Raw genomic sequence first — 144,179 nt, forward strand, 5'->3', positions numbered from 1 at the left:
CCGCTCTATCACCCCGCCCTCTAAATTTTGCCAGTTCTCCGGCGGGGAAGGATGCGTGGCGGAAAGGTAAACGCCGAGATAGAGCAGTGGACCCGCACTCCACCGGATGGTCTGAAGTGCGGGTGGGAGGGAGCTCACCTGTCGCCAGTCCCCCACCGCCAAGCCAGAGCTCTTGACCCAGTTGACTCGGGCGGAGGAGGCTGCCGAATAAATGGCTTGGCATGCCTCCACTCGCGCCAAGTCACCCGGGTCCTGGACCACGAGGAGTACGTCATCGGCGTACGCCGACAGGACCAGCCGCAGCTCCGGCTCCCGCAGCACCAACCCCGTCATCCTCCTGCGGAGGAGACAGAGGAAAGGCTCGATCGCCAGAGCATACAACTGGCCCGAGAGGGGGCACCCCTGCCGCACTCCTCACCCGAAGCTGACCGGTTCAGTCAGGGTCCGGTTGAGCCTAACCAAACACTCCGCGGAGGCATACAGCACCCGGAGAAAACTCACAAACTGAGGTCCAAATCCAAACGCCTGCAGAGTGCTCAGGAGGTACCCATGGTCTACTCTATCAAACGCCTTCTCCTAATCAAGAGACAGGAGGGCGAACGATAGACCATCTCTCCGCCCGAGTTCCAAAAGGTCTCGGACGAGAAAGAGGTTGTCAAAAATGCTGCGACCCGGGACAGTATAGGTCTGGTCTGGGTGGACCACGTCCGCCATCACGGACCCTAGCCGCAGCGAGATTGCTTTCGCTACGATTTTGTAATCCGTGCTAAGGAGTGAGACGGGACGCCAGTTTCGTAAATCGCGGAGGTCCCCCTTCTTCGGCAGCAAAGCGAGCACCGCTCGCCTGCATGACAGAGGGAGGACCCCGCTCTGCAAGGACTCAGCCCAGACGGTGACTAGGTCTGGGCCGAGAATGTCCCAGAACGCGCGGTAAAACTCCACAGTCAGCCCGTCCATGCCCGGAGATTTATTGGTGGGCATGCGACGGAGGGCTTCCGAGAACTCGGCCAGGGTGAGAGGCAGCTCTAGTCGGTCTCGGTCGCCCACGCTGACTGTGGGGAGTTCCTCCCAGAGCACCCCGCAAGCGTCAGGATCGGTCGGGTCCGGGGAGAAAAGGCTTGTGTAGAAGTCACGGGCCCTCCCACACATCTCCTCCGGACCCGTGAGGGGGGTGCCGTCTTCCGCAAGAAGGCAGGTGACGTGTTTCTTGGCCCCCCTCGTTTTCTCCAGGGCATAGAAGAAGCGGGAGCCGCGGTCCATCTCCCGAAGGAGGCGGATGCGGGATCGAACGAAGGCACCTCGGGCCCGGTGGTCCTCAAGGGCCCGGAGCTCCTCCCGCTTCTCCCGGCACGCTCCGCAGAGGGACGGGTCCTCGGGATCGGCGGCCAGGCGCCTCTCCATCTCTAAGACCTCCCGTTCCAGCTGCTCTATCGCCGCATTTCGCCGTCGGCTGGTGCCCCGAGTGTAGTCACGGCAGAAGAGCTTGGCGCGCACCTTCCCGAGATCCCACCATCGCCGCACCGAGGGAAAGGCACGCCACTGCTCTCGCCAGGCCAACCAAAACTCCCGGAAGGACATCACAAAGCTCTCGTCCTCCAACAGGCTGTTATTAAAGTGCCAATAGGCCGGCCCCGGTCTCTCTGCACGGAGGGAAACCGTTACAGCGACTAAATGATGATCGGAGAATGGGGCTGGCCGAATGGCGGAGGAGTGGGCCTGTGAAAGATGGAAACGGGATAAATAAATACGGTCCAACCGAGAGTGGTGTGACCGATGGGCCTCCACCCGAACAAAGGTAAACGTGGAGGTGTCATCTGGGTGATGGTCACGCCAGACGTCCACTAGGGAATGATGGTCAACTATCCCTTGGAGAATATTCGCAGCGGCCGGACTCGGTTCGGCCCCTGAGCGGTCCCGTTCCTCGAGGGTGGTGTTAAAGTCCCCTCCCAGGACCAGGCACTCGTGCGAATCCAGGGTGCCGAGAAAGTCGGACACCTGCTGATAAAATTGTGGCCGCCTGGAGCTCATTTGCGGGGCATAGATGTTAACAAAATTAACCACGAGCCCCTCCATACGGACTCGAAGGTGCAGCACGTGGCCCGGCACGGCCTCATTGACCCCTAGCACCTCAGGCCGTAGGTTGGGGGAGAATAGGGTTGCCACTCCAGCCTGCCAGGTCGCAAAGTGGCTAAAGTATACCCCGTCCCCCCACACCAGCCGCCACCTGTCCTCGGCGGCCGGGTCTGTATGGGTCTCCTGCAGGAAAACTACAGAGTACCTCCCCTCCCGAAGGTAAGAGAGCACCTGGGACCTGCGGAGAGCCATCCTACAGCCCCTGGTATTCAGGGTCGCAATAATAAGAGGCGTCATACGGGGGGCTGGGGGGGTGGGGGTCTCGTATTGGCGGGGGGGTTCAGGGCCCCCGGCGGGTTGCACAGCAACCCATGACCCATCCCGTAGGTGAGTAGATCGCTGCGGAAGCTGCGGGCTCGCTCGTAGGCCGCAGCACCGCGCTTTCCTTGCCCCCTGCCCTCCTTTATAAGGGCCTTTGTGGCCTGGAGGAGTTGATCAAAGTCCCCCCATAGCCGAAGAGCCAGCTGTGCCCTATCGCGGGCACCACGGGAGTGCTCTAGGAACTTCCGTAGCGCATGCCGCAGCTCATGGGGGGGTGGGGTTACAATTCCCAAGGTATTCCCTGATGGGCCTCTTAATACAGCCTCGTGGTCCGCTAAGGCAGGTAGACAGGGTGCGGACCACCGACGGGGCGTCTGACAGGCTGGGGTTATTAAATTCACTTCACGCCTTGGGGTGGAGGGGGATGGCAGGGGAAAAATTGCCACTCCTAACGGGTTGCGACTAGAAAGTGCAAAGACTGCTCCCTGGGGGGAGTCTGCAAAAGGCGGAAAGGAAATAACCCCAGGGGCGGCATTAACATTGCAGGAGGAGGGACCTTGGGCAGGGGCAGGGGTGGGGGCAGGGGCAGGGGTAAGGCTCTGGGGTGCAGGAGGCGAGCAGCTAAAGGAAAGTGCCTCCTGAGCAGAGTCAAGGGTTAAGGGGGAAGGGGAGGGGCTCCCAAGAATACTAGGTGCTGACTCCATGGTGGTTTTAGCGGTCACGGCATCAGGTGGTGGACCGCCTTCTGCAGGGTGCTCACCCGGAAAGGCAAAAAGGGGGAGGGAGCATGGGGAAAGGGAGGCTGGGGTAAGGCTGCCCAGCTCGAGGCCAGCCGGCAGCAAATCATCCCCTCCCTGGGTGACCGGGGTCAAATCTAGGGCCTCAATCTCCGCATACACGGAGGAGAGGCCAACTCCTGCCACCCCGGGGGCCTCTCCTCTAGGGCCCGCCTCAACGGCGGCCTCGGGGTCTGCGGGGGGTTCGGGTAGCGTCCAGGCAGAAGGGGTGTCCTCAGAAGTCTCGGAGGGGAGGGTTTCCCGTGGAGGGGGGATTCTGCCCTCCAATGCCAGTCCGTCTTCCCCTCCCGACACCGGCGGATGGATCTCGCTCGCGGCCGTGGCGGGAGGCTCGATAGCAGTGCCTCCTTTCCTGGTCTTCCGGGGGGCTTCCGCGTCGGGTGGATGCAGCGGAGCTCGAGCCTTCCGCTTGCCTCGCTTCCCCTGGACTAGGGTCCAGCCCTCCATAGCATCATCTGGGGGTTGGTTAGCAGGGGTCGTGTCGGGGGGCGGAGGCGATGGTTTAGGGGTTCGGGGAGGTAGCGGTGGGGCAACATGAGGGGCGGGGGCTTCTCCTTGGGGAGGGCCCTCTCTTATACCCAATAACATCCTTGCCACACCCTCCTCCATGGGCTCTATTGGGGTGGTACTAGCAAGGGTGGAAACCCCTTGCTCGCCCGGGCATTGTAGGGAAGGTATCTCTTGGGCCCGGACGGGAGCAGCGATGGGTCGAGTAGGAGGAGGGTTGGTTTCAGGTACTGGGCAGCCAGGGGCATTGGCAGCGACGGGGCCAATGTCCTGCCGGGTCTCGGGGGTTTCGGGTGCCCCTCCCCCCCGAGCCAAAGGGCAGTCTCTGCGGACATGCCCCGCTGAGCGGCAGAGGTAGCACCGGGCCTCTCCGGTAGAATAAAAGACCCGATAGCGGGCTCCCTCATAGGGGACTAGAAAGGACCCCTCAAGCGCCTCTCCGTCACGCGCCCCTGCCGGTGGTAGAAGCTGCACTTGCCGGCGGAACGAAAAAATGTGACGGAGGGTGGGGTCCTTGCAGCCCAACGGGAGAGGGCTGATGACAGAAACAAGTTTCCCCAGGGTGGAAAGAGCGGGTAACAGGGCAGCATTGGGTAAGAAGGGAGGAACGGAGGTAAGGAAAAGGCGAACGCCCAGGTCTTCTAACGGTTCTAGGGGAACAAACACCCCCCCCACCGTCAGGCCCCTCTCCACCGCCTCCTGGGCGGCATCCTCCGAGGCTAAGAAGAAAACGATCTTCCCATACATCTTGGAGGCCGCCACAATAGCCGTGGGTCCCACCACCTTCGCCAACGCCTGCACGTATGTCTCCACGTGGGGCGAGGTGGGCACCAGGAGGCAACGGACGCCGTGCTTCCTGGTCAAGGCGGGGAAAGGGCCTCGGCCGCTGGTGATGGTGGCAGAGGCGGGGGGGGCGAGATGACGAGGCATCAGGCAGGGGGGAGCCCGCTGCCGCCCGAGCATACGTCCTGGGGGCCGGGGGAGGGACAATCGCAGAGCTGGTGGAGGGAAACGCTGGGAGGGGCGCCACGGTTGATGACGAGGCCGCAGCGGTGGGGGCAGCTCCCGCCATGGAGGGCTCAGTGGTTTTAGCGGGGCCCTTTCCCTTCCACCCGCCCTGGCCCTTCTTGCGAACCGGGGGGGGTTTCCTAGAATCTGGGGGGGTGATGGGTGCAGCAGCAGCAGCAGCAATCACCCTGGTGCCTCCTGCTACCGGTGCCCCAGCAGGGGGGGTGGCAAGTACCTTAACAATAGTAGTAGGGGGGGGACCTTGGGGGTTGGGCTGGGGTGGTGGTGGGGAAGGGACAACTAATTTTATTGAAGCAGTCTCGCCCCTCTCGTTCCCCGCCATTGTGAGCAGGGAGAGACAGGGAGACACCGGAAGGAGGGGGGGGGAGGCAGAATAGCCCCTCCCTCCGCTGGCTGCGGACGGGAAGGGAAAAAATGCCGAGGGAGGGGGGCTGGGAGGAGGGGGGGAACAAAATCGGGGTCCAGTAAAAGGGGCAAGTTGTGGGATAAGCAATCCGGGGGGGGGGGTGCAGACCCACACACGTTTGTCCAAAGAGTCTCGGTTGGTCGGTTGTTAGGTCCGGTCCGGAAGGCAAAGTTCAAAGCAAACAGCTGGATCCGAAGGGAGATGGCAGATTGCCAGCAGGGACAGACTGCGGGGGGGCCGTGACAGTTGTAATAACGATGGGGGGGTAGGGGCACCGATGGATCGGGGGTGGGGGTCTCCACGCCACACCCCCTGTGCCGCCACAAACGCAAGTAATCACAGTCAAACTCCCCCCCACGAGAGTATAATTCAGAAAGTTACTCAATCTTACGGCCTCCGTCACGATGATTTATATTATTTCTTCTGTCCGATAAAATCTCCGTCTCCGGCCGTGTTGGCTGTGTTCCAAGTCCTCCGGTATGTTAAGAATGTTAGAAGGTCCGAGCCGCTGGCAAAACGGCTGGGTCTGGGGGTTTCCACTCCCCCCTCCGGACAGCAAAATCGGCAATCTTCCCCCCCCTCCTCCGGGGGCTCAGCTGAGGCAAATAGCTGCGCCCGAAAGCAGGCGTGGGGGGGATGGCCGGCAAAGGACGTAGATGGGAAAAAACACAAAAAATGGAAAGAAAAATCAAAAAAGCGTCTGGCCCGGTCGGGGGGGGACTAAGGCAGGTGCAAAAAGTAAGAAAAATCCGGGCCAGGGGGCTTTAGGAAAGAATAGAAAGCAGATAGCTGAGGAGCAAGCAAAAGACGTTCCGTTTCCTAACAGGGAAGGTTCCAGAACAATCAGGAACCTTCTGGAGACAATTAAGACAGATTGGCTGCAGGTGTTCTAATCAAGAAGCTGCTAAAATCAATTAAGGCAGGCTAATTAGGGCACCTGGGTTTAAAGAGGAGCTCACGTCAGTTTGTGGTGCGTGTGAGGAGCTGAGAGTGAGAACGTGGACTGTTGGAGGACTGAGGTGTACAAGCATTATCAGACACCAGGAGGAAGGTCCTATGGTGAGGATAAAGAAGGTGTTGGGAGGAGGCCATGGGGAAGTAGCCCAGGGAGTTGTAGCTGTCACACAGCTGTTCCAGGAGGGACTCTAGACAGCTGTATTCCACAGGGCCCTCGGCTGGAACCCGGAGCAGAGGGCGGGCCCGGGTTCCCCCTAAATCCTCCCAACTCCTGGTCAGACACAGGAGGAGTCAACCTAGACTGAAAAATGGCCAAGCTGAGGGCTGCCGTGAAGCAATAAGGAGAGCAAATCCGCCAATAAGCGCAAGATCCACCAATGTAGAGCAGGAACTTTGTCACAATGTATAGTTGGGATTATGTTTTCCAATGTGCATTACTTTGCATTTATCAACATTGAATTTCATCTACCATTCTGTTGCCCAGTTACCCAGTTTTGCAAGATCCTTTGGTAGCTCCTCACAGTCTGCCTGGGACTTAACTATCTTTAGTAATTTTGTATCATCTGCAAATTTTGCCACCTCACCATTTATCCCTTTTTCCAGATCATTTATGAATATGTTGAATAGGAACGGTCCCAGTACACACCCCTGGAGAATACCACTATTTGATCCAGCCAGCATGCTATGTGGGGAACCACCTAAGCTAGCCAATAGGAGATGCTGATGAGAGAGGTTTGTGCTAATCCCTGCCCCCTCACTGAGATAGGTGCCTCCCTGCAGACGTAAGGGCCTCTTTTTCAAAGTGATCCACAACCAGGAACCCATCTCCTGAAGTCAGCTAGTTTAGGTGCCTAAAGTGGTTCGTGCAGGAATGATTTTGGCATCTGCCCTATTCCACACAAGATGGCTGGAGGAGCAGGGGGTGTTCCCCCCATTTATCTCTTTCCGCACACAACAATCAGAGGAGGTGTCCACCTTTGTGATTTTTAGCCCAGTGGTTAGAACATTCATCTGGGATGCAGGAGACCCAGGTTCAATCACCTCCTGTCTGCCAGAGTGGAGAGGGGATTTGAACAAGCATCTCCCTCAAGCATGCTCTAAACAGTGAGCTATAGGACATGCTGATGGGGGGGGGGGCTACTAAGTATTTATCCAAAGCGGAGCAGTTATTGGGCCAAAGAGGGAGAGAGTGACTGATTCTGTAGCCTGGTGATTAGGGCACCCACATGGGAGGCGGGAGACCCTAGGTCCTGCCCCCTGCTCTAATCTCTCTCATTTATCCACAGTGGATCAGCTTCAACAGGAGAGACCCTACCCACTCACCTAACTGTACTATATGTCAGTGATTGGAGCTCTCAAATGAAAGGTGTGGGAAATCCTTGCTCAAATCCTCTCCCCCCATCCCTGGCAGAGATGCGGGAATTGAACGTGGGTCTCCCACATGCCAGGTTCGTGGTTTAACTACTGGGCTAAAAGTTATAAAGTGGGCTCCTGCCTTCTGGCCAGATTTTGAGTGCGACCCCATCTCCCAACAGGAGCTCCTGCACACACACCCCCACGTTCCCACCTGCACCCCTTGCACCAAATGGGAGCCGCCCAGGTATGCACTCCAAACCCAAACCTTTTGCCCCAAACCTGAGCCCCCTCCCTCATTCTGGCCAGACCCTGCACCCCAACCGCCAGCCTGCTCCTTCACCCCCAGCCCTGTGCTCAGTGCACTCCCACCCTCAGCTCAGTGCAGAGAGAGAGGAAGCGAATGGGCCAGAACCAAGGAGAAGGTAGGTACCCACTCTGTGTGGGCAGGGCTGGGATCCCAGACCGGCAGCAGGCTGAGTGGGACTGGCAGCCGGGACCCTGGCTGACAGGAGCCGGCAGATGGAACCCCTGAGCAGCAGCGGGCTGAGCCGCTGAGCCCACTGCCGGTCTGGGGTCTCGGCCGCTGGCCCTGCACAGCCCGCTGCCGGTCTGGGGCTCTGGGTGCCGGCCCATTGCCAGCTGGGATCCCGGCCACAGGCCCCGCTCAGCCCGCTGTCGGCCTAGGTGAACGGAACCCCAGACCAGCAGCGCGCTGAGCGGGCCGGCGGCGTAAGATCAGCATTTTAATTTAATTTTAAATGAAGCTTCTGAAACATTTTGAAAACCTCGTTTATTTTACAATACGACAATAGTTTAGTTATATAATATAGAGACTTATAGAGAGAGACCTTCTAAAAAACGTTAAAATGGATTACTGGCACGCAAAACCTTAAATTAAAGTGAATAAATGAAGACGCGGCACACCACTTCTGAAAGGTTGCCAGCCCCTGCAGTAGAGCGTGATAAAACTGTACTGCTGCAAATATAAAAGGTTACTGCCAATTAATTACACTACTCTGTGTTGTGCTCAGCTATTCTTGTTAAACAACTGATGCAATAGAAAAGATGCCACCAAATGGACTCAATTCTAAAAGCTCTCCCTGCATTCAGCTGCCGTTGATTTTTTTTTTTAAATTTATGTCAATCTGGCACCTATTGTACCCATGACCCTGATTGCTGCAGTATGTGAGCACCTGACAGTCTTTAATTATTTATCCTCACTTTACCCCTGTGAGGTAGGGAAATGCTATTATGGCCATTTTGCAGAGAACTAGGATACCTACCATCTATTAAAATCATGAGGGTTGGTACCAAGCTGCTTTTGAAAATCCCACTAAGGGCTAGATGCACAAAAGGATTTAGGGGCCTAATTGCCACTTTTAGAGGCCTACATCCCAGAATCAGACCCTGCCGGGATTCACAAAACCCCCCATTCAACAGCCACAGAACCCTGCAGGTGCCTAAGCTTACTCAGCACCTACATGTTTGCAGTTCCCTAAGCATCTGTGTCTGCCTCTTCATACCAGGGTCGAAGAGGTACTACTTGTCTTTTCAAAACTGCTTAGCAAGGACGCTATTCCTCCTCTGGTATTAGCGCTGTCTTCTGATTTTTCTTCTCGGTGTGTTCCCCTGTGTGAACTCTACTCCAATTCTAAACAGGATTTTTGGACTGTGAGTTTGTTTGGGTTTTTTAGTCTGTCCATTTTCCTCTGAGATTCTGTTGTAATATAAAATTAATTTGCAACTATCAAAAATAGCCTTGGACCCAGAAAAGGGTTGCTTGGCACAGGACCCAGGAAGCTCTAAACAGAAGTGGAAGAGAGATTTTTTTTTTTTTTTATGACTTGCCCCAAATCACTTGTAGAGTCAGGGTGAGAACTCAGGCATCCTGACTGTTTCCTTCACTAACCATGGCCCACATTCTCCCTCCCCAGCTTAATGTAAGAGAAGTCAAAAGATTTACGTATCTCAGTTGCTTCTTATTAATATAATGGAGTTGCTAGAGGCTGGACAGCTTGCTCTCTGCTTCTCTGGGGGCTAGAAGTGCTTCAGCAGGCTCTTGGCAGTCTTGCCTTGGATGGACTGACTGCCAATGGCATTTCCCACTTGTTTCTTTAGATGCTCTCACTTCTTGTCAACAATAGTGGAAGGTCCTAATCTGTTTGCAAGAGATCTTGAGCAGGATTATATCAGGTTTCACATCCAGGGCAAACTGATATTTCTGTGTCTGCAAAATTGTCTTTTTTGAGCATTATTAGCTGTGAAGCAAAAATCCGTCTTTTTTTTTTTTATACTCTTTTCCTACCTCTCTGATAGGATGGTACCAATTCTGTTTCATTTCAAATGATATAATCTAGGGCATAATTTTCAAAAATGCCTAAGGGACTTGGTCACTTTTTTGAAAGTTTTAGCCCTAAACTATGGGGAAAATGTGAAACAAAACAAATGAAGATAATCAAATGGAATCATTTGAAGTTCATTTAAAGATAATTTTTGGTTTAAAAGCATAATAGTTCTCCTCTGGGGAGGCGTAATCCAAACACAACATACTTTCACCATCATGTAGTTTCCAAGGCCAGTCTAGGTTATGCACAATGACAATAACATACCAGGCTCCTTAATAGCTGTTTCTTATCTTTATGTTAAATATAATAAATGTTTAATGCATATCACTTTTCTTCTTCAAACATTTTACAAATATTAACTTCTTAGCATCAAAGAAGAGAATGAATCAGCATCTATTACAATATACATAGGAAATATCTGACCTAACCAGTCATTCCTACCAATATAAGTAATCCAATAGGAATGCAAACATATCTGCATTATGTTAAAATATTGGGAAAGAATGTGAAAACCAAGATATATAGCTATAGATACTGTAACTTTCCACATATATGCAATTTTCATATAGGGAGCACTTCTGTGTTGAGACCCAGCAACACTTTGTTCACATGGACCCGCATCCCAACCATTAGATCAAAATCTTAAAGAAGACTATCTAACTAATACATGTGGAAGACACAGCTAGCTGTACTTTATTTAAGTGTGTGAGGTATGAAAATGTATATTCATGAGCAAAAGATCTTGAACACTTGTAAAAATGAAATATTTGGCTGGGAGGACGCTTCATGTGACAGACAAGAAAAGTTTACCATAGGATCTAAAGTTATTTTATTTGGAGCCTTCTGTATCTAAATATTTCATTACAGAGGAATATGATGAATATAGACTTGTTGAATGGAATCCGTTTCCATTTCTCTGCCCTCTGTCAATTCCAAGCATCATTCAAACTGCCTTGCTGTTAACAACATAAGCTTCCACATTCTGTAAGTGATGAAAAATGAAGTATTCAAACACTGAAAGGCACCTCAATTAACATAGCTTCTTATCTATTTTTATTTACAAGACATCACTTGCACAAAAGATTCAGGGTGAAGTGAAAATGAGGAGCACATAGTGAATACACTCATCAACGTAAGAATAATAATTAAAAAAATAAAATGATGGGTCTGGCATATGACAGTTCCTTCACCAGCCCTTGGTAAATTCATGGTCAACCCATTTCCTCTCATTTTCCACCTCTGGGGAAAAGCCTGCATCCTTCCTGGAGTGTGTTCTCAAGTCAGCAAGCTCTAAGAAGTCATCTTTAAGGACATTTTAAAAACTACTTAACCTAGCACAGTCTCTTCTCCACAAGGATAATCCACTGGCCATATGAATTCTTTCTTACCAAGACAATACTTCCAGTCCTGGATAGTGTGTGGTTTTTATTCACCACCAAGAGTGTCCCTCAGCAACATCCATGTTAAGTTCCTTTGGTGACGAACTTCCATTCGAGTCACAAGGTTCACAAATGAAAACCTAAAGTGTCCAGCAAAAAAAATTTCAAAAGATCCCCATTGTCAATATTACAAATTAATCACTCGTTGTGTATATACACACACACATACTGGAAAACTAAGCTTATTCACAAGCTTTAACTTTGGGTAAGAAACTTTACCTCTGCTGAAGTTAGCAGATTCACTTGCCATCATAAGTCTCCCATTATCCAGAATTAAATGTGAATTCCATTACACATTAGCTGTGATTATCAGTTTTGAGGGGTTGGAAAGTGTCTTTGCATAAGCAACATTGAAAACCTGCAGTACAGAAGCACTGACTTTCGGTAGAGGCAGAACACTTTTCTGAATACAGGACAGTTTCCTCCCGTAGTACCTGACAGGTTAGAACACTGCAGATCTGATATTTCTGATTCTTCTTTTCTTTATGCAAAAGAGAGAGAGAGAGAGAGAGAGAGAGGCATGGGATGAGAAAAGCCAGGAGGCATGTCTTACACTAGAATGTCACTTCTCTTACTGCACCACACCACTAGAGATGTCATGGCAACCATCAGCAATACTGGGATTAAGATCAGAGTTATGAGAATTTCATCCGGTGGATCTTCCCAGGGGACTTTTTCTGATGTACAGTTTGAAAAGAACTGTTTATGAATTCCAATGATGAAGCCCTGTGCGAGTCGGTTTGGCCAAAAGCATCTCGCGGCACTGGCTTCCCGTTCTGTGCAGAGGCTGAAGTTGTCGTAATACCTAGAGAGAGAAGAAAATCGAAATAAGTCTGAATAAAAAATTATTTTGTTTCTCTTCAAAAAAAATTAGTCTGCTGTAATTTGGGGTTTTTTTTAGATATTTCAGATGGGCTGTAAATAGATCTTCTCCCTGGTTTTCTCACCAGATTAAAAAACCTTTTGGAATTCCAGGTTTTTTTGTTCCAAAACATGGTTTATCAAATAGTAATTTTGGACAACATATTGGCATTTGCAATAAAGTGTTTTTGACATTGCCTTTGTATAGGATCTTTGTCTGCCAATCTGTTCAACCTCATGGTGTTTTTCATTTGATTTATATGGGTTTTAGTAGAATTGACAACGGTTATCACGTCTAATGTATATGGTTGTACCTACAGTGTAGATATTTCTGCTGAAGGAAATAAATTGAATCTCTGGGTGTTCAGCACCTTGGAAAAGCAAGCAGTGTGAGACTTGCCAGAGATGACACAGTGAGTCAGATGCAGTGTAGTTGTAGTCACGTTGTTCCCAGGATATCAGAGAGACCACATACACCTTGCCACAATGAGTCAGAGGCAGAATTGAGAATACTCTATTCCTAACTCCTAGTCTTCTGGTCAGGCTTCTAAAACAGGCTGAATAAAATCCTGGCTCCACTGGAGCCAATGGCAAAGCTCCCAGTGATTTTAATGTGGCCTGTAGTTCATCCTCTCATTCTAACTCATGTAAAATTAGAATGCAGTTCCCTTGGCAGAGGCATCAACAATACCCATAAAAATCTAATGTGGCAACTGCAACAAACTGTGAGTGAATAATAAATAATTCGTGCATCGTCTGTTGTTGGGCAGGAGGCTGAGGCCAAGTGCAGTCCCAGCATGAGATCATGAACCGCTGAATAATAATTTCAGTCCTGCTGTGCATGGATGCAATAATCAGAAAATGGGCAAATAACAATTAAATAAAGCATTCTTTTTTTTAATCTTAACCTGTCCCGCATCAGAGTTAGACTCTAATGCCTGTCTACACCCTTAAGAGAGATCTGCTACACCCAGTAGCACAGAGCACTTAATTTCAGCACTGTAAAGCATACAAAAAGATGCACATAATGTTCAATAGTAACCAAAGTTTGTATTTATGAGTCCAGGCTATGCTAAGAGCAAGGAAACACTAAATTGAATATTTGGAAAGATTGTTGTGATGGGATCGTGAGCCAACGTGATTTGAAAAGGGGTAGCGTGGCCAGAGGTAAGAGGAAATTAAGAAGTTGAATTGTGTCTGGACAGCATATAGAGAGGGGAAGGAAGGAATTATTGTCTGTTGTACTTTGCAATGTTCCCTTCAATGATGTGTGACTTAGTAGAACTATTTCAAAGGGAATGAGAGACTACCTGATGCCTTCAGGGACAGCATGCTGCACTATTGTCGGTGAGCCCCTGCCTCCACCCAGTACATGAGTACAGTAATTGCCTTTGAATGACACATTTCCTGCAATAGGAAAATAACGCCCCTGGGAACTGATGGTGACTCAGTCCCGGGTTGTGCAGTAGTGGAGGTGAACCACTCAGCATTGGGGTCAAGGATTGTACTCCATTGTATAAGGATTGACATTGCCATGTAGGGGCAGAACACTACATGGATAAGGTCTATGGCTACCTTCTTAACGTCACGTGCATAGGAGCAAACAGCAGCTTTGTAAAAAGGCACAAGGCAAAGTCCCTACCCCTTCCCCTTCCTACTGGGGCTGGCACAGTTTCTAAATCACTGCCTGTAGCTTCCGATGCAAACACCAGGTCATTTAAGGGCCAGTGTAAGACCACACCCAGATGCCATGGCACATCACCACTAGCATGAGAGTGTAGGCAGTGGTTCTCAAATTGTGGGTTGGGACACCAAAGTGGGTCACAACCCCATTTTAATGGGGTTGACAGGGCCAGAATTAGACTCGTTGTGGCCCGGGGCTAGCCGAAGCCTGAGGGCTTGAGTCTGGGGCAGCAGGGCTCTGCCCCCCCACACACACACACACACAAAGCAGCAGGGCTCGACCAGGATCATGTAGTAATTTTTGTTGTCGGAAGGGGGTCATGGTGCAATGAAGTTTGAGAACCGCTGAGTAGAGTATACAACCATTTTAAGAAGAAAAAAGGAAGCTTTTGTGATGGTTGAGAGCAGCAGGGCACTAACAGTAAAGAAGTTAAAAATAAAAGACAAATAATATCCTCTAATTATTTTAATAGTGACCTTCTTCAAACATTCCAATAGCTTCCATCCTTTATGTCCTAGACTAAATTAGAATCTAAAGAGGACTAGCTGTATATGGAAGAGACAATCCCAAAGGACTAGAAGAATACAACAACTCAGTTGCTTCCCCTGTCCGACTACGCTTCAGTGCACCTTCTGAACAATAGAATCCCTAATGAAAAATTGTAGATAATTGAATAGGGATGAAACCAATAGGATTCTATAGAAATTTAGTATACTACAGAAATGAAATAGATATCCACGGATAGTAAGGATGCTTCTAGAGAAATTACTCCAAAATCCTGGAGATCATAATAATAATTTTGTATAGTGCTTATATGTAAAAGCACTTAAAAGAGGACAGGATCATTATCCCCATTTTACAAATGAGGAAGTTGAGGCACCATGAGGTTAAGTGACTTGCCTGAGGCCACCCAGCAGGCCAGTAACAGAGCCAGGAATAGAAGCATGGTCTCAGGTCCTTAAAAGTACTAAGGTGATGCTCCACTCAGTGCCCCACTGCCTAGTGGAATCATCAGCCCTGAGTTAGGCCCAGGCTGTTCAGACAATGCATGGGGAGAGTTAGGCACATAAGGAAGGCAGCCTTTGAAGCCAGCAAGCTGAGCTGTGAGCCACCGCAGATAGCAGGGACTGAAAGAGCAAGGAGAGGAATGGGGTGAAGAGAGGGGCTTGGGTGCCAAAGCGTATGTCCACACAGCATTTTGGAGCTCTAAGAATTGTGGTGTAGATCAAGCTCTGCAGACTGGGGCCCTAGAGCCCAAGCTCCAGCCTGAGCTGCAACTCCAAAGTGCTGTCTACCCAGCAGTTTTTAGAGCACTAGCGTGAGCCCCGCTAACCCAAGCCCGTCACTCTGGGCTGGACGCAGCGTAGACATACCCTAAGGGGCCAGCCTAGTGTGCCAGGCTGATGAACCAGAGATAGGTGCTTCTCTCTGCTTGGGATCTTCAGCCACAAACCCTCTCATGGAGCTGGGTGCCTAAGCCAGGTCAGCTGCTTAGTTATTCTATGTCCAAGCAGCCAAAACCATGTCTCTTGCTCTCTGACTCTGGCCCTATGTTTCCCTGTGCTCCCACGTGTATTCTGTGCAGGAGCTGTGCTCCCCAAGCCCCACATATTGATGACCTGCATTCCTCCCTCCTGCCATGAAGTCTGACAGGTATCAGGCTTAGGCAGTTGAAGAGCCCACCTATGGGATCAGGTCCCGTTAGCAGGACTATTGTTCCCCCGCCTAGTCTGAGATTCCACTTTGGGGCTTCCAGGGCTTTGGCTTGAGAAAAGGCTCTGAATTGCTTGTTAGCAGCAGGGCAATCACAGCACTTAGGTGGCTTTACAAATGCCAACAAGTTTAAATTTAGGCACCTTGGGGACTTAGGCACCTATGGAATTAGGCAGCAGCTGAGAGATGGTTTTAAAAATGTCAATGGCAACTTAACGGAGGATTTAGGTTCTTAATAAGGCAGAAAGGTGGCTATATACCTAGAAGGACCGGGGCCCCAAGCCGTATCCATTGGGCTATGCACTGCTTCCTAATAGACAATAGTACTTAATAATAATGGAGGTGTGCAGGAATGGGTATGTATAGTGAATATAAATAATTCTATAAATCTAAGTACTATATTCCTACCATCAAATTCTACAGGATGGCTTACAAATTCTATAGAAAAGTTATCATTCTTTTATAAGTTCTGTAGGACTTTTTCCACTAGTGTTGGCTGATTTCAGCAAAAATTGACCCACTGCTTTTGTATTTGAAGTCTAATACAGTCCAAAGAAATTGAACTAAACAGCTGCTAAGTTCTCCCAAATAGTAAGATAAAAATAATTAGGTTTGGTATAGTGTGTTCAAAAGACTGAATCCCTAAAAGCCAATCCACACCCACACATGTTATCGTAAGCAGAATTCTGCAGAACATTTACTTAACACCTCATGCCTTAAAATACTAATGTTTTACCTACATTATAACTGCTTTTGCAACACATAGTTGTGAGACTGAAGATAACGAAAAATCTGAACTACCTGAGAACTGTGTCTGTGAGTAATGCTCCATTAACCTAAATACTTGTGTATGCTTTCATGAGAAACTGCATATTTTGTCACATTTGAAATTATTACCAATATATGCTAGCAAACAGCTTTTCACAGCAACAAAAATCGCCAAATTCCTCCTTGGAATAAATTGCAAGTTCTCAAACAGTTGCCATATTCGCAAAACAATTATATTGTTTTCAGAGCACAAATAGCTTTTCTTTTTCTGCACTTGAGGCTTTTCGGAAAACAAAGAATAACACAGATCACAACTGCAATATGGTTAATTTTTTGAAAGACGTGAAAACATGAATTTTCAGTGATTTTTTTTGCCTGTGGTGAAATTTTAATGAATATTCATACATGCAGTCTCAGATTACTGTTTAATTTATATTCACTGGTGCAAAAATGTTCATTTGTCCTGATAAGTGTTCTCTGGAACCTCCATGCGAAGGAATAGAAGATGAGGATGTGTCATGTACAGTACTATGTGTCAAGCCACATCAGACAAATCCACAAATTTGTTTGTTGGAACTACTGAACAAACTAGCAGAGAAATCCAATAATATTCTAGCACACATGCAGCATGCATGCAGTTAGCTAACTCTGTGGAGTCTTCCCATATTTGTGACTATGTTTGACTATACACCTATGAACCTCAGACACTTTGCAAGAAGCGTAAGAAAGTGCTCTGCCTTACCTGAGTAACGTATTTTAAGAAAACTTTCACCATAATGTCACAATCTACCTTATATACAATTAGCTTCATCATTATGTTATGCCCTAAGCTCCCTGAGAGTTCTTTAAATCGAGGCTCTGAAATTGGATAGCAAGGTACATAAACCATGAGCTTATTGATCATATTTCCACTCTGAGTATTCACACATTACAGAATGAATAAACTCCCAAAGTCCTGTCCCAGCATTCTCTGGGTTTACTCTAAGTCTTGGAATGGATTTTCTAGAGACAGTCTCTTCTTTTGTTGTGCTGAAGCCTCTCATGTAGCACTCTTAAATTAACAGAGAAATGAAATCCCTTCTTTGTATTCCTCAGAGTGGACAAGCTTCCTCATTCAGCTAACCTTCAGTTTATATATAAGTAGTACTAGTCTTGTAGAACTTTGGAGTCCTAGTCATGGGCAGGGCCAGCTCTAGGTTTTTTGCCACCCCAAGCAAAAAATTTGCCACCCAAAGCTCCGAGAGCGCAACTGCCCAAGCAAAAAAAAAGGGTGACCAGAATGCCATCCCTGGAATTGTGCCACCCCAAGCATGTGCTTACTTTGCTGGTGCCTAGAGCTGGTCCTGATCATGGGCCACACTAAGCATTACATCCCGAGGGCAATAGGATGAGCTATAATCACCCCAACCATGGCTACCTGCACCTCTAAAAACAGCTGCTTAAAATTCTAGTTACAGCACTGACATCTGTGTACCAATTTTCTTAATTAATCCAAACACTTCATGCCTCTCAACTAACAGTATATGTTAATCAAATACATGAGTCTCCATCCAGAAAACACAGCTCCAACCTAGAAATGTCATCCTCACATAGTCACATAACTAAAAGTGGGTTTCAAATCCGGTAATCAGGTGACATAGTACAGATTTATCCCTGTTGCAACTCTATCTGCTTCAGTGGAATTACATCAGGAATGAATTTGGCCAACCGTGTGCCTTTTCATTTAACGTGAATTCAAACTAGAAATGAATTCAAATTAGAAACACAACTATATAACAAATATCTAGCACAATGTTTTCAACTTGCCTTCAAGAAAAAACTTGTGGTTGTCAGAAGAAAAAAGTTCACATGTTTCAAGCCATTTACCCAATAATAGGAATTGCTAAACCAGTCTGAAAAAAATAACAGCTTCCCTTCAAAACAATATTCAGATAAAAGTCTTAATTTTTATTCTTTCATTTTTGCACATCCCTGCCAGAACTAGAACCAGAAGTGCTGAAATAATAATAATTATAAATATCGTACCATGAGAAAGGCTGGTCTTATGTTATTTCCACTGTAGTGGAAGCAGGAAATACCAAAAAAACTCACAAGAAAGCTTCTTCTTGTGTGATTCCTAGCCAAATGTTGCAGAATTAAAGGGTGTGAATAGTTTAGATAAACTTTAAATTAAGGATCCAACCTTTCAGTTGATTATCTCCTTATGTTTCCCCATCACGACACAAGGAAAGTTTAATTTTCTGTTTTACAATTCCACAGCTATATTGGACAAAGCAGATACTGTAAAGATGTGGAACGTTTCTCTACTTCTTTCATATGAACATTTAACCAAGTGAACTTCTGACTGCATCTCACCCTCCTTCACTTAAATACCATCAAAGATAAAGTGATTTCCTTTGGCCAAAAGGAGCAACCTCATGCACAAATCCAGATCACCTGCTGCAGGAACTTGGGCAAGTCACTTCCCTGCCTGTGCCTCAGTTTCCCCATCTGTAAAACAAGGATAATAATACTGACCTCCTTTTAAAAGCACTTTGAGCACTAACATTAAAAAGTGCTATATAAGAAGTGAGGTATTATTATTAGACTGTACTTCCCTAATTGAATCATATCTTCCGTTATGTATCATGGACACAGAATTCAGCCAGAAGAAAATAAAACTGCACAAAGCACAGGGAAGGAAATTAACATGAAAGTGAAAAACAGCCAGGTTAATGAGACAATCATACAGTATAGTTGACTGTTACTATATTAAATTATGGATGACATTATGACAGATTTACACACTCGGGTCTGAAAACCAAAAATACACTTGGTCTCCTTTCGAGATACTTACACCTGAACAGACTGCTAGAGAATGAAAAGTGGTTGACTAAACCTAACTGAGAATTTTAATATACAAAATTTAGTACCAAACTGTTGTCAGATACCTAAAGATATAGGGGAATATGTAGATATAAAGAGCAGCTCTTCATTTATGCAACATCTCTGATACCAAGTGCCCAATGTCTATTGAACAACAGAAGCGCCTGTATTCAGCAAAGGGTAGAATCAGGAAGAAAAATGTTTGATACCAGTTAAGTATCATGATATAAAAGATAATTTAGCAGTAGAGAGATTGCATTAAAACATCAGCATTTACTAGCCACTGGATTTTGCATTCAAACCTGCCTGAGCTGTATCCTGGTGATTATCACTATTAAACACCACCTGTCAAATAGGGATCACATGTTTAGATTTGGACTAGGTCAGAGGAGATTCAGAATATTTACTAGGGCCAGTGGTATGTCATGTGGTTGTGGGAGGTCACTGATTCCATGATTTATCAGGTTTTTGACCCAAAAAACCCTCCAAAAAACACATTGCAGGATCTAATTCTCACCTCCTTACACAGTGGTGAAAATCAGGAGTAAATAAACTAGAAGTAAAAGGTATTGCATCAGTGTAAACAGATGCAGGCCCCAATCCTGCAAACACTTAAGTATGTGCATAGTTATGCACAAACGGTCCCATGAGAGTTATCACCACCATCAGATGGTAATGAATGATTGGGGCTAGCAGTGTGACTTGGTAAATGATATGAAAAGAAGTGAGTAGGTCATGAAAAAGGGGAAATTACAGGTTGTATTATTTGAATCAAAATGTTCCTTTTTGCCTAATAAAAAATGTTTAAAAACCATTTAATAACCTTTCAACATTGTAAACCATTTAAAGCCCATCACAATGGCATGTCTTGTTTTGATAGATCATGCTGTACATACTTATATCACAGCATTTGATCAGTCTTTGGGCATCCCTGACATCAGTGGGATTCCTGAGGTCAATAAAGTTACACACCTCCTTCAGTGTTTTCATGTGGCAGGGCCCCAATCCTGCCAGGAAGATCAGAATCTGGCCCACAGAAGATTATTTGGCTTAAGAGCCATGTCTACAGAGCTGCTGCCCTTGCAGTTGAGGCAGAGAAGCGGTATGTATTGGACGAGCCGCCACCACTCTATCCCCAGCAGAATTGGCAAGACTGAGTTATTTTGGGTACAAAATTGAATTCCGTGATGCCCGGAGATTGATAATACCTTGCAAATAACAATGTTTATTAAAAGAGTGTACCAGTTTTAAGTGGTTTAAACTTTTAGAGGCTATTAAAGTGACTGAACAGTTTATCGAAAAAAAGGCTATTTTGATTTAAATGAGACTGCTCATAAATTCACCTTCTTTTATATAAATTCATTACAATTGCCTTTTTCTCCCCTGAAGAACTCTCCCTCTCTTTTTCCTATCACTTACGCTGACAGACCACTAGCCCCAGTCATTACCATCAGATATATGGCTATTCACTGACCTGTGTGAAATGAGTTGGTTGTCTCGGGTAAGTTCCTATAGTAGTAGACACAGGGGTGCTGGAACAATTTTTATAGTATGGATGCTGAGAGCCATTCAACGAAACTGTAAACCCTGTATATAATGGAATTCACTTCAAGCTAGGGACACTTCAAGCTAGGCAGCACCCCCAGCAGTCCTCATTCCAGCACCTATGGGCACATGTCTACATCACAATTGTAACTAATTAGCACTCTGGTTGGTAGTTGTAGTAGAGAACACCAGAGGTGGAATGGAAGACTGACCTGTCCTTTCCACACAAAATATGGTTCCTGTAGGTGAGGCGCACTGCTCAGGCAGCTTGGGAGTTTACACTACAGGTATGTTTTCATTACAGCCACGACAGTGCCGCAGTTGTGCCGCTGAACCATAGACACTTCATGCACTGACAGAAGGTTTTTTCCCATTGCTGGAGCTAGTCACCTCTCTGAGAGGCTAGGCCAATGGAAGAATTTTTCCGGCCTAGCTGCATCTACAATGGGGGCTACATCAACCTAACTAGGGCACTGGGGTAAGAAATTTTTCACAGCTCGGTCAATTGAATTAAGTGTAGACCAAGGCTACCTCTGCATGTGCTACACTATAGATATACTCTTGGCCATCTGTCATTTTGGGGCCAGATTATGGCCGGACCCTTTGTGGGTGTGTAAACCCCGTCTGCACCCTTGAATTCCCCTGAATACAGGTCTGTTCCTGGCTAGCACCCTGACTGGCACTTGCCTTCCAAATTAGGGCAGGGATAAACTGGATGGCTACTGAGGAGTAAGCAAGCTGCATCAACCTAAGGAGTGATACAGGAGCAATAGTGGCCAGGACTTTCCAGTAACTTATGCCCAGGCCACCTCTCTGTGGCACTGCAGTTCCATACCACCCACCACTCAGTCCCATACTTTCATGGCACAGTGTAGCCCTTGGTGACGTAACATTATTTCTTTCCAACAAAATGTACAAAGAAAAGAACGTACAAAAATACTTGTGATGGCCTGGAATGCTAAGCATAGCTAGTCAGTCCCATCCCCTTGCCTTCCAAATCAAGGGCTTGCTTTGTTTCTTGGAGCCAAGTCAGGGGTTATAACATTGCAGTGCTACAGGTGCACTCCTCTTCCTTTCTTTATGACGAGACTGGCTGTGACAAAGTGGGGATTTTCCCTCGTTATGTTGTATGTGAGCCGATGTGAGTCTTACCGTTTGACATGAATGCTGTGTGTGCCTCCGTTTCCCTGTGTATTGCACCAATGTCTAGGTAGTGGAAATAAGCATGTGTGACCTTTGTGGGGGTTGCTCCAGCTGTCTGCATGGATGCTATAGCCACCCCTTCATAACCTGAGACCCATGAGGGGGATGCGACCAGGTGACTCGTGGCCTGGGAAGTGAGACAAAGGCCAGAGGAGGAGCAACAGGCAGGGCAGGGGCCAGGCAGCTGAAAGCAAGTCAGGCTCAGCTGGCTTGAGGTTCAGGGGCTCCCCTCCCCCAAAGATGGACTTGGCTGAAAGACACTGATTTCTGTGGTAACAAATTCTGTCCTACATTATGTTCCTGTAGACTAATAAATCTTCTGTTTTACCAGCTGGCTGAGAGTCACATCTGACTGCAGAGTTGGGAGGCAGAGTCCTCTGGCTTCCCCAGGAGCCCTGCCCAGGCGGACTCGCTGCGGGAAGCACACAGTGTGGAAGGGGATGCTGAATGCTCTGAGGTCAGACCCAGGAAGGTCGAAGCTGTGTAAGCTTCTTGCCTTGGAAACAGTATGCTCAAAGAGAGGAGACTCCCCCAGAGACCTGACTGGCTTTGTAGGCAGTATTTCCAGAGCATCGCACGATGACTCCATGACACTCCCTCAAAAGCTTCAGAGGCAATATCTTGATCTAGTTTGAAGCTATTATTTTCTAAATTATTATGCAAACTATTTCTTTATCACAAGATACAAAGCTTTCTCATGAATTCTGCAGGGGCACAAATAATCCAAAGCAAGGGAGTGGGTTGAGCTACTTCATAAAAAAGAATCTGGGATTAGTTTTTAGGAGAAAAAATGCATCAAGAAAGATATATATAAAAATATACTGTTTAAAGGCACACACTAGTCAATGAAAGAATTTGGAAAGCTTTATACCCTTCTCCCTAATTATGCCATAACCTGATGGGGAAAATGAAGACTTTTTTTAAAAACTATAAATTAAGATCTGTGGCCTTGGGAAGCCAGATGATGGGGTTTTTTTCTAGTTTATTTAAATTAAAAATACTTCCTGATATTTGAAAACATTAATTTTAGGATACACAGAGGTTCACTGAACACACTATTTGTATTAGAAATGTCCATGATAAGACAAATATCTCCCTAATTTATTTTATATATTACCCATGATATGTCAGGCTTCTAAACTACACCTATTTCAAAATTAAAATAGTGGCAATGCGTATCTTTCAACAAACAAGGAGACATATATATCCTGTCTTGGAAAGTTCTAGAACAAATAGTTGTGTCCAGTTCACCTCTATGTATCCTAAAATTAATATTTTCAAAGATCAGGAAGTATTTTTAATTTAAATAAGCAGAAAAAAATCGTCTGGCTTCCCAGGGCAATTGAATCTTAATTTATAGAGAAAAACTACTTTCATTGACAAGTGGGTGCCTTGAATCAGTATATTTTTACATATTTCTTTATAGTTACTTTATGTAACAGTGCTCCTGGTCAAGTTATCTGTGGGGACCAGAGCCATGACACCTTGATCTAAAATCAGCATCTTGAACTGCTTGAGCTAAAGGCCCAGAACCATGAGTTTAGAGACATCTGCAGATTCATAAATCTGTATACGTGGTTCTGCCACGAGAGGGAAATAAGAGCCACACTGTGTCAACATGGGTTACTCGTGTGGCTGATTAAACATAAACACTATAGATGTCTTTCACTGCTAAAACAGGGTAAATAAAAATTTCCCTGCAACAAGACATTTCAGCTTCCACATGCCCTATGCCAACATAAGGAAAAGACAGGGTTTGTCTGATGTTAGTTTTAAGTCATGACTTCTCGGGAATCAATGCTTTAAATACAGCAGAATTAAATCGTAATTTGCTTGTAGACCACCTGTGTTCACTTTCAAACCACAGCCTTTTGAAAGTTCAGCTGAAACACCATTTTTGATGACAGAGCAGCCACTAGTCAACCCTTAGTTGAGATTGCAATTAAATTTCTGTTTCAAGCCTATTTAAAGTTCTGAGGCATACTAACGCTGTTTGTTTGTTTTTAACCAAGATCATTTGTAATCATATATACTCTGGCACACAGCAGCCACCCCGCTATTTGAATTTAGAAAGAACTTAACATGTAAGACTGAAAATAGGTTTGAGGACTGCATTTGGTACTATTTAACAAAGTCTGTTCTGGTCCTTTACGGGCCACTATTACGGTAATACTAACATTTGACAGAGCACAGAAAATATGGCACTGAGAGGAGAGATGTTACTCAGCTGAATGTTGAAAGAAAGCAGAGTCATTTAAAACAGACTAAAGTTTGAGAATAGAAAAAGAGTTCAAATTCCTGAACCTTGACCAGAAAATTTCATAGAAAATGTGAGGACGGCTGAGAAGGGAAGGAGAGAGGCAGAGGGAAGGACGAGGATTAATAAGAACTAAATTAAATTAAAAATACGTTAGCCAATCAGAATGGCAGCGATTCTGTTCCTTTTTCTTGGAGCCCCCCTGCAGATGGATTGCTTGGGGGTTGTTTGTTGGGGTTGTTTGTTTAAATTGTGTACCACACAATGCTTGCATAAGCTGCATGATTGGCAACCCTAAATAATGGAGTCCCCCATTTATGTACAGAACAGCATGGGCAGTGGCCCTACAAACTTGCCCCCCACACTGCCCACTTCTATTCCCCAACTCTAACCCTGATGTAACACTTCTAGGGATAGGGATGGTTCAAATTCCGTGGCTTATTCAATTTATCCTCTCTGCTGAGGCTGCTATTGTGGCAGGGCCTCTGTGATTGTCTATTGGGAACTGAATGCAAACACCAAACTACTTTTGTACAGGCCATTTCTGTCTGTTCTAGTCACCCCCTTGCCTACCCACCAAAATCTAAACCTTCCTGAATGTAGATCATTCACTCAGAGAACCAGAAGCACACTCATCTGTATTCGCCTAAGACACAGACACTTATTTTTGGACCATCTTTTATAACAAAATATATCTTACACACATACAATATCTCTCAGCCTGAAGAATCCCAAAGCCCTATGTACATACTATATATATGCACACATGCACATACATTAAGGCTTGAGCTACACTTAAACATTAAATTGACATAAAAACTTTGGTGAGGGGGTATGAAAAAACACATCCTTGACCCGTATAGACACAGCTATGTCAATGGAAGAATGCTTCCATCAATGTAGCTACCATTGAGATTGCGTTTACACTATGGGGTTATGTGGGTATAGCTTCGCCAATGTAGCTAAGCCTGTGTAGTCTCCATAGTGTAGGCATACTCATAAGCCTCACAAATGTGATGGGAACATCCATGTGGTAAAGTACAAATGTGATAAACTACTGACTCTGTGACTGCGTGATACATTTATCATATACCATCTCACCAGCTCTCTGCCTATTAATTTATTTCCCTGGACAAAATTGGGATATGTAGACTCCACCACAGACTCCCTGTGTGATGTGGGTTCCCCCACAGACTGAATAGGCAAATCACTTAACGTCAGATGCTTAAATGTATTTTAGGGACTGAATATGCAGATAAGCAGATGCAAAAGCACCTAAGTGCCTAACTACCACTGAAATTTATGAGAGACACCTACGTGCTTCAGAAAATCCCATTAGGCGCCTATCTGCATCTTTAGTCACCTAAATACCTTAGAAAATCTGGCCCCAAATCTCTTTGTGCCACAGTTCCCCATCTGTAAAATAGGGATAATACTTCCCTACCCCTACCAAAGGGGTATAGTGAACATAAACCCATTAAAGGCTGTGTGGTACTCAAATACTGCAGTGTTGGGGGTCATATAAGTACCCAAGGCAAATAGTTGAATTTTACTTGACTGTACCTGGAAAAACTCTTTTATACTATGCTCGTCATTCATAGATTCCAAGGCCAGAAGGGACCATTGTGATTTTCTCATCTGACCTCCTTTATAGCACAGGTCATAGAATTTCCCAAAAATAATTCATAAAGCATATTCTTTAGTAAAACATTCACTCTTGATTTAAAAATTGCCACTGATGGAGACTCCACCATGACCCTTGTAAATTGTTCCAATGGTTAATTACTCACTCTTGAGAGCGTATGCCTGACTTCCAGTCTGAATTTGTCTAGCATCAACTTCCAGCCATTGGATTGTTATTCCTTTCTCTGCTAGACTGAAGAGCCCAATACTAAATATTTGTTACCCGTGTAGGTACCTTGAGACTGCAGTCAAGTCATCGCTTAACCTTCTCTTTGTTAAACTAAATAGATAGATTTAAGGAGCTCAATCAGTATAAGGCACGTTTTCTAATCCTTTAATTGTTCTTGTGGCGGCTGTTCTCTGAACCCGCTCCAATTTATCATTGTGGGATCTGATTGCTTTACCAATGTTGTAAGTAAGCATACAACAAAGGATCTCTCTTCTCACAACTCCCCCTGCTGTGCTGCACAAGCTACAGGTAACAGGTTAAGCATGAAAACATGTAAGGCTGTCAAGTACAGAAAACAAAGAAAGCCCTATCTCCTACAACTTTTGCTATAAAAGGCATGAATTCAGATTAGTTTCTGCATTGCTTCACCAAAAATCTGTACTTAACAACCCACACATCTAAGCATCCTTGCAGTGCGGGACAGACCAGACATTACCAAAGGAAGAAGAAATAAATAAAAACAGCAGTGGGGACTCAATAGCTTTTGAAGACTCCCAGTTTCAAATGTCGTCTTAGTTAAAACAAAATCATTGCTTCCTAAACAGAGACTGGGGACATATATTATGTAAAGGCACGCGAATGGTATTTGAGATCATCACCTTTATATGCACCATTTCAATAGTTAATATTATTACTGATGTTTGGATGTTAGTAAAATAAAACATAAATAATAAAATACTAATAATATCTAGCTCTTATAGAGCACTTACTATCCATAGATTTCAAAGCAACAGGTCAGTATCATTACCCCTTTTTACAGATGGAAAAACTGAGGCAGAGAGAGGTGAAGCAATTTGCCCAAGGTCAACCAGCAGACTAGAATCCATGTTTCTTGAGTCCCAGTCTAGTGCTTTATCCACTAGGCAACACTAAGGCTAAGTAAGGGGGTGGCTTTTAAAAAAAGAGCCTAAGGGAATTAGGTGTCGAACTCCCACAAGAAATCCCAGCCTAGTTAAATATGTCAGGCTGCTTCTGCTATTGGGTCACCTCTTAAATAAGACAATAAAATGAGAATGAAAAAAATTCACCTTTATCCCAATTCTATGGCCCATTCAGAACTCTGAACGAAACAGAACATTCTTCTTCATGTGGAAGCAGATATGCACGTTGTAGTAAGGTCTCCAAAGCAGAGCACAGAGACCTCACTGACAGATACAGCTGAGCACTTTCAAAAGTATCCTTAGTTAGGGTTAAATTCTACCATTGCTCTGGAGCTGGATGGGGATGTGGGAGCAGAGTGATGGTTTTCAATGTGAGGCTTATTGAGCCATTCTGCCTATGCAGGGTCAAACAGCTCAGGCAGAAAGGAGAAGAGGCCTGGAAGCAGTACACTCAGCAGCTCTCCTTACAGTCTCTTCAAAAAGGAGAACTGTGCACTCCCCCAGTACCTGCTGCCAGAAAGCAGAATGTTTTCAGGGAACTGGGAGTTCCGAACAACCAAGCCCTATATCTTCCAGGGGAGTCAGCTGGCCATGGAACTGCTATATCTAGGTTTAGTTCTGTTTCTGCATGGATGAGCTGGAGGGCAAAGTGAAAGACTCCCTGCACACCTGTCATCTTCCTGCCACATCTGCCGTACATACCAGGGGGGAAATGTTGCCCATGGTGAGTCCATGGCAAATTAGAGAGCCTCATCTAAACTTTTCATCCAGAGGCATCAGTGAATAATCCAGGCCATAAAAGAAGTAGTAACAGATTGAAATATATCTATCCAGGTTCTTAAACACAAAAAAAAAGACAAATCATTCCCCAGGACTAGGTAGCTAAGTGATGCCCCATGTATTAAAACAGAATTAGTCACCATTAAGTATGCGGGAGTCAACCCTGGCAATGTGATCAGATGCAACAAGATGGTCAACTGAGATTCGAATCTGCACATTTGAGCAAAAGAAAACATGAACCCATTTGAACCATCATTTGTAATGTGCTAAATTAAATCAGAATATCGTGTATCGTTGCCTCATGATGCCAGTCCAGCTAAGCCAGGCTCTGGATGTCCATCCAAAGAGCATGAGTGGCAAGAGAGGACAAGCCACAAAGAGAAGCCATCCCTGGAACACAGGAAGGAAAAATAAGCTGCCCACTTCTGAGGCTGGGGCTCTCTCCTGCTACCACCTGAACCCAGCCCCAGAATGAAGGCTGTACTGAGCTAGCATATTTATTATTTATGCGTTAACCCCATCAGGGTGCTTGGCATGATTCAAAACACAGAGGCAGACAGGACCCTAGTCCTAAAGAGCTTATAAACACCATTGTATTAGGTTCACACTCCACCAAACATTGTAGCTAAACCTTGAATCTGCACCTATTCAGATTCATTCTTAATTACAGCAACAGCTGAGCTCTCTCATTATGTAAGACAAATTATCTTTCAACATGAGCGGTTAAGATTTTAAAAGAGAAAGCATCTGTAAGCCCTTATCAATTGTGTGTTACATAAAAGCTGAAATCATGACTTTTCAGTATTGCCTGCTGTTTGAGATAGAGGAGGCTGTTCTGTATTTGTCTTGTGTTAAGATGAAAAGGGGGATTGGTGGATTCTGTCCAAAGAGAGTTTGTTCAAATTCATTTAGGTTTGAGAAGGTTCACACACTCAGTTGAACTAACTCAGAAACTTGAAACAAAGCTCAGATGAAACCACCAAAGGTTGCCTTGTTCCTAGTCCTACCCCATGCAAATTTATCAAGTTTGATGTGTTTTTCACCCCAAACCAGAAGTCAACCTAGGCTCACACAAAACCCAGCCTTAACTCAATGAATAGATTGAAAAACTGGAGTGAATTGTGTTTCATTGTAAGTTTTGCACAACTCCAGCTGGAAGACTGGTGACCTCCCAAAACTCCCCACAGCATCATGGGTTAAACATCATGTACGTATCCTATACAGTGAAAGTTGTAAATAATTATATGAAAAATAGTATCCAAGACTCTCTGCTGAAATGACTCTCTAATTTCTATGGTACCTGTTTTTTTCCATGGTCAAAAAAAATGGGAAAAGCCTACAAAAATAAATGTATATTCAATAATCCTTGGGCATTTTGATGATTTGAAATCATGATTTCTAGATCCATCAAAAAGAAGGCAGTAAAGGCAACCAGATAAAGCGAATTTAACAATTAGTGATCCTGCCACAACTATTTAGAACTCAGTTTTCACATCTAGTCTCTTTCTCCCCTCCCCCGCAGCGTCTTGTAAAAAATTTTTTATTTTGAGGTCTGGAAAAATGTATGGTCTGCAATAAAGAAATGAGCTGGGAAAGAAATAATTCAAATGAACAATACACCAGACCTCTGAATTCAGACACACCTGAGGAATGTTCGTGATTCCTGTATATGTGGGGTCATTAATGTTTTTATTTAGATGGAAGCCGGTCAGTGTGCATCATCTCTTCAGAAAAATGGGAGGAAACTTTCAATTTATGCTCAGGAAACACACTCCCAGGCACACACAAAAGGAAGCTGGGGCTTGAAAGCCATTACTGACGAAAGATATCTATTCTAGGGTTACTGTTATCGTGGTGAGTGGAAAGTCTAGCTTCTCACATCACATTCCTGTGACCATGGAGTGGTGTCATGAGACATTCTCTCCTTCTTTACATATGAAAGGATGAAGCCTGATGTACCAAAAGGAATGACTCTCCTTAATAAATTGAGGGTAGGTCTTTTAGTTAAATATGTAACTTGCTTGTGAGATGATACGTTCTTCCATGTTTGAAAGGAACCACATTTATCCAACTATTCACATTTTGCTGATGTGTTCGAGCATGCGATATATAACGTTTCAAATAGGTATCACTACGTTGCACTAGTCTTCCACTTCCTTTTCCTTTGCGCAGAAGCAAGTTTTGACTGTTGGGAAGACATGTTGTGCTGTGTTAGTTTTAGGTTATGCAAGATTTGTGTGGATGCAGCTTCAGTGGAGAAAGGGAGTTATGTGAGCAGCAAGAGAGGTTGCTCTCTGCCTTGGGTTCTGATTAGAGTCTATTCTTTAGGCATTGCTGTTGGGCTGAAATTCCTGGAAGAAGGGATAGCCCTGCATGCTGTTTGACCATCTCATTTCAGGACTGGTATACGTATTAATAAAGCAAATCACACTATCAGGGTGATTTGATTACAGTGTATAAATACCTTCACAGGGAATAAATACTAAGTACTGAAGGGCTCTTTAATCTAGTGGAGAAAGATATAACAAGAACCAATCGCTAGAAATTAAAACCAGAGAAATTTAAATTGAGAATGAGGCACACATTTTTAACAGTGGGGGTGGTGAACTGCTGGAACAAACTACCAAGGGAGGTGGTGGATCCTCCATCTCTTGATGTCCTCAGATCAAGGCTGGATAGCTTTGTGAAAGATATGTAATGAATATATATCAGGAGTCCACATTTATGGCCCACTGAACAGTTTTAAACTTAGTCTCTTTAATTTGATAGATACCTTTTTCAGACTGAGACGTCTGCTCCTACTGCAGTTTGAATCAGTAACACAACTACATGAGCTAGAGGAAAGTTTCCACTTGGCTGCACTACTACGATCCTAGAGGTCACTAGAAGTCACCACAACTTATTGGTAAAATATTTATTTCATTCATTCATTCCATTTTCATTCTTCTGAAGACTGAGTAAGCAGGACTGCCGTATTACCAGGACGGCTGATACGGTGCTTTGTCAGTCTCATCCTCTTCCAAATGTATTCAAAGCAACACTACTGAAAACCTGAGGAATGCCTTAGCAGCATTTGCCCAGTATTAATAAGTTGCATTGTTACAAGGACATCTGTTGTCTCATTGCTTCTTGCATACCAGCACAGCTGAAAGTAAATGAAAATTAACAACAGGAGGAAAAGGGGTCTGACATATTTGTTGACGACATCTCCTGATCAGCAGGGTCAGATACAACAAAACTGAGGGAACCTGAACAATGTGCATGAAGGCTAAATGTCGAGTTCTTATTGTTCCAATATATATGTTTTCCTTCCTGGCTAATTTGTGAATGTGCTAACTGCACAGAATGCTATCTCTAAAAGGAAAACATTCTACATAAAGATTGCAGTGCAGCTGCTGACTTTGACTTCTCAAACACCCTACCCAAATATGAACTAACTCATACACTTGTCATATTTTTCCCTGTTTGCCTTGCTTTGTCCTTCTGGGCTAAATGCAAAAACAGATGGCTATGTTGCAGAAGTAACATTTCCAGTTACACATACATAAGCAGGTATTTATATACACAAGCCTGTTTTGCAAATTGCACCCAACTATATTTTACAGGTATTATACCAATTACCTGTTATCTGTGCATATGTATTTTACACTTGCAGTCCAGTGCCCTTTTTTCCAATGTGGCTTTTTATATTTAAGAATAGTGTTAGGCAGCCATTTAGACACAGTCACTGAAGGATTATGAAGAAGTAGAGTTTTGGGGGCTGTAAAGGAGTGACAGAATCAGGTCAGCAAGGGACCTGATCATCTCAGACAATGTAAAGACATCTTGTGGTATTACCTCTCAGAAAACAAAATTTTAATTGCTCATGATAATACAAAATAAGTGTTAAAAACAGCTACCATCTGTTGTCAAAGGACACTATAACTTAAGATGTGCGTTTGTTCACTACAAAAGCCAGGGCCATCCCTAGACCAAATGGCGCCCCAGGTGAGGAGCATATTCAGTGCCGCCCCATCCATTTGTTAAACTTTTGAATACCTGCCCTAGTACCCAAGCCCGGTGCCCCAGGCAGTTGCCTGCGCCTAAATCCGGCTCTGGCAAAGGCCCTGACCCTGCGAGCACTCATGGGCTACAATTTATGCATGTGAGTAGTGTTATTGAAGTCAGTACTTAAGGGTAAGCATGCACTTAGGTATCCAAAGAATTCTGGCCTAAATTCCATTGTAAGTTCATTAGATGATGGCTAGTGTTTTCATACAAGAGTGTATCATGCTAATCAATATTGTCTCATTGTTTCCTTATATTCTTCCATCTGTCTCTACCTGTTGTCTCGTGTTTTATACTTTGATTGTAAGCTCTTTGAAGCAGGGACCATCTTTTTTGTTCTGTGTTTGTACAGTACCTACCACATGACCTGTCCATGAGTCTTGGCTCCTCACAACTATGATAATACAAATAAATAATAACAATCTACATTTAACTTGCATGGAGTACTTGATGCGAGCTATCCCAAAACACTTTACGGAACTCAATACCAAACAGCAAAAACTGAAGTATAAATTAAGGAATGAATGTGCTCTATGGTGAATATGTTAAAAAAATAAGGGTTGAATTCTGCCTTGATTTGCTGTGTCACATCAAGATTATCAGCACATTTTGCAAAAAGGATACAGCAAGAGAGCATATCACTGAGCTGATAGCATGGAGGACACCAAGGAGTGAACTTGGGGTGCTTGCTGGTCAGTGGAGAATGAAAATACCACCTGAAGATGAGGTAAGGATTCTCGGAGAGAGGAATGTTGTCATGGAGCATAACTCATGTCACTTACATCCACATCCACAACCAGGAATGGATGACTAGGACAATCGCTGGGGTCCCTGAAGGTGTTGGATAAACAGTATAAGTATACAGTGTCAGGGTGTCTTAGAAAAGGGACAGTGTAATGTCAATATTTTCCCCTCGTGTCAGTGAAATGAATAACTGCCAGAGCTCAGGTTTGACGCATCTGAGCATAGTCTCTGCTACTATGCTAAACTGGTGCTTAATGCCAAAGATAATTTATAAAGATTATTGGAAATAAACTGTTTTGTAAGTAAACTGATCAACAAAGGATCTTGTTTGTGAGAAAAAGAAAAATTTCTCAGGGACAATTATCGCTAAGAAACAATGCTCTAGTTCCTCTTTGGTGTCTCTGGGAAGGGCAGATCTTATCACTAACAAAATCTTTGATAAACAGTGAACAGAATGAATTTGCAGCCTGGCAGCAAGGGAATCTGCTATGATCCAATTAACACTTTTTAAATCTATCATGTGCTACAATTTTGTTATATCTGCTTTAAGGAAACAGAAGATCAGACTCCTGGAATTAGAGCTGTCAACAGCTCGAACAGAATTATCGGAAAGAGGTCCTATAAGTAGCCCTAGTAACTGCAGAAGCCTGTTCTGTCTCCTAACCTTCAAAAGTCGCCAAGCACTGAATACACTTTCATGTAGAACAGATAGTGCATCATCACCAAATCTGTCAAGGTTTAACATAAAAAGCCCTGGATCAAAACCTAACACCAGTCCTCTCCCCACCTGCCAGAGAAAAGTGAATGCCAACCATCCACAGTAAAAGTGTTTTCCAATTAAATTAGCCTCTGCAGAGACAGCAGCTAGAAAGCACCGACTCTGCTTACAAGATCTATTAGCCCTTGAACCCTTTCTACTGTGGGCAGGGATAAAACACTTTGCTTCAAACAATGATTAATATCCCTGAAGAAGTTTAAAAGACAAAACAGGCCTGTTGGGGATGCAAGAGGTCTGATCAAGGCGCACTTCTGAGCTAATAAATTTTTTCAGTCTATTTCCTAGGGCTTTGGGGAAAGTTTTTTACAATCAGAGCAGCCATAGGGGTTTCCTGTTTGTCAGCTCCCTGATACCTTCTTTGGGGTGTGGGGTGGGAGCAACAAATGAGCTATCCCTCTTGGCGACAAGGGAGAGAGGCAACTGTCTCTCCTTGTTGCTTTTCATGCAGACCAGCATTAAATCACATCCCAGAGAAGACCAAAAATGCCTCATAAAGCTCTGCAGAAAAGCCACCAGTGCCAGGAGAGGCTCTGGTAGTCAGCTCACAAAGGGCTGCTGTCAGTTTCTGAAGAGCTCAATCCTCTTCAAGTCCTTCTGCTTGCAAAGCTGAGATCCTCAAGATACTGCTAGATTCAGACTGATGTGTGCCTCTGCAGAGTTCAAGTCCAAGTGCTCTGAGTGCTAACATCTGGATCCTCACAGGTTCACTTAACCCTGATTCCAAAGGTGCAATTGTCACATGGCTAGTTATCTTCTACTCTGCATGTTTCTTTTCTGGCCCCAAGAAATATTGAGCGGATGCTTCAACCTCCTTAATACTGACCTTTAACAAGAGCACCTTGGGTCTTGCAATCCAACTCCATGAAGATCCATTTCTTATACTTCCGGCACTCATCAAGTGCCTTTTCTGTCTCTATTATTTAATTCTCTCTAGCTCAGGGCTGTCAGATCTTCTGGCTTGTCTACATGAATCCAGACTCCACCCTATGAGTGTGTGATTTGCAAAGTTGCCCTACTGTGGTTCACTCTAACTTCCCCATGTAGACCCTGCTAGTGTGCACGGATACAGCCCTGTTTCAAACAAGACCATGTCAATGTGCATTAAGGAACATTTAGTGCGTGCCAGCAGGGTCCACATGCAAGAGTTAGAGTGCAGCACACTGGTGTGCTCTACAGATCTCACCCCCGTAGTCCAGATTCTAGTGCAGCAATCCTGCAAAACCTCGCATACAGGTGTAGAATCACTTAGTTGTGTTTCAGGTGCACTAGAGAGACATAAGTCTGGCAGACGCTTGAATGGATCCACATGAGGGAAAATGGCAGTGAAGAACACTCACCTGGCAGCTGGAAAGCAGATACCAACCTAGAAAGTCAGAGAAAAGGAAACTTTAAATAAGTCAAAGGATGAATGTCTATTGTGGCTGACAGACAGACAGAAAGAAAGCAAGCAGTGATACCCTGGCTTCTACCCTTCCCTTCCTTCAGTTTTTCATTCAGCTTGTGACAAGTGCCTACCGTGTCTTTATCTAAGAAGAGAAAGTTAGATCAAGAGTGTGCTGGGTTTCAAGAGAAATGGAGAATTTCATATTTCTGTGTGGACGTGAATGGAAAGCCCACAGCTAGCTGTGGTAAAAGAATGCCATATTCAAAGACAAGATGAATCAAGCCGTGGTGAGAAATGCGATAAGTACACAGGAAAATTACACAAAGATAAATGCACTGAATTTAGCATAATCATTTAAATCAATCAGTGCTTATTAATACTCATCATATAAGTGATGTTGCGGTTAAAGTGAGCTGTGTGACTGTCCATGAAATAGCTGTGTCATCATAACTAGTATCTGAAGGAGAATTTTTGAGAAACTGTATGCTAAAAGCTTCAAAAATCGTGTATCAAGATAAGTGGCAAGTTTTTGCAAACATCAGCTTCTCAAGAAACACAATTACTGAAAGAATCAATGATTTAGCTGAGAATTTGAACAGTCAACTCCAGGAAAAAGCAAAGTCCCTTGCTGCTTTTTTCAGCTGTTATTGATGAAAGCCCAGATGTAAGTGACATGTCTCAGCTAGCGGCATTCATTCATGGAGTTGATGAGAACATATGCATAGCAAAGGTGCTAGTAGAATTGGTGCAGATGAAAGACACAACAGCAAATACAACAGCAACTGACCTCTTCAACAACTTGGTGGAAGCTCTGAACAAATTGGATGTAGATTGGAAAGAGCTGTGAGCCTGGCCACCCTCAATGGAGAGCAAAAAAGCTGGAATTGTGATAAAATTGAAGGCCAAATTGCAAACTACCAACCATAAACCAGCAGTTTGGCGGTTTTCACTGCATTTTACATTGAGAAGCTTCTCTTTAAAAATGACTCATGTTAAAACTGTGAATTTTATTTGAGCTAGGGGTCTCTACTACCACCAGTTCAGTCAGCTGTCGGGAAAAAGTGACATTCATCAAGAACCGCTGTATCACACTGAAGTTCGGTGGCTAAGCCAGGGAGTTGCGTTGAAGCACTTTTTTGACTTGTGTGGTGAAATCCAACATTTCATGGATCAGAAAGAGAAATCTGTCACTTCAGTACCAGACAATGGCTTCAAGAATTTGCTTTTATGGAAGATAATACAGAGCAGTTGAACTCGCTCAACACAAGGATGCAGGTGTGCAACCAAGCTGTAACAGAATATATGACAACATCTGAAATTAAGTTTCAGCTGTGGGAGAAGCAACTTTCCCAGCATAACTTGGCACATGTTCCCATCTTGAAATCACTGTATAACACTGTTGGACTCAGTTTGATGATATCATATAAAGGGACATGGGAAAAACTGATGAACTGAGAAAGCAATTTTAAGAACAATTCTCTGACTTCAGGAACCTGAGTTTACAATTTTCAGCACACCATTTTCTGTCAGTCTGCGTGATGTACCAGAGAAGCTCCAAATGGAATTTATTGAACTGCAGTGTGACATTCTGGGGCAAATTTTTTAGTATTGGTGTTCCCGAGTTTTATCGATACCTAGGATAATATTATCCCAAACTGAAGTCCTTTGCATCAAGAATTCCTTCCATGTTTGGGAACACCTACACATGTGAACAAGTTTTCTCCATCATTAATATCAACAAATATAAACTATGTTCTCAACTAAGTGACACACACCTGGACTCGATACTCAGGATAGCCTCAGCCTAGTCACTTGCTCAAATGTTGATGCATTGGTTCTAGCTAAGAGATGCCAAGTATCAGGGAGCAGCAGAAGCAGCCACTAAAATCTAAAATAAATGTAAGTAATTACCAGCCTGGTTTATCTTTATCTATTTCTATTTTAATAACTTTTGCTAAATGTGTCCCATGCCAAGGGTCAGGATATCAATTTAGGCCCACCATATGAAATGAGTTTGACACCCCTCCTTAACTCTTCCATGCTTGGGTGTGGGCTCAGTGATACCTGTTGTATTTATTGCTAACAAATATATATTAAAGTGAACCTTATCCACCACCACCACCACCACAGGGAAGTACGTGGATTTGGTCCCTTCTCCACAAAAAGAGTTAAAACTGTCCAATAAACTATATATAAAGTTTAATATTTAATGTGCCAGTACAGACAATGTTTATGCATGGAGGACAAAATAAAACACAGTAGCCAGACTATGATCAGGGAACCCATCAGGGACAGTGCAATATATTTATGGGATTTTTTTTAAGACATAATGCCCATCCAGCCTTGCTAAAGGAAAACAACTAGTACCGCTATCCACCACCAAGTATATTGTCTCATCAGAGGGTTAAAACTCCTCTACACCTCAACTGACTTGCCAAGCAGAAGACAGCTGGTTAAAACATAATAGGTAAAGTTCTTAATGATTTCTGTCAGTCCCGTCATCAGCTGCACAATTAAAAATATCCCTGCTATCAAACCATCATATGCCAGGTAGTTTGCTGAAAGAGCTTTCAGGCCTTCAATGTTATATTCTCTCTCCTTGCCCACAGGAGCATAAACATCAAGCAAAATGAAGTGACCAAAAATCAGCATGAATAATTAATTACCTGCCTCTAAAAAAGTCCCCTTGGGAGCTTCCCCCACCTGGTTGAAGCCTCTGGAGAAGCCCAGTTATCAACCTTGGGTGGACCCAGCTCAGGTCCCTATCTCTTAGCCCTTGTTGTGGGCTCCGCCCCTTCTGAGCCTTCTTATATTTCTTTACCATGGGGATCAAAAGGGAAGCAAATGTTCCAATGTGGCTAAGAATAAACTCTTCCCAGGGCCAAGTCAAGAGAAAAAGGCCAGCAATACCCACTTTTACTTTGGGGAAGCTTATGTAGCAGTTTTACAGGAGTCCATGTGGCTGGGTAGCTGAATCAGGCTCTCTCTGTCGGCTTACCCTGGGAGTTTGCTGGAGCTCTCCAGCATGGGAGTTCTCCCTGCTGCTTCAGGATCCACTTCAACAGCTTCCAGCTTTTGCTGTCCTTCCCCCCCGCCCCCCGGCTTATTGACTGCATGTTCCTCCTTTTTAAAAGCCTCCTTCTTACCATGCATGATTTGCAGGGGTGGAGAGGTGGTGTAACCTCCTCCCTCAGAGCCTTTCTAGCCCCTTCCCCAGCAATGTGGAATTTATATACTTCTTTCGACCCAAATAAACCAGGCTTCACATTTCTGAAAATGTGGGCCCATGACTAAGAAAAGCTTCTGTCCCTCCAGTCAATCGTCAGAAAGATTTGAGTCAGGTCACCAATATGTGTTTCTCATGGAAAAGAAATGAATGTGCTTCTAAAATACAGCCATGTGTTTTCTTCGGTCTCTGCACCCGTTCACGTTTGAGGATTCACACGTAAGCGTACTCACACATCCTGGAACAAAATTACCGCCTGTTTTTGTGAAAATGGGCCATTTTTGCACGCCAGTTGTTATCTTCCATTTCTGTTGAGACTGTTGGCTATCTTTCTTGAAAAGATTCATTTTCAGCTGTAGTACTAAAAAAACAACAATCCCCCTAAAAAAAAATCTAAATTCAACTGGCTTTAATCTAATCCTATAACATCTGTGGGAAAGCTGCAAGGAGGATGGGGATTTGTACTCCACCCTTAATGACTGCTCTGACTGAGTCTGTCATTTCTCAGATGTTTTCCATATCACCTCTGCAACTCTACACGTTGTCTTGCTATCTAGATAATATTGGCAGAACTGACAGTCAAGCAGAGAGAGTTTGGCTTAGATCCAGATCAGTACTGCATAGCTGGAACTCCAACCCTAAAGGCACCTGTGAACTGAGTCATTGATCTGACCCAGAGGCAACAACACAGAGGGAGGAAAAGAAGAGGTGGGAGCCAGTGATTAATAAATGCATCTCTGCACTCATTTTAGTTATCATCCACAAATATACATTTTCAGACCCCATTTTTTAAAAAAAGACATTAAAGTGTCATCTGCTGGGGACATGGCTGTTATTAGACTTCACTTAGTCCAGAGTATCACATGCACTTTAAGAAATGATGCTGTAAATTTTTGTCACTGAAAACAATGGAGAAACTGAGTGAAGATATCCATCTGTGGAACATAAATTACGGGTCAGCCAGGTGTATGCTTTGAGAAATATCTCCACTGGAGTTGGTGAACAGAGAGAAAAAAATCATCCACAAACAGTTCCAGAGCTTCTAAATAAAACTGGCCAACAATGTCTTTCTTATTTTCTTTTTGTGAGTATTCTAGGAGGTAGGTTTTGTTTGATTGTACGTAGCAAGTGAATTTCAGGTGTGTAGCCAGAATTCATTTAATCACAAAATTTAATTAATTTTGGGGAGACAGAGGTTGTTATTTATATGAATTTGGTCATACAATCAGGGAATAGAAATAATGCAATTTGAGAATCAGGTGACCAAACATACAACTTGAATATTATATCACAACTGAAATTTGTTCATACCAAATCCTTACATTTTTGAATAACAAACAAATTCCTAAAAATTGCAGCCTGCTCAGGGACAATTCATAAACAGGAAGAAGTGCAATATCTGCTTGCAAAAATTCAGGATTAGAGGAACAGGATTGTTACAGAAAAGAGGTTTAAAGGATATTATGAAAATCAGATGGGGGAACAGCTGAATATGGAAAAAAGTGCTTAGTTTTTCAAATGTATGTTAGATTTTCAAAGGTGTTTTGAAGCTGTGGGCCATATACTTTGCATAATATGGATATCCCCCCCTCCTTCCCCTTCCCCCCGACCCTCCCGCCCACTGTTATGAGAGTGCTCTACACAGGAGATCTGTATATGTATACAGTAGAACCTCAGAGTTACGAACCGACAGGTCAACCACACACCTCATTTGAAACCGGAAGTATGCAAACAGGCAGCAGAGACCAAAAAAAAGCAAATACTGTACAGTACAGTACTGTGTTAAATGTAAACTACTAAAAAAAATAAAGGGAAAGTTTAAAAAAATATTTGACAAAATAAGGAAACTGGGTCTGTGCTTGTTTCATTTAAATTAAGATGGTTAAAAGCAGCATTTTTCTTCTATATAGTAAAGTTTCAAAGCAGTATTAAGTCAATGTTCAGCTGTAAACTTTTAAAAGAACAACCATACATGAGGAGGAAAGGAGTCCAGGAGAGCTGGCTGTATTTTAAAGAATCCTTATTGAGGTTACAGGGACAAACCATCCCAATGTGTAGAAAGAATAGTAAATATGGCAGGCAACCAGCTTGGCTTAACAGTGGAATCCTTGCTGATCTTAAACACAAAAAAGAAGCTTACAAGAAGTAGAAGACAAATGACCAGGGAGGAGTATAAAAATATTGCTCAGGCATGCAGGAGTGAAATCAGGAAGGCCAAATCACACCTGGAGTTGCAGCTAGCAAGAGATGTCAAGAGTAACAAGAAGGGTTTCTTCAGGTATGTCAGCAACAAGAAGAAAGTCAAGGAAAGTGTGGGCCCCTTACTGAATGAGGGAGGCAACCTATTGACAGAGGATGTGGAAAAAGCTAATGTACTCAATGCTTTTTTTGCCTCTGTCTTCACGAACAAGGTCAGCTCCCAGACTACTGCATTGGGCAGCACAGCATGGGGAGGAGGTGACCAGCCCTCTGTGGAGAAAGAAGTGGTTCAGGACTATTTAGAAAAGCTGGACGAGCACAAGTCCATGGGGCTGGATGCACTGTATCCGAGAGCGCTAAAGGAGTTGGCAGATGTGATTGCAGAGCCATTGGCCATTATCTTTGAAAACTCATGGTGATCGGGGGAGGTCTTGGACAACTAGAAAAAGGCTAATGTAGTGCCCATCTTTTAAAAAGGGAAGAAGGAGGATCCGGGAAATGACAGGCCAGTCAGTCTCACCTCAGTCCCTGAAAAAATTATGGAGCAGGTCCTCAAGGAATCAATTCTGAAGCACTTAGAGGAGAGGAAAGTGATCAGGAACAGTCAGCATGAATTCACCAACGGCAAGTCATGCCTGACTAATCTAATTGCCTTCTATGATGAGGTAACTGGCTCTGTGGATGAGGGGAAAGCAGTGGATGTGTTATTGCTTGACTTTAGCAAAGCTTTTGACACGGTCTCCCACAGTATTCTTGCCAGCAAGTTAAAGAAGTATGGGCTGGATGAATGGACTATAAGGTGGATAGAAAGCTGGCTTGATCGTCGGGCTCAACGGGTAGTGATCAGTGGCTCCATGTCTAGTTGGCAGCCGGTATTAAGTGGAGTGCCCCAAGTGTTGGTCCTGAGGTCGGTTTTGTTCAATATCTTCATTAATGATCTGGAGGATGGCGTGGATTGCACCCTCAGCAAGTTTGCAGATGACTGAAAGGAGAGGTAGATACGCTGGAGGGTAGGGATAGGATACAGAGGGCCCTAGACAAGTTAGAGGATTGGGCCAAAAGAAATCTGATGAGGCTCAACAAGGACAAGTGCAGAGTCTTGCACTTAGGACGGAAGAATCCCATGCACCGCTACAGACTAGGGACCGAATGGCTAGGCAGCAGTTCTGCAGAAAAGGACCTAGGGGTTACAGTGGACGAGAAGCTGGATATGAGTCAACAGTGTGCCCTTGTTGCCAAGAAGGCCAATGGCATTTTGGGATGTATAAGTAGGGACATTGCCAGCAGATCAAGGGACATGATCGTTCCCCTCTATTCGACATTGGTGAGGCCTCATCTGGAGTACTGTGTCCAGTTTTGGGCCCCACACTACAAGAAGGATGTGAAAAAATTGGAAAGCGTCCAGCTGAGGAAAACAAAAATGATTAAGGGACTGGAACACATGACTTATGAGGAGAAGCTGAGGGAACTGGGATTGTTTAGTCTGCGGAAGAGAAGAATGAGGGGGGATTTGATAGCTGCTTTCAACTACCTGAAAGGGGGTTCCAAAAAGGATGGATCTAGACTGTTCTCAGTGGTAGCAGATGACAGAATAAGGAGTAATGGTCTCAAGTTGCAGTGGAGGAGATTTATGTTGGATATTAGGAAAAACTTTTTCACTAGGAGGGTGGTGAAGCACTGGAATGCGTTACCTAGGGTAGTGGAATCTCCTTCCTTTGAGGTTTTTAAGGTCAGTCTTGACAAAGTTCTGGCTGGGATGATTTAGTTGGGGATTGGTCCTGCTTTGAGCAGGGGGTTGGACTAGATGACCTCCTGCGGTCCCTTCCAACCCAGATATTCTACGATTCTATGATTCTATAATGTTTTGTTCTGATTTACAAACATTTCAGTTACTAACAACCTCCATTACCATGGTGTTCATAACTCTGAGGTTCTACTGTATGTAAATAAAGTTGTTGTAGTCATTTTGGTCTCAGGATATCAGAGAGACAAGGCAGATGAGGTAATATCGTTTATTGGCAACTTCTGTTGGCGAAACAGACACACTTTTGAAATACACAGAGCTCTGCTTCACGTCTGACCTGATGTTGGTCCAGCAAAAGATATGACCTCACCCACTTAGTCTCTCTATATGTAAATAGTTGATTGGGGTAGTATTAAGAATTATTAACTATCTCCCCACTTTCCTCATCACCTCTTCTCCCCCTTCCAATTCATTCCAGACCCAAGAATATGCATCACCCATTTTCCCCACTCAGTGAAGTAGAGATGCATGCCCTTATCTCCTGCACTGATACCCTGCTGTGCTGAGTGGCTGCTCTGTTCTGATCTGACACCTCTGGAGCTCAGTACAGAGGAGCTGAAGCAGGCAGAGGAGCCAGTAGTTATTATTTATTCTTATTTGTATTACCATACTGCCTAGGAACTCAAGTCATGAACCTGGACCCCATTGTGATATGTACAGCACAAACACAGAACAAAACAGTCCCTGCCCAGAAGAGCTGACAATCTGAATAGACGAGACAGACACCAGGTGGGAGAATGGGCAGAACTCACAAGCAAAGTGAACAATGTGATGGCAGCAAACAGCATGTTAGCCCCATTAGCTATAGCTACAGATGATATATAAGTGGGTTTAGTTAGCAGAGGATTAGCTAAAGGGGAAGAGGAGGGGACATTGAAGAGAATGGGGGGTGATGTTAATAGGGAAGGAGAGATGAGGGTAAGGGGAGAGACATGGAGGTGAAGAGATTGAGGAAGAGGGGGAGGGTTGAAGCAAACAGCCAATCAGTACAGGACCCATTCTGGGTCCAAGAGGATTCTATGGAGAGGGGTGTTGAGCCCCATTCTTTCCCAAGCAGCAGTCCCTGCTTTGGCTACTTCTGCCCAAACTGGTTGTAGTCTCCTACCCATTCTGCATGCTCATTTGTGATAGGCATGAAGGTTACTTAAGAGGCCAATAATGTCTTTGGTAATTTTTAATCACTGATCAGTCCAGTAATTTTTTTTTTTGCTTTTGATCCTTATCTAATTCCTATTCAGATGATGTAAAAACCAAAGTTACCTCAATTCCACCATGAATATGTACATCTAAACCTTCCTGAAAGTAGATCATTCACTCAGAGTACCAGAAGCACACTCATCTGTATTCGCCTAAGACACAGACACTTATTTTTGGACCATCTTTTATAACAAAATATATCTTACACACATACAATATCTCTCAGCCTGAAGAATCCCAAAGCCATATTATATATTATTATTATTATTATATATGCACACATGCACATACATTAAGGCTTGAGCTACACTTAAACATTAAAATACTTTGGTGAGGGGGTATGAAAAAACACATCCTTGATCCGTATAGACACAGCTATGTCAATGGAAGAATGCTTCCATCATTGTAGCTACCATCGAGATTGCGTTTACACTATGGGGTTATGTGGGTATAGCTTCGCCAATGTAGCTAAGCCTGTGTAGTCTCCATAGTGTAGGCATACTCATAAGCCTCACAAATGTGATGGGAACATCCATGTGGTAAAGTATAAATGTGATAAACTACTGACTCTGTGACTGCGTGATACATTTATCATATACCATCTCACCAGCTCTCTGCCTATTAATTTATTTCCCCAGACAAAAATCAGGATCAATGACTAACTCAATGTCCCATCGGCTCTGTGATCTTCTTAATCCCACAACACCATCCTTCCCCTTTCAAAATCCACCCTTTGAATGTTATAAAATGATGCTTTCTTTAAATAGTATAGAGTGCTCCTCTTTGCAGTCTGTCCACAGCCAATGAAATGTATGCAGTAGAAAAACATTGATAGGTGTACATCTAGAAAAACAAGCCACAGATTCTTGAACATGGAAACAACTATGTTTTTAATTCTCAAGCTATTCATTTAGAGAGACAAGGTGGCTGAGGTCATATCTTTTATTGGACCAACTTCTAAAATATATTGCCTCACCCCCGCCTTCCTTGACTCTCTAGTATCCTGGGACCAATTACAACTACACTTCATACAAGCTATTCATTTAGCGTTTGGAGTCCTCCTCTTCACTTCCACTTTCAACTCTTACCCTAAAAACAGTCTGTAATTTTACAAAACTGGTTTCAGTTTTTGGATGTCAGTTTATTTCTAAAAGTAACTATTTAATTTCTTTTATAAATTGTCCACAACCTCTTCTATGCAGCCAACAATATATATTTTTACACAATATATTAGAGAAATCAAGCAATCTCTTAAGAATTGTGAGCAGTGGCTGCATCACAGTGCATTTCATGGTGAGGAATTCACTTTCTCACAGAACTATACACTGTGTTGCAATGATAACTAGGAGTTTTGTCAATTAACCACATAAAATCATTTTAAAATTATCATTATACAGTAAACTTTTATAATTTAAACAAGGCACTGAACGTTGAACAAATAAGTACTAACAACTCCTACTTTGTTGCGCTGCCAACAGTTAACACCTCATATAGCCTGAAATAAAACTCAGTTCTCTATGCCTTTGCACAGCTAATTTGGGTTATAATATATTTGTTGCTGATTGATTTACAGCACAATAATGCAGGAACTACGTCTTCCAGACAGAACAAAACTAGATCAAAAGTTTTTCTCAAGTATTCATTTCATAACAAAAATTTATTTTCTTAAATATTTTTACTGGTTTTAAAATATGCCGGGTACGCGAGCTAGTTTGCATAACAGCTACAAGTCTACACAAACTGTAATGTTAAATGTTACCAGTTAAAAGATTTTCAAACAAGAAAATCACGTTGCCCTTATAACATAGTCTTTAATACTTTGTTCCTTAATGATCCTTTTCTTTGATTGACTCGCCATAACAAAATCAGCCTTGCCTTTCGCATAAACCACTTAAGTCTCATGAATCATTGGACTGTCAGCTGGTATGCCTTTCCAATAATTTATTCAAAAAGTGCTTCTCTGAATCAGTGGTTAGAGCTGGTTAAATTATTTGTTGCAAATTATTTTATTCATTGGATTGGGTTCTTCTCCTTGTGAACTGTCTGCAAAAAGATCACATGCTTTCTGTTCCCCAATGGGATGGCCAAGCTTTGTAAAAAAGAGCAGTGCCTGAAGATACCACTGGTGTACTGATTCTGCCACAAGCAGGCAGGAGTCCAGTTTACAGATACCAGCCTCTGATGCCTACTTGCTTGCCTCCAACAGCTGTCTTGGCTAAAATCAGGTAAACAGAAAGAGTGGCCTTGTCCTGCCTTGACTTCACTACCATGGAGGGAGGTCTCATACCCAACATGATCTCTTTTTTTTCACTGACTATCTTTCAGTGATATATGGTTCAAGTGTCGTATTTCAATTTCTTTTCTGTAATCACTTGTTCATAATGAAGGAATGCAACAAATTCCAAGATTAGCTGAAAAGAGAATTGAACAGTTGAAAATTCATATTAAAGAGAGATGAGCTTTTGGTGAGCTGTGATGGAGAGCTCAGTGTTCAGACTGGAGATTTTTCTTGTAGTCAGCAGCAGAGTGGAGGTATCTGGGGACCCAACTCTACCCTTCTGCTCATACTGAGGGTGAGGAGGACAGGGGTAAATCTGTTCTAATGATTTGAAGAAATCTCGGCAGGTAGAACCTCAGTGAACTTTCTTCCTGCTCCCTCCTGTTAATTCTTCTGTGAGAGGGATGATACCCCCACAAAGTTTGGTGAAGCCAAGCTGAGCAGGATCAAGAAAATGACTGTTGGCAAAATGCAATCATCATCACATTGCAATGCCAGACCTGAAGTCTCCTGTGCTCTGATGAGAGCCACACTTACCCCGAAGGGGAAGAGGGTGTTCCAATCACATTTCCTTCTCCCTATTCCTTGGGGATGGTTTCCCTGAGTGCAGGCTCTCGTGGGCTGAGGCTACAGCATGTCTGCCAAATCTGAGCTCCTGGAAGTCCGACACTAGAATGGCTGGACCACAAGAACTTGTATTTCTGCTCCGACTGTTCACGTAGCCCATATAATGATCTCAAAGATGTTTTGTAAAGAGGAATCTCCAGGTTTCTCTGTGTGTGAAGCTGAGAAGCATGCAAATTAGAGAAAGATGAAAAACTGTAGTAAGGTTTAGCTAGTTTATGCTGAGGCTAGGTTTACAACATGCTGCTGAACTGAGCAACAGGCTCAGAGTTTATATACAAACTGCTCTTCAGGTTTCATGAAGCTTCTGAAATGAATATGTCAGAACAATGACAGTACCATTATAAAATAAGTGGTTCAATAAGTGTGTTGCTGTCTTCTACATCTTGTCAAGTTACAGCAGTGGACTGGACTTAGGAATGCATTGACATATAAATTTACTGATTTGACAATATTAGTAAAAGGTTTTAGGACTTTTACATGCTTACACGATTCACCATATGGAAATATAAAATATGGATTCCCTTTTCATGACAGATACTCGTACAGAAGATTACAACGTATCCAACTTTTTTCAGATCTAGCCTTCTGTGACAGAGAGGCAGCCACTGGTGCCAACTGACAAATGGTTCACTGTTCTTTACAAGCAACTCCTGTCTCAGACCTGACAAACTCACTACACCTGATACAAAACTTTCATGGTTTTTATCCATAAAGAGCAGCATGTGATGTCTCTACTGAAAACATATAACTTATCGATACTCCTAATCATTGCAAGATGTATGTAGGAGTATTATTTAAGGAATAATGTAACTAAATTGAAAATTAGGCCTTATGGTCTTCAAGTAGAAGTTAGTCATCAGAGAATCATATGTCTCGGTGATGGCCCATTTAAGCGGAATGGAGTTGTCATCCCCTCCTTGGTTAGCTGGTGATGTAAATGCAAGGTTTAGTTGTCTACCCTTGCCCCAATCCAGAACAGTCAATGGAAAACCATCAAAGTCAACTGCAAACAATCAAAACCACTTGGAGGTTAAAAAGGAACGTTATAACAGATAGGGGATTGCCCTGCCTGTGAATAAAGACAAAAACTGATTCATTATATCAGAAGGTAGAAACAGACATTCTGCATCTATTCACTAAGGCAACACCTTACTGAGTGGGGGTGTTTCGTGAAAGATTGGATCCTGGTTCCTGAAAAGCCAGCTAGCTCTGCAACAGACTGAAATTTGGGCGGGTGGGAGGAGGCAGAGAAGGCAAGGAAGCTCTTTATTGGTTGGAAAGGTAACTATTAACTTAACTATAAGTGTAGAGCCTACTTCATGATTTATGATTTTGTTTTATATGGGAACCATTTGTTTCCATCACTCTCTCTTGTTTCTAGTGGAACCTCTATTCTCTCTTAAATAAATGTTCTTATGGTTTATTATAAGTGCTTACAAGTGCTGTGCATTATATGAAAGCAGTGATTTAAGGTAAAACTGGGGTGCACTGTTTCTTAGGTGTACAGGATCTGGGATTTCTGGAATTTGCCAATGTCAGGGGCTGGATATCACAGACAAATACTCAAGGAATCTCAGGAATTGGGGTACGTCTCTTGTTAACTGCAAGGCAAAGGTAGGGCTGGCCCATCTGGAGGAGAGGTCTTGAGCAGCTGATAGGCAGGTGGTGGTAGGGAGCTAACGCTCAGCGACCACAAGCAATACTCCCTCTCAATGAAGGGGGGCGGGGAACCAGATGACTCACAGTCCTGTGTACCCCAAGAACCATGACACCTTCTAAAATTTAAATAAAACCAAATATTCTATGGGACCCTATAATGGGTGGAGAATTATGCAGAGTAACAGAAAGGATAACTAACCAGAGTCCCATGGTCACCTCCAGATGTTGCATCACAATTTGAAAACATCATATCAACATAAAGCATCACGAATACATGGCATTGCTACACCCCCAAAAGGAACTCGGGAATCTAGCTACCTGCATAATTCATTTGCAAGCTGTGGAACAGACCTGTCAAAATCAGTATTCTTGCATGGAAACCAGGTCGGTTTGCAATTCCAGTTTACGAAAAATTCTCCTGCCTACCCAGATTCCTATATCCACTTAGACTATTGAAACCATTTGTCCAATATTGCAGTCATGGTTCAATTGTATTACAGCACATTTTCCTTTTGCCTATGCAGACAGAAATAAATCATAACCATGTTAAGGAACCATATTTCAGCCTCGGTCTCTACCAGGATGAAAGCAAAAACGTGCTTTATTTCCTGTCTACATAGGCAAGAAGGAATCCTCACACGGGAGAAATAAAGAAGTTAGTTTGACATTGTTGGGCCAGCAGTTAGAGGCGAAAAAATATTCTTACTTGTAAACACTGTTCCCTCTAAGCTGTGCGTGTGTGCACGCACACACAGCTCTTAAACCCCGTGCACACGGCGAAACACCACGCACACTCCAGCTTTGGTGGCGGCTCTTTTACTCTTTTTTTTTTTTTGCTTCGGCGGCGGCACAGAAGAAATTTTTTGCGCCCACGGCCTGTTAAAAATTAGAGGGAACATTGCTTGTAAGCTAAGCACATTTTATGTGGAAATAGTTGAGAAAAATAAAAATGGAACTCCACAATGTAATTTTCATATAGTCCCTTTTCAGAGTACAGCTGCACTTTAAAAATGACTCCACATTTACTTCTTAGTTAGAATGGCCTGTTCCATACAGTGCCGGGGGCTTATGTATTCACAGATTGAACTTTGGGTCATTTCAAAGCACAGAATTAAGATCTGGTGAGGGCTCCTTTATTTTTAATTTTTAAATTACAGATTGCAAAGACGGTCTTGCAGAATGCCTTTTGTGATAAAGAATTGGGTGTTGTCAGCAGCCAGCATGGTGTGAGCATGACTGCTCCAATACTAAGCTCACTTTTATAATAAAATAATGATGATGATTAATCAATTATTATTGTTGCCTAACTGATTTATAAACTGCTTTTCTTCACTTTGGAAAACAAATGCATGTGTTGCAAAAGGAAAGTAATAGGTACTTGGTGGTAATTAGTACCACTCTGCTTTTGTAATTGCTGTCATGGCCTCCAGGATTTTCAGGAGGATTTTTGAATATAAAATGTCCATGAGTATTGACACTTGTAAAGAGAAGGAGGGAAGAAGTTAGGACACAGGGTGAGGGATCAACATTTAAACTTCAGCTTGAGAAAGCAGCGTGTAAGCTACATGGGTGGTCAGGAGGGAGGAGGTGATCAGTCCTGATACTGACACAAAGATCAGTTGGTGGATTCACAGAGTTAGAACTGTAATTCCCTAATTCAGCATCAGTCTTGGCACTTACAAGGTTAACCCTGTTGGTCTCACAACACCCCTGGAACTAGTGCTGTCTATCTGTGTCCTCCCAAGGATGTTACTAAAGAAGCATTTATTTCTGGTACAACCACTTCTGCCTTCTTGCTCCTTGCATCCTGCTTGTGTGCGCTCAACATGACACAGACCACCAGAAGAGTACCAGCCTACTAAAATGAGGGGAGATGCCAGCACCACGGCAGTCCCTAAATTGTTAATACCCGAGCATCAAACATTTCACTGTAAATGTACTGGACATATATGGAGCTACAATAATATGCAACCTTTCTGAACATCCACCTAATGGACACTAACATGGTTAAGAATACTACTGCAGTGCGCTTCAGTCACATTGCCATGGTTCCTGATTTGCAACATTTTTACCAGAACTTTATCTAAGATTTAGCATACCGATAACAGATGTATGTGTATTGCTATACCTATAGATATTCGCAGTGGTTCTAGGCATAAGCAGACTAAGCAATTGCCCTATTAATTATTAGTATGTGTTGGGGGAACCCAAAAATATTCCTGCTTAGGGCCCCCAATAGGCTAGCACCAGCACTGTTCAAACATACGCAGTAAGTGATGAGTGTGAGTCCCTTTGCTCTATACTACTGTAGGTACAAAAGCACAGTGTGCAAGTCACTCAGTAACAAATGTTTTACATTGTACCAAGAGCCCTACAAAAAAAAATTTGAAGCCTTCATTAAGCACATGATCCTATAACATGCCTGATGTTGTTTTGTTATTGTCTTCCATGGGAGCAAATCTGATACAAAACCAGCCGCAGCTTATGTAGTAACATTCCAAAATTGAATTTGCAGGTTGTTAGAATAAAGCCAACATTTTTTGGCTCTTAAATATGTAATTAAGGGGAATAACTCGCTACACATGAAACTGTGTCACACCTTGGCCAAAGAATGAAGCTGGTGGTCATATCTGAAATTTGTACTCTTTGCCACCCTTTCACAGATGTAGTAAAACCAACAGCTGGATGCGCTCACAGGCCAGCATCTAGGTCAGACTTCCTGAAGTAGTCAATGGAGGAGATAAAAAGGCATAGCCAAAAGCCAATGTCTTGAGCTGAAGAGCTCTCTGCCATGCTCACTCAGCCAACAAGGCCAATTAGCCAACAGCTTCACTAAAAGGACCATGGATATATAATTTTCTGAAAGCAAAAATAAGAGCTTATCTTGGGTCACATTGTAGTTCTGCATGCTTAGTTTTTCCGTTAATTTTATGTTATCTTTTTCCTTTACTTCATAGTCAACCATGTTCCTCTGAAAATTAGTCATTTTTTAATAAACTGAACCAATTATAAGCCAGATGCTAAATTCTTACTTAGTTTTGACACCAGCAAAACTCCACTTGACTTTAAAATTGAGCAAAAACTTCAGGTTTTGTCCAAATGATTAGATCAAATCTGGCTTTAGCTATGCATGTTAACAATTTTAGTTATTCATGTGCATAGCTGAAGTTAAAGTTAAGCTAAAATTAATAAAACTCGTATTTTGGATTCAGAACTCTTTTTTTATGTGGCACTTCATGATGGTACCTATTATCATTTTAATGACTATTTCCATATTTGACATGTGTTCACTTGTCAGGGTTGGAAAATATGGGTCATTAATTGGTTTTATTTAGCCCTTTAACTTAGACAGTAAGTTAGGGGCAGAGATATTCTCTAAGATGTGTTTGAACAGCAGCTACCACTTATAGGACCACAATTGGACTACAATATTCTCACACTACTGTCATACAAATAATAATTCAACTATTCTGATTCTTTGGTGGCTGCTGTTTTTTCCAACTCTTGATCCCTTTCAACTGCTGAATGCAAGCTTAACTATGCATGGCATTTACATTTAGTGGCCTTATTAATCTTTTTTCCCCTCTCAAAGGCATATTAGGTAGCATTGGAGTTGCATTTTGTCCCACAACATACCTGATACTTTCAGCAGCTTAAATCATCTTATGTATTTAAATTCTCCAGCTCCAATTATAACACTGACTAAATAATTTAATTACATTTTCCCACTTCTATCTGATCTTCACTGGCTTCTGACTTGACAACCCATTAACTCTGAAGTTCCAATAATTGCCTGTAAGCATTTGAATAGTTTATTTTAAGAATGAGGCAATCCAGTAGAGTTCAGGGTTATGCAAACCTTTCAAACACATTTTAGATTTACAGACTTACTGAGAAAAGGAGTACTTGTGGCACCTTAGAGACTAACCAATTTATTTGAGCATGAGCTTTCGTGAGCTACAGCTCACTTCATCGGATGCATCACAATGCTCACGAAAGCTCATGCTCAAATAAATTGGTTAGTCTCTAAGGTGCCACAAGTACTCCTTTTCTTTTTGCGAATACAGACTAACACGGCTGTTACTCTGAAACCAGACTTACTGAGGGCTCCCTTGTTGTGTAAGGTCAATCAGTTAAGGGAATTCAATAAAAATGGACCACATCGTTTTTCTAGTGAAAGGGAATCTCTGCTATGTATCAGTGATAGGGCTGCCAATTAATCACTAGTTGACTCACAAGATTAACTCAGAAAAATTAATTGTGATTAAAAAAATTAATTGTGATTAGGCGCACTGTTAAACAATAGAATATCAATTGAAATGTATTAAACATTTTGGATGTTTTTCTACATTTTCAAATATATTGATTTCTATTACAACACAGAATACAAAGTGCACGGTGCTCACTTTATATTATTATTTTTATTACAAATATTTGCACTGTAAAAATGATAAACAAAAGAAATAGTATTTTTAAATTCACCTCATACAAGTACTGGAGTGCAATCTCTTTATCATGAAAGTGTAATTTACAAATGTAGATTTTTTTTTGTTACATAACTGTACTAAAAAACAAAACAATCTAAAACTTTAGAGCCTACAGGTCTATTCTGTCTTACTTCTTGTTCAGCCAATCACTAAGACAAACAAGTTTGTTTACATTTACAGTAGATACTGCAGCCTGCTTCTTATTTACAATGTCACCTGAAAGTGAGAACAGGCATTTGCATGGCACATTTGTAGTTGGCATTGCAAGGTATTTATGTGCCAAATATGCTATGTATGTCTCCTGTTCTGTTTTACCTGCAATCTGCCATATATTTCTTGTTATAGCAGCCTCGGTTGATGACCCAGCATATGTTCGTTTTAAGAACACTTTCACAGCAGATTTGACAAAACACAAACAAGATACCAACGTGAAATTTCTAAAAATAGCCACAGCACTCGACCCAAGGTTTAAGAATCTGAAGTGCCTTCAAAAATCTGAGAGGGACAAGGTGTGGAGCATACTTTCAGAAATCTTAAAAGAGCAACACTCAGATATGGAAACTACAGACCCCGAACCCCAAAAAAGAAAATCAACCTTCTGCTGGTGGCATTTGACTCATATGATGAACATGCATCGGTCAGCTTTGCTTTGGATCGTTATCAAGCAGAACCCATCATCAGCATGGACACATGTCCTCTGGAATGGTGGTTGAAGCATAAAGGGACATATGAATCTTTACCACATGTGGCATGTAAATATCTTGCGACGCCAGCTATAAGAGTGCCATGCAAACGCCTGTTCTCACTTTCAGGTGACATTGTAAACAAGAAGTGGGCAGCATTATCTCCTGCAAATGTAAACAAATTTGTTTGACTGAGCAATTGGCTGAAGTAGGACTGAGTGGACTTGTAGGCTCTAAAGTTTTACATTGTTTTATTTCTGAATGCAGGGGTTTTTTGTACATAATTTTACATTTGTAAGTTCAACTTTCATGATAAAGAGATTGCACTACAGTGCTTGTATTAGGTGAATTGAAAAATACTATTTCTTTTGTTTTTTACTGTGAAATTATTTGTAATAAAAAATAAACATAAAGTGAGCACTCTACACTTTGTATTCTGCATTGTAATTGAAATCAATATATTTGAAAATGTAGAAAACATCCAAAAATATATTATTAACAGTGTGATTAATCACTTGACAGCCCTAATCAGTGACAGAAGAACCATCTCTATCCCACCAGAAACTAAGCAGACAAAGTGGGTTATGCCATACAGAGTATATATTTAATTCAGTCTTTTTCTTCTCTGCTCCTTTTTTTTCCCGCAGAGAAACTCTCTGTATTTGTATTTCACTATAGCTGCTCTCTGCTCAAGATTCACCCCATAGTTTTCCCCTCTTCCCCAGGCTGTTTAAATAACACTGATCCCATGTGTCCCAGGGAGAGTATTCTATTCTGTTTCCCACAGACTTCTGAAAACAGCATTTTTTTGGACCACACTGTTTGGAGCTTTTACTTTCCCCTGCTGGATCCTCTGCTTTGTGAATTTTTCTAGATCAGTGCAGGATAAGGGCAGATTTCCTCCACTGTTTTCAAATTTAATTTACTTATCTTTGCTTTTATTTAGCCTAACTTGTTTCTCCATGTGTAATTTATTTTGATGTAAAGTGCTCTGGGGAGTTTAAACTGAGACTACATAGAAAATAAGGTGATTTACTGGAGTAAGCACAAAACCTTGGACCAAATCATAGTGAAAAATAACCCCATTAGCTTTACAATTACTGTGATGTGAATCAGTCTTACACATACACTTGTAGGAATATTGTCTTCATAACAATACCAGGCTAAAGGCAATATCCTGCCCATTTTGCAGGTAGCAAGGGCCCTAAATGCAGTTTAATTCTGTAGAGAGATGAAGATTCTACATCATCTGTCCCAGTGAAGAGCCAGAGGCATGATAATGTAGAAGTGAGCGCATGGACTGATGATACTACAGTCTCCGTTACCATTCACTCCTTATCTCCCCATCTTAAATTTTCATGGGACATGAGATTGCAGTAGCCCAATACACTGCAGTCTTAAAAAGTGCCAGAGGCCACACCATAAGTGGGATCTGGCAGAAAAGGAGGAATGACAAGGGTGGACAAGGAACGTGCTAATTAAGTGTCTCCCTCAGTGGCTCCAAATGGAAGAATTCTTATACAAACCAAGTGTGAAGTAAAGCTGCCCCAACCTGACAGATACTACAGAGGATGGGGTAGAGGTAACATAACCTACCCTTGGTCAAGGAGAAAAACTCTGGAGCATAGGGAGTTTAGTAAGATGTAATTTACAACTTTCTGTGGCCAGCTGTTCTGGATCGGACACCAGATTTGTAGGACATTATTTGGAACCGATTTCATAGGATGAATTTTGATTTCACACCAAAGAAAAATGTTTTCTAAAACGGAGAAACCATTTCTTTTCAATATACATACTCCTTCACCAGATTGCTGGTGTAATAAACACAAAGGCTCACTCATTAATTGGTGTGTATAATTGGTGGACCCAGGAGTGATGGGTTGGGGGAACTCCTGTTGGTCCCTCCTTCCTCCTCAGGGGCAGGGAGGAGCAAGTGGATTGGCTCTAACTTTTTAAACTCTGAGCCAGTTCTCTCCTTCCCCCTCCCCCACCTGCTCCTGCTGCTATTAAATTTTTGGGATTAGGGCAGACAAGCTGATTGGCTCACACCTGCAGAGTGAGGAAGGAGAGGTGGTTTCTGCCCTCTGCAATTTGGCTTTTGTTTCTGCTCCACCCTCTCCCACCTGTACTGGGCATACTGGATCTCTTAAGAAGCCATAGTGCTAGGCTGATTGCCACATTTTAACTGGGTTCTGGATGGGTTTTGCTATATGGCAAATTGACAAATGACTGTCATCTTCCATCCATCACCAGAGGTCTGGTCTAGGGATTTACAGTACATTCATCACAATTTTGATGGGTTCCAGTGCAGCTGGTGGACTAAGAAATGGTTTGATGTGAGGTCCAAGTAACCCAATGCGCTGCTTGGGCACAGGGCCTGCATGGTGAGGTGGGTATGGCTCTATGTCTTGCATAGTGTGGGGCTCATCTCATTTCTCTGGTGTCATGAGGACAATGGGTTGGGACTCTAGCTTCTTGCAGGGTCCCCAAGCAGGTCTAGGGGTGTAGAGGGAACATTGTTTCATACCCATTAAACTACCACCCAGGGCCAGTGGCACCCAATTAAATTCTGCCCTGAAATGGCCCTGGCAGGTAGTTTGGGGATAATTGGCTAATATTTTAATAAAGTTGCAGCCTCTGCATTTCACCATACTCTGGCATGGTGTCTTTCTGCTTCCCTGTCTGCAACAAATATAATTTTACCCTCAGCCTTCAGATCTATTGTAATTGCCTGGCTGACATAACCCAAAATGATATTTCCTTTGGGTAACTGGTATGTGCTCTTATGCTTGCAAGATGACTTTTGCAATAGCAGCCCAGGCTAGAAATAACTGATAGAGAATTATACCTTGCACTGAAATATATAATACATGATTAAATCAAGAGACAAAAGATCACAACCAAATCCTACATTCCTATATTTCAGTCCAATAGCAATAAAAAGTTAGCAGAGCTGATATCTTCCCTGAAGAACTGGTTATTGGACTGAAACATTGGGAATTACACCTCAATACTATTTTCTGTCTCTTGAATTATTATTACCAATTACTGCATTTAGTGACTGCTACTAGAAAGCAAGCTCCCATTCTATCTGATACAATGAGAACCTGGCCTTGGACTGCACTCTTCAAATGGCAAACCCCAAGCACATATGGGAATTCAATTATATAATTTTATCGGCATGATAAGACATATAAAAATGTTACCCAAGTATATTAAGAGAAAGAGAAAGAAAAGCTGCTGACTGGACATCTTACAGTATTCATATGATCTGTGATCAGTATGTATGGAAATCCTTAATAGGCAGAGGAGAGTAGAAAAACATCTTCTGAAATGAACATACATCACAACATGAGATAAGTAGTATGGTAGGAAACACCTTTATTGTTCACTGACCACAAAAACCCAGAGGTGTTTTTGTGGTCAGTGGACAATAAAGGTATTTCCCACCATAGCTTCCCTATGAACTGCAGTGAGCACCACAATGGTTTTGATCTTATAGACACCTTTGATAAGTGATTCTTCCAGCAATTATATCAATGCAGCACTAGAGAAGCTACTTAGCTCATGCTGTGATGTATGTTCATTTCAGAAGATTTTCTTCTGAAGTGTTGTCACTGCATGGCATTATTGGATGCACCCCTGAGAAAGAAGGTACTATAAACTATATTAAGATTACCTATAAAAAATACCCGATAGCAAGCTTTTCCATTTTAGGCTCTCACAGTCTGCAGTGGTGATATCCGACTAATGACAGATGTCACTAAAATATCTTCCATGTTGATAGGGTCTACATCAGTCTCAAAAATTCCACCTTAGCATGAGTACTTCTGGGAATGACAGCAGTAGAGAATATCACAGCCACCTGTGCTGAGGTAAGACAGGCTTGGAAAATACCAGCTTATTCATAAACTTCCAAACATCTTTGTGCTTAGAGGTATGCAGTCCAGGATGAACCAGTCGCTAAGGCTGACAGTAATACAGCAAGATTTGATTATATCAGCTGCTAAATATAGACTTCTAATTTAGCAAAGCCTTTTATAAATTCCTTTTTTATGGCTATTGTTGAAACTGTTACAAATGGCATGCCATGTACACAAATGCATCTTTGCTCCTATCATAGCTGCCAGCCAACAAGACATGCATACATAAAGCATTTTCTTCTTTTATAAACTTTATTTGTATTATTTTATATAAAATCTAAACACAATGAAACAAAACATAGTTATCCATGCACAAGATGGAAATACCATATAAATAACAAAATTCAGTGTTCACTATTTGTAAAACCTGGAAAAAAACAAAAAGCAAAAACCAACCAAACAAGCAAAACTCTGAACCTGTAGAGGTCCATCAATTGTTGAAGTGACTAAATAGATAAATAAGTGAGAACGCAACTTATGAGTGTTGGGAACTAATATCTACTAAACTGCAAAAGCATGCAATAGTTTCATGTGTGACCAGACGTCTTCATATTTTTTCCAACTATTTCTATTACACAGAGTCATTGTTTCCACTAACGCAGTAGTAGAGAGCTCACTAAGCCAGTCTGTGTATGAGGGAGGAATTGCAGGTTTCCATTTTCTCAAAATAACTCTTTTGGCCACTAAAATAGTTACAGCAATCCATTTCTTAACTGGTAATACCAACTCATCCAGCACCTATAACATATATAAGGCTGGAGAAGAAAAAAAATAGCAACACAACGTTGTTGAGAGAATATGGTGTTCCAGAACACATGCATTTTTGACAGGTATAGAGGATGCATGAATGGTTGGCATGGGGCTGTTTGCATTTCCAGCATTCACTATGTGTTCCCAACCTAGCCTTCAACAAATATTCTGGAGTCCAGTAATACCTATTTATTACCTTGTTCTGGAAGAATCGCAAGGATAAGGAATTTGAAGTATATTTCATATTAAGCAGGATATCGCCCCAGGTTTCTGTTGTGATAGTAAGGCGAAGTCCTCTTTCCCGTTTTTCTTTCAGACTGAGATTGGGAGGGTAATGTGAAGCATTAAGCCACCTATAAGTAATTCCTACAAAATTACTTTTGTTTCCATGTTTCTTAACATGCTCTTCTGGAGGTGAGAGAGTAGAAACAGAATAATTGTCCACTATTTTTGCATGAATCCTTGAGCATAGCTGCTGAAAGAAGGAACTGTGAGATTGCGGTAGCTGATATTTGTTGCACATAAAATTGAAGGAGGCCAGTCTGTCGTCTTGTATTGTATCTTTATTTTTTGTTAATCCCTTTTCTATCCAAACTGTCTTAAGTGTGGAGTTTGCCATGATCCTGAGGTAGGGGTTATCCCCTAGTGGTACAAGAAGAGAATTAGTAAGATTGGCTGCTGTAATCATCTTAACACATTGCAGGATGTCACATGTAGATGCAAAGATTGGATTTTTCCTTAAGGTTGTGGGTATATAAAAGAAGAGAGGGAACCAATTGGCATAACTAAGTTTTTTCAATCTCAAACCAGGCTGGTGTGTATACAGAGCTACTGGAGAGGAACCACCTTGCAATAGGAAGCATTTGGAATGCGAGATAATATAGATGCAAATCTGGCAATCCCATGATTTTTAAGGGTATTGTGTGACAAGAGAGGCTGTTTTTTATCCCATATAAATGGCATGATACGCCTATTTATTTGACCAAAGAGCAAGAGAGAAACCTTGAAAGGCAACAGGCTAATGATATGAGTCACAATTGGGCAGGTATTCATTCTGGCTATTTCTAGTTTCCCCAGTAAGGATAGAAGGAGGAGATGGGATTGATTCTTCAATCGTACAAAAATGGCATCAGCTACTAAACTGATTTTGTATTCTTTCCTGTTTAGAGTCTCACCTTCAATGGCTTCATGACAACATATGTACATTGCCAGTGGTTCAAGAGGAACCTTAAAAAGGAGGGGCAGGAGGGGACATCCCTGGTGTATCCCTCTTTCTAGTTGAAATGTGGGAGAAATAATTCCATTAGTTGATACTGAAGCGAGGGGAGAGTTGTATAATACACTGACCCAGTTCAGGAATATTGGTCCAAAGCCAAATTTTTTAGGGCAGCCATTAGGGTCATTCAACCCTATCAAAGGCTTTCTGTGCATCTAGAGATAAGGCTGTGGAAGGAACATCTGACATCTGAGCTTGCGGATCAAGTGAGTGATTTTTCTCATATTATTAGCAGCCAATTTTCCTTTAATGAAACAAAACTGATCTGTGTGTATAATTGATGGAATCATGGTGTTCAGTTGTCTCGCTAAAATTTTTGCATTTATTTTGCAATCCGTGTTCAACAAAGATATGGGGCAGAAGTTGCTACGGTAGCAGCCATCTTTGTCCTTTAATATTAAAGTAATTAAATCAGTTCTCATCTTACAAGACATTGTTCCTTTTTAGAACGTTTCAGTGAAGACCTTTGAAAGAATAGAAGATAACTGATTACAAAATGTGTTGCAGAAATGTGCTGGAAAGCCATCCATCTCAGGGGCCTAGCTGGAATTCATATTTTTATATCCTGTTTGATCTCTTGTGTTGTGACAGCTTTGTCCCTAAACAACACTTGTTCTGAAGTGAAGGTATTAAAAAGTAGGCCTTCAATGAAATGATCAAATTTATCAGAGTCACACTGATTGTCTAATTTATATAAAGTTTGATATAAATGCTTAAATTGATTATTTAAATTGATATTTGTTGGTTCAAGGATGGTACTCCCATCTTCTTTCACTAAGGAAGAAATATTGTTGTTGGCTAATTCAATCTTAAGTCTTCTGCAAGTAGTTTACCTGCGTTATCTCCCCATGCATAATATCTTTGTTTGACCCCCATTGAGTGCAAATTCGACATGGCTGGAAAAGTATTCATTATATTTATATTTGGCGTTGATTACAGAATGTAGGTTTTCATTATTTGGTTCAGTCTTAGGCTTTCTCTGCAACTGATCTATTTCATTGTCCTAAGAGTCTAATAACTTGAGTCTGTCTCTTTTTTTGGGAGGTATACTTTATGCATTCACCCCTTACACTAGCTTTCAGAGTTTCCCAAAGGAGGGTATCTGAGGTAACTGAGTGCTTATTTTCTTGTACGAAATTAGAGGTGACCGAATGAACTATGGAACAAAACTTTGCATCATTTTGTAACAGCTTTCACCAAGAACATTTTAATGATATGTAACCAGCATTGATGATAAGTACAATTGGAGCATGATCTGAAATTAATATATTATCAATAGCTGCTTCTAGGCATGCTGGAATCAGTTTTGCAGACACAAGAAAAAAGTCAATTCTGGATTAAGATGAATGTACTGCAGAGAAATATGTATAGTCATGCTCCTTGGGGTGTCTCAGTCTCCAGATACTTTTTAAATCAAGTTTATTCATTAATAGTGATGATTGGCCTATTGTGCTTTGAGAGGTGGGTCTCATATAATTGGATAGTCCAGATGTCTTTCTAGTGTAGTATTCCAGTTGCCTCCCATTATTACAGGAATGTCTTTTTTGTTAGAAAGAATGTCTGTAGTGTCTTTGAAAAATTTAGTATTACCTCCACTTGGATTGTTAATGCTTCCTCAAATTAACTTTTTTAAGTTGAAACCATCTTCAAGAAGAACATAGCTTCCTTCAGCTTCAGACCAAAACTGTATACATTGAAAAGTTATGATTTTATGAATTGATATGGATATGCCTCTGCTCTTAGAATTTAATGATAAATGATACTCAACACCTACACACCTCTTCTAGATTCTGTGGGTATCTATTTCTCCTAGATCAGTTTTCTGCAATAAAGCTACTAGATAATTTTTTTAATTGAGGTATCTCAGGATTTTAATTCTTTTGGAAGGTTAAGTCCCCTCACATTCCAGGAGCATACTCTTAGGGTATGTCTACACTACGACATTAGGTCGAATTTATAGAAGTCGATTTTTAGGAAGCGACTTTATACAGTCGATTGTGTGTGTCCCCACTAAGCACATTAAGTCAGCAGAGTGAGTCCACAGTACCATGGCTAGCATCGACATCCGGAGCGTTGCACTGTGGGTACCTATCTCACAGTTCCTGCAGTCCCCGCTGCCCATTGGAATTCTGGGTTGAGCTCCCAATGCCTGATGGGACAAAAACATTCTCACAGGTGGTTTTGGGTACATATCATCAGTCGCCCCTCCCTCTGTGAAAGCAACAGCAGACAATCGTTTTGCGCCTTTTTTTCATGCAGACGCCATACTGCTGTCAGCTAACTGCTGACAGCTAACTGTCGTCATCCACCATTTCCACTGCAACTCTCCTCTCCTGCTGTCCTGCAGACACCATACCACGGCAAACATGGAGCCCGCTCAGCTCACCACTGCTGTTGTGAGCATTGTAAACACCTCACGCATTATCCTGTAGTATGTGCAGAACCTGCAAAAGCAGGCGAGGAGGCGACAACAGCGCAATCATGATAGTGATGAGGACATGGACACAGACTTCTCTCAAAACACGGGCCCTGGCAATTTGGACATCATGGTGCTAATGGGGTAGGTTCATGCTGTGGAATGCCGATTCTGGGTCCGGGAAACAAGCACAGACTGGTGGAACCGCATAGTGTTGCAGGTCTGGGACAATTCCCAGTGGCTGCGAAACTTTTGCATGCGTAAGAGCACTTTCATAGAACTTTGACTTGCTTTCCCCTGCCCTGAAGTGCAAGAATACCAAGATGAGAAGAGTCCTCACAGTTGAGGAGCAACTGGCAATAGCTCTCTGAAAGCTTGCAATGCCAGACAGCTGCCAGTCAGTCGGGAATCAATTTGGAGTGGGTAAATCTACTGTGGGGGCTGCTGTGATCCAAGTAGCCAACACAATCACTGAGCTGCTGCTATCAAGGGTAGCGACTCTGGGAAATGTGCAGGTCATAGTGGATGGCTTTGCTGCAATGGGGTTCCCTAGCTGCGGTGGGGTGATAGACGGAACACATGTCCCTATCTTGGGACCAGACCACCTTGGCAGCCAGTACATAAACCACAAGGGGTACTTTTCAATGGTGCTGCAAGCACTAGTGGATCACAAGGGACATTTCACCAACATCAACGTGGGATGGCCAGGAAAGGTGCATGACGCTCGCATCTTCAGGAGATCTGGTCTGTTTGAACAGCTGCAGGAGGGAACTTACTTCCCAGATCAGAAAATTACCATTGGGGATGTTGAAATATCTATAGTTACCCTTGGGGACCCAGCCTATCCCTTAATGCCCTGGTTCATGAAGCCATACACAGGCACCCTAGACAGTAGTAAGGAGCAGTTTAACTATAGGCTGAGCAAGTGCAGAATGGTGGTAGAATGTGCATTTGGACGTTTTAAAGTGCACTGGCACAATTTACTGACTCAGTTAGACCTCAGTGAAACCAATATTCCCATTGTTATTACTGCTTGCTGTGTGCTCCACAATATCTGTGAGAGTAAGGGGGAGATGTTTATGGCGGGGAGGGAGGTTGAGGCAAATCGCCTGGCTGCTGGTTACCCAGCGTGGTTAGAAGAGCACAGAAGGGCGTGCTCCGCATCAGAGAAGCTTTGAAACCAGTTTCATGACTGGCCAGGCTACGGTGTGAAAGTTCTGTTTGTTTCTCCTTGATGAAAACCTGCCCCCTTGGTTGATTCTACTTCCCTGTAAGCCAACTGACCTCCCACCTTCAATCACCGCTTTCAGAGGCAATAAAGTCATTATTGTTTCAAAATCATTCATTCTTTATTAATTCATCACACAAATAGGGGGGAAACTCGCAAGGTAGCCCAGGAGGGGTGGGTGTGGAGGGAAGCATTGGGTGGGGTGGTGGATGAGGGGAGGAGGGAAGGACAAGGCCACACTACATTTCAAAACTTATTGAATGCCAGCCTTCTGTTGCTTGGGCAATCCTCTGGGGTGGAGTGGCTGGGTGCCTGTAGCCTCCCAATCCTGCATTCTTGGGTGTCTGGGTGAGGAGGATATGGAACTTGGGAAGGAGGGCAGGCAGTTATACAGGGGCTGCATCAGCAGTCTGTGCTCCTCCTGCCTTTTCTGCAGCTACACCAGACACCTGAGCAAGTCAGTTTTCTCCCCCATTCGGCTCAGCATTGCATCCTGCCTCCTCTCAGCGTGCTCCTCCCTCCTCTCATTGCATTCATTTAACGCTTTCCTGGACTCTGCCATTGTTTGCCTCCATGCATTCTGCTGAGCTCTTTCAGTGCGGGAGTACTGCATGAGCTCTGAGAACATGTCATTGTGAGTGCCCTTTTTTTGCCTTCTAATCTGCGCTAGCCTCTGGGATGAAGATGATGGGGGAGTGTAGAAACGTTTGCAGCTGTGGGAGGAAAAAAGGGAGAGTAGTATTTTAAAAGATACATTTTAGAGAACAAAGGGAAGACTATTTCGTGCTGAATCAAGCGATTCACATTACATAGCACATGTGCTTCCCCCACCGCCACCGCCTGGTTAGTATCAGGGAAGATCCCCCTCAGCCAAACGCGAACAGCTCAGCATGAACGGGCCTCCCTGCACCGCGTGGCAAAGACTTTTAGAGTACCTCCAGGAGAGCTTCATGGAGATGTCCCTGGAGGATTTCCGCTCCATCCCCAGAAACGTTAACAGTCTTTTCCAGTAGCTATACTGGCCGCAAATGCCTCCCAAGTCTTCAGGGCAAATTAATCATTTAACACACTTGCTTTTAAACCCTGTGTTATATTTACAAAGGTACACTCACCAAAGGTGCCTTCTCCAGCTTCATGGTCTGGGAGCCCGCCTTGGGAGGGTTGGGAGGGTATTGGCTCCAGAGTGATGAAAGTTCCTGGCTGTCAGGAAGAAGGGATTCTCCACTTGCCTGCTGTGCACTATCCTTAACCTCCTCCTCATCATCATCTTCCTCATCCACAAAATCCTCATCCCTGTTGCGTGAGACTCGCCGCTTGCAGGTGTCCACGGACAGGGATGGGGTAGTAGTAGTGCCCCCCGCTAGAATTGCATTCAGCTCATCAAAGAAGCAGCATGTCTGGGGCTCCGACCCAGAGCGACCGTTTGCATCCTTTGTATTTTGGTAGGTTTGCCTCAGCTCCTTAACTTTCACACGGCACTGCTGTGTGTCCCTGTTGTAGCCTCTGTCCATCATGCCCTTGGAGATTTTGGCAAATATATTGGCATTTCGTCTTTTGGAACAGAGTTCTGCCTGCATGGATTCTTCTCCCCATACAGCAATCAGATCCAGTACCTCCCGTTCAGTCCATGCTGGAGCTCTTTTGCGATTCTGGGACTCCATGTTCACCTATGCTGATCAGCTCGCCACGCTGGCCAAACAGGAAATGAAATTCAGAAGTTCCCAGCGCTTTTCCTGTCTACCTGGCCAGTGCATCTGAGTTGAGAATGCTGTCCAGAGCGGTCACAATGGAGCACTCTGGGATAGCTCCCAGAGGCCAATCCCGTCAAATTGCATCCACACTACCCCAAATTCGACCCAGCGAGGTAGAATTTAGCACTAACCCCCTCGCTGTGGAGGAGTACAGAAATCGATTTTAAGAGCCCTTTAAGTCAACAAAACAGGCTTGATCGTGTGGGTGCAGGGTTAAATTGACCTAACGCCGCTAAATTCGACCCTAAACTCGTAGTGTAGACCAGGGCTTTGATAATTCATGGCAAAGTTTTAAAAATTATATTAAGATATATAACCTTATACTAAAGATACATATTTCCCTGTTGATGCTGTAAAACCACATCTCTAGAATATGGTCTATATTTATATATATATATAGGTACTGGTTAGTTTTTAATGAATTTATGCCTTCAATTGAGACTCTAAGAGTGTCAGCTATATAAAAATATCTATAGTTAAATATCATGTGTCTTCCAAAGTATATTTATAACAGAAAACAAAAATAATTAACAGACTTAAAACAAGCCCAGGTGGACATGCTCAGATCCCTGATGGCTTCAGTTCCATCTTGCCCTCCCCCCACCTATATTATCTAATGTAGTCTAAATGTCTCTAAATACAAATATATTTTAAGTCAAATATTACCCTGTTAATACCAATGGGTATTCTAGAATATGTAGAATACATTCCTACCACCAGAAAAATTTATGTGTACATACACAGATGTATATGCATATACATATTTACAGACTCATCACATGTACATTTACAATTGATTTTGTACATCAAATATAAATTAGTACAAAATCTAAATAGGAAAAATACAATATAAATATCATATTCATAATATGTCAAATGCCCTCCACAAATTGAATATCTAGTTCTATTTTAGGTTAGGAGCATTGAGCATTGAGTGTTCTAAGGGACTTGTGGTCACCATAACACAATCCATCAGTGAAGAGATTTTTTCTAGCAGTGCAAGTTGTGATGATTAGTACGGCTAATACTTCAATCAGTAGATGGTGCTACAAACCCCAGCTTTGTGTTAAACTGTTACTCTATGTATTGCAATGCTATACAGTTGTTATTGCTCAGTTTCAAAGGAGATCAACAGAAGAGTTCAGACTAGCTGGTTATCTGCTAGGAGTTAAAAGGTTATATAAGTGACAGTTACCATATCTACAAGGATACATAGGAAAACAAACTGATTATTAAACTTGTCAAGGTGTGTTTTTTATGATAAAACCATTCTGCTATTTTTGGTCAAATCTGTCTCAGTCTTCGAAGCATCTGTCAATCAAGTTGTATATTTAAAGCCAGTTGACAATAATATTTTTCTTTCTTTCTAAGACAAAGTCAGATTGGAGGTTAAAAGTAAAGCTTACTGTAAGTGAAGCAGCCAAATATTAGAGGTTAACAGAAGACTTAGGATCATAATTAAGATAAAGCAAATTAAAGCCACTCTAATCTGCTTTGAGACATTTTGGACAAACAGTAAATGTAATAATTGCTATGTCACCTTGTCACAACACTGTGCATAACTATGTACCATGAAGACACAAAATTACTTCACAAGCCAACAAAGGTGGGCCACAATCAGAACCCCAGATACAAACACCCTCAAACTTTTGATAGGGATCCAAATTTTGCAAGCTCAGGGCCATTCTTACCAGCAAAGGTTTGTTGTTATGGAATGTGCAATACAGCAATTGCTCTACCCTTTTCAACATGCCTACAAAAAAAGAGTCTCCTCTGACATTCGATTTACATTAGTTTCATGCCATTGATTGCTGTGCCATGACTCATTTTTACCATTAGAGAGGAGATCTGAAATCAGGCTTCACTATATATTGCAGGCTTAGCAGCAAAACATTTGAGCTAAAAGAGACCATCACCAAAAATGACATTTCTTCACAAGTTTATCCTATGTATCTTCACTCCAAATAAAAAATTGACTATCATAACTTTCTCATTATCCAAGGCTTTTCTGTCTGATGAGCTAGAGAGGGGACAACATTTAATTTATAGCTCATGGTGTTTTTTTCATACCCTATGAAGTGAGGTCAAAAGATCGTGTAATTCCTCTGACTACAGGTTAAATTGCTAAAGCTGACACTGAATTTGCTTTAAGGAGAGCATGCAGTCTTCACCAGAAATTGCCAATAAATATTTTATCCATCCAATACGTTTTTAAAGAGTTTTTCCCCTTTGTCTTTCTGTTGCTCATATTTGAAATTCTTTCTTAGAAAGTTTTTTTACAGTATAATTCCTCCCTGCATATTGTATCATTTTACATTGGAAAAGATTGATACTTTTCTCCCACTGTGTTGTATATTCACATAAAATGAATATAGCTGTTCAGCAAGGGTGGCTTGTCAGACAAAATTAATCTTTGTACACAAACATAATTGATCTGATATTGGAAAGATATATGATGTGATAGGAGAAGAGGTTTTCTATGGCAATTAAACACCCACTGCCTACTGAAAGTTAATGAGAATTGGAAGCCTGAGTCTCCCTGGTGCCTTCTAAAATCTCTCTCAGAAATATTTTAACAGCTCTAGCAAAGTCAGCAAAGGACGCCTGTTGATCTTACATAAACAGTGCCAGATTCTGATCCCTTTACTCATGTTGAATAGTGTTTAGTTCTGCAAGTAGTCCCATTAATTTAAGATATTAGTCAACATGAGGTTATCAGAATCTGATTCAAAGTAGTTTATTTTCCCCAGCGGATCATAACATAGTTATAATGCAGATCATACCCTTGGGGGGAGGGGCAGAATGACAGTGTCTCTTTAAAGATGAAAAAATGACCTGTCTGAGTTAAAATGTTAAATTATTGCTCCACAGCTTATTTTAAATTCCTTTTTACAAAAATATGTCAGAATCTTGATTCCAACACTATGTTTTTTGCATACGTACATTTCTCCCATGGGGGTGTCAATGAGATTGCTACCCATGTACAGAGAGGAAAATGTTAGAGAAGGAAATAGATCCGTCAAGTGCATGAATTCACCCTTAATTTGTTGCTTTTTGTAGTATGCCAGTATACCCTTATGATAAAATGGGTATTACTGCAAAGTGCTAAACATCTCTGCAATATCTCAGTTCAGAAGAGACCTTAATTAGAAATTGTGCAATTAAGATATAAATCAAAACAGATACTTCCTTGCAAAAGTGCATTAGCTATATTAATGGCAATGCTTAACCTCCAGAACTTGAAGTTTTATGCTCAAAGTTGCAAAACACACTAATCCATAACAATGATACCCATACTGTGATAGCGGCAAACTAAGCTAACTTCCCATTATAGTGATGGGAACAAGAAAAGACCAAGATCTCCAGTGTGTCAGACTGCCCAGTATCATATCTTTTCAACACTTGTCCATATGACAGAATCTGAATCTCAAGGACATACCCAAGGTTACACCATAAAGGTACATTCTCCCGAACTTGCCTTGGAAGGAGACAAGGATTCCTCTGTGTATTTAAGATACTTTTCTTCCTGCCTATTTAATGGGGGAAGGACAACTAAATTAAAATCACAGTTTCTTCTATTGCCTTACAAGCAACTTATTGCCCTCTGCCTCTCCACTGAAAAGACTTGCTATTTCACAGCTTCCACAGGTTTGGCTTCCTCAGGCAAAAGAGCACTTAAAGAGTTTCACATCCTCAACATTTTTCAGAATAAATGCCAACTCAGTGGAATGCTTATTCCTTTATTTTTCTTTTCCTTTTTCCTATTTTTAAATCTTTCAGATGAGCAGAAAATATAGTGCAGCCATCCAACTGTGCAGTTGTCACAGAATGAAAGCTTATTTTTAGCCCGGGCACACAGCATTTAGTTTTATACTCATAGTATAAAAAGCTGAGGGTTGGAAGGGGGTGGAGAGAGCGTAGGGAAGTCAAACAACAAGTCATCAAAACTCACCAGGCTCTCAGCTCCTCCATGCAAGCATGTCTACTGCCTAGTCCTAGAGAAGAAAGCTATACAGATCCATCATTTTCAAGTGTCAACATAGTTTAGGGATAATTGGACATCCAGTTGGCAATGCTGGTCACACTGCTAACATGTATCAAATGCAGCCCTCCAAATACAACACGTATGGGCCTCTGGGGTTAGAGAAACAAGTTTCTTCATTAAATGAGAAACCCAGCCCTCGCCTCCATCACTACCAAGGTCCCACAATAGCAAAACCAGTGAGAGATTCTGATGCACTGAGGGGAAAGGAGGAGGCAGTTCTGGACTAAGTGAATGGTACAGGGGGTGTGCATCCCCCTTGCATACCATATAGCCCAGTTTAGAGTGATGCCCTACTTCACCCTAGGAGAATGTGTGGGTAGGACATACATAGAGGGGAGGAGTGGGCGCCAGAAGCTCTGCTGCTTTGTTGATTCCTCTTGCTGCTGAAAAGGGATCACATAGGGCTGTACAGGCTACTCCAGGTACTAGATGGGAGTAGGCTCCATGGAGCCCTTTTGCAGTCATTCCACAGCTGGAGCAAGTCGATTCCTCCTCCTGCTCCATCCACTTCCCACACATGTCCCCAGTGCCCAGTCCAACTATATGGATTTGGTCTTAGGACAGGAGAGCAACTACATTAGAAAAAACTGGTTGGAGCCAGCAGTGGAATGCATTAATTTTACATGCTTCTGGGACATAAACAAAAGCATAAGAAGTTGAGTGGGAGAGGCATGTTCCCTCTTACCCCTCCCGTCCCCCTCCCCCAGTGATTTCACCCATGCCCTAAGAGTTGAAGGAATGTATGTATTTTAAAAAGTGATCTTTAGAATGACCCTGTGCGTGCAAAGGCAAGGACTAACAGAAGATGGTATCTAGGTGATTAATATGCTGCCAGCAGGGCCAGCTTCAGGCACCAGCTTTCCAAGCAGGTGCTTAGGGCGGCACTGGGAATGGGGCGGCAATCCATGTCCCGCGGCGGCGATTCAGCGGCAACTGCTTGGGGTGGCAAAATTGGTAGAGCCGCCCCTGGCTGCCAGATCACGTGACATTTTAACTCGCTTTGAGGTTTCAGTGTGGGTCAGGATACAAATACCCGGGAAGCCCCAAAGTGTCACTTGGCAAGCTGCTGCAGTAGGGCACAGAAGAGAAGCTGCATTTCATCAGATAGCTTATCTACTGGTAACCAGAGAGGCAGGGGAAAGAACCATGCTGGTCTCTCCAAGCCCCACAGATGACTTGTCATAGGGCGGGGGAGTGAATCAGAGACCATTTGAGAAAAGAATATGCTGCCATAAGTGGCCAGAAAGCCAGAGTATGGGGAAATTTAAACTGGTCTCAGACCTGGGGGAAAATGTTCATTCCTGTTTAATTCTTACTTTGCTGGAACTAGTTCACCTGAATCTGATTTTCAGAGGTGCTGAACCCCGACAGCTCCCATCCATTTCAACTGGCTTTGTGGATAGCCAGCCCTTCTGAAAACCATAGAATCATAGAATATCAGGGTTGGAAGGGACCTCAGGAGGTCATCTAGTCCAACCCCCTGCTCAAAGCAGGATCAATCCCCAACTAAATCATCCCAGCCAGGGCTTTGTCAAGACTGACCTTAAAAACTTCTAAGGAAGGAGATTCAACCACCTCCCTAGGTAATGCATTCCAGTGTTTCACCACCCTCCTAGTGAAAAAGTTTTTCCTAATATACAGCCTAAACCTTCCCAACTGCAACTTGAGATCATCACTCCTTGTTCTGTCATCTGCTACCACTGAGAACAGCCTAGAGCCATCCTCTTTGGAACCCCCTTTCATGTAGTTGAAAGCAGCTATCAAATCCCCCCCTCATTCTTCTCTTCCGCAAACTAAACAATCCCAGTTCCCTCAGCCTCTCCTCATAAGTCATGTGTTCCAGACCCCTAATCATTTTTGTTGCCCTCCGCTGGACTCTTTCCAATTTTTCCACATCCTTCTTGTAGTGTGGGGCCCAAAACTGGACCATGTTCAACATTACACAAACACACCTCCTTCCAAAGGACATCACCCCCTGTGTCTCAGGCACAGTGACAGGTCACACTGGGTGGAGACACCAGGCATAGGAAAACAAACCCAGGACCCAACAGGGGAGAAGCCACACCCAGCAGCAGGCACCAGGAAGAAGGCTTGAGCCCCACCTTGGGGCAGAGGCTACACAAACAAATGACAGCATGAAATATTGCTGTCAATAAAGAGAATGGAGTAGCTGTATTTGAAAATACACCTTGCATTAGTAACTTAATGAGAAAACTATGGATTTAGAGAACATTTGCCTTAAATGTGTTGAACTCTGGATTCACTATAGATACAGTGAGACAGTTGACGTATGTTAAATGAATATCAACAACAAGCAGCCTATTGATTAACCTCTATTAATATATTTTAGAGTAGGTGCTCTTCAAGTGAGACACTGTGCCTCATTTTACCTTTGTGTTGCTTTAAGCCATCTTCGCACACTCACAACCCTCACCACATAGCTGGTGAGGGCTATGTTTCCATACACACACACACCCCATGAACAGGGAGAAACTATAAGGTAGATTGTATATCTGTGTCCAGTCAGTCAGTTTCCTAGGCTGCTCCTGGGGCAGGGTAGCCACAGTTTAGCCCTATGCAATAAAGAATCAAGTACATGGGTTTCAGTGTTAGAAACTTTATCTGGAACATAAGTCATTTATAAATATTAAAGATGTGGTACATCTACTTTCAGCAGGTACTAGATAATGTATCCATTAAGTGCTGAATATAAATCTCAGATAACCAGAAGGAGTGGTGTGAGGTGGATTGAAGCAGATGAGAATGGTAATGGAGCTGCCAGTTTATGTGGCCACTCTTCATACTTCTTTGTTGCTGCAATAAAAAAGAGCCAAATCCAGCAGTTTTTACTCAGGCAGAACTCCAATTAACTTCAAAGTGTCATTAATATTTTCTTTTGACTTCAGTACAAGTTTTGCCTCCATACTCCCATCAAATTTTGCAGGATTTGGCCCCAGATTTGTGAGTTTGAATCCAACAAGATAAACAAACTGGTGTCCAAATTGATTCTAGTGGGGAATCACCACATCCTTGGTAGTTATAGAGATGTTCCTGACACTTGATGAAATTGACTTTTTGAAAGGTTGACACCCTTAAGTGATAAATAATAAAGACAAAAGCATGAAACTTACGTGATAAATTCCGTTAGGTTGCACCATTTTTTAGAGTCCACTTTCTTCATCATCTCTTCAAAGGATTTTCCACATCTGGGCAACTTTTCTAACATGAGCGATTCATTGCAGACGATCACTTTTTGACGTGCACCTAGAACAAGTCAGATAGTACTTTAAATCCCAAGACATTGAAGATAGTAGGAACATGAATGGGGAATTATTTTCTGCACAACTCTTTGCACTTACAAGGTATCACCCCTTCTACTCAAGCACCTCAGAGGACTTTACAGACATTGATGAATTTAACATCGCATACAACCACTTCAGGTTGTTATTTATTCCATTTTGTAAATGAGGAAAATGGGCACAAAGAAATTTAGGACCAAATTCAGATCTGGTGTAACATGTTGTAGTTCCCATTGAAGTCAATGGGAATTGGGAACCACTTACACTACAACTGAATTTAGAGCATTATGAATTGCCTCAGGTCACATAAAAAGTCTGTGCTAGAACCAGGAATAGAATCCAGGTGTTCTGGCTAAAAGTCCTATGCTGTATCCAAAAAAAATCCTTCTTAGTTTATTTATAATGCAATACATATTACAGTTAAAATAGAAAATGTTTTTATATGTCAAGCCTTTAAAACTCTAGATATGTCAAACTATTTTATTAAGGAATAGATTAGAACTACAGTGACTGGCAGACAAAGACAGCAGTGACTATGCTCATATTAATTCACAAAACCCAAAGAATTAGAAACTTTTTTTTACTGAGAGGAAGAATTTTGTCCATGACACTTGGATTCGTGTCTTGGAAAAGTACCATGAGAGCTGCAGTTTCCAGCTGCTGCTAGAGATGGACAGTAAAGCCACATCTGGAAATACAACAACTCTAAATAGTGCAATGCACTCCCTTCCCCACCCACTTGTGTAGAATCGTTGGAATAATTAAATACAAAAAGTAATAAATAATAACTAAGTGCAGTAACATCACTGAATGTGAGCCTAAATCCTGGTGTGGGATCTGAACTCATGTATGTCTTTCTGGGCTAGAGGTAGCCAGCTGAGCCACATTACCATATATTGCATCATTTTTAGGAGCCCAGCATCGAGGGAACTATCCTGTTGCATTTACAATCGTATAGTATTTCTAAGCCTTATTAGTGAAGACAAAATGGAGTGATTGACCACACAGATTTGTTTTGGGTCAGAGTATAGATTAGAAAAGCATTTGGCAAGCTTTAACACATTAAACTAACTGTTTTGCTGTAGCTATAAAATAATATTTTTAATACCAGGAATGTTTGCACATCTCATCTACAAAGAACTTTAAAATAAATTGTCACCAATAAAAGACTGGGTAGAAGCAGATCTAGGGTGGGGTAGAAGACTCTTCTCTTCCTGGGACTGGCTTAGAGGGATTGGCTAGCATTAGTTGGCACTGGTGTTATAAGCACATAGCCATGCAGAAAAGGAAATAGTTAACCTGGGCTTACACTTTTGGCTAGTTCTAAAACACCTTTGGGCTGGTACTGTTTAGGACTGTGATCTGTAAATAGGCTATTATGTATGAGAGCACTTCCACCCTGCAGAATCTCAGGAGTTTGAAATGCCAAGGCCTTCAGAGCATTAGACAAGTCTCTGACTGAAGAGAGGGGTTTACTAGCTGTCAAGGTCCCAGGAAGCCTAGAAGGCAGTTTGGCTGGGGCTACCCAGTAAGAGCCAAGGCCAACAGTTCTGCAGGGGCATGGAATCAGACAGAGAGAGCCCTATGCGATTGGCAAGTGGACGCAGGTAGGACTTGTGTAACAGGACCCAGTTTATTTGTATGAAAGAAGCCCAAGGAAAGGGCTGGCCAGTTGTTGGAGGAAAGTCAGAAGTCACAGTCCTGAGAAGAGACTGTGTTGTCCTACTTACACCGCAGAAAAGAGGATTTCTATTTGGATCTGATCTGTAGATCAGGAAGTGGAAGACTTTCACACTTGTGCCTTTTTCCTTCTGCAGCCAGAAAAAGGAGAACTATTATTTGGACACAGTTTACATCACAGGAAGGGGAGAAAACCTTTGCTTTCTCTTTATTATTGAGTTACATTTCAGGAATGGGCTCCTGTCAGTGCTAGGAAGAACTTGCCACCGTGCTCCAGAGAGATGCATTGTCTATGATTTCAGAGAACCTGCAGTCCTGCTTTCCTCTGTGGAAAAACTCTTTACTGCTACTTAACCAGGAGCTTCTTTAAGGTTGCCACTAGTTTGGATTTTTCATCTCTCTTTCACCTACAAATTATTTCAGTTAACATTTGCTATAACAACAGCAAATGTTAACAATCTGGGCCTGTCACTAAGGATGTTTTACCACCAAGTCCAGGTGCTTTTTCAATTAAGAAAAACAACCCTGTATTATAGTCTTAGATGCTCTGTCAGATAGGAACATTACTAAATGAGAATGGCATGGGTATTGGAGTCTGCAGTTGTTGGGACTTTGATCATGGATCCATCTGTAACAGAATGCATATAGCTTAGAGTCAGGTAAACAGACTGACTTCAGCTAAGATGGGGCTGAACTTAATTACAAAAAGGAATATCTTCACTGAGAATGAAAAGTACATTTGTGTGACCACTGGTGTGTGTTACACCATACCACGGCATAGATGATAGGTGTTTCTTACAGTGACAGCTGGAGATATGGTTCTTTAGCTCAGGTTATAACAGCTCATCTTTTTACCTCTGGAGGTTCCTTGTTCAGTCCCAAGTGTCTCAGCCAAGATGGTAGCGTTACATTTTCTCACAGCACTGCATTGCTTTCTAAGCACTTTAAAACAGCAAAAGCACTGTAGTTCCTATCCTACTTCTTTCACCACCTTCAGTTATCAAAGAAAGATTGCTGAGGCTAAGGGTATGTCTACACTACGAAATTAGGTCGAATTTATAGAAGTCTTTTTAGAAATTGTTTTTATATAGTCGATTGTGTGTGTCCCCACACAAAATACTCTAAGTGCATTAACTCAGCGGAGTGCTTTCACAGTACCGAGGCTAGCGTTGACTTGCGGAGCGTTGCACTGTGGGTAGCTATCCCACAGTTCCCGCAGTCTCCGCCGCCCATTGGAATTCTGGGTTGAGATCCCATTGCCTAGTGGGGCAAAAAACATTGTTGTGGGTGGTTCTGGGTACATGCCATCAGGCCCCCCATCCCTCTCTCCCTCTCTGAAAGCAATGGCAGAAAATCATTTCGCGCCTTTTTTTCCTGGGTAACCTGTGCAGACGCCATACCATGGCAAGCATGGAGCCCGCTCTGCTCACCGTCACCATACGTCTCCTGGGTGCTGGCAGACGTGGTACTGCATTGCTACACAGTAGCAGCTCATTGCCTTCTGGCAGCAGATGGTGCAATAGGCCTGATAACCATTGTCATCATTTCCTAGGTGCTCTTGGCCGCCTCGGTGAGGTCGGTCAGGAGCGCCTGAGCAGACATGGGCACAGGGACATAAATAGGAGTGATTCGACCATGTCATTCTCTTTAGTCCTGCCAACAGTCCTATTGCACCGTCTTCTGGTGAGCAGCCAGGAGATGAGGATGGCTAGTAGTCCTATTGCACCATCTTCTGCCGAGCAGCCAGAAGATGAGGATGGCCAGCAATCCTACTGCACTGTCTGCTGCCAGCCGAAGATGTAAAAGATAGATGGAGTGGATCAAAACAAGAAATAGACCAGATTTGTTTTGTATTCATTTGCTCCCCCATCCCTCTCTCCCTCCATGAAATCAACAACCGAAAATCGTTTCCATGAGGTCTGTCAGGAGCACTTTGAAAAGTTTAATGGAGATTCAGTCCTGCCTGGAATAGCGGGGAGAGGGATAGCTCAGTGGCTTGAGCATTGGCCTCCTAAACCCATGGTTTTGAGTTCAATCCTTGAGGGGGCCATTCTGTGTAACAGTTGTTTTTGTTTCTCCTTGATGTAAAGCCATCCCCTTTGTTGATTTTAATTCCCTGTAAACCAACCCTGTAAGCCATGTCATCAGTTGCCCCTCCCTCTGTCAGAGTAATGGCAGACAATCGTTCCGCGCCTTTTTTCCATGCAGACGCCATACCACTGCAAGCATGGAGCCCACTCAGATCACTTTGGCAATTATGAGCACATTAAACACCACGCGCATTATCATTCAGTATATGCAGCACCAGAACCTGGCAAAGCGAAACTGAGCGAGTAGACGACGTCAGCACAGTGATGAGAGTGATGAGGACATGGACACAGACTTCTCTCAAAGCACGGGCCCTGGCAATGTGGGCATCATGGTGCTAATGGGGCAGGTTGATGCCATGGAACGCCAATTCTGGGTCTGGGAAACAAGCACAGACTGGTGGGACCACATAGCGTTGCAGGTCTGGGACGATTCCCAGTGGCTGCGAAACTTTCGCATGCGTAAGGGCACTTTCATGGAACTTTGTGACTTGCTTTCCCCTGCCCTGAAGCTCATGAATACCAAGATGAGAGCAGCCCTCACAGTAGAGAAGAGAGTGGCAATAGCCCTGTGGAAGCTTGCAATGCCAGACAGCTACCAGTCAGTCGGGAAGCAATTTGGAGTGGGAAAATCTACTGTGGGGCTTGCTGTGATGCAAGTAGCCAAAGCAATCAAAGATCTGCTGATATCAAGGGTAGTGACCCTGGGAAATGTGCAGGTCATAGTGGAAGGCTTTGCTGCAATGGGATTCCCTAACTGTGGTGGGGTCATAGATGGAACCCATATCCCTCTCTTGGCACCGGAGCACCAAGCCAGCGAGTACATAAACTGCAAGGGGTACTTTTCAATAGTGCTGCAAGCACTGGTGAACCACAAGGAAAATTTCACCAACATCAACGTGGGATGGCCGGGAAAGGTACATGACGCTCGCATCTTCAGGAACTCTGGTCTGTTTCAAAAGCTGCAGGAAAGGACTTTCTTCCCAGACCAGAAAATAACCGTTGGGGATGTTGAAGTGCCTATAGTTATCCTTGGGGACCCAGCCTACCCCTTAATGCCATGGCTCATAAAACCGTACACAGGCAGCCTGGACAGTAGTCAAGAGCTGTTCAACTACAGGCTGAGCAAGTGCAGAATGGTAGTAGAATGTGCATTTGGACGTTTAAAGGTGCGCTGGCGCAGTTTACTGACTCGCTTAGACCGCAGCGAAACCAATATTCCTACTGTTATTACTGCTTGCTGTGCGCTCCACAATATCTGTGAGAGTAAGGGGGAGACGTTTATGGTGGGGTGGGAGGTTGAGGCAAATCGCCTGGCTGCTGGTTACGCGCAGCCAGACACCAGGGCAGTTAGAAGAGCACAGGAGGGCGCGGTACGCATCAGAGAAGCTTTGAAAACCAGTTTCATGACTGGCCAGGCTACGGTGTGAAAGTTCTGTTTGTTTCTCCTTGATGAAACCCCCCACCCCTTGGTTCACTCTACTTCCCTGTAAGCTAACCACCCTCCCCTCCTCCCTTCGATCACCGCTTGCAGAGGCAATAAAGTCATTGTTGCTTCATATTCATGCATTCTTTATTAATTCATCACACAAATAGAGGGATAACTGCCAAGGTAGCCTGGGAGGGGTGGGGGAGGAGGGAAGGACAAGGCCACACTGCACTTTAAAACTTAAAAAATTTAAAACTTATTGAAAGCCAGCCTTCTGTTGCTTGGGCAATACTCTGGGGTGGAGTAGCTGGGTGGTCAGATGCCACTGGGTTGCATTCGTGTGTATTTGGGTGAGGAGGCTACAGAACTTGGGGAGGAGGGCAGTTGGTTACACAGGGGCTGTAGCAGTGGTCTGTGCTCCAGATGCCTTTCCTGCAGCTCAAGCATATGCTGGAGCATATTAGTTTGATCCTCCAGCAGCCTCAGCATTGAATCCTGCCTCCTGTCATCACGGTGCCACCACCTATCATCTTCAGCCCTCTCTTCAGCCCACCACTTACTCTCTTCAGCCTGCCACCTCTCCTTGCATTCATGTTGTGCTTTCCTGCACTCTGACATTGTCTACCTCCACACATTCGTCTGTGCTCTGTCAGTGTGGGAGGACAGCATGAGGTCAGAGAACATTTCATTGCGACTGTTTTTTTTTTTTGCCTTCTAATCTTCGCTAGCCTCTGGGAAGGAGAAGATCCTGTGATCCTTGAAACACATGCAGCTGGTGGAGAAAAAAAGGGGGACAGTGGTATTTTAAAAAGACACATTTTATAGAACAATGAGTACACTCTTTCACGGTAAACCTTGCTGTTAACATTACATACATAGCACATGTGCTTTCATTACAAGGTCACATTTTGCCTCTCCCCACTGCGTGGCTAACCCCTCCCCCTCCCCCACCGCGTGGCTAACAGCAGGGAACATTTCTGTTCAGCCACAGGCAAACAGCCCAGCAGGAACAGGCACCTCTGAATGTCCTCTTAAGAAAAGCACCCTATTTCAACCAGGTGACCATGAATGATATCACTCTCCTGAGGAAAACACAGAAAGATAAAGAACGGATGTTGTTTGAACACCAGCAAACATATGCTGCAATGCTATGTTCTGCAATGATTCCCCACTACATGCTACTGGCCTGGCGTGGTAAAGTGTCCTACCATGGTGGACGGAATAAGGCTGCCCTCCCCAGAAACCTTTTGCAAAGGCTTTGGGAATACATCCAGGAGAGCTTTATGGAGATGTCCCTGGAGGATTTCCGCTCCATCCCCAGACAAGTTAACAGACTTTTCCAGTAGCTGTACTGGCCATGAATGCTAGGGCAAATTAATCATTAAACACGCTTGATTTTAAACCATGTATACTATTTAAAAAGGTACACTCACCAGAGGTCCCTTCTCCACCTGGCGGGTCTGGGTGGCAGCCTTGGGTGGGTTCGGGGAGTACTGGCTCCAGGTTCAGGGTGAGAAACAGCTCCTGGCTGTCGGGAAAACCAGTTTCTCCGCTTGCTTCCTGTGAACTATTTTCAACCTCCTCATCATCATTTTCCTCATCCCCAAAACCTGCTTCTGTGTTGCCTCCATCTCCATTGAAGGAGTCAAAACACGCGGTTGAGGTGGTGGTGGCTGAACCCCCTAAAATGGCATGCAGCTCATCATAGAAGCGGCATGTTTGGGGCTTTGACCCAGAGTGGCCGTTTGCCTCTCTGGTTTTCTGGTAGGCTTGCCTCAGCTCCTTAAGTTTCATGTGGCACTGCTTTGGGTCCCTGTTATGTCCTCTGTCCTTCATGCCCTGGGAAATTTTGACAAAGGTTTTGGCATTTCAAAAACTGGAATGGAGTTCTGAGAGCACGGATTCCTTTCCCCATACAGCGATCAGATCCCGTACCTCCCGTTCGGTCCATGCTGGAGCTCTTTTGTGATTCTGGGACTCCATCATGGTCACCTCTGCTGATGACCTCTGCACTCACCTGCAGCTCGCCACGCTGGCCAAACAGGAAATGAGATTCAAAAGTTCGCAGGCCTTTTCCTGTCTACCTGACCAGTGCATCTGAGTTGAGAGTGCTGTCCAGAGCGGTCACAATGGAGCACTCTGGGATAGCTCCCGGAGGCCAATACTGTCTAATTGCGACACACTACCCCAAATTCAACCTGGCAAGGCTGATTTCAGCACTAATCCCCTTGTCGGGGGGAAGTAAAGAAATCGATTTTAAAAGCCCTTTAAGTGAGAAAAAAGGGCTTCATCGTGTAGACGGGTGCAGGGTTAAATCAATTTAACGCTGCTAAATTCAACCTCAACTCCTAGTGTAGACCAGACCTAAGGCTTTTTCTGCATTAGAAAAATTCAAACCCATAATTTATCACTGGTAGTAGTTATTGTAGAAACTGTGAAGCTGATTTTAGGATTTTTACTCTGTCATATAATTCTGCTCTGATCAGGGTTAGACAAAATGGTGGTAACAAATGCCTGAGCCCTGTCTATACTAGTATTTCCACTTTTCCAGCCATCTGTGGAGCAGCACTGGTGGTAAATTGTGCATCAGAATTTTGCTAATGTTGATGAACACTAGCCCTGAGCAAATTCAAAAACTGATGTGACAATATGTGTCTGACAACTGGAGATCAGCAGTGATGTGTTCACTAAATCTGTGGGGTGGGAGAGCGCTACAGGCAGGGTATTCTAAGTTGGGGGGGAGTCTAACTTGAAAGGCAATTCATTTTTTGATCTGATAAAACCTAAATTTGTTGATTTTCAGGACACAATACAAAATCTATCTGTTTACTCAGATGCCTAAGTGGGCTGTGTGAGCAAGTTCAATTTTTCTTTTTTGTAGACTTGGATTTTTTGTTTGGGTTTGGGTTTGTTCAGAGATTTTTTTTTTTTACATGTGTGATTTGAAGAAAAATTGAATAGATCCTGATGAGCTCATATCTTCTAAAACTAAAGGGACACAACTCATGAAAGAATCTGATCACACAGTCATTTCAGTCTGATTCCTTGACCACAGGTTTTTGATACGTAAGTTTCTTAGATAAATCAGACCCAAATTGCATTTTAAAGTTTTCCCATCACTATCTAGACTGGTTAAAAACTAGAACATGTTGACAAACCCGCAGATATATTCCAAATTAAAAGCAAACTGCTAATGGACAAAAGTGTCTAGAGTTGATTAGCTGAACCTACTTACGTTGTGGTTTTGTGTGTGCATTTTTTAAAGGGCTTTCATTAACAAAAAAGTAATAGATGTTTGAGTTTTAGAACTTTAAAAAGCTCACCTGTTAATCCAAGTGTCATTAGACCATTAACTAGAAGGGGAAAAAAGAAGAGATTGATTAGAATTTCTTGGTTTTATTCCAGCATGATGAAAATTTGTGTAGTATTAGATATAATACATAAGTAATCTTGACCACAGTTAATGATTCAACAGAACATTCCAAGTCACTACATGCCCTAAATACTGTCATAAGGGTTTATTTTTATTAGAAGTGGGAGGGGAAGATTAACATTTGCTCAACATTTATTTAAAAAGAATCCCCTTTTACCTGTCTTTTAATCTACACAAATCACACGGGCTTTTTAGGAAACTAAGTGAGTAACTTCATGCAAGTGGCTATTTTCTGCTCTCATTTCCTCCCTGTGCAACACCACAGAAGTCAGATGGATTGCACAGTGTGGGAGGTCTGAATATAGCTCAAATTGCATAGATATAAATTCTACCTTTGTTAATACATGCCCAACCTCCAGTCCATTCAATAAGAATTGTTGTGCACCTATATCTAAGAAGAATTCAGCCCTACTATGGAATAAACTTTTCTTATGATCAAGTACAAACTTCTACTGGACAAGAATTTACTAGAATTCTGCAGAACAGGAATGCAAGTATCAGGATGCTTTGATAGCATAAGGATGTGAGCTTCCAGTATACATCCTAAGAGTTGTATCTATTTTGTAAAAGCAGTACATATTTTTCAAGTCTGGCAATGTAATGGTAAACATAGTGGATTCCCCACCAACTTTTTTAAATCTACATTTTAAAATGTGCTTTATCAATTGCAGGCAACTGTGTTATGAGATTAAGTAAACATTTTCTGGGGTGGATAAAACTACCCACTCCCAAGCAACCAAAGTTTTGATGTACAACCACAAGTTCACCCCTACAATTCCTGATTTCCTCTGGAAGTCTTACATTACACTTCTTTATAAATTTCTATCAAAGATCGCCAAGTATTTAGCAGCCATGAGTGAGGTATTCCTCACATTACCATTGCAAGGTAAGTCAGAACTTAGCTAACCATAAGAAAGAATAGGTAAAGGAGGTAAGAATTTATTCACATTTTACACGTGGGATAACCCGAGCATAGAGAGGTTAAGTGACTTTCCCGGTGTCATACAGGAGGACTGTGGCAAAGCCAGCAATGGAACATAGCTCCTGGCTCTCAGTCTCATGTTTTAAACACAAGACCATCAGTCAAATGAAAAGGAACTTTAATAGCATTTTTGACCTCACCAAAACAAAGTAATATGGGAAGTCTCACAAGATAGATTGTTTTTGTGCCTATTCTCAACCAAAAAAGAGTCTAGAAACGTTCATGTAAAACCCCAAACCTCTTGAGGTTCACTCTTGATTGACTTAGAAACATCATGTATGCCCTCATGACAAAGATTTAACCAGGAGACCAAAATAGGAGACACGATTGACGATTTTCTTGTGATTCAACATCATGCCATTCTTTTAGGAAGGGCTGAGTCCAGTATTCCACCTTAAAAAATCCTACTAATTAATTGACTATTAAATTAATTTAGATAATACATATAACTAAAGAAAAGTGTAGTTAAAGTGTTGAAAGATCCTGTAGTATTTCACTAGTAAATGATCATGAAGATACATTCATAAACATTCTTAATTGAACCAATCGTTGAAAAAAAGAGGTTAAGATTGAACACACCAACTGGCTGCTGGTTTAATCACAGATGCCACTAAGTTTTATTTTCTACCTATGCAGACAGAAGCTACAGTGGTTACCAGTAAGCAGGACAGAAGTTGGAGGCTAAGGGGTCAATTAGTTTGGAATTGGAGATGGAGCTAAAGCAACAGGACAGAGGGAGTGGGAAGTGGCAGCATAACCATCTCTACTGATGGTCATAGCATCTCTTTGCATCAGAAATCAGTATTGGCACTGATCTGCAGCTCCAGTGCCCCCTTTAGCGACTTCCTCTGTGCTGCATAGGCTCATCCTTTGTCTGTGCTCTGTGGCCCAGTCCTCTAGCCAAGACGATTCTCTAGTCTCATTCCCTCCTGAGATATCAAAAGTCCAACATCACAAGCTCAAATCAGCCATCAACAGAAAGGGCCTTCTGCCCCTCGCTAGGGCTATGTTAAGATCCCCTTACTTCTTTCACAGTCCTCCCTCAGGACTTTCCTTACAAGAGCTTCTCTTGCTCCCTGAAGAAGAATCCTGACTCCTCTATAATCTCCCCCTCTACTGAGCTCCCTTAGATTCCTTATAAAGCCCAGGTATCTAATGGATTATCACCTAGTTCCACCTCCTCTGGCCAGGAGGCAATCCATCAATCACCCCACAGTTGCATAGCACACATCTAATTGAGGATTTTTTCCCCTGCTCTAGCAAATGATGCGAGAAATCTGATCACAGGCAGGTTTGGAGATGCTGAGGTGTTGTAAAAGAAAAACGACAGGGGAGACAGGAGAAAGTAATAAGCAATAAGAAAACAAGTGTTCTTTTATTACCACACATTTAAAAATCATATGCATCAAGGCTTTGTTTTCACTGCCAAAAAAAAAGGTGTGTTTTTACTGTGGGATGAGTGATGTGCATCCTACTGTAAAATCCTAGTGGAGACAAAGCACTGAAGTTTTTACAATGATGTAGGTGAGGTCAACACTAGATCCCACCTCCCCATCCCATGGATGACCTTGCCTATTTACCTCAAAGTAAAACTACTAGAATGCCTTATCTTTACTAGGATTTTACAGCAGGGCAGCTAATGCACATTGGTTATCCCATGGTAAAAACACATCTTTCTGGCAGGGAAGGCATACCCCCAGAATGAGATCCTATTCTCAGAGCTGCACCATGGACTTTTATTGCACACACTGCATTCTGATCTTGTACACAGAATTCCTACTGATGTCGACATGAGTTTTACCCTGGGACCTAGGGCAATATAGAAATTAACAGGGTGGATGCACAAGAGGAGAATTTTTGCCCTATAATCATGAAAGTGAGGCTATAATTGCTGGGTCCTGGTGACATTGACAAATTGCTCATGGTTCATTCTTACAATTTATGCTATTACTAGAACTCCTTCATGGGAGTATGGTTTTATTATGTACTGGCTTTTTTCCCCCCACAGTATTATTTGTATAGTACCTCAATTGCCATATAAATTTAAATAGCATTTGGACACTCTAATGTCAATCTCTACTAAAGGTGCCCCAAAACACTTTTCAATAATGACCTTCATACCTTTTGAAAGTTCATAAGAGAGAATGTTATTCTGATATTTCCCTCTTGCCTAAATATTTCTTCAGGAAGCTGCAATTTCTGTCAAGACTCAATGATTTTAGAGCATTACATATTTCCCAAAGGATGTGTGACGTGCCTCTTGTTTTATCTGGATTGTGTATGCAGTTCTTTCCTCAATAATGGAAGCATTGTAATATCCTGTATAGTGTGTCCTGTGGTGTATCTACATTAGTCTTCAAAATTTGTCTTTGCCACTCCAAAAAATCATTCTCTTCAATCCCATTTCTCATTAACTGAAGGACAGAAGCAATTTTATTTCCCTATTCTTCTGTTATCACAGAAGTTTTAATATATTGCCATAACTTCTTATGTTTATTCCACTTTAATTCCCAAAAAATTCCAAAGCATTTGACAAGCACTCATACAAACATATTTTACACACAAGTGAACTTTAGAAACCAGTGAGATCCCTTTATTCACTACTGAAATGCAGCTACAGCTGGACTGAAACCTAGCAGTGTAATATTGCACAACTAAACTAGTATAAGACTAGAGGTGAATATTTTACTCAGTTGAAACTAAAGATGGACGTCAGGTAGACAGAATATAATTACCCAAATTGGTATTTGGATGGGATAGGGAGATTAATATCTCTACTCTTACAAAAAGTGACTATGGATGTTTAATGAAGACCTTTGTTTTCTTTTTCTTTTTAAAGACAGCAATCTACCCCCAATGATTTCCCCTTAAGAGCATGCTGGGGTGCTGGATCAATGTTGCATTAGAGGTGAAAATGACACCTACTAAATCACCATCGGCCATTCCCAAAGAACCCATAGCTTCCCTGGTGCTGTCCTATCCAAGTACTGGCCTGGAACCATGTAGTTTGTAAAAACAAGCAGGATTACAGTTTCAAGTGACATGGTTACAGGCCAAGAGCTATTTTTGATTTGTAAGACATAAGCTATGATACAGTGTTACAAAATTCTGTACCCCTCTACAAAATATGTAATATACCATTACCCACATATTATCTTAATGCTAAATGCTAAGAAGACTGGCCTTACAGAAACAAGTAGGTATGCAGCATGCTGAATATTTAAATTTTTGTCATTAAACATTAAATTTATCTCTTGAGCATTTAGTGTTCAATATATAAAATTTAGTTATCTATCCTCTTACTTAAAAGTACATAGATTCAGTTCTTAGATTTCAAGGCCAGCAGGGACCGTTGTGATCATCTAGTCTGACCTCCTGTATAACACAGGCCACGGGACTCTACCCCAAAATGATTCTTAGAACGTACCTGTGATAAATGAAAAGGGGAGGTAGCTCCCTCTTATGGACAGCCAGTTAGCTATAAAATCCCTCTTAGTAGCTGTTCTCTACTTGCTTTACCTGTAAAGGGTTAAAAAGTCTCCCTGAGATGCATAGGTAAAAGGAAGGGAGTTGGCACCTGACCAAAAGGGCCAATGCTCAGTGGTTTGAGCATTGGCCTGCTAAATACAGGGTTGTGAGTTCAATCCTTGAGGGGGCCATTTAGGGATCTGGGGCAAAAATTGGGGATTGGTCCTGCTTTGAGCAGGGGGTTGGACTAGTTGATCTCCTGAGGTCCGTTCCAACCCTGAGATTCTATGATTAGGAAGACACTATTAGGTGTATTTTTTTTATGGCTTGTGGACTCCCCTGTGCTAACCCCAAATGCTTTTGTTGTGCTTGTAACCTTTAAGCTGGACCTCAAGAAGGTTATTCTTGATACTTAATACTTGTAAGTGTTTTTTTTTTTAAATCTAGCAATAGCCTGAGTTTCCAAATCTATTTTCTTTCTTTTTGTTTTTAATAAAATTTACCTTTTTTAAGAACAGGATTGGATTTTGTGTCCTAAGAGGTTTGTGCACATGTTGTTTAATTAGCTGGTGGCAACAGCTGATTTCCTTTGTTTTTCTTTCTCAGCTCTTCCCTGGAGGGCAGGTGAAAGGGCTTGAGGGTACCCCACAGGAAGGAATTCCCAAGTGCGCCTTCCTGAGTTCTCAAAGGGGTTTTGTACTTGGGTGGTGGCAACATCTACCCATCCAAGGTCAGAGAAAGCTGTAACCTTGGGAGTTTAATATAAGCCTGGAGTGGCCAGTATTAATTTTTAGAATCCTTGCAGGCCCCCACCTTCTGCACTCAAAGTGCCAGGGTGGGGAATATGCCTTAACAGTATCCTTTAGAGAAACATCCAATCAGGATTTTAAAATGGTCAGTGATGGAGAATTCAGCACAACTCCTGGTAAATTGTTCCACTAATTAATTACTCTGACCTTTAAAAATTTACACCTCATTTCATGAATTTTTCTAGCTTCAATTTCCAGCCATTGGACCAGCTTATACCTTTCTCTGTTAGACTGAAGAGCCCATATTAAATATTTGTTCCCCATATAGCTACTTATAGACTGTAATCAAGTCATCCCTTAACCTTCTCTCTGTTAAGCTAAATAGATTGAACTCCTTGAGTCCATCACTATAAGGCAGGGGTGGGCAAACTATGGCCCACGGGCCAACCCGACAGCCATTTTAATCTGGTCCTCGAGCTCCCACTAGGGAACCAGGTCTGGGGCTTGCCTCTCTCCAGCTGGGGAGCAGGGTCGGAAGCTGCTCCACCCGGCTCCTGGAAGCAGTGGCATGAGCCCCTTCCGGTGCTCCATCCGGGGAGCAGGGTCGGGGGTCACCCCCTCAGCTCGCATTGGCCGGGAACTGCAGCCAGTGAAAGCTGCAGGGGCATTGCCTGCAGACGGGGCAGCGTGCAGAACCACTTGGCCATGCCTCGGTGTAGGAGCTGAAGAAGGGACATGCTGCTACTTCTACGAGCTGCTTGAGGTAAGCGCTGCCCGGAGCCTACACCCCTGAGCCTCCCCTCCTGCCCTCCAAACCCCTCAATCCCAGCCCAGAGCACCCTCCTGCACCCCAAACCTCTCATCCCCAACCCCACCCCAGAGCCCGTATCCCCAGCCAGAGCCCTCACCCCCATCCCACATTCCACCCCCCACCCCAGCCCGGAGCCCCCTCCCACACCCTGAATGCCTCATTTCTGGCCCCACCCCAGAGCCCACACCCCCCAATCAGAGTCCTCACCCCCTCCCGCACTGCAACCCCAATTTTGTGAGCATTCATGGCCCGCCATACAATTTATATTCCCAGATGTGGCCCTCGGGCCAAAAAGTTTGCCCACCCCTGCTATAAGGCATGCTTTCTAATCTTTTAATCAATCTAATGGCTTTTCTGTGAACCCTCTCCAATTTATCAACATCCTTCTTGAATTGTGGATCCCAGAGCTAGACACAGTATTCCAGCAGCAGCCACACCACTGCCAAATACAGAGGTAAAATAACCTCTCTACTCAGCTTGAGAATCCCCTGTTTATGCATCCAGGGATCACATTAGTCCTTTGGGGTCACAGCATCACACTAGGAGCTCATGTTCAGCTGATTATCCACCAGGACCCCCAAATCTTTTTCAGAGCCACTGCTTCCCAGGAGAGCACCACCCAACCTGTAAATATGGCCTACATTCTTTGTTCCCAGATGTATACATTTACATTTAGTCATATTTAAAAGCATATTGTTTGCTTGGGTCCAGCTTACCAAGCAATCCAGTGACCTGTCCTCTTCATTATTTACCACTCCGCTAATTTTTGTGTCTGCAAACTTTATCAGTGATGATTTTCTTTTCTTCCAGGTCATTGATAAATATATTAAATAATATAAAGTTCTAGAAACACACGCATTAGATATGATTCTGCATTTACAGTTACATGATGAGACCCATCAGTTAGCCAGCTTTTAATCCATTTAATGTGTGCCATATTAATTTTATAGAGACGAGTGGTCGAGGTAATATCTTGTATTGGACCAACTTCTGTTGATGAAATAGACAAGCTTTTGAGCTACACAGCACTCTTCTTCAGGTCTGGGAAAGGTACTCAGAGTGTCACAACTAAATACAAGGTGGAACAGATTGTTTAGCATAAGTAGTCAATGCATATTCTCAGAGACCATTCAAGGTGAAGTGGCCTATTAACACATTTCCAATCATAGGACATGAAAAGAAGAGTTAGTGGGTTACAGATTATTGTAATAAGCCATCAATCCACTGTCTTTATTAAGACCATGATTTTTAGTGTCTAGTAAAGTTATAAATTTAAGTTCCTAGGCTTGTCTTTTGAAGGTGTTGTGCAGGTTTCCTTTGAGGACAAGGACTGAGAGGTCAGATGTGAAGTGACGGTTTTGTGAAAAGTGTTTGCCCACAAAAAAATTAAAGGTGTTGTGAAGGTTTCCTTTGAGGACAAGGACTGAGAGGTCAGATATGAAGTGACGGTTTTGTGAAAAGTGTTTGCTATAAAAAAATTAAAAACAATAAATAACAAATGGAAGAAAGGAGAAGTTAATAGTAGAAAATATAAACCAGAGGCTGTAGAAAATTGATAAGGGAAGCAAAGGGACACAAGGAGAACTCAAAGGCCAGCAGAGTTAAGGATAATAAGACCAAGTTTTTAAAGTATATTAAGCAGATAAAGAATCCTAGTAATGGTATTGCTCCATTACCAATTGGAAATGGTAGAATTATCAATCATCATCAGCTATCCCTCAATACAAGGATGATGTCTGACAGGGGGAAAGTCACTGATGAGACTTAAGATGGCTGAAGAGTCTAATTCATGCTCTACAGCTTTTTCCACATATGTGACTATCTATAAGAATGCAGAAAAGGCAGAAGTGTTCAATAAATATTTTTGTTCTGTATTGGGGAAAATATAGATGATGTAGTCATATAATATAACACTCTTTTTATTCCACTAGTATCTCCAGAAGATATTAAACACCGAGTACTAAACTTAGAATTTTTTAAATCAACAGGTCTGAATAACTTGCACCCAAGAGTTTTAAAGGACCTGGCTGAGGACCCACTGGAACATTGATGTTGATTTTTAATAAGTGTTGGAACACTGGTAAAGTTCCAGGAGACTGGAAGAAAGCTAATTTTGAGCCAATAGGTAAAAGGGATAAATGGGATGATCCAGGTAATTATAAGTCTGTTAGTCTGACATTGATCCTGAGAAAGATAATGGTGCAGCTGACACAGGACTAAATTAATAAAGAATTGAAGGGCGGTAATATAATTAATGGCAAGCAACATGGGTTCATGGAAAATAGATCCTGTCAAACTAACTTGATAGCTTTTTATGTTGGATTACAAGTTTGGTTGGTAAAGATAATAGTGCTGATGTAATATTCTTAGACTTCTGTAAGATGTTTGAATTGAGTACTGGTCAACATTTTGATTAAAAAATTAGAACAATACAAAAATTTTCAGAAGGGATTTTTGAATACAGCAGATCCTCAGCTGATGTAAATTGTCATGGTCCAATTGGCTTCAATTGAGTTATGATAATTTTCACCAGCTGAAGATTTGCCCTGGTGCATCTTGGCTTAATTTATAAATGAATCAAATATGATGGGAAAATACAAACACCCAGATATTGAACAAAATTCACCCTGCAGCCCTCTGTGCTAGGGGCTGTGTCCAGAGAGAATCATCCCAGGAGGAGAGACAGCAGTGTTTATACCTTTGCCCTCAGTGAGAGTTCTGCCAAGGAAAACAAAGCTTTATATCGCAACTGGACTCCACAGACACCCCACAGGCAGTGGCTACCCAGTGGATGCCTGAATGAATGCATTTCCTGGGAGCCCCAGGAACATCTTCTCCCCAGGCACCACAGCCCATTTTCTGAGCTGCACTGGATGTCTTAAGGCCAGCCCTCCCTCCAGTACACCTGGGTTTCAGGCACTTTGCACCACTGCAAATGCCCTTTCAGACCTATTTCACACCACCCCAGGCTGTGGCCTGGGTTACACCAGCAGCTGAACATAGCCAGTGATTTTACAATGCTTTTCTGAGCCTAATTTTCATTTACCAACAAAATTAAGATGTTAAGCTGTAAACGGAGATGATGCACCTGATAAGACTGAATCGTAATTTAGCAAAAGCCTGAGAAATGGATTAGACCTACAACCATAAACCTGCAAGATGTTAGAGAGAAAACTGGAACAGGCTCATGGAAGTGAAAACTGATGATGCCTGATGTTTCCAACATGAGCTCCCATCCAGACAGCCTAGACACAGCTCACTAAAGAGACAGCCCTTTAGGGCTACTCATGAGCACTGTCATTACAAATGGGTGTCACTGAGGAGCCAGTGAAAAGTAATTGGCCCTCAGATTAAAGAACATCTGAGGAAGAGGAATAAGCAGTGGGAGGTATAGGGGGTGGGGGAATCGACAGTAAAACAATCTAGCTTCAGGCACTCTCTAAAATGCTTCCCATTTATTTTAAGGAAACTGTGGCTTAGTGTTGAGCAGAGTGTCTCAGCTGATCCTAGAGTAAAGCCCTTCTTCCCCTTCCCAGAGGAGTTCAAAAGTTGTGCATTGTGATCTAGTTTTTCGAAACATGTCATTACACAGCAACAGCTAGACTGGTCTTCAAAGCATCTGCTTGCATCTCAGCTGTACTAGAAGATTTGCTTGGAACAGCTAGAGGAAAAAAATCTTTCCCAGGCTACGAACAACTGTGTCCTCATGTACTCACTCACAGCTGAGAATTTCAACAGTTTGCTCATGTCCAGGTGCCTGGTTCTAGTCAGGTCAGTAGTAACCACTATTCAATCACTGCTCAGCTGTTTGATAGCCTATGTGGGATGAGTGCTGTTCCTACTACACATGTGTTCGCAATCACATCACAGAAACATTAGCAACTGGCATCATCTGCACCATCAGTAGAGAACAGACCATGAAGGCTAAATTCCCATCTGTAGATCTCTCCAGGTTAGGAGTGGGGCAGCATTGCCAAGCTGGTCCTGCTGCCACCTACGTTGTACCTGTTCTGCGCCCACACCGAGAACTTCAGCTTTCACAGCTGTCATTGTCATAGAATTCATTTAATTTTTTACTTTAAGTAGATTAATTTGAAAATCCAGTTCTTGCTCACCTTAGAGGATAAAGTGCTTTTTAAAATAACTTTTTTGTAACACCGATCAAGCTCAGCATGAGACAGCTCAGTACAACAGCCATGATGTTCAAAAGTCACTCATGATTAAGGGTGTCCAAATTAAGAATTCTTTAAAGGGCCCTTATTTTCAGAAAAAGCTGAGCATACACCCTCTGAAAATCAGTCCCAAACTGTCTGAAGTGGGTCACCCAAAAACCCAGGCACGCAAAAATCACTAGTCACTCTGGAAAATGTTGATCAGGGAGATTGTGACTCTAGCTTAGTAGGGAGAGAAAATGGATGACCTCACAAGAGTCAACATGCAACCTGAAGGGGCTGAAGCAATGAGAAACCAATCATAGTTCACTAAAAATGAATTAAACTCAACCTTCCTGCAATCAGAACTCTCACCTAAAAGTCCAGGCAACATGGGAAAGCCCACATGCAGGTAGCTTGCTGGAGCTTAAATAGAAACCACCACCTTCTCAAGTCTTCATAAGAATTCAGAATTTCGTTTACTGGAAAACCCCAGTGTTTGTACTAAAACCGTTTGGTCTGGGAATTCATGTTTACAGTGTAACAATATCAAAGAGCATTGCTCACAATGTCTAACTAAGTGCTCTTACTTCTGCCTAAACTTTATATTGTTTTGCATGAAATGTGAACCAGTTTTCCTGAAAAACTTGGGAATCTGGCCCAAATTGGAAGGTTCATAATAAAACCTAAAGCCCAGCTAGTTTCACCTGGCTTCAGTTTCTGTTACAAAAACTTTGCACTACAGTAATTCCTAGTAGCAGGGCTAGAATTTCACTAATGCCTGAGCTTACTTCCCTTGGATGTGTTCTTACATTATATTCCAATACAATCATTGATGACTGTAGTTGGTACAGGCATACAGTCCGTGTAACACTCAGAAGTAATATTCAGCATGAGTATGGGGGGGGGGAGTTAAGTATGGTGTTAAGTGTCCATTTTGTACATGACTGGTTGGAATGCCAGGGCTGTATTTCCATCACTCTTTCTCTGCTAAAAGGTTGGCCGCACATAGCACTGGTGAGCAGAGCAGGTTCTAGCATGGGTTTTGGGCGTTAGGCAAACAGGTCAGCAGTGGGTCACACAAGCCATGTTACAGGATTCTTACAAAAGTTACAGTCAAATGTTTCTGTTTGAAATGTCACCCTGGTCTGACACCAGCACCAACTACCTCGCAGGCCTTTGGAGAGTGGACAACTCTGTGGAAGAGTGAACGGTGTCTTAGAATTAGAGCTGGGAATCAAAGAGTCAAAGATTTGACTGAAGATTGAATTTTCCATCACAGAAGCAACTAAAAATGACACTCATGGTTCAGTTGATCGTTATGATTAGCAGCACCTAAAAGGAGCACCATAGAGGAGTATGGCACTTTACAAAAAGTTATGAGGTCACAGGGTCTGATGGTAGCTTCAACTTTGGGCCCAATACATCACTAGCCTGCAAATTATTTACAAGAGTGCGAAGTCCCCACCCTGAAGAACTCTGAGGCCTCAGTCCGGGAAGTTGTTCTGAAGAGGCAGAAACCATTGCATGCATGGTGCAACATTGGAAGTCTCGGGGGGTCTACTGTGTGGATATCATTGAAGGATTTGAGTCTAAATTAAGATGAAAGCAACAGAGGTAAGGGGGAGGGAGGCAAAGGTAGCCAGTGGGCCGTTGACCTGTCTATATGCCTTACATTTGTGCATACATTGGGTATTTGCACCAAAAAATAGGTGGGTACAAATGAATGTGTGCCACTGCATTCACCTCAGCTTTGAAAAACGGAGCCTGTACTAAGTCCCTGTGTGCTAAATAAGATAAGAAAATATATCTGGTGCATGGGTGTGGAGTAGGAGAGGCGGTTATAAGGCAGCCTACCCTCAAAGAGAAAATTAATATAAAACGTCCTTATTTTTGACATGTATGAAGGTTACAGTACTGGGAGGAAAAATGACATTATGAGAACAAAAAGGTTGCCTCCCACCTCCAATAATTTTAATAACCCAAATTATAAGTGCCTGTGCATGGTTCAGAAAGTCAGCTTTTGTTCTCATTGGTACTAATTGTCCATTATATGTTTGTCCTTTATACAGAGGAGCAGACTACTGAGAAATAGAAAAGAGAGAGAGAGAACAATCATAATGTACTGTGAAAGCAGCAAAGGAAATGAGGCAAATGAAGCTCAGAAATCTGGGCAATGGAAGGAACACAACACAAAGGAAGGAAGTCGGAAACAAACAGAAGCTGTAATAAATATAGCACATGAAAGAAATATCACAGGCACAATTTAAAATAGTTTCGTGGCGGGGAGGGGAAATCCTACATCAGAGAGTGAACAGGGACAAAAGGGAAAAGGTTAAATAAATCTATAAGGGCAGGTGTAGTGAACTTGTGCTCTAGAGGAGGTCCCCTCACCCCTGCTGTATACTGCTCCTACTACAAGGCCACATCCAAGCTAGACAGCAGCTTCGGTTCTGGGGGGTTACTCCCAGCACAAGTTCAGAGGCTACTCAGAGGAGCACTCACTTCTCATTACCTCTCAGCTGTATGTAAGCAGACTCTCCTTAGGGTCAGCACTTTAAAGAAGGATCACATATTTCCCACAGTGAGTGGTTTGTGCTCACTAAAAGTGGGAGTTTGGAGGGAACTCAGCTATAACCCCAATCTGCTTTGTATTTTTTTAATAATAGTAGTAATAAATAATAATAATACCTATCTTCTGTGTAGCTCTTTCATTGGTAGAATTCAAAATGTTTTACAAAGAAGGTCAGCATCACTTATCCCCATTTTACAGACAGGGAAACTGAGGCACAGAGAGGGGAAGTGAGGTAGTGTTAATTGTTTGTAGGCCACATGCAAAGAATGCAGCCAGAGATGGTGTTACCAGTTTACTATTTTGGCTAAGCCAAAATCTGGAAGGAAGGAAGGAAGGAAGGAAGGAAGGAAGGAAGGAAAGAAAGAAAGAAAGAAAGAAAGAAAGAAAGAAAGAAAGAAAGAAAGAAAGAAAGAAAGAAAGAAAGAAAGAAAGAAAGAAAGACAAACCTACGAAGAATTTAGTGGAGATCCAGGTTTAAATGAAAAAACATTTTGCTTTGACCCTTGCCCTACTACCTGGCTCTTTTATTTACTTCCCCCAATCAATTTTTGTTCCTGTAGAGGTGGTATGAAAAACAATTACTAAGTGATGTATTTTAATATTTGGAACTAACAGTGCGATGCAGTGCTATATTATGTCAGAGTCTGAAATATCATTGTCTCGTTTTTGAATTGGTAAGGGAATTTAGGCAAGTTAACAACCCTGGGCACTGGCATTCTCCTTCCACATAGCCGGTAAAGCAGAAGATGCAGTAATTCAAACTTCTCTTATTCATCCATCAGTGCATCTCAACAAGGAATACTACTACTGTTACTAGTTGCTCAAGTCTCCCTGTCAGTTCAGAACTTCCCAATCCTTTCTGAGACTCCCAAGAAGCATGCCAATTATTCTGAAATCTTACTTCAACTGTGCCAGAAACACTATCCTCCCACTTATTTGTAAAGCACTTAACTTGCTTCTGGCAATATATAAATACTTGACAATTTCTGAATAACCACTATGTATTCCCAAAAAGAAAAGGAGTACTTGTGGCACCTTAGAGACTAACCAATTTATTAGAGCATAAGCTCTAGTACTCCTTTTCTTTTTGCGAATACAGACTAACACGGCTGTTACTCTGAAACCTATGTATTCCCAAAAGTCTCTGAGATAGATTTTCTGCTTTTTAACTTGTACCCAGTAAGTAAAACAGTTTCATCTACCCTGCAATAAAAGACCTTTGACACAGACACAGCAGCCCAGATCAGCTGACTCGGGGTCGCAGGGCTTTGTCTGCAGGGCTAAAAATTACAGTACAAATGTTCAGGCTCAGGCTGGATCCCAGGTTCTGAAACCTCACAAGGGAAGTGGGTTTCAAAGCCCAGGCTCCAGTCTGAGCCTGAATGTCAACACTGCAATTTTTAGCCCTGCAGCCCAAGCCCCAGACTCTGATATTCAGTGCCGCAGGTTTTTTACTACAGTGTAGACATCCCCACTGTTAGACCACTGCATGGATACCAAATTTATATCCTTGGATGCGGATACCCACAGATATAAAGCAGATATCCAAGGAGCTGCAGGACTTCACCAGGAATGGCAGCAGTGAAAGCTGCCACATGTCCAGCTGCCACTCGCAGGAGCCAGCACCCCACACACGCAGGCAGGTCCTCTGGTGTGGCTGTACTGCCTCCAACCCCGCCCAATGGGGTGGGCGCCAGGAGCAGCCAGTCCCAGGTTTACAATGGCTCCAGTGGCTCCATGGAGCCGGGCCCATGCTCAGAAGGGGCCCTGGCCTGCTCTGCTTGCACTGTGCCCCGAGACCCCTCTGGGTCCTCCCGCCCACCACTTGCTCCTCTTGGCCTGTCCGCCAGCTGCCTCCTCGGCCCCACCTCCCCCGCTCCTCTCTGCCCCCTACCGAACCCCAGCGCATTTCTGGCTCCAGGCAGTCTCTGCTTCCCACCACCTGTAGGGCCCCACCTGTCTCCCCGGAGCTGAGCTGCCTGGGACTGGTGCAGAAGCCTGGCCAGTCTCAGTCAGAGTGTGGCGGGGGGAAGGGGACAGTGCAGGGAGCTTGGCTGGGTCCCTCCAAGGGAAGTGCGTCTTGAGGGAGCCCGGCCAGGGCAGGCCCTTGCCTGGCTGATCACACCACTCCCGAGGGACCAGAGCGATTCCCCGCCCTGGGACCAGGTTGCACTGCCGCTCAGCCTGGCAAACACAGTTACCTCCCAGCAGGGCAAGTGAGTGCAGCTGGGAGGGAGGGCATGGGGGAGTGGGTTTCTTGCAGTGCGGGTGCTGGGCTGTGAGGGGGCAGGGAAGATGTGTATGTTGGGGCATTAGGGAGTGGGGGTTGTGTGGGGGGTGCTGGGAAGTTGTGGTGTGGCTGTGGGCAGGGGGGTGCTAGGCAGGGGTGGGTATTGTGCACAGAGCTATGCATTTGTGGGAGGGGGCTGGGGGGGCGCTGGGCATAGTGGGGCGGGGGGGGTTCTGGCCATAGGGAGTCGGGAGGATATGGGGTTGGGGGGCTGTGTGGCGCGGCATGAGCCTGCCCCCTGAGGGGAAGGGGCATGCTGGCAGCACAGGGACGGGTGGGCCACTATGTGTCTGGCAACTGCCAGTTTGTAAATAGTGCCCTTGCACTGGGCTGGGCAGAGCAGGGCTGCCCCTGCCATGCCATACCATGCCACATTGCCCCTGACTGGCCCCTCGCTGTAGGGACTGACCTCCATGTGCCATGCTCCATTCCCTCCATGGGGGCCCACAAATAAGTTTGGCGCCGGGCCCACAAAAGATTAATCCAACCCTGGGCTCAGCAACAGCTGTCCCTGGTCGTGCTAGTCCAGGAGCGTGCAAGCCACTGAGCCTGGTGCCCACCCCATTGGGCAGGGCTGGGGGCAGTACAGCAATGCTGGAGGAGTTGCTTGTGTGGGGTGCTGGCTTCTGCGAGCAGTGACCAGATGTGCAGCTGCTTTCGCTGTTGCCATTCCTGGTAAAGCCCTGCAGCTCCTCGGCTATCCGCTTTATAGCCGCGGATATCCGCATCTGCGAATATAAATTTGGTATCCATGCAGGGCTCTACCCACTGTTACTGTTCCAAGCAGAGACTTTCAAAGGTGACTAGTAAGTTATAGGCACAACATTACTATTTTATCATGGGAGCTGTGCATCTAAATCCCCTACTCAGCAACAAAAACTTAACCAGAGATGTTAAATTATGATTCCATCATAACTTTTCTGTCTTATTCAAATTCTGTAAGAATTAATTCATCTAAAAGAAATATAAAGTGACAGTCTTCACAACAACTAATCTGTAGCTGGCAGAGAAACTAATTATTTAATATCAGTATCATTTGCATGAAGTAAACTCACTTCACATTCTTAAATGGATGACACAAACAATTATACAGATTAGTTCTCAAGTAGATTTTTACCCTCCTGGGAACCATAGCTCAGATCCTTCCCAGAGGAGCACTGTTCCATAAAGAAAAAAAATCCCTTTGTTTCAAAAGTATAACTGAGCTTGTAGAATCAGGAACTGCTTTTGGCTGACTCCCAGCACCACATGCAGGGAGTCTATGGTGCTCTCTCCAAGAGGTCTGCATCAATCCAAGTCTAGCAGTGCAGAACTGCAGAGAATTAAGCTAGTCAAAAGATGATCCAGTGTAAACCTGTTAAAAGGCAAACAGAAAAGCCTTACAAACACAGAGAGGAGGGATAGCTCAGTGGTTTGAGCACTGGCCTGCTAAAGCCTGGGTTGTGATTTCAATCCTTGAGGGGGCCATTCAGGGATCTGGGGCAAAAATTGGGGATTGATCCTGCTTTGAGCAGGGGGTTGGACTAGATGACCTTCTGAGGTCCCTTCCAACCCGGATATTCTATGATTCACTCCTAAATTGCTAATTGTTGAATTCACATCTGCATGCAGGCCCTTTGTGTGATACACAAGAATCACCCATTAAGGGTACAAAATAGTATGGAGAGCCTTAAACAAGCTCTTTGCACTGGGATGAATTTTTCCTTAGCAGAAAATATGTGTATGCACTTTAAAAATACAGATAATTATAATTTCAAATAAAATGGGGGGGGTTATTTCCTCCTTTGCTTACCACACAAGACCACAGACCAATGATCCATGTTTCTCCTACAACATAATGGGCCTGATCCTATGCCCGCTGATGTTACCTTGGCATACCCTGCAGCTGTCTGCAGAGCGCTGTAATCTGCAAGTGGTTGTGTTGTGGGAGAAACCTTAAATCTTAAACTTGGCTCATCATAAGCTGTTCAATTCAACTTTAAGGCCATATAGGTGTTTCTCTCTATGTTCATGTGTTGCCTTGAACAACAGAGTCCTGGTCCTGATTGGGATCTTTAAGTGCCACTGAACTACAAACACTAATTCTTGAGTGCATATGCACCTTATGGAAAAGTTCTATAGAATTTAATTAAAATGAAGACATTCCTATAGGCTTTTTGGACCATCCCATGCAAAATTCTATTTCAGCTACAGAATTTTAAAGGACAGTTTAAAAAACTCTAGAAAGAGATTATTTTCTATTACATTATATGGGTGTGTAGCTTCTATAGAACTCTGATGGTTTCATCCCTAGTATATTCTGCACAATTTTTCAAGAGTATGCCTGGATGTTTACTTTTTAGAACATAACATAAGAACGGCTTGCTGGGTCAGACCAAAGATCCATCTAGCCTAGTATCTTGACTTTCGACAGTGGCCAATGCCAGGTGCCCCAGAGGGAATGAACAAAACAGGTAATCACCAATCATCAAGTGATCTTTAAGTGCCGCTGAACTACAAACACTAATTCTTGAGTGCATATGCACCCTGTCGCTCATTCCCAGCTTCTGGCAACAGAGGCTAGGGACACCATTCCTGTCCATCCAGTTTTACACCAAAACTGTTCTTTAAGAGATTCATTTCTTTAAGAGACCTTTATTTTTAGGATGGCTCTGCTAATTTATAAAATATAGTTTGACAAAAACATCAAAAAGTCACTGGATAGTTACATTTTCTGGCAATCTTAACAACCTTCCTTTACCAGTTAAATTTTCTGTTTTGTTTTTGTGACTGGAGCACTAAAAGTTGATTATTTTAAGTGCTACTCCTTTAACCATTTCAGTGCTGCCTAAGATGGAGATGCATTTTGCCATATGTGCTCCCATATCTACATAGTAAATCTTTTCACGGGCCTTTATAGAACACCAATCTGTGTAATATCCAGGTGCTAAAGTCCTCAGTGAGCTGTTAACAGCACGTGCATTACAGGTTGCCATGTCCTGCTATGGTAGATGCCAGCAGCAAAAGGGTTAAGTGGGCATGATTGTTATACTCGGCCCATACCAATAAAGGGGCAAAAGCCAAGGGTCTGAAAAGACACCATAATGTTTTGGATATTTTATTTTCCAAGCATTTGAACTTATACATCATCACATCCTTGTGAAGTATTTTTTTTGTTGTTCCCATTTTACAAGCAGGGAAACGAAAGCAGAGTATGTTCAGTGATTTACACAAGACCACAGAGGGAAGTCAGTATCAGGTTTGGGATAAAGCATTTCTAACACCCAGTTCTGCGCCAGGACCACTAGATCACAGCTCCCTCTGTCTCAAAGAAACAGTTTCTGTCCAAATGAAGTGTGTTATAGCGACGAACATCTCTATCCAAAAGGTGTATGTTAGGTGTGGCTGTGCAACATTATGGTTAAGGTGCATGCAAAAAAAAAAAAGGTAACAGCTGAGGTGGAGTACAAAGAATGTCAGCTATCTAAATTATTCCTATGGAGCTTATGCCTTCAGTCCACAGATTACAATGGAAGATGACCATGGGACTCTAGGATAATATATGACTCTTAGCCTACCAATCTACAATGCACCACAGGAAGCAAATATTTTTAGCACGTGTGATGCTATGTAGTCTTTAGCCAAAGAAGCATGAAAAAACTAAAGCAAAGGTGATGTGGCATAAAGTGTACTTATAATACGGAAATATAAAGGTCAGCCCAATACTGGCTTAATTCTACATCTATTCACCTGTAAATGGCAAGTACAGTATGAGTCCCTCAAGGCAAATAAGGACTTTAATCACAGGAACTGCATGGGAGAGCCAAATGAGCTTATATTTTTTTAAGCCTTGGGAAGGGGAAGTGACCCACGTAAGTTTCACACATGAGGGTCACAGCACACTCCCTCCTGAGGAAGTGTTTATAGCAGGGGATACTTAAAGATGTTTAAAACTTCTTTTTCCCTTGAGAAGCAGAACCTTTAAATCAAGATCCTGATATCACAGGAGATCAGGGAAATGTTGTTTTTCCCTTGCAACAAGATTACCACCCTGATTACCTTGCCCACCCACAGTTTATTTGTGCTCTTCTTGCAGCCTGTTCATGCAGCTAACCAGTAACCGGTTAAATGTCCTAATGTTGATGTGATTTCATCGAAGTCAATTTCCCAGTAAAGTCCATATGTACCATAAGAGAATAATTGTGCCTGAGGTTCTTGAAACTGCCCAAGCGTTCTGTCCTGAATTCCAGGCTGTCAGGTCACATATGAGCACATAAGACTTTTTATGACAGAACAGTACTTTCACCATGGCAGTTACAAAGTAGCAACCAGATCCCAGGCCTTGGCACATATTGTTATTTATATAGCATCATACGGTAGGTATGCATTGCACTCCATAAATAAATAAAGTAATAGGTCCCTGCCCCAAGGGAAGAGCTCTGTGTAAGCTCAAAAGCTTGTCTCTCTCACCAACAGAAGCTAGTGCAATAAAAGCTATTATCTCACTCACCTTGTCTCTCCAACATACTAAAGTGGCATTGGGGGCAGGTGTTTTTGCAACAATTCTCATTTGCACAAAAGAGAACCCAAGTATATGAAATGACTTGAGCCCAAATGACAGAGCCCAATTCCGTTACACTGGTGTCACTCATTAACTTCAGTGGAATTTACACGTGTCCAACTGAGGGCAGAACTGGGGCTAATGGAATTGAGTTTCCCCACGAAGGGAAAGTTGTGATGGTTCTTTTTAGAGGAGGCAAAGGTTCAAAGCTCTATATTTTCTTTGATCTTACTGTTTCACAAAATACCACCAGTTCATTTTAAAAATTTCAATGGTGAAGACAACACTACAGGACAAAGAGACATTAGATGGAGGGTTAATCTTGTCACTTTTTTTCTCTACCCCCCTCCTTATCTTCATGCATAAGAACTACACTGCAGATTTATTACAGATATGACTGAAAATAATAAAACCAAGGCTGTTCACAGTTAAGTGTTCCATAAACATCTTCTAGCCCTTAAGTTATACCGACAGGAACAAGATGACTTAGTCTGTGTTTCACCTTTAAACTGTGGCTTTCTTTGCTTTTGTCAATTTACCTTTCTGCTATATTTTATCTCAACATGTTATTAAGAAAAAAATCAGAAGGAAGGTAACATGTACAACACCACCCAGCCCAAGCGCAAAAAGACGTTCTATTTGAAGATGATCTGCAGCCACACTGTAAACTGTGGGAAACAAGGGCTGTGTTAGGGGGGAAGCCAATAAACATGCATGGGAAACAAAAAAAGAAAACACTATATGGGAAAACAAGAAACACAGTTCTTCCCCTGGATCCCTGGAAGTAATCCAAACTCAGTGAAAGCGTACAAGAGTCCCCAGTGCCTTATATTCCAGCTCCTAAAGATCAGGCTGGAAAACAGAAGTGAGTCTGCTCTCAAGGACAGGCTTTGAGATGGCTTCTCCTTTGAGCTCAAAGGTAGTGATCCCTTGATCCAAAGCAGTATCATCAAGCACCATAATTACTGCACAGCAACTTCATTTTAGACAATATCCAAACCATCTTCAAACATTTTTCCTCAAATCTCATAGGGCACTAGTGTAGATTAAATAGTTAAAATGTCTACGAAATCTTAGATTTTAAAAGAAGCTTTGTGTCTGGTTGTACTAGAACAATATACGTTTGTATAGAAGTCAGAAATCAAAAGCAAAAGTATGTTTTGTTTTTCAAAAAAGCATCAGAACTAATTGTATACCTAGGTTATTCCCACCTAGGCTTAGAACTTCTATTTTACAGCTGGGCCACAGATAACAGGGTTGGAACTGATTGCTTAGTTTAAGGTAGCCAAACTCCCTGCATTTTTGCAGGAGACTTTTCATAATTCTTTATCGACAGCACAAATAGCATGCACTTTACTCTAGCCTTGACTGCTTTGAAAAAGGATTAATCCGTAAGCTCTCTGATCACTTGGTTGAATGCAAAGAAGTTTCAGCTTGGCAAATACGATTTAAAACGGAAGTGTTGACACACTCTGAGCCAGGTGTTTATCATCTCTCTTCACAATGCAAGATATGTTTGGTACAAATGCTATAATTAAGGCTGCAGATCAGTATCTGTAATCTCTGTGCTTTCACTTGCCCCAAAGTGTTCTTCTTGGACTGACATTTTCTATGCTTGATCTCAGACAAAAGGCAATTTTTTTGGTGAAAGTTTGAAGGAAGCCCTTTTAGCCATTGTTGAGTTATATGAAGCTGGAGAATAAGAAGCAGGGGAACGTCTCCATCCTTCCCCAAAAATGAATCAACCATTTTTCCTATACAGAACTGAAAATGGCTGAACTTTGAAAGCATATGGAGTCTCAGATTTTAAGGCCAGAAAGGAACATTATGATGGTTTAGTCTGACCTCCTAGATAACACAGGCCATAGAACAGGTGCAGGCAAACTTTTTGACCTAACGGCCGCATCAGGTTTCTGAAATTGTATGGAGGGACGGTTAGGGGAGGCTGTGCCTCCCCAAACAGCCAGGCATGGTCCGGTCCCCGCCCCCTATCTGACCCGCCCACCGCGCTTCTTATCCCCCGATGGCTACCCTGGGACTCCTGCCCCATCCAACCCCCCCATTCCCTGACGGCCCCCCAGGGACCCCAGCCCCATCTATTCCCCCCCACTCTCTGTCCCCTGACCACCCCCAGACCCTCCGCCCCATCCAACCCCCTCTCCCCTTCCTGACTGCCTCCTTCAGGGACCTCTGCTCCCATTCAACCCTCCTGTTCCCCACCCTCTGACCACCACAACCCCTATGCACACCCCCGGCCCCTGACCACCCCCCAAACTCCCCTGCCCTCTATCCAACCCCCCCCACACACACACCCGCTCCCTGCCTCCTTACCGCACTGCCTGGAGCACCGGTGGCTGGCAGCGCGTTTGCACCAGGACAGGCAGCCGCGCTGCTCAGCACAGAGCACCGGATCAGGCCGCGGCTCTGCAGCTGCGCTGCCCCTGAAGCTTGCTGCTCCGCCACCCAGAGCATTGAGCCGGCGGACCAGTGAGCTGAGGCTGCGGGGGGGAGGGGGAACAGCAGGGGAGAGTCTGGGGGCGAACCTCCCGGGCCAGGAGCTCAGGGGCTGGACAGGACAGACGCGGCCCGCGGGCTGTAGTTTGCCCTCCTCTGCCATAGAACTTCACCCAGTAATTCCTGCATCAAGGCCATTACAGCTGTCTGAGCTAGAGCAGAACTTTTAGGAAAACATCCAGTCTTGACTTAAAAACTGCAAGTGGTGGAATAACCACGCCATCCCCGGGGAAGTGTCCATTCTGGAGCATGCCCCCGAGTTTTAAAGGTATTTAGGTGTTGCTCTGCTCTGCATTGCATTGCCTAATTGACTTGGAGCCTAAGTCTTTTTTTCAAAGGCATCTTAAACACTTAGGAGCATAAATCTAATTGACTTTCAATGAGACTTAAGGACTCCTCAGTACTTAAGTCACTTTTGAAAGTGAAACCTAGGGCCCAACTTTAAAGGTATTTAGGCACCTAACTCCCATTTGTTTCAATAGGACCTAGACACCTAAATAGCTTTGAAACTCTGGGCACTAGTTTCCTAAGTCAGTTATGCACTGAAAGACTGAGTGGAGCCACACCTACAAATCTGGGCCTATGTCTACAAACAAGTTTTTAAAACAAATTGGTTTGGTGATAAAGTACAAAGCGGTTGGGTGGAAAAACAATCCCACATCTAAGCTTGCTCAGTAGGCAACAGCTAAGATCTTAAGCAGAAGACCCAAACTCTTTTACAACATCCCAGTCCTGCGTCAGAGCCATAAGGGCACCGCACAACGGGAATTGGGCACCTGATGCCCTTAGACCACTTTGGAAATCCCAGCCTTGAAAAGGTAATGTTATTGATTAAGCACAGGAATGTTCTTCCACTCTTAAAATCAAATGCAAACAACAAAAAACTACATTCATATGACATTCAAATCACTGAACTAAAATAAAAAAAGCCAGGAAATTCAAATGTTTTAAGGGGCCTGATTCTCCTCTCACATCACTTACATGTGGGTATAACTGCATTGGCTTTGATAGAACTATTTCTGATTTACTCTGACATGGATGAAGGAGAATCAGGCCCAAGGTTCCTCCAGCAATATTCACTCTGCCCCATTGCTCATTAGTGTGTATTCTGTGGCAGCAGTTTTCACACTGTGGGAACATGTAGCATTGGTGAGATGCACGCCAGTCAGATGGGATGCAAGTTGATTTATCAGAATAAAAAACCCTTCTAGGTCTGCTGATCAAAATGAAGTTGGAATGCCAGGTGGGTTTGAATATTCAGTGTGGTACACTACTTCTTAAGTTTAACAATAATAATACCTAACTCTTATCCCACACTTTCCATCAGTAGATCTCAAAGCTCTTCACAGTCTTTAATGTCTTTATCCTCGCACCACCCTGTGAGGTAGATAAAGTACTACTGTTCCCATTTTACAGATGGGAAACTGAGACACAGAGAGACTAAGACCCAGATCCTGAAAAATGTTCAGACTCCTAACTCCCATTGCAATCAGTCAGTTAGGAGCCTAAATACCTTTGTGGATCTGGACCTAAGTGACTTGCCCAAGGTCACACAAAGTCTATGGCATAAATGGGAGTTTGAGCATTCCTGTTTTATGGTATATATTTAACAACACTATATTAGGCTGCTCATTTAACAGTAAAACAGGAATAGGTGAGGTTACGCATGTGCCATGTGACAGAGTTAATGTTGCTGTAAGAATTTTAACTTCTATTTCCCAGTTTGTTTTTTATAACTGTGCAAGCCTAATACTGTATTAATATTAAGGATGCAGTTATATGAATGTGCACATTTATGCTATTAAATCCAGTAATCTAATAATACAATATAGGGAACATCTGGCCACATCTCTCCTGTGACATGAAGAGCTCTGTTAGCAGCAAAAGTGGAGTGGTTCTACTGCTCAGGGAGTGGGGCAGGGGCCCACGCTGGGGTTGCTCTCCCTGTGTGCTAACCAGACCCCTGCTCCACAGAAGCTCCCTGTGCACTGCCAAGCAGCAGAGATTTGGTGATAGGGCTGAGAGACAACCAGAACAAAAGGCCATCCCCCTGCCCCAGCGCAGGGCAGGCAGATGCTGCAAATACTACTTCAGCCCTCACAATGTAGGACTGGCCGTGAAGCAGCAAACTCCTGCTGCTGCACTGCCCGCTCAGGGGAATTTCTTCCTCCCAGCCTTCAGAAAATTCCCTAGTGCACAACTCTGCCACTCAGCAAAAGACAGAATTGGGGCTGTGTATGTGCATGCATGTCAACAACTTCTCTGTTCTTGCTCTCTTGTGCCCAGTCCCATAAAGACTTAGCCAAAGACTTTAAAGGCTGAAGGATCAGGGACTTTGTCCATGGTCCTTTTGGTGCCTTGCTTGCCCTTAGACCATGCCAGGAGAATTTCTGGAGGGCTTGTCTGCATGGATGCTGGAACTAGGGCTGCTGCCACACCCTGTGGCTTGAAGTAGTAACAACAATCCATGGTTTCCTCCTTCAGCACTCCCCCTATAAAAACTGTTCCAGCATCACTGCTCGTCAACTAATCCAGCAGTTCTCAATATGCTCAGACCAGCAACTTGGCAATTAATCCCCTTTTCCCAGTCACCGCTTCTCCAGAACTAAAAACAGGTGGGCAACACACTGAGAACATGATACCCTTTACTTTAAGATAAAGTAGAGAAAATACAGAAAATAAAAGGATAGATCCTTAAACATGTAGCCTTCAACAGACAAGAGGATGCAAAAAAAATGTCACAGAGAATTTGGCAAACATAGCTCTGAATTCCCATCAGAAATGAAGGCCATTACTAAGGGACACCAATGAGATCAGGTCAAGTTGTTCTCAAGACAGAGGCTGTCTTCCTCTCTGGCCGTTGAACCATTTGTAACAGCTCTCACACATTTGAAATTCACTTCAGGGAAGAACAAACTTCTCCCTGGTACTTTCTGGATTAGTTTCAGAGAAGACATTAAGTCAAGATATTATCTTAGAGCAGTCCTGTAAAGTTTTAGGAAACCTTTTGTTGGCTCACATTAACTTTTCCTATTGACTCATAGAAATGTAGAGCTGGAAGGGACCTCAAGAGGTCATCTAGTCCAGCCCCCTCTGCTGAGGCAGGACCAAGTATATTTAGACCATCCGTGAGAGGCGTTTGTCCAACTTGCTCTTAACAACCTCCAGTGATGGGGATTCCACAGCTTCCCTTAGAAGCCTATTCCAGAGCTTAACTACCCTTGTAGTTAGAAAGTTTTTCCTAATATCTAACCTCAATCTCCCTTGCTGCACATTAAGCCAATTACTTCTTGTCCTACATTCAGTGGACGTAGAGAACAACTGATCACCATTCTCTTTGTAACAGCACTTAACATATTTGAAAACTGTTATCAGGTTTCCCTGAGGGTATATCTGCAATTAAAAGCCCGCAGTTGACCCATGCCAGCTGACTTGGGCTCAGGAGGCTCAGGCTGAGGGGCATTTTAACTGCAGTGTAGATTTGTAGGCTTGGGCTACAGTCAGGCTCTAGGACACTGTGAGGTGGGAGGATCCCAGATCTCAGGCTGCAGGCCAAGCCTGGAAATCTACACTGCAGTGAAACAGTCCCACAACCTGAGCCAGCTGGCATAGGCCAGCCATGGGTGTCTAATTGCAGTGTAGACAAACCTTCAGTCTTCTTTTCTCAAGACTAAGCATGCCCAGGTTTTTCAACCTTTCCTCATAGATCGGGTTTTCTGAAACTTTTATCATTTTTGTTGCTCTCCTCTGGACTCTCTCCAATTTGTCCACATCCTTCCTAAATTGTGGTGCTCGAACTGGACACAGTACTCCAGCTGAGGCTTCACCAGTGCTGAGTGGAGAGGGACAATTACCTCCTGTGTCTTACAAACAACATTCCTGTTAATACACCCCAGAATGATATAAGCCTTTCACAACTGCATCACACTGTTGACTCATACTCAGTGTGTGGTTCACTGTAACCCCAGAGCCTTTCCAACAGTACTACCAACTACCCAGTTATCCCCCATTTTGTAGCTGTGCATTTGATTTTTCCTTCCAAAGTGTGGTACTTTGCACTTGTCTTTATTGAATTGCATCTTGTTGATTTCAGATCAATTCTCCAACTTGTCAAGGTCATTTTGAATTCTAATCCTGTCCTCCAAAGTGCTTGCAACTCCTCCCAGCTTGGTGTCATCTGCAAATTTTATAAGCATACACTCCATTCCATTATCCAAGTCATTAATGAAAATATTGAAGATCACCAGACCCCGGACAGACCCCTACAGGACCCCACTAGACTCATCCCTCAGTCTGACAGTGATCCATTGATAACTACACTTTGAATATGGCTTTTCAACCAGATTTGCAATCACCTTTTATTAATTTCATCTAGACCACATTTTCCTAGTTTGTTTATGAGAATGTGAGGAGTATGTCAAAAGTCATGCTAAAATCAAGATCTCTCCCTCATTCCCTCTCTCCTTCATTCCCATCTCTTTTCTGGGGCTAGTTATATAGCTTTCTTAGGGCTGACCTACATATAAATTTGCGCCAAAATAACAACCTTTTTATTTCAGTGCCAGTCTGTATGGACACTCTTATTTCAAAATTAAATTGTATTTTGGAATAAGTATCCTATTTCAATTTTGTTTTTTATTGAAATAGGACTCTTATTTTTAAATCAGAAAGTGTCCACACACAGACTTCCACCAAAAGTGTGAATTAAGACTTGTGTCATTATTACAGTGGAAATGTGCACATGGACAAGCACTATGGGGGAAGGTAGTCTGCTACGAGAGAGAGAGATGTGAGAAGTAAACAAAGCCGCAGAATGATCACAAATGGTATTTAGCAAGCAAAGTTTTTCACTGACCCCTTTGCACAATTTCTTTTTTTTTTTTCCTTTCTTATTTTTGGTGAAAGTAGGTGGAATTTGATTTACTTGCAATTAGGGCAACCAGTGAATAAACTGTGTAATCAGCACTGAGGTGGTGGAAAGAAACAGCATCTCAAACAAATAACAATTTGACGGTACAAGAAAGAAATATGGCTTAAAAAGCAGAACCACCACAGCTAGTGCACTTTTTACTGAGGACATGCCATCCTACACCAGGAACTCATCCACAATTGTGTGTGTGTGTGTGTGTGTGTGTATACACAACATATATATATTTTTTTTAAATCACACACTATGAGACCGTTTCATTCCCATGTAAAAAAAAAAAAAAGAGTAAGAGCCAAGTACTGGTCTCACTTAAACTGGTGTAAATCAGGAGTAACTCCACTGAATTCAATGGAATTGCATCAGTGTAATGGGATCAGAATCAGTCTGCCCATTTGTGTGTGTCCCTCTATTTCCTATCTTTAATCTAGAATGTATCTCTAATCTTGTAGGTGTCATTCTTCTTGACTTCTGGGACCAGCATGGTTTTGCTCCAATATTTGATGCTCTCTGCTGCCACCCACAGCACATCCATGTACATTCTCTCATGAACACAGTACATTTTTTCCAGAAACCTTAACTGTACCGAGTCTGAGTTGGTACACTGGGGTCTGGGTAGACCTCAGAAATCTTCAGGTTACAGGGGGAGGGGAAGAGGGGGAGAAAGGACGATGGAAACAGTGAAGTATGGTGGAGCTGTGCCAGGATCTAACAGCAACTTGGAAGCAAAGGCTGCATCAGCATTTGTCTGCTTTGCTTCAAAAGTGATGGCAATAGCGTCCGTTAATTATATTTCCTGTTGATTGCTGTTTGAAAACATGCAGGATGCCTAACAAACAAAAGCAGCGCTTTGGCAGAGTAGTGTATTGCTAAGCTGGTCTGGTCTGTTTCAAAATGAGATGTTCTCATTTTAAGAGTACACACAGACTCATACTTATGTCTAACTAACTGACACCTGATCTATTGTATTCAATGTCATTCCCACGCTGATTTACACTTCCTTCATCCCAACCCTTTCAGCCACAAAACAGTAGACCAGATTCATCAGTAAGATGATATGGAACTTTTTTTCCAATTTAATCAATTTTTTTAAAAATCATTCATCTGTTTCTCTTTCTCACTAGGATCCAATCTTACATGGAGTTGAACTTGAGGGGACTCTGTATTTACAAAAGGCACGCAAGTACCTTGCAGGATTGGGTCCTTCTTATAAATCTCTAGTGAAAATCAGCAGTGTGGATTTGTAGTCCAGAGCATGAGATACAAGAGTGGGAGCAGGGAGCCATATTCAGTTTTCAGATCTGACACTGATTTGCTGGGCAACTCTGGCAAAATACTTAGCTTCTCTGTGCTACAGTTCCCCAGCTGTAAAATATAGTGGTAATGATACTTTACAACTTTATAGAATGTTTAGAGATCTGGGCATTAAAGTGCTAAAAATCATGATAGTTATCACGTTTCTACTTTAACATGTTTTGCTGAGACAGATGCCTGTACAATTAAAAAAAATATGAAGTTTCACTTTAAATGATAACTTCTTACACTTATATAGCACCTTTCATCCTTACCTATAGACACAGCACTACTAATAAGCAACCATCTTTACAGGATGGAGGGGGAAATGTTTGGAAAAGGATGCCAGAACAATTACTCTTGTAAAATATGCTACTGGACTGTTAAATCACTGTTCACTCAAATCCCTGCTCCACCACTGACTCCATGTGTGACATTGGGCAAGTCACTTAGCTTCTCTGTTCCCCATCTGTAAAAAAAAATGGAGATAATAGCATTTCCCTGCCTCACAGGGATGTTGTGATGAAAATACATTAAAAGACTGTGAGGCACTCATATACTAAGGTAATGGGTGCCATGTAAATTAAATAAGATAAATAGATGTGCAGAACAGGCTCTCAAAATATACACTTTGAGTAATTCAACAGGAGCATTGACTGATCAACCATAACAACATTTGACTGAAAGAGAAAGGGCATAAGGGTCAGTCAGTGTTTAAAGGTTTCAGAGTAACAGCCGTGTTAGTCTGTATTCGCAAAAAGAAAAGGAGTACTTGTGGCACCTTAGAGACTAACCAATTTATTTGAGCATAAACTTTCGTGAGCTACAGCTGTAGCTCACGAAAGCTTATGCTCAAATAAATTGGTTAGTCTCTAAGGTGCCACAAGTACTCCTTTTCTTTCAGTGTTTAAACTGGATCATATAGAAATAAAAACAAGGAGGAACAACCATCATTCAAAGTGTTCAATTAAAGTCAATATCCCTAGGGAATCACTGATTCTAGGAACCATGTTTGTATTACTTGCCGTCAGAAGAATCAGTGCAAACTGTAGTTGGCTTACACTTACGACAATTATTGAGTAATATTTTAAATAGTCAGATTCCACATTGTGAATTTTTTAGTAATCATAAAAAGTTTGTTTTAAATCAGGGAATTAGTTTGGTTCCATTTAGATCTTTGTTGTTCATGCAAAATCCATCCCTTCGCTTCTGACCAAAAGCAATCCATTGTAGACCACCATGAAAATCAGTTCTTCAGTGACATTCAGTTAGGTGAGCAACTGGCCTAGGCAAGAAACTCTAGTCTGGGACTATACCTATTGGTGTCTCTGGTGAGAACTGTGTGTAATTGTTGGAGGTACAGGAAGAGTAGTCCTCAGTCTGGGAATAAATCCTTAAGAAACATGTTTCACTTGTGAGAGTCATCGCAAAGTCTAATGCTGAAAGTTTCTCATACTCAGAAATAACTGATTCTTTTTCTGTGTTCAGCCGGGAAGAAATCAACCATTAGGTGTCAGGAAAGTTTGTATTCTGAAATGCATTTTAAATGGAAATGTACAAAACATTTGACTGCATAAGGTAGGTTTCAAACAGTGTTGAGAGAAAAAGCCACCAAAATGAACACTTTACTTTTTTTAAAAGCAAAAAATGTTATGAGAGGGCTGTCATTTCTGAAAATTGTCAGAACCAGATGTTCCTCTTATTTAGAGGCCTTTTCATGTAAAGATCTCTAACTTCTGGTCTTGCAAGGTTTTATCCCCTATAAAGTACTTGGAATACCCTTTTAAATACTCTGGGCCTGATTCTCCTCTCACTTACATCTGTGTAAATCAAGAGTAACTCCACTGTGATCACCTGAGGCATACTGGTGTAAATAAGATCAGAATAAGACTCGGTCAGTAACTTTGGATTTGACTGTAAGGTTTTAAATCTTGAATTCGTAAAGACAGCTACAAGGGGAAAAAATGAAATCTCAGTGATTAACAACATAGTGTAAACTGAAGTTAAAGAATGAGAAAAATCTGAAAGGTATCTGCACAATTACAAGTAGCTGTTTGAGCAAATCCTAAATAGAATCATCCAGCCTCCGGACCATGAAAATTCCCTGCTTCCCAAAGAGAGGAGAGGGAGCCCACACTGAAGCTAGTGTCAAAAGGATGAATATAATTCAGAAGTTAATTAATTCATTCTTCCTGGAAAGTGAGCATATATAGTAATGTATTTCTTGACTCATCTCCTGGCAAAATTGGCTTACGGGATGTTGGGCTGGTGGTCAACACCTAAGTTACCAATCTTGCAGCTCTCATTCAAGGAAAATGAGCCCTGTGCCTGAGTGAGGACTTTGGGAATTGGCCAAATCTACAAGAAGCCAGCTACCATGGCAAAGATGATTATTTTACAGAAAAATGTGCTCCCTTAGTTAATATCAGTGCGAGAAGAAAGGGGGAGAAAGCCATACAGTTCCAGGGTGCACAATCAAGCTAACCCCAATTCAGTTCTCAACACTTTTCAGGATTTTGGTATCTTATTTTTACATTTATTCACTCTTGTTCTCTAGTTCTTACAGCAGCCATCTGCGGCATGGCTGAGAAGGAGGTGGTTCCGTGCCTGTCACGGCATCACCAACACCCTGGGCGAAATGTACACATCTCTCACGCTGTAACTAATTGATAAGGCGTGTGTGGGGAAACAAGGAAAGGGCTGGAGAGAGCTTCTCCTTTCTCACCGGGATACTATCAGAGGTCTGTTCCCAGTGCTTGATATCACAGGAAGAGATTCCTTCTGCTCTTAGAAAAACCCTCTCCCCAAACAGAGGATCTGTTCTTTTATAACCCAGTCGCCTTTCCCTAGTTTTTTATTTTCACCTCATTTGCTGGGGCTGTATATTAAAAATAGACTTCAGCTAATATAGTCTCACAAAAATGCCTATGACACTAAAAAGCCACTAACCTTACAAAATACAACCCTGCACATCTTCCTTGAGGACAGCCACAAACTCATTAATGCCTTAGGGAAGGGCTTCTTTTCAGGCTCCCTTACTCAAACTGTTACTGAATAATTTAAGTGAGGTGGGAGTTAGGGAGGGAGAGGTTGTGTATGATTTTATTACATGCCAGAGAGAAAACACCCTTATTGAAATCACCTGTCTGGAAGGGCTCTGCTTCTCCAGCAGAATCAGGACTAGTAGAAAGGGTTTACATTTCCACATTTACATTCAGCTAAAGATGCCTGGCAAAAATCGATTCCTTTTACCTTGTAAGGGAAACCCACAAACCAGTACGTTAAACACTTTTGTTGCTAGGGTAATATAATAAATGCTTTAAGTTATTTAAGACAAAACTCCTTCCTAGAACAGCAAAGACTCATAAATGCTAGTAAGTTAGGAGTGCTAATAACTTCTCCAGGTGCTTTTACTGATCATTTGCCCGAGATGGTCTGAGCATCAGCTTGCAAGCCAGCTACTTACCGCACAGCGCAAAAAGGAAAAGTTGCACTAGCCAGAAAGCATGCGTCTCCATCCCGCAGTAGGAGCGACCAGGACTCAGAGCCTAGGGGGGAAAGCGCCCGCATGGGGAGGAAAGAGGGCGGCAGGTCTGCAGCCACCAGCACACACACACCTCGGATCAACCACACGCTTTCCTGTCAGGAAACCCCTCTTCATTCCTTTGCATCAAAGCATAAGCAGCAGCAGCAACTGGGGGTGGGTGGGCGCCCGCAAGCTTTCCCCCAGCTCCGCTCCTCCTCCCTCTCCCTACCCTGAGATGCGATCATCAGCCTCTCAGCAGCACCAATCAACTCCAACTTCCATTTCTCATTTTTGCCCACCCCCGCTCCCCCGCCTTGTTTCGTCCTCCCCCTTTCTCCGGCTCGCCTTTGGACTGGGAGGAAGGAGGAGGAGGATGTCGTTGTGGCTATTCTGGGATCCTCCAGGGCAGCCGATGGGAAGTTTCGCGCAGCTGGAGGTTTCTGAGAAGGAGGAGAAAGGGGGAGGCCCACAACGGAGGCGTTTGCCTGCACAGCTGTCTGGGGCGAGAGTGAAACTGACCAGCAGGGAGCTGGGGCGGGGGTGGGTGCGCGCTTGTCTCTCTGCCTGTTATCTGAGCCTCTTGAGCCCCTCGCTCTCTTTGTGTGGCTCCTTGGGTGACCATCTGCAGCGTGCCTTTGTGTCTGTGGGTCTCTCTCCGTCGGCTTGTGTGTCCATCTGTCTGCCTGCAGTAATCGTATTCTCGTCGGTCCCTCCTTCCACACAGAAAAGGGGCGGGCCCCGGTTGCCCATTGATCAGTAAAATTGTAGTCGCAAACCTCTCCTTTAAAGTGGGAAGTTTTGGCATTTTCTCTCTTCTCTTTGGCAACTCTCACCCATAGGCTGACTCTCCCATAGGGCAGGTACCATCTTGTTCGGCGCATAGTTGGCGTGAGCTAAACTTCTGCTGAGATATGTTCCTCGATACCTTTTCTCATGGACAACATGAGTTATCTCAAATGCCAGTGTGTTATTTAAAATTTAATACCTATAGATCGGCAGCCGCTACACTTTTACAAAATATGTAGTCCAGGACAGAACAGCCAGTAGCCTTAAGCAAGTGCTGGATGTGTTTTAATGCTGCCATTTCACCTCTGCATGACCGTGTCCAGGGGGGGAACCATACATTGCTCATTTTCATCAATATTTAAACCCTATTTTCCTCGATCCATAAGCATTTGAAGTTAGCTTCCTGATTTAAAAATGCCAGGAGGCAAAGCAACAAGGAGAGCCTTCCTGGAGACCTAGCAAGACAACTAAAAACCATGTATGCTGTTCAGTTTCATACACAGCAGGGAAGTATTTCTAGATAAGCAGAAAGATTGCACCTAGGGAATTACATTTCAATAGTACATGAAGTCGCTGTCACTGATAAAGTCAGATTAAGCACACCATTTAGAATTTTTAAAAAATAAACTTTTATAAAACCGAATGTTATAATATATTGCATTTTATGTGTGTGCCTGTGTATACGTTTATTTTTATGAATACTATGTGTGTGTAATGTTTCAATTGATTGGAAACTCTGCCAGGGAAACAGCCTTTCAAAGCAATTTGGAGAGGCCAAAGCAGGGTTTGGAGAGTCCAAACATTGCAGCATGGTGCTATTTATTGCAGATGTAAGGCAAGGTGAAATTGACTATAAATCAAAGTGAAATTGACTCGCCAATTTTTATTGTCCAAGCTGAGAGAAATGGAAAATGTAAACAAATCACATTAAAGGTTTTAAGTCTTCAGTACTATAATATAGCTATGGGAATTAAGTCTGTAAAGATATTGTATTGAACTTGCTAGTGTGTGCATGCCACTATTTTCTCCTGGATGGAAGCATATCTGGTGACATATCAGAGGCCCTAGACAACTAATAGTTATTGGAGATCATGCTTTAGCTGCAGTGATTAGCACTTCTGCTTCTAAAGGAGGAGCTGAGTTCTATTCCCACTATCCACATGAAGTTTTGAGTGACCACTGTATGCTTAATGATAACCATGAAATTCTATATAGGCACAGGCTTGCTACCCTATGATGTTTATTGATTGTTTCTTTTTTAAAAAATTAGGATTTTGGCAGATGTCAATTTTCCCTTATAAATCATAAATATTTAACAGTCCAGGGACTTAGAGGGGACATGATCTACACTAGCATTTAAGATATGTTCTGCTTACTATACTGGTTATCAAAGTTTTTGACACAGGATACAAAGATGTGGCCAACGCATAAGAAACATTTCAAATAAAGAATCAAGTTTTGTTTTTATATAATGTGGCCAGTGTTTCTGGTCACATGTTCATTCCCTTTATCTGCTTCAGAGTGGAAAAGTCACTGCACAAAACACATAGCAAATATCTTCTATGAAAGTAATTGTTTTCAACTTGTAAAATTCAGCGGATCTTTCCCCCGGTCCCACCCATTTTAAGCTTACTTCTGAAATACCATAATGCAAATAAAACCCTATGGCAGAATAATAGCTGAAATTTAGAGGAAGGTGCACTAACTTGGAGATAGTGAAGCTATTTTAAATTCAGGGGCTAACTGCTTAAACTGACATTTTCAGCAAACTGAACAAAAATGAATAATTCTTAGAAGCAGATGTATTTGTGAACACCTTGTGAGCAAAAAGGCTTTAGGATTAGCACCTTCGATGTGATGTAACTAGTTATAGATGGGCTTTCAGTTACCATCCTGACACTTACTGTCATAACCATACAGCTCCGTAGCCTAGAATTCCTCCTTACCTGTAAGGGGTTAAGAAACTCAAATAACCTGGTTAGCACCTGACCAAAAGGACCAATGGGAAAGAAGATACTTTCAAATCTGGGGGGCGGGGGCGCAAGAGGAAAGGCTTTGTTTGTGTGTTCTCTTGGGAAGCAGAGACGCATCAGGTCAGACAACTCCTCCTACAAACCATCCTAAAATGAGTCTCAATATTGCAAAAAGAGAAAGAAAGTAAGGCAAGGCTCATTAGATTATCTTGCTAGAGGGAGGTTTATTTCTGTATTTTGTAACTTTGAAACTAAGCCTAGAGGGAGTTCTGCTGTGTTTTTGAATCTTTTGTTACCCTGTAAAATTATCTTCCATCCTGATTTTACAGAGGTGATTCTTTTACCTTTTTTTAAAATAAAATTCTTCTTTTAAGAACCAGATTGATTTTTTCAGCGTCCTAAAACCCAGGGGGGTTGATCTGTGCTCACTTTGTAACCAATTGGTTAGGATATTATTCTCAAGCCTCCCCAGGAAAGCAGATGTAAGGGTTTGGGGGGATATTTTGGGGGAATAGGAACTCCAAATCAGGTCCTTTCCCTGATTCTTTGTCTAAATCACTTGGTGATGGCAGCGTACCCTCCAAGGACAAAGGATTTGTGCCTTGGGGAAGTTTTTAACCTAAGCTGGTAGAAATAAGCTTAGGGGGGCTTTCATGCGGATCCCCACATCTGTACCCCAGAGTTCAGAGTGGGGAGGGAACCTTGACACTCACTAATAATGTTTCACGCCCATCAACAGCTCTATGAAATTTACCTCTTCAGGAAAACTGAAGTTTATATTGTGCAGTTACGGTTCAGTAACAACAACATGACAGTAAAAAGCTATTACACTAGGATATGAGAGATCTTGCAAATACCAATTATCCATGTATAACTCCATACCCCTCCACCTACAATATGTGATAGCAGTACTCCCAAAACTACAATTTGTTATAGTTCCCTGAAGTACTGCCTTGACAGAACATCACCATAGTGTGAGCCATCCAGCATTTTCAAATGCTCCAATCCCATTTCTGGAAGTCTGACTTTTAGTCCTACTTCTCAATAAAATAATGGTAATAGCAGCTTGGTAGTAGTTCCAATACAAAACTTCCAAGGACCTATTGTGACATAACACAAGATCGAGTCAAATAAATAGCGGGATTTATTTATTTACTTCATGACAAGTATCAGAGGGGTAGCTGTGTTAGTCTGAATCCACAAAAACAATGAGGAGTCCGGTGGCACCTTAAAGACTAACACATTTATTTGGGCATAAGCATCTGAAGAAGTGAGTTTTTTGCCCACAAAAGCTTATACCCAAATAAATCTGTTAGTCTTTAAGGTGCCACCGGACTCCTCGTTTTTATGCCAGCTAAGGTAATGAAATATCATGCTTCAGGGCCCAGGGTTAAGCTGATCCACTGTGGATGTCAGGGAGAAACTGATTATATCTAGCATGTTGTGGAAGCTGCTGGGTTGCTATTTGCCTCTGACAGAGCAGTATTCTAGTCTAGATGGACTGATGGTCTCATCTGGTACTGAAGGGTAAATTTTACTTCCCTATACCCTAGGGCCAATAAATCGTTTTCTTTGTATCCAAAGGTACATTAACATTTTCAAGATAGATTTTAATTGGACCACTCATTGGAGTGAGGGCTGGACGACTGGGCCTAAGTTCAGCTCATCTCTATTTTTAGCTAAAATAGGTCAATTTGCACAGAACTTTTTAAACTTTCGGTTCCCATTTCATGCTTCTGAAAGCATGCCTTTTTTGTTCTACAAGTTTAAAAAAAAACGAGACATAAACAGGTAATTAAAACTGTGTTTTCCTCTGAACTCTGTTTGCATAATTTCATACAAATGTTTTATCCAAGTCTTTTTCACCAGAGAAAATATCAAACACAATGATAAATGGACTACTACTATGACCAAAGAGAAATATTCTTCAAAGACTTTGTATGCATTTAAAGATTATGTGAATTTTAAGCAAAACAAATTCTATGGTCTTAAATTCTTTTCTCCTCTATGATCTGGTCTGAGCAGAGAGAAAATGAAGATAGATTTGTATGTAAATATCTTGATTCCCAGACGGAAACAGACACAGACTGGGAAAACACCCACAAACACTCAAATCAACTTGGACTCCTTTCTTGAAAGAAGAAACATATGAGAAGATCCCTGCACCTGTGCAAAGCCTCACTCACTTCAGTGGATTCTTGATGCCTAAAGTTGACACCTAAATCCAAAATGTAATTATCTAAATATAAAAGTGACCTGATTTTCAGTGGTGTTAGATTGTGAACTCTTGGCACCTCTGAAAAAATAGGCCAGTTTACCAAAGGTGATAAAATATGATCTGGCTGCCTAACTGTAGGCAGAAAATGTTGGCCTTAAATTGGAAAAAAAACAAAAACAAAAAAAAACAAAAACCCACACCCGACCCCTCAAATATTTTTATTATTTTTGATATTTTGAAGTGTATTGAGACCAGTGCTTAATTTTTGCCAGGGCTGAGCCCCATCACCTCTAGGCTTGGCAGTTCATAGCCCCTTCACTCCAGGGCTTGCTGCATCAGTTATGAATGTAAAAAAATTGCTTGAGCCCCAGCACCTCTTTCATTACAAATTAAGCACTGATTGAGGCAAACAACGTTAGAGACATTTAGATACTCAGCATCACAAAAGCCAGCAACTGTGGATAGTAAAAATGGATTCACAACTGTAACTTCTTAGTTCTGACAGCAAAGGAAAACAGAACAGATGTGTGGGCAAGAGAGGGGATATCTCAATTGGAGGTTCCTGTAACAAATAAATAACTTGGGAGACTGGTCAGGTCTTAGCTTGGTTGCTATAACAAGAGGGGAAGGAGTTGTCATATATTAATTTTTCCAGTGTATAAAAATGATCCCATTCTAGGCACATGAAAAAAAGAATCTTTCAAACCAAACAAATGCATTAATCCTTTCACACAAAAGGTCAACCACCAGTGATAGTAAAGACTCTAAAAACAGCCACTCTGACCCCTTCCTCATCTACTCCTCTTCAAATCACCTCAGAGGAAGAGTCCAGGCAAACAGAGAAGTCAAACAACATTCCTGAAAGTCAACACATGCAATCTTTGTTTTACTGGGTGGGGGAGTGAATTCCAGAGTCAAGGGCCGTCCATGGAAAATGTCTTCTGATTTCCCCCAGACGTACTCATCTAGTTAACTGAGTGCTTGAGCGTGGCAGCACAATCTAGAAGAGAATGGGACTGGGAGTCAGACAGGATTCTATCCCCAGCTCTGCTACTGAACCACTGTATGGCTTTGGACAAATCACTTATCTTCCCCGTGCCTTGCTTTTCTCAACTCTATAATGGGAACACCAACCAACACTGTGAAGAGCTTTGCAGATGAACAGTGTACTGGAAATACTAATTATTACAAGTCTTAACTCAACTGATCTGAGTTATTTATGTGCTATAAAGAGGATATTTACAACGCACCTGAGATCTAGACCATATCAGTTAAGATTTGCAGTTCTTTCCCACTGCTTTTCCTCCTGCAGCAAGAAACATCCTATAGCAAGAAACATCCTAAAATTGTTCTCGTTTGTGTCATAAGCACCGTGATCCTTTCCTCCCGTTGTACATGACTATTCTTCTCTTTCTACATCAGGCAGAAGCTTTAACTTAAAAAAAAAAAAAACTTGGCTCAGGCACAGAAAATAAATCTTGTTTTAATTTTCAAAGTGATAGCCTAATGAAATACACAGAATTATATTTCATCTTCAACCAAATAAAGCTAAAATTCATTCATAATTGTTTAAGATAGTAAAGAGTTTATTCACTGTCACATGTGCTGTAGCCATTGGGCTTTTTACACAGAAAATGCATTGAAAGCTGTTATGATAGGCTGCTGGAGTGCCTTTCAGAATGCCAGTGAGAAATTTGCAGACTGTTCCACAAGTGATTGAAGTCTGTTAGAATAAAAGGAAGTAAGTCAATGAGGAAAATGGGAGAGGTGGGATGGGAAATGTTTTAACAATAAAAATACTCTGTAATTACATATAAGGACTTTTGGATAAAAGCTACTAACAATTCAATTACACCATCTTGGCACTATCAGTAAGGGATATAAAAGGATCATTTTATTGACTTCTGTAATGCAGCTGGCTCTGCGGTGAAACAAACACTACACAGCAGCCTAGAATAGAAAATAAAGGCTACCCAAATTTAATGTGAACTCAGGAGTTCTGACTTCCAGCCTGATATAAAACCATTCTTGCTTCTGAATCATTCTACTTCTAAGATTTTACTAAACCACCTTGTGCTGTGATCTTGTATCAGTTCCTGTATTTACTTGTATGAAAATGGAAAATTAGCCTTCTTAGACACATGAAAGACACAGTCTTAGGCTGTGAACTAAGCAGGATAAAGCTGGTTCAGTACTTTCATGAGAACCTTCCATAAAAAAAGGTCAGAAAGAAGTAGTACTATGCAAATATAAGGGCATTACCAGTGCAAATAAAGTGATTCGGGTACACAATGTGGACTGCAACATAGTGTATTTAAATGTTTTCAGATCTATATAAAAAATTTCTCCTTTTAAAATAAGAAATAGAAAAAAAGATGCATGTCTGCATTAAAGTGATTTCAACTAGCTATTATATTCACACAGTTGTGACTCTGTTGTAACAAATAATCCTCTTTTTTAATCACTAAATCTTTACCGCCCCAAAGCAACAACAATTTGTGCACAATTTATGCCTCTTTACTCAAACTGATGAAAACAGTCGCAATTCCCACAGCATTTGCCACAAGATTACCCTGACATATTTAAACAAAAATAAAATCCCTTTACAGTACATTATGCAAAGTTCTAAATATTTCAGCTTATTTGCAGACAATAATCTAAAGAGACTGTTCTCAACACCATGCATTACTGCTACACAAATCACACATAAAATTCCTTTTTTCTTTTTCCTGTTTGAAAAACTTGTGTGTGCTAGGAGGAGGAGCTTCTGTTGGTGTAAGTATACCTCCCCGAGCAATGGTAACAGTAACAGAAACATTAACATTCTTGTATTGACCCAGTTACATTCACGCTGGGAGTTTGGTCAGCATACCTGTGAGTAGCATAACCTCGATAGCATTTATCACCATGTATTTTTGACAGGTTTCCACGCCCCATTTAGGGCTTATATCCTGCCCTCCATTCCCATTTCCATTAGTGTCGAGGTTTGGCACCGTTGGCCATTTTGAAATTTTGAGTACTCTTATGGTACTCTTAGCCAATAGTTTAGGACTGCTGTTGCTTTCCCTCCCTAAGTAAGGAGGAGCTTCTATTTAAATGGGTCTGATGATTAAAGATGGCTGCACCTAGAAGGCTCTGACCAACATCGGCAGTCAAGCCTCTCATGAAGAGACGTTATACGGTTGCTGCTATGGGACCTGAAGAAACAAACATACAGTTGTGGCAAACAGTGTTTGAGATGGGTCATGGGAGTGGGGAAACAGGGATAGCTAATGATGTCTGTACCCACAAGAACGACACAGTGGAGAAACAAGAGGCCAGACCACTGGGCCAAGATTTATTTGAGACTCCGGACCCAGGGTGGGAGAACCTAAACAATTCAAACAAAGGGTTGTATGGAGACGAGGCACAGGAATGTTCTATGTAAGAACGTTCAAGGGATGGCTTGGCAGGGACCCGGTCACTGGTGCTCAGTTAGCTAGAGCCTTTTGGATCAAGCCTGCCCAGAGACATATTGCGTTTGTTGTTTTTAAAAGCTGCATATGGAAGGGGTCTCTTGATACATGGTGTAAAAGGTTTTAAAATCATGTTATGAAAAAGTACAAAGATGCCTTACACGTATGTCTTACTGTACATTTTTTCAGCAGCTGAGCGATGGTTCTTCAGAGGGCTTGGAGGTTCTGGACACCGACGCCGAGTGGATTGGGCCCGATCTGTTTTTGCCCAGACCCAAAACCAGATGCTCAATGGAATGCTGTAACAGAGGAGGATGCTTATTCTATAGGCCTGTACTATCTAAAGTTGAGGGAGAAATTCAGTATTAAGCCTGTGCAAGTTCATAACCGTAAAACCGTGATACATCCAATTGTACGAGAGGCTGTGCATGAAATCATCAAGAGCTGCCTGAGAGAGAAACAAAATGAGGATTTTCCTGGGTGTGCTATAGATGCCCTCAGTCAGAGGCATGATGACTGTATGTACTGGTCTTTAGATGATGTGAACTGTAAAATTAAAGAAATTAGCAGTAGTTTGTGTATGAAGAGTGTGTTAAATATCATCATCACCACATTGGGATGCGCTGCAGTGCCTCTGTTTAACCCAGGAACAGTTAGCTCTAGGGGCAGAATTGGTGGACAAAGTGACAGAGGCCGAGGACCCAAATAGCATTTTAAATGAAATCAAACCGACAGATAAATGTTTAATGCGAAATGTTGAACGTCTTCTTCGTTCAGCAAATTATAAAACCTCGCTAAGAAAAAACACTAACAGTTAGAACATGTTTTGGGAACAAAACAGGGCGTGTTATAAAATAAAATAGTTGAAAATAACTGTGTGAAGCATGTTTTTATGGAGTTCAAGGGGTGTGGGGTTCGTCAAAAAAGAAGTAGGTTGCCCCCATGGTATGCGTGCAGTTAGGTTACAGTTTGTCAACAACAAGAAGAGGTATATGAGCGGCCTGTTCCTCTAACAAAGGCCCACCCACCCCATCCAGTCCTGGTGCTTGTGCATGAGGGATATAGGCTGTTGGGGCATCTGGACCACTGCAAAGCAGCCCCAGAACCCCTCTTAAAATCATACCATCTTCCACTTCAGCTGTACCTTTTCATTTTCCACCCTAGGCCCTCTGCATTAGGACTTAATCATAACCCTCTGATTTCAACAATGTCTCAGGTCTCTCCTCTACTGTTTCATTTTGTTGAATGCTGTACGGCATCTAGGGTTACAGTTTGCATAAAAAAGTGTTTTATAAAAACAAAAATATATTCTCTAGGCAAGATAATGATCAACAAAATTGTAATTGTTGCTTTGCAGGCACTGCCACAAAGTACCCTTAAGTTTGTTTTTGTTAATATTTCTGATAGGCCATAGGATGGGGGAGATAATACCTCATAAAGTGGGAAAGTGCTTCCAAATGACAAATGCTTGCCCTTGCTAAAGCATAACAACGAACACAGAATGGCTGCCTACAAAACTGTTTCACTAAAAAGAGTTATCAACATTCCCCCTAAAACACAGGACAACTTTCTTACCCCCATGGCCTGATTCCTGTGGCTGTGGCTTTTTTAAAAATTTGTTTGTCCTTGGTTTAGATTTTTAAAAAATTAGACGGGGGGGGGTTGAAAAGTCTCGGCGGGGAGCAGACTCCTTATCTCTGGAGAAAAACGGTTAAGCTAATTTTTTCTTGGGTTTTTTTTGGTATAAAACCCAACTTTAAAAAGCAATCTTGTTTATTTTTTTGTTAATTTGGGGTGGAGGTCATTAAAACACATATGTAAACTCCCCTCAATTGTCAGTTTTCATATTCTTACCTAGCTGCTGTTTTGGTACTTTAAAAACACTATTTTTTAAAGGATAGGCTAGTATTTTAAGCCTTTTTAGTTCACTAAACTTCTACAAAATATCCGTAAGAGGGGCCTTGTTTTGTTACAGCTCAGTCAATACTGCTTTTTCATGTTAAAAAACTTTTAAAAAAAACAAACATCATGCTTCAAATAGGCCTTACTGCATAAAGAATATCCTCAAAAAAGGTCATGTTATGTTACATCTCAATGTTGTATTTTCATGTTAAATGTAAAAAAACCCTGTATATAATGAAACATGGCATGTTTAGAAAGTGCTAAAGTATGGGGGGAAAGTCTAGGAGTGGGGGTGCTCTTCACATAATCTATCTCTGAGCTTCATGTAGTCACAAAGCGATGGTTTTAATCTTTAATCTTTATTAAAGCACCTATGTAAAAGTGCTACCTGGCGGGAAAGATGCTTGGGGTCTGTTCTTTTAGATAAGAATAAGGCAATTAAAGGAGGGGGTAGGGAGGGGAAGAAGAGGGACTGTAGGATTGGTTCAGGGAAATGTATTCTATGACGCAGCTGTAGAACATCATCTGATTGGTCCGATCCAAAGGCGGCGATAATTAGTCTGAGGGCGTTCTGACCCTTGGAAGCACCCTCTTTCCCCAGGAGGGGCCGCAAGGGTAAGTAATCTCTCTCTCTCTGAGTCAACCACGTGCTGTCTATCTTTGCCCTTTGCAAAGGGGCTTTCTTTTCCCTTTTCTTGCCGTGTTCTCTTTTAACCTATCTTTATATGTTTCTCTTTTATTTAACTCTTTTTAAATGCTCTTTTAACCTACCCTTATATTTAATATTTTAAATGCTTTTCTATTAACCTCCTTTATACTTTTTACCATCTGCTTACTAAACAGTCTCCACTTTATAAAATTCCCTTTTTTTTGCCATGTGTTCTTTTTTAACCTAACTTGATATTTTAAAAGTGTTTTAAATTTATTTCAATTTTTTTATTCTTTAATAACATGCTAAACTAAGCCTTTAAAATCATCTCTCCTTACTAAACCTAACCAAACAATCTTTCTTCTCTTTAATAACCTCTTTCCTTTTTTCCCCTCTAAACCTTACCAAAGCTTTCTTTTTTTTTTATCTTTAAGCTCTCTCACTTTTTTCTTTCAAGCTTTTTCTCTAAACAATCAACCAAATGTATCAAAACACAAGCACGCAACATTCCCCCTAGACAAACATAAAAATAATTCAAAAAAAAAATTCAAAATGGCTGACAGCACCAAGCCTTGACACCTATGGGAACGGAGGGCAGGACATAAGCCCTAAATGGGACATGGGAACCTGTAAAAAAGACATAGTGATGAATGCTACCTAGATTATACTTCTGTTACGGTGTTCAGGAGTGTGGATTTTTCATACTCCTGAGGCCAGGTCTACACTATAATAAATGAACATGGATATAACTCTGTTGATCAGGGGTGTGAATCCACACCACAATAGTAGATAATATAGTAGTATCTTTTTTGATGTGTTATAGTCACTAGAGTGATCATGACAAGTTAAATTTACAGCCATTAAAACTATCCAACTCTACATGGAAAGGAAGTGAATAACCTACAAATGAGCAGAAACTCTGAATAGCTCAATTAGATGAGATAAGCAGCTATTTTAACTTCAGATGTAAAAAAATTCCAACTCACCAGAGCTATCTTTATCATATTCTCTTGAGATTTCTAAAACAGAGCAAGGATATGAATAATACAGACAAGAGTAAGACAGGCCAAGCAGGTGTTGTACTGATGACTCTGTCTCCTTCAGAGATATTGGCTGATTAATTGGTTGTAGTCCAATAGCTACAAATGTAGCAAACTACAGCCTACTAGGTAGAGTAACTGGATGGTCTGAAATGAAATAAAGCCCAATAAATTAAATGAATTAAAAATATGAAGTCACAATTGGAAAGTTGATCACCATACTAGTAGGGAGAAGATGTTTCATAGAACTTAATTGTGTAACTACTAGGCCCGATCTTGAAGCCTGCAAGATCAGGCCCAAATGGAAAGCCAGACAGATGATTACAGGTCTACACTAAATCAATTAATTCTAAATGGGTACAAGGTACAACCTGAATTTCTACAGAGATCATGTCATCTTCCTCTTCATCCAGGGAAAGTCTAATTGCAATTACAAATTAAACTACTGCTTATGTTTCTGGAATTTCAGACTCTGATTAGCAAAAAAGACAAGAATTACCCCATTTTCAAAAACACTTCTAAACTGCATGTGTAAAACATGCACAAACAGTTGACTGTATTAGACCAAGATTTAAAAAGCCAACACAGGAAAAAACACAAAAAAAGGAGTTTTGAAACATTCACAAGATGCTTTATAAACACTTTTACATTTAATTGAAAAAGTCACTCAATACATACAAAAACCTCTGATTTAAATTGTCCTTTTAAGTTATATTTGTGAATATGATTACACAAGGATGAGAGGTATTTTAATATTAGTTGAAAGTAATACAATCAAGCGCTATATTGACTCAACACTGCTGTCTTACATATTATAACTTACACTGCATTAGCACCTGAGGCTTTACATCCTCTGACTCACTTCACAGTTTGGAATAAATGTCCATCATCTCCCAGAGCGGGAATGAAAAAGCCTCATGCATTATTCCACCCCCGTCCTGAACTTTTTCAGACTAGCACAGAATGAATACATTCTTTAACTTTCAGCTCCCTCTGCTGTGCAAAGAGTTTAAAGATAGAGTTTTTGTGTTTCATTTTTAAAACAATTTACGAGTGAACTGAATGCAGAAGTTCATTGACCTGACAGACTTGGAGACCAAAGTCCACGTGACAGCATAAGGAAATGCCCAAATGTCTCCTACTACTTTCCTCTTCATACTGTTCACATCAACCGGTACTACAGAGTATGGCTCAGGGCTACCCTAGTGCCCTGCAGACAGTGTGAAACCAGGCATAATGATTCATCCATGTGACAGGGGAGAGTGTCTCGTCCCCCAAATAGAGAACTGGTACATACATTGCAAAAGAGAAAAAAATGCCACAGCCCCAAGACCATTTATGCTAATTTTCAATAGCTCTTGGAACACTGTGGAAGTTCCAGAAGACTCAAAGAAAGCTTAGGTGGTGCCAATATTTAAAAAGGATCAATGGAATGACCAAGGTAATTGTAGGCCTGTCAGTCTGACATCAATCCCAGGAAAGATAATGGAGCAGCTGACTCAGGATACAATTCATAAAGAATTAAGGGAGGGCAACATAATTCATGCCAGTCAACATGGTTTTATGGAAAACAGATCCTGTCAAACTAACTTGGTATCTTTTTTGATAAGATTACAAGTTTGATAGCTAAAGGTAATAATGTAGATGTAATAGAGTTCTGTAAGGTGTTTGATTCAATACAGCGTGACATTTGACTAAAAACCTGGAATGATATAAAATTAACATGGCACACATTAAATGGATTAAAAACTGACTCACTAATAGGTATCAAAATGTAATTATTAATGGGGAATCATCATCTTGTGTTTCTAGTGGGGTCCCACAGGGATTGGTTCTGAACCTTACACTATTTAACATTTTTATCAATGATGTGGAAAAAAACAAAGTCTGATAAAGTTGACAGAAATATGAAAATTGGAGATTAGTAAATAATGAAGAGGACAAGTCACTAAGACAGAGTGATCTGGATCACTTGGTAAGCTGGGTCCAAGCAAAAAATATGCATTCTAATATGGCTAAATGTGAATGTATATATCTGGAAGCAAAGAATGTAGGCCACACTTACAGGATGGGTGACACTATCCTGGGAAGCAGTGACTCTGAAAAAGATTTGCGGATCCTGGTGGATAATCAGCTGAATGTGAGCTCCCAGAGCAATGTTGTGGCCCCAAAGGGCTAATATGATCCTTGGATGCATAAACAGGGGACTCTCAAATAGGAGTAGAGAGGTTATATTACCTTTGTATTTGGCACTGGTGCGACTGCTGCTGGAATTGTGTCCATTTTTGGTGTCCATAATTCAAGAAAGATGTTGATAAATTGGAGAGGATTCAGAGAAGAGCCACAAGAATGATTAAAGGATTAGAAAACATGCCTTATACCGATAGATTGAAAGAAATCAATCTATTTAGCTTAACAAAGAGAAGGTTAAGGAGTGACTTGATTACAGTCCATATGTTATAATTGTCTATTAAATCTAACAGAAGAGAAAGGTATAAAACGATCGAATGGCTGGAAGTTGAAGCTAGACAAATTCAGACCGGAAATAAGGTGTAAATTTTTACCAGTGATGGTAAATAACCATTGGAACAATTTACCAAGGGTCTTGGTGGATTCTCCATCACTGACAATTTTAAAATCAAGATTGGATGTTTTTCTAAAACAGAAATTCTCTAGGAATTATGTTAGGAAAGTTCTGTGGCCTGTGTTCTATAGGAGGTAAGACTAGATGATCACAATGGTCCCTTCTGACCTTGGACTCTACGAATCTATGAGCCCTCAATGCCTGGGCTCTCTCCCTCAAGCTCCAGATTTTCCCCCTCGGTCCCTTTATGAGATTTAGCTCACCACAGGTGTTGGTCAAGCAACCCCAGAGCACGGTGTACACCTCAATAGAGCTGTGGATGCACAGTACCAGATGTGTGATCACTAAGACCCATGTCATCACCTGTGCAATCCCACAGTGCAGCTCCCCACCACCCTCTCAGCAAACTGCACACATAACCTTTCTCCATGAAAATCCCAACGTTCCTGGATCCCAACCCTTCTGCACAGCCACAAGGTCAACACACTGAGATGGAGAAAAATCAGACTGCTCACGACAGCTACTATACACGCTGTCACAGAGAGTCAAATCAAGGACCTGCACATGCAACATACAGTATAGATTGAGCAACAAAGCAAACCTCTGTAACTTGGTGAGTACACTCACAGCTGTAACTTGGTAACTTGGTGAGTACACTCACAGCTGTCAGGGATCACATTCAGATTGTGGCTGGTGGAAAGGCCACCACAGTGGCCATGGCTTGCTCCAGAAGAAATACAGTAGCATCTTGTACCACAGAGGCAAACCAGTCTTGATCCTGGAGTCATTCCCACTGACCTGCACACACCCAAAATGACCACAAATGCACGCACTGATGCTGACAGAGTTATGGATCATAGAGAGAACCACAGCAGGAACCCATAGCTATTCCCCGAGGTTGGCTTACTCAGTTGCCAGTCCCCACTACACAGGTACCCACAAGCAATGCCCCAGCGGTGGCAGGTAGGGCAGAGGCCAAGTCTGCACTGACCACAAGCATTAATGGAAAAGCACTACAGCTAGGACATATCAAAGCCCATATGGCCAGCCAGCAAATCACAGCAATCCCTGGTAACAATTGAGAGGGTTTGCAGACAGCATGACAGGCATGCAGAATCACACCAACAAGACAGGCATCCCTCTCCAAACACAGCATGAGGGCTGGGACAAGCCACACCCATACATCAGTTGAAACACTGTACCCGGTGCAGTAGGTTATGCTAGACAAGTAGCTGCAAATGAGAGACATCAAGTGAAAAGATGCCATAGTAGCCACATTCCCCAGGGGAGTGACAAAGACAGTGAGGGGCAGCCACATAGCAAGGGCAATGCCCACAGCAGGCTGCCAATAAATTGGTCCACTGCAAAGGCAGATATGTTGGTTGGCATGGTCATCATAAACATCAAGGTTATCCAGGGGCAGAAGACAAGAGATCACCAGAAGGCAAATGGTCTGAAGAAATAGTGCCAACAATGTGTCATCTTTGGGGTGGATAGCCATGCTACCAAGGTGTAAGCACAAGTGGCAGGATCTGGTCAGGGACAAAGTTTCATGAGATGCCTTGCAGACTAGCTGTGGGCCTTGACCACTTTGCAGCTGCCAGCAGTGAAGAAGTGTGTGGCATCAAGACCATCATTAGCATTCCAGGGCTCTTAGAGACTTCAGCAAGCATGCCATATTGCCTCATCTATCCCCATAACACCCAAAATCAGAGGTATTGTGCAGTCATAGGGTGACAGCTTTTGGGTGGTGGTGGGGATGATCAGTGTTGCCATAGCTGTGTGTTTGTAGTGGCATCCACTGAGGAAGTTGTCCACTAGGGAAGGCCACCAACGTAATGTCCTCCACAGAAGCATGAGCAAGTGTGATGGGTTGTCACCCCAGGGTACAGTCAGGGAGCCGTGGGAACCACTGTGGGCTCTAACCCCCTACCTGGGCAGGCCGCTCTCACACTGCTTTGTTGGAGATTCAGCCAGCCTCATCAGGCCCTGTTATCATCCAATATGACAGCAGGTGGCGCTACATGCCCAACTGAGTTACCTGAGTGCTTTACCTAAGCCACTCAAGGACATACAGCCAATTTCCCAGCTGTCCTGCTGGAGTATAAACCCAGAATTATACCATCTTACCCTACACAGGGATCTGTACAAAGTGGGCTCATTAATATAGTTCACTTTCTCATCGATGTGGGAAAGATATGCACAACAAGCTTGTGTTAACCAAGCTGAGATTTTCCCTAGACACTTCACTTAAGAGCACACTGGTTTAGATAAAACATAAAACAAAAAGATAGATTTTAAGTGATTATAAGTGACAGCAAACAGATCAAAGTGGATTACCTAGCAAATAAGCAAAAATGCAAACTAAGTCTTTCATACTAGATTGATAGGGTTTGAATTAGCAGTTTCTCACACTGACTGATGATACAGGCAGTCCACCAAGTTTCCATGCACAGGTTAGAAATCCCCTTAGCCTGGGACCAGCACTTCCCCCGGTTCAGTCTTTGTTCCTCAGGTGTTTCCAGGAGTTCTGTTGTGTGGGGAGTGAGCCCAGAAGTCACTCCCTGCCTCATATAGCTTTTCCATATGGTGGGATCCCTTTGTTCCAAACTCAGTTCCCAGACCAGCTTGTGGAAAAATACGGGTACCAAAATGAAGTTCATTGTCATGTGGTCTGGTCACATGCCCTTGCATGCCTTGCCAAGTCACAGCAACCATTATCCATAGGCTGTCTGGAGCATTCTCAGGAAGGCTCACCAGGTGGGGGAATAAGCTTCTGTTAAGGCTTTTTGTTTCCCCTAATGGCCCATTAACTTGAATAGGCCCTTCTCAACCAGCATTTTGCCTAGTGGGTGTCACCACATTTGAAATACAGATACATAATCAATATTCATAAATTTAGATACAAAAATACATGCACACAAATAGGATAATCATATTCAGCTAATCATAACTTTTCCAATGACACCTCGCAAGATGCATCTGGTACCAGATGCATAAGTGTTATAATCATACAACTCTGAAGAATATGGGATGCAGTGTGACACCAAGACGGACCTATGCCCAGACAGGACGGGGAATGGCACAGAAGGGGAAGCATCAACTGCTGCATTTCACCTCGCTTTGCACAGGATGCACAACTACCTGTCAGTTAATGGCCCATATTGGTGGGGTGGCTCACACAGCCAAATGGATCCATGTTTTCACCTGGTAGGGACCTCCCACTGCTATACCAGTGTCTACAGGGGCTTATACAGGTGTGGGGGCAGAGCTTAGGAGGTTGTAGTATGGCAGCCAGTGGAAAGGCACTGTTGCCCTACTTAGGTGTGGTTACCACCCATCATCCCCTGGAGCTCATGAAAAGGTGAGAATGTTCCCCCCACCTGCCAGATGGAGAATCATTGCCACCCACCTACTGCCACCTCATCCAATGCCTTCCCCTTCTTGGGATGAGTCCATAATGGGGTGTCCATAATGCACAGTGTGGCCGAGTGGATGGCACCAGATTTTCAAATAAGGAGGAAAAAAATAGCTTTGTGTCCCTCTTGTTTCTTTATGATGGACAGATGACTCAGAAGGGCTTTTTCTTTTCCTAGAGGATAGAAGGGGGGAAAAGATGTTCCTACTTCATGATTAATTTATTGTCAAAGTCTGGCCATCTCTGATGTTTCAAGAGAACAGAGGCCTCAGTAATACAGATTAGCAGCTTTCTCAGTCCTGATTACAGGGGTAGGAGAGCTTTTAATCTTTAAAAAAAGACAGAGCTTTTCTCCAAAGTGTTTTAGTCAAATAAGTGTCAACAAAAAAGTTTTAAAGAGCTCTGAGCACTAATCTGTGGTCCTCTCAATTATGTTTAACTTCCTTCAAAGCCAGAAAGGAAATCCTACCAGTTCGTCACCATCCATAAAATCTTCAGAGTAGACAAGACAAGTATTTAAGGTAAACATTATGCACACTTTTTAAAAAGTCAACATTTTTATGACTTTTTTATGCATCATAAAGTAACAAAAGGAGTCAAAGCTCATTTTTCCTTTGCAAATTATCTTTAATACAGACAGAAAAGTATCTGGCTCAATCATAAAATACTTGAAAATCTGAGTTAAATACCATATATGCAAAGGTCATGGTATAACCTTTAAGATGTAGCTAAATGCCAGTGGCGGTATAAATATTTGACACCCCCTTCCCCCCCCAAAAAAATCAACTTGGGAAGCTGACTCACTCCTTCAACTGTAGGGGGATGGTTGATTTTTCTCCCCATTGTTAATGTGATATGGTTGTCACGGGTTATATCACAGAAAACCCCTTGGGAACTGCCAACTGATGTGTTGAGACTACTTCTGCCCCTGCTTTCTTGCCCTGGCAGCTTGGGACTTCAGTGCCCTTCCTGGTTTGAGCCAGACACCGTAGCCTGCTGCAAACCCAGACCCAGGTCTGAACCACATCCCACAAACTGCAGGCTTAACTGAAAGCAGTTTAAGAAGTGTTCCTGTCTTTAACACTCAGATGCCCAACTCCCAATGAGGTCCAAACCCCAAATAAATCCATTTTACCCTGTATAAAGCTTATACAGGGTAAACTCAAATTGCTCGCCCTCTGTAACAGAGAGAGATGCACAGCTGTTCCCCCCCCCAAAGTATTAATACATATTCTGGATTAAATAATAAGTAAAAAGTTATTTTATTAAATACAGAAAGTAGGATTTAAGTGGTTCCAAGTAGTAACAGACAGAACAAAGTAAATTACCAAACAATAAAATAAAACATGCAAGTCTATGCCTAATACAGGAAGAAACTGAATAAGATAAAATATCACACTCAGAGATGTTTCAGTAAGCTTCTTTTAGAGACTAGTCTCCTTCTAGTCTGGGTCCAGCAATCACTTATACCCCCTATAGTTACTGTCCTTTGTTCCAGTTTCTTTCAGGTATCCTTCTCATTTGTCTTTCAAACCCACTCTTGAACATCTAAACATTTTACTTTTTTTTTTTAAATGAGCTAATGATGCTTAATAAATTTTATTAGAAATGGTTGTAAAAATTTGGAAAGTGAGTCCTTTTGGTGTGCAATGATTTTGATTCATGTTGCTTTTTTAATTCAGCGAAGTTAGTGATGGGAAATTTTGCAAAAAAAAAATCAGATTACTAAAATCTGTGACTCAGCCACAATATATCACAGAATTGTCTATCACCCACCTCCACATACACAGTCTCACAAGCTGCTTCCTAGGCCTCCCTTTTCTTGGTTCAATGTCACTCTCTCCACTGTGTGCACAGAGTTGGGGGCCATGATCTTGGACCAGAAACAATGTCACATGCCCTATACAGCAGAGATGGAACTCAATTACAAAGATACAGATACAAACTTTCGCTGAAGTTCATGTTTGGATCCAGGGTTTTACTGGCTCCAAACTGCAAAATTCAGCTCTGTATTTAAAACTCCCTAAAGTATGAGGCTGTTCAGGTTAGGACATGTGCTGTAGGGAAGACCAGACATAGGAGAAACTGCCTCCTTTTCAGCAGCCTAAGGGAGTTGGATACGCAGCAGCAGGAAGTCAAAATAGCTGGGTAGTAAACAGAATCTTTGACTTCTGCAGATCTCAACATCAATGAAGGGGACACTCCCCAAAGTGTGTAATCATCAGTGGGTTTTGATCAAACACTGACCAGAATCATCAGGCTGTCTACCCACTCTGCAGAGTTCAGCTGCTCTCAGGTTATTTATTTTTTTAAACCTGCACAAGAGCAATGGCATAGGACTTTAAAAACTATACCAGAATTGGTCAGACTCAGACTGTGATGACCTCCATCACTGATACTAGAGCCTACACCCAGGGCCAGCTCTACAGTTTTTGCCACCCCAAGCAGTGAAAAAAAACTGCTGCCGCAGACGGCAAAAGGGAGAAGCTGCCGCCAATTTGCCGCTGCGGGCAGCAGAACAAAGGAGCTGCCGCCGAATTGCCGGCGCCACAGAAACACTGCCACCCCTTTCTAACTGCCGCCCCAAGCCCCTGCTTGGAACGCTGGTGCCTGGAGCTGGCCCTGCCTACACCCCATTCATTTTACTTACCTCAGGTCAAATCTATACCGAAAATGTGAATGGCAGGCACTGATATTGAATGTGTTTAAACTTCACTAAAATGTGTTCATGAAAAAGAATACAAAAGGTAGTCACAATATTGAAACAAAATCCTAAGTATTTCAGCATTTAAACAGATATTACACACAATCTCTACATGATCATCTTGTCAAGTATCAAAGGGGTAGCCGTGTTAGTCTGGATCTGTAAAAGCAGCAATGAGTCCTGTGGCACCTTATAGACTAACAGACGTATTGGAGCATAAGCTTTCGTGAGTGAATACCCACTTCATCAGATGCATGCATCTCATTTTATTTGGAGGGTTCGTTATGTCAAGGGCAAATGAAGTTAGTTCTTCATCTCCTCTATAGTGGAAAAATGTCATACAACCCATCAAAGATGAAGTGGGCCAAAGCAAGATGCAATTACTGAACAAGAATGAGTGACCCTTGAATAGTTTGGAGGTTCAGCTAGAATGAACACTCAGAAGTAAGGATGCCTATTCAAACCTGTAAAACTGGGCCTGAACTCTCACAAAAACAGGCTGTTGTGAGATTTCAGTTGCTTGCGCCTTCCATTTAGGTCTGAAATACTATGAGAGCAGCCCCTCTTTGGGCATTAAAATTGTTAACTAGGTTCCCATCAGTAAGGGGTAAGAGGCTCTGGTAAGGGCAAAATATAAAAATCAAGGGTATACTTGGGCCTATAGAATATCTTATTGGGGATAACCAATGAGAAATAAAACCTCAGCTTGAATCTCAGTTCCTACAGTAAGAAACAATCCCTACCCTGAAATGCTTAAAGTCCTAAACAGTCAAAACAAAGGAGAGGAACAGGGAACAGAGATGTGAAGTGACTGGCACAAGATCACACGGCAGGTCACTGGCAGAGCCATTAGAAAAAATCAGTCGTCATTTGATTACATTTAATCTAAAAACCATGGAAGCAGAATCCTACAGGGCCATTTCCACCATCATTTCTTGGAGCAAAACTGTACTTTAGAAGTAACCAAAATATCTCAATTCTAAAAAAAAAAAAAAAAAAGTTTAAGTTGGGGTAAAAAAAAAATGGAGACTGGTTCCTGTTTCATGCAAGCCACATCTTTAACCCATCCCTGTCCTGGTAGGGCAATGGCACTCCTCTTCATGCTTGCGATATTACTGCACACAGTCTCATAACATTGGTTCCAGAGTGGAATAATCTGTATTTTATTCGCAATACAAATTCGCAAGGGCACTAACCCTCAGGTGATTCAGCAGGTTGCTTTTGTAGTATTGCAGTGGTATCCCAGATCACAAAGGAGCATCTCATGTACTTTTCTTTCAAAAGTAACAAACACTGTACTGGGGGGCAAATAAATTAAGCATGGGGATGGGGAAGCTGGATTTATTTTCTCTTGCAGGAAATCAGTTTCCAGAAAGGGCATAGTCTCATGCAGGGGCCAGGAGGCCATGGCCCCACCACTTTTAAAAGTGGGAGGGCTATGCCCTCCCTCTTTTTACTGGCCTTAAGGGCAAGCGAAGGGGGAGAAGGGGCAGAGAGGAGCAAGTGGGGGCAGGGTCGGGGGGGGGGGGGAAGAGGCAGCCAGGAGTGGGGCCTCAGGGAGAAGGGGCAGTGCAAGGGCAGGACCACGGTTTGGGCATCAGTGATCCCCCCCACTTTTAAGAAACTTCCACCGCTCCTGGTCTCAGGGTGAAATGAGCACTTCAGAGGTGACAGACTGTCTGCTAGTTAACAGCACATCATTGCTTCTGAAGTGAAAAGCCAGAGAATCTGTGTTCAAATTACAGCTTCACAGGAGTACAAGGACTATGCAGAGAGCATGCACTAGGTGGAAAAGCTGATGAGTGAAGAGTGTGAAGTTAGAGTTGGCTGAAAGCCATCTTCTATTCTCTGTTATTTGAAGGGGGTGGGGGAAAAGCCATACCGATGATTGTCATTGAGCCTGTGTCTACACTGCAATAAAAGACCCGCAGCATGGCCAAGGCTGGCCTGGTTTAGCAGACTCTGGCTCATGAGGCTCAGGCTGCAGGGCTATAAAACAGCAGTGTAGACATTCAGACTCCAGTGGAGCCTGGGCTCTGAGTTCCCGCAAGGTGGGAAGGTCTCAGAGGCTGGGCTCCATGGCAGTTTTATAGCACCGCAACCAGAGCGTAATGAACCTGAGTCAGCTGACCTGAGCTTTGAGAGTCAATGCTAAGGGTTTTTTATTGCAGCGTAGACATATGCAGAGAGAAAGGTGGTGAGTCAGGGAGATCAAACAAGTGATCAAACTAAAATGTACCAGCTGTACACAACATGAAACAGAGAAAAATCAGGCAGCTCCTGCTGTTGTTTAAAATGCAGGAAATGTTTAAAAAAAAAAACAGGGAAACTACGAATGATGAAAAAATCTTTGAACACATCCAAATGCCAATCCGAACACTGAAAGGTCTCCCTTTCTACTTGTCTCTACCTTCTATCATTCTGGCTCAACCAGATCTGATCACACATTCTTTTCAGACTGACCCACAAATTCTGACTCAGAAAGTATCTGAAGCTACTCTCAGTGCACTGGCCTGCTAAACCCAGGGTTGTGAGTTCAATCCTTGAGGGGGCCATTTGGGATCTGGGGCAAAAATTGGGGATTGGTCCTGCTTTGACCAGGGGGTTGGACTAGATGACCTCCTGAGGTCCCTTCCAACCCTGGTATTCTGTGATTCTAAGATATAGAGGGAGTCTAAGTTGGTATGGCTTACGCCTATTTCCTGTCCCATCAACATGTGTGCTACCAACAAAGGATATGTTCCCTTGGACTCACCCATTTGCCAATGAATAACTTATACCTCCTTGCCCCTCAGCCAAACTGTTGATGAGTTTCTATTTCTATTTCCAAAAAGGCTCACCAGATTCCCCAGCTCAATCTAATCAATATATCTCTAGGTATTTATACTACACTCAGCTTTCTCCTTCACCTTCAACAACATGCCCCCTGGCACTCAACTCTATCTTAATGACTTGCCTTCATGATGAGGGCATGTTCTCACATCTTGCAATATATTCTGGGCTCTAGCAAGCTGTTCTATCTAAGTCTCATTAAATGTTGTGCTCTCCCAGGATATACAGAACCTAGAATTCATTGCCTTCTCTTTGAAGCTCTAGTTCATGTGAAATTTAGAGGCTTTAGCCAGTTCCGCAAAGTTTGACAGACTTATAGAGAAATACAAATTTCAGCAAAGATCGTACTAAAATATAGGCCCAGGTGTTCCTCCAGATCAGCACCTGGAAGGGGACCCATTGCACATGGATGTATTTCTGGTCTCTGTGGAAGGGGAGGGTCAGCAGCCCCCAGAACACTGCCTTTTCCCCTTCTCCAGATCCTACAGAGGATTCTCTGTAGAGTTCATAATCTATGACAGAGGCCTCTCTTCTCCGAAATTTGGGGTTTTGCTTTTATGAAAAAAAAATTAAAATGTTTTTCAACAAGCTCTATTCAGGAGTGGAAAGGCTCAGCTTGTGGAGAAAGCTATAACTAATCCCATGAGGAATCTCCTCAAGGGTTCACAAAGCCCAAAGATGTATGAATTATGGTGTGGAGCCACCTTTACACAGTAAAATCCTGTTACACTGGGGAATCCAGAGTCAGCTGCTGGCAGACGAAGCTCTGTCAGCAGGAAGCTAGATCTTGCAGGATCCATGGAATCTGAGGACTGAACTCCTGACCCTATAACAGAAGAATGTAGAGGAAATGCCATACAGAGGGGAACATCAAAGAGTTTTCTCCCTCCTGTGTTGTTGTTAGGTTGGGGAGGAGGGTTATTCTCCCCACACAGGGGTAGGCAATCCACCTACTTTACACTTTCATAGCCCCTTTCATCCAAGGATCTCAAAGCATGATATGAATATTTACTAATGAAGCTCCATCCACATTCCTGCAACGTAGGTTAAGAATATTTGGGGATCTGTTTTCTGTGCCACTGAAATCCAGCCTCCGCTATAGTGGAATACAGCAATTGTTTAATCTCACTAAACAATACCACTAATTTGGAGAAGGAAGTAAAGAAGAATACCAAATACAACTGAAACTGCAAGGGGAAGTTATATGGGCATAACATAATTACCTATGTTGGAATTTGGGCAGGATTTCCACTGATGACAAGTAACCAGGAACTCGGTTTCACATCTCAATAAAAATTCAGCAACCCATTTTGAAAGAGGACCCCTTCCAGTAGCACACTGATCCTCAGCACCACTCTGGGCAATGGCTCAACTACTGATTGAAAAGTAAGAGTTCCACCTACTAGTGAATCATCAACACCACATCCTTCTGAACCTACATTCCTTTGTCCAAGTACTGACCCTGTCCAACACAGCATAGCTTGTGAGCGATACCACCACAGGGGGATTCAGAGGCTGCAGCAAAAAGATCTAGGAAAGAATTATTCCAATTCCCCCCTCCTCACCACCATATTGTGCTGGGGTTTGGTTTTTTTGAATGGTGTGTCCATCCTATGAGAGAATGTAAAATTACAACATGCTTAAATGATACTGATTAGGAAGGGGGAAATATTTTTTTCCAAATATTTTCCTAGCTGACATAGAAGGAACAGACAGTAGTTTCAACTACAAATACTAATACAGATAAGAGACCAGCTGGATTGCTAAGTAGGCTGCATTTGTCTTTGGTACAATGAAGATAAAGGCATTAGAGACAACAATTAAGTTTGCTGAGGTAAAACGATTGTTCAAATCAATCATAATTAACAGAGACAGTGCCCTAAACAGACAGGCTGAAAGACAGACAAATATTAGATGAGAAAACATACAAGATTAAAAGAAAATGAATACTAAAAGGAAAACTAAAATCTTGAATATAGGCTAAGGTTTGAAGAGGCAACACTTAAGCTCACTAGAAAAGAAGGACATTTTTGGAAGTATTGCATATAAATAGCATTAATGAGATAAAATTAAGAACATTAAAGGTTGAGTATCAGGAAGAAATCATAACAGTGGGATCTATAAAGCTGTTGAATAATCTTCTAAAGGGAAATGGGTGAGACCCTCATCTGTTCAGACATTTAAAAATAGACTGAACAAAATACTGAAGAACATAGTTTAGGGAACAATCCTGCACTGATATGAAAGAAGACCTACATGAATGACTGGGTCTTTTCCATTTCTTACTTCTATGATTTTAGGATATGCAGTTTAATGATGAATCTCTGAACAACAGGACAAAGAACCCAACAGGAAGAGCATAAAAGATACTGGAGATAAAAGCCAAGTGGCTCAGTATCTGAATACAAGGACACTGCCCTGATCTTTTTAAAAATGGTTTCACACAAATTACTGAAGACTAAGGAGGAACGTTTTAGTACAGGGGAAAAATTGTTGTGTAGTTTCTAAATCAATATAGCAGAGCCAGGAGAGTGTAGCAAGTCATGGTAAGAATGACTGCTTTTCAAAACTGACACAACCAAGTTTGGCCCAAAGGTCATAAACAAAAACTAAAGATAAAACAAGACTACAGAATAAATCGCAGTAAGATCTCAAGAGATATGGTTTTAAATCACTCTCCCAACTTGAATCATCAACAGTTCACATTTTAAGCACAGAAATTACACATTTCAATTTTAATTTGGCAAACTGAAAAGAAACAGCAAAATTAGACATTTTCTCATAGAGCAGAACCTCGTTTATCTGAGCCTCCATTATCCGGCTCTCCGTATTAACCGAACAACCAGCGCACACATAGAAATATGGGAAATTGACATCACCTCCACGGCAGCACTACTGTAACCACTGTGTCTTTTCAGCCTTGTAAAATGACTGTGACTACAAAGTGAAAACTGTCCCTGGCCATCAGTTACTGGAGGATGCTGAAATCACATAGATGGTACTACATGCTGACAGCAATGAAGAAGGTGAAGATTCTGCCAAAGAAGAAGGGATGGAAAAAATTTCTTACTGTGATGCTGCAACAGCAAGAAACATCTTCCTTCAGTACTTGGAGCAACAGGCTGATAACAACCTCACTAAACAGTTGTTCAAGCCATTCTATGATCGCGCAGTGAAGAAGAGAACTTCTCATCTAAAAACAACACAAACTGTCAGATTTTTTTCCAGCCATGATAAACGTGAGTGTTGCTGTACCTACCGCTGTTCTGTATACAGGACTGATTTTAATTTGATACTTTATGCATATTATGTATTGTTATTGTTGTTACCATTAGTATTGCTGTTGTTGCAACTTAAAATGACCATTTCTGCATTTTTAAAAACTAGTACTGTTTACTAGTAATGGTTTGTATGTGCTGTAAATAAAGAAGGGAGCTGTTTTAATGCTTTGTAAGGATTATCATTTTTGCATTTTTTTAAATGCAAAAATGTACTGTTTGTGATGGTATGTGTAAACAAGCTGAATAGAGATGGTGCCTTGTATAACATTAAACAGACTTGGTAGATGGTCCCTATAATGTTCAGGGTTAAACAGTAAAGAGTGTAAAAATGATAATACTTGTTAAAAATTCACATCTGTTTTTCTGTTAATAATGAACAAAACATTGTTTGCAAGAACTAATGGTTTGTATATTCTGTTATTAGATAAGAAAGGGAGGGAGGGGTCAGTTAGTTTAAAAGCTTTTGGGGAGGGCAGGGAGGTTCAGTTAGTTTAAAAGCAACTCCATGTCTTAAGATAACGGATAGAAAGCTCTTTGCCCATTCTCCTGATTATCCAAATTTTTGATTATCCGATCTGGTCCTGGTCCCAATTAGATCGGATAAATGGGGTTCTACTGTATTTTGCCCCTTCACTTTCAAGGGTTTTTTTTTTAAATTGAAGGTTATTGGTATTTATTAGTGAATCTTCCATCCAGAGGGAACAATTTTGGGCTTGCAATAAACTGTGGGCACTGAGGATATTTTTGAAACTTAAAATAAACAATAATGAGCTATTCATGAAGTGAAGTAGGAGCAATGGCTCATTTTACTTAAAATTAGAGAACAAGAAATGGTCACATTCATGAACTGTTTATGCCACAGGTATCCTAAATTTTGCATCAGTTATCCAGAAAAATCATGCAACTTCGGTTTAACTCACATGGAAATGATGTTCTATACAGGTATCTTGACACTCAGTGGAACTGTTCTCTAGGATACTGCCAGACAAGACAAGTAATGTTCTACATTTATATAGGGTGGGCTTTTTTTAAAATTTTCTGATCTTCCAGATTTGAAAAGTTGTAATATTGGATATTTACATAGTTCTAGTGGAAATCCTGTGAAGCATGCAGTATTTGGAAACATATACAATCATTTACCTTTTTATACTTTTCATTGTCTGCTACTTCATGAAAATCAACAAAAAATAATTACAAAAATTGAAACTAAGAATTTGGAGCAGGGCCAGAGGGAACAGAGAAGTATCAAAAGAAAAACATACTGACACATTAACAAAAAGGTAGAAACCATAAGAAAAGTCAAGCAATGCATGCACGTTGGAGTAACTCCACAGTAAATCTAACTGGTAGGAGCAGAAAAAATTGAATTACCAGGAGATTCAAAAATGGAAAATCTATTTAGACTGAATAACAGAGGAAGAAATAAGCATGTCACAGAATACAAATACTATTTTGTGTGAAGAGCCTGGAGGTGCAACTGATACTTACTTACTCTAACAAAGGAATAGCTGTCAAAGTGATGAATGCCAGAACCATTCAGTACCATTCTGAGGCTGGTATAATAGGAAAAAGTACCCAATTTTTACCAGATCTGTCTCAGACTCTGAAAGAATGTTTGGAGCCAATTAAGTAATCAGTCTATTATGCACTGGAGAACAGCAATGTGAGCATGCAGTCCCGACAGCTGTAAAACCCATGAATATATGGATATTCATTAATGACCAGGAACCTTTGAGCTCATCCACTAAATTTTGATAAGAGCCTTCCTTGATAAACTCTTCCTATCTCCCGCAGTTTATTTACACACACAGAGTCTTTTTTCACTTAGGAGCCAAAAGTTTTTATGTTCCTTTGGAGAATTCACATTTTCATTGAAAGGTGTAACCAGGCAATGACTGACTGGAAGCGTCTCCTGCTGGTCGTCTCAGGGAATTAGCATTCCAGCCTCCAGAGCTCTCTCTTCAGGCCGGTGTCTCGCCTTGCTGCTGGCTCCCATGTCCCTCCCAGGACCTCAGTGCCCCTTTCACTGGGTGCTGCCCCCTGGCAGTACCCCACAGTACTGGGTCTCCCCCTCCCAGGGGAACCCCAACCCACTATCCCTACGTCATCTCTGTCATAGACTACGCTCCTGCCAGTCACCAGCTAGCCCCATGCCCTGCGGCAAACTGCAGTATGAGCCACTCATCACAGGTAAGGTTGGGTTTGGACCTGCTGCCCCCGCCTACCCATGGCTGCCCCTGCAACCCCGGTACCTAACAGGCCTTCCCAGGCCTGCAGCCTGGGGCTTTCCTAGCTCAGAGCTCCCCGGTTCCCTTAGCCTTTCCCCAGCCCTGCTCCAAACTAGGTCCTCAGTTCAGCCTGCAGCCAGGTCCCACCTTCTCAGAGAGAGAGAGTGAGTGAGTGAGTGAGCGAGCGAGCGAGCGAGAGAGAGAGAGAGAGTGCTCTTCTGCTCCTGGCTTCCCTGGCTTTTTATAAGCCCCCCGGGGCTGTTTGTGGCATGACCCCCAGCTGCGACTGCTCTGCCAATCAGCCCAGCTCTTCCCCTGCCCCAGCCCTCTCCCAGGGCTATCTTAAATGCCTCTGGGCCCAAGCGGGTGTCCATCCCACTACAAAGGCCACTGGTCTTTGGCATACTACAATGTTGAGTGAGCTCTTATTTCCCATTAGCTGCTAGTGTCAATTTTGGAACTCTCTGCAAAGTTTGTTCAAATTTTACCATTATATCAAATCCCTTTCCACCACACGTGCACCTCCCTCTTCCCCCTGCCACAACCCAAAAGTGTCAAATTTACTTTATTGCTGTGGTGAAGGTGGTAGCGAAATGCATGTTGCTAAACTCAGAAATGAGTATTTTACATGAAACACTATAAAAACAGAGGACCCAGGCAAAATAAATTTTAACATATATGAGCTGGCTTCTGCAGGTTCATCCAATCACAACCCTTAAAAGATACTCTCTTTTAGTTGGCTGGAGAATCCCATTTCTAAAGCTTTGTCTACACTGTAACTTCATTGGCAAAACTTGTGTCGTTCAAGGGTGTTAAAACACACACCCCGAGCGACAAAAGTTTTACTGACAAAAAGCACCAGTGTGAACAGTGCTTTGTCGGCAGGAGTGCTTGCCTGCCAACTAAGCTGCTGCTCGTTAGGGTTGGAACGTTTTTGTCGGCAGGAGAGCTCTCTCCTGCCGACAAACAGCAGCTACACTATGCACCTTTTAGCAGCACGACTGTAGCGGCACAGCCGTGTCACTAAAAGCTGTGTAGTGTAGACATAGCCTTAGAGATAGGGATTGGTTGGGCCTGACTGAAGAGCTGCTTTGTGTTGGAAAGGAACTGGACACAGGACTTAACCATGTTCATTACTTAGAACCAAGGGGACCATGTGGTGGTGGTGTCATTGGGTGGAGGAACTTCCAGGCCAGAGTACAAGGACAATGCACAAGAAAAATGGGACATAAGACTCCTGATAAAAAGGAGGTCAACACACTGGTATCTCATCTGGGGTTCTGCTAGTGGAACTACCTGTGCGGAGATTTGCCATTGTTCTTGACCTCTCTTGTCCAAGGTGGACAGGACTTGTTTACGTATGATGAATAAAACTGGTAACAAGGAAATACCGAGAGTCTTTCCATGACTCCCAGTTGGAAAATGAACCTCCTCTATCATCCCAGACTCAGAATCTGGAATAGTTTCTCAGGGCATGTGTTCAGGTGTGAATCTGCTCTTCCAGTCTTCCTCCTCTCCCTTCATCCCCCCATGAAGGGCAAATATACTTACACTTAAAAATAGAGACTGGGGTGTTTTTTGTTTATTTTTTAAGTAAAGGTTGAACTAGATTGTATGGAAGAACATGGAATCATCATCCCCCCCAAAAAAATTGTAGACAATTTAGTTCCTATAGTACTGAAAGAAAAGCCAAAACTTTTACAGGAATCCTAGACCTCTTACCCTGATCGACAAGTTAACATTCTTCCCCTTAGTAGAAAAGCTGCCAGAGTTTTGTTTCATTACAGGGATGGCCAGGGAACCCATGAGGGTTCATGAGGAAAATGTGGCTGAGACCAGCTGGAAGGAATTATAGTATCCCAGAAAACTTTAAGGACTTAAATTCAATTTCAAGCACAATTTTAATGTCCTGCCCACACTGACCAGATACCTCCATCTTACCAGAAACCACTGTCAAAATTGATTCTTGAAAATAATTTCTTAAAGCTGGCCCAGTTTGTAGTGTTGGCACAACAAATTAGTGAACTGCAGTTCATTTCTCTGGGTTCTTGGACTGAGTTACAAGCTAGACTTGGGTTCTCAAACTTTTTCATGATGTTGATCACATTTCAATAAATATTGCCTCATCACTTTCCCTCACCTCTCTGTGGCAGCTACTGTAATTGCTTGTGTGGAAAAGTAAAAGTAATGTGCTTTTACCTCTCTTTAGTGTGATATAGCAGCTGGAAACAAGGACAGCTGGTACCAGGGGAGTACCAGCAACCTATCTATGGTCCTTGAACCATAGTTCTGAGACATAGATCCACCCTGTGATGAGGAGAAACCTGCTATGCAATTCTTATGCTTTAATTTAGTGGACTCTTGCTGCAGGAAGCCCTCTCTAATTAACTCCTTTGAACCCCAAACCTGTGGGCTGTTTGTTGTCCATTGGCCTCAGTTCAGTTTTATTAGAAAAAAAAAAGAATCTGTTCAGATCAAAATAACCTAAAGACATAAAAAGAGACTGTAGTTCTTTCACCGTGCCTCAGTGGGTCACAGCTAAGAATACCAAATTCAGGGCAGACACCCCAAACTGGTGGTTATTCTATTATACCAAGCCAGTAACAAAAGTGAACTTCTATATCACCACACTGATTAAGAAGAAGTCAAAAATGCAGTGCCTTTAGACATTCTAGGCCTTGGCTCACCCCCCCCCCCCCCAGACACTAGACTTTATGATGAGTGGTTACTAAAAACCAAATTAATCAGATCTAGGGTCCTTCCAATCCCAAGAGATCAGCCACTTAGATCTTACCCAATAATCATGCTGATGCCAATCCTTTAGTATGTACAAACTAAAGGTTTTATAACAAAAAAAGGAAGAAAGTTATAAATGGTATTAAGGGTCATCAGTCCTTGTTCAAAACTTCCTTTTTAAAAATCCAGTCCAGAGAAATGAAGCAGGAAATGAAGACAAAATGGAGATATCCTAGTGGTCCTTTTATATCTTCTGCCATGTGCATGGAATTTTACTGTCCCAAACAAAGTCCACAGCTCAGGTGCCTGGAAAATTACTGGGCTAAGATGAAGTCCATGGGCACATGAGCATATCACATGCCCTTATGTGCTTTGATGACTCACAGAGGCAACCATTGCCCATATTCTTTCTGAGGCATCC

General features: G+C 42.5%; 1 protein-coding gene across 5 annotated transcripts; it reads right to left on the reverse strand.

Annotated features, from left to right (window-relative positions):
* Positions 1-10,603: 10,603 nt before the first annotated feature.
* On the reverse strand, positions 10,604-112,233 carry RAMP3 (receptor activity modifying protein 3). 5 transcript variants are annotated; one of them, XR_012157425.2, is made up of 5 exons: positions 111,893-112,233; positions 80,020-80,049; positions 71,333-71,465; positions 63,518-64,094; positions 62,502-63,118 (listed from the first exon to the last, which is right to left on the reverse strand). XR_012157425.2 is itself a non-coding variant. In XM_073332765.2 (4 exons), the coding sequence occupies exons 1-4, from the start codon at positions 111,942-111,944 to the stop codon at positions 11,780-11,782; spliced, it is 471 nt and encodes a 156-aa protein (XP_073188866.1). In that variant the 5' UTR covers positions 111,945-112,233; the 3' UTR covers positions 10,604-11,779. The 5 variants fall into 5 exon arrangements, 4 of the variants coding, with proteins under 4 accessions (XP_073188866.1, XP_073188864.1, XP_073188865.1 ...); XM_073332765.2 differs by lacking the exons at positions 62,502-63,118; positions 63,518-64,094 and adding an exon at positions 10,604-12,035; XM_073332763.1 differs by lacking the exons at positions 80,020-80,049; positions 111,893-112,233 and adding an exon at positions 70,592-70,774 and having other exon boundaries at positions 71,333-71,420.
* Positions 112,234-144,179: the final 31,946 nt, after the last annotated feature.

The sequence above is a fragment of the Lepidochelys kempii genome, chromosome 2 (assembly GCF_965140285.1).
Source record: "Lepidochelys kempii isolate rLepKem1 chromosome 2, rLepKem1.hap1, whole genome shotgun sequence".
Taxonomy (NCBI): domain Eukaryota; kingdom Metazoa; phylum Chordata; order Testudines; family Cheloniidae; genus Lepidochelys; species Lepidochelys kempii.

What these genes read in the sequence shown, in the direction of transcription:
- RAMP3 (XM_073332764.1), bottom strand. Translation starts at nt 64,066, where the DNA reads ATGGAGTCCCAGAATCGCAAAAGAGCTCCAGCATGGACTGAACGGGAG. An exon ending in AGCTGGAGAAGGCACCTTTG is followed by an intron (nt 63,119 to 63,517) that starts GTGAGTGTACCT and finishes TTCCTCCCACAG; the next exon opens with CTGCAAACGTTTCTACACTC.